General features: G+C 46.2%; 4 protein-coding genes across 4 annotated transcripts in view; 2 read left to right on the forward strand and 2 right to left on the reverse strand.

The window, feature by feature from the left end:
• The first annotated feature begins 3,882 nt into the window (after nt 1–3,882).
• Nucleotides 3,883–29,409, forward strand: SNTA1 (syntrophin alpha 1). The gene is made up of 8 exons (XM_068524121.1): nt 3,883–4,318; nt 7,652–7,837; nt 21,799–22,003; nt 25,168–25,375; nt 25,525–25,655; nt 27,622–27,818; nt 28,530–28,717; nt 28,802–29,409. Exons 1-8 carry the CDS (start codon nt 4,009–4,011, stop codon nt 28,892–28,894), a joined length of 1,518 nt encoding a protein of 505 aa, XP_068380222.1. The 5' UTR covers nt 3,883–4,008; the 3' UTR covers nt 28,895–29,409.
• A 1,541-nt stretch (nt 29,410–30,950) lies between these two features.
• On the forward strand, nt 30,951–74,476 carry CDK5RAP1 (CDK5 regulatory subunit associated protein 1). The gene is given in 16 exon segments (XM_068565970.1): nt 30,951–35,687; nt 36,234–36,446; nt 38,475–38,688; nt 38,691–38,805; nt 41,441–41,544; nt 42,026–42,060; nt 43,120–43,220; nt 45,146–45,356; nt 46,977–47,097; nt 51,110–51,340; nt 52,373–52,470; nt 53,178–53,233; nt 58,591–58,721; nt 63,898–64,047; nt 69,567–69,707; nt 74,211–74,476. Coding segments are annotated over 14 exon segments (1,620 nt in total). The 5' UTR covers nt 30,951–35,687; nt 36,234–36,446; nt 38,475–38,643; the 3' UTR covers nt 74,292–74,476.
• A 25,437-nt stretch (nt 74,477–99,913) lies between these two features.
• LOC137750346 (uncharacterized) lies at nt 99,914–117,809 on the reverse strand. Its single transcript, XM_068524735.1, is given in 16 exon segments — nt 99,914–99,946; nt 102,149–102,228; nt 103,450–103,510; nt 104,477–104,555; nt 105,540–105,614; nt 105,823–105,890; nt 106,951–107,103; nt 108,118–108,171; nt 110,333–110,514; nt 111,322–111,411; nt 111,855–111,918; nt 112,032–112,116; nt 112,939–113,070; nt 114,108–114,212; nt 116,450–116,666; nt 117,701–117,809. Coding segments are annotated over 16 exon segments (1,587 nt in total).
• Nucleotides 117,810–124,239: 6,430 nt separating this feature from the next.
• Nucleotides 124,240–142,353, reverse strand: part of BPIFB1 (BPI fold containing family B member 1) — a 20,152-nt gene continuing 2,038 nt past the window's right edge. Inside the window, exons 2-15 of the mRNA XM_068524221.1 lie at nt 141,551–141,683; nt 140,740–140,847; nt 139,665–139,814; nt 138,813–138,894; nt 135,707–135,770; nt 133,857–133,939; nt 132,670–132,849; nt 131,682–131,735; nt 131,033–131,191; nt 128,859–128,926; nt 127,916–127,961; nt 126,951–127,014; nt 125,919–125,995; nt 124,240–124,368 (exon numbers count right to left, since the gene is read on the reverse strand). Coding sequence (XP_068380322.1) covers nt 124,336–124,368; nt 125,919–125,995; nt 126,951–127,014; nt 127,916–127,961; nt 128,859–128,926; nt 131,033–131,191; nt 131,682–131,735; nt 132,670–132,849; nt 133,857–133,939; nt 135,707–135,770; nt 138,813–138,894; nt 139,665–139,814; nt 140,740–140,847; nt 141,551–141,683 — 1,301 coding nt within the window. The 3' untranslated portion in view covers nt 124,240–124,335. The remainder of the gene's footprint in view (nt 124,369–125,918; nt 125,996–126,950; nt 127,015–127,915; nt 127,962–128,858; nt 128,927–131,032; nt 131,192–131,681; nt 131,736–132,669; nt 132,850–133,856; nt 133,940–135,706; nt 135,771–138,812; nt 138,895–139,664; nt 139,815–140,739; nt 140,848–141,550; nt 141,684–142,353) is intronic.

The raw sequence follows: 142,353 nt of genomic DNA on the forward strand, positions 1-142,353 counted from the left end.
CAGCACGTGAGCTCAGTAGTTGTGGCTCTCAGGCTCTAGAGCACAGGCTCGGTAGTTGTGGCACACGGGCTTAGTTGCTCCGCGGCATGTGGGGTCTTCCTGGATCAGGGATCGAACCCGTGTCCCGTGCATTGGCAGGCGGATTCTTAACCACAGCGCCACCAGGGAAGTTCCACAACTCATATATTTTTTTTACACATTTTAAAAAAAAATTTATTTATTTATGGCTGTGTCGGGTCTTCGTTTCTGTGCGAGGGATTTCTCTAGTTGTAGCAAGCGGGGGCCACTCTTCATCGCGGTGTGCGGGCCTCTCACTATCGCCGCCTCTCTTGTTGCGGAGCACAGGCTCCAGACACGCAGGCTCAGTAATTGTGGCTCATGGGCCCAGTTGCTCCACGGCATGTGGGCTCTTCCCAGACCAGGGCTCGAACCCGTGTCCCCTGCATTGGCAGGCAGACTCTCAACCACTGCGCCACCAGGGAAGCCCCACAACTCATATTTTTAAATGCTAATTATGTAGTACAGGAATTGTGTTAAGCAGTTTACCAATATTATTTATTCCTCATAATAATCCCATGGATAGTAATTTTAATATCCCCATTTTATAGATTATGAAATGGAAGCTGGGGCTTCCCTGTTGCGCAGTGGTTGAGAACCGCCTGCCAATGCAGGGGACACGGGTTCGATCCCTGGTCCGGGAAGATCCCACATGCTGCAGAGCAACAAAGCCCATGCTCCACAACTACTGAGCCTGTGCTCTAGAGCCCATGAGCCACAACTACTGAGCCTGCGTGCCGCAACTACTGAAGCCCGCGCGCCTAGAGCCCATGCTCCTCAATGAGAAGCCACCGCAATGAGAAGCCCGTGCACTGCAACGAAGAGTAGCCCCAGCTCGCTGCAACTAGAGAAAGCCCGTGCGTAGCAGCGAAGACCCAACACAGCCAAAAATAAATAAATAAAATAAATAAATTTTTTTTTTTTTTTTTTTAAATAAATAAATTTATAAAAAAAAAGAAATGGAAGCTTATAGGTTAAAAAAGTCACCCAGGACCACAGAGATAGAAAATGGCACAGTGTTATATGTCAATTATGTCTCAACAAAGATGGGGAAAAAAAAGGCACAGTAGGAATTCGAACACAGAAAATCAGAATCCAAAGTTCCTGTTCTTAACCACAGTGAGATCCTGCCTCCCAGTGGGCTGTATGTCCTGTGAGGTGAGACACTGTCTATCTTGTTTACAACTACTTGTTTATATACTTACCACTGTGTCTGGCATATAGTGTATATTCAATAAATATTGTTGAATTAATGAATGAACTGTGAACTCATCCCTTGCTGCTATGTAGGCTGCAGAAAGGAGTAGGAGGGATATGGGCTTGGAAGCCAGAGAGACCCATGTTTGCATAGAGATCTGTTCTTACTAGTGCTGTGCCTCAATTCCCTCATCTATAAAATGGGGATAATATAAAGACTGTGCAGGATTCATGTGAGGTTTAAATGACAATGTATATTAATCAGCCAGCTCATGTGCCAATGTATAGCAAACTGAACAAATGACATCTATTTTTTATATGTACGTGTGCATATAATACAACTGCATTATGTATGTGGCCTCAGTGGGGTTTTTTTAAAAAAAATATTTATTTATTTTATTTATTTATCTTTGGCTGTGTTGGGTCTTCAATGCTGCGCACAAGCTTCCTCTAGTTGCGGCAAGTGGGGGATGCTCTTCGTTGCGGTGTGCCGGCTTCTCAATGCGGTGGCTTCTCTTGTTGCTGAGCATGGGCTCTAGGCGCGCAGGCTTCAGTATTTGTGGTGCACGGGCTCAGTAGTTGTGGCTCGCAGGCTCTAGAGCACAGGCTCAGTAGTTTTGGTGCACGGGCTTAGTTGCTCTGCGGCATGTGGGATCTTCCCGGAGCAGGGCTTGAATCCGTGTCCCCTGCATTGGCAGGCTGGTAGGCGGGTTCTTAACCACTGCGCCACCAGGGAAGTCCCCTCAGTGGGTTTTCAGTGATATAGAGCCATTCCCGTCTTGTTGGATACTTGGCTTGGCCTCTAGTTATTTGCAAACAGAAGTTTGCTGTGGACAATTTGTATACGTACCTATTTTCTTGTGAGTTTTTTTTTTCCCCTTGATGGTATCTTTTTTTTTTTTTTAGAAATTCACGTTCTTTTATTTATTTATTTATGACTGTGTTGAGTCTTCGTTTCTGTGCGAGGGCTTTCTCTAGTTGTGGCAAGTGGGGACCACTCTTCATCGCGGTGCGCGGGCCTCTCACCGTCGCGGCCTCTCCTGTTGCGGAGCACAGGCTCCAGACGCGCAGGCTCAGTAATTGTGGCTCACGGGCCCAGTTGCTCCGTGGCATGTGGGATCTTCCCAGACCAGGGCTCGAACCCGTGTCCCCTGCATTGGCAGGCAGATTCTCAACCACTGCGCCACCAGGGAAGCCCCCTTGATGGTATCTTATGTGGAGGATTCTACCTGAAGATGCAGGGAATCTACAGACTGATGTGGCCCTATTTATTGCCTAACACATTCCAGGTAGGAGTGGAAGATGGAGACAAGAGGCAGAGATGAGGGCTGCTTGAGATGTGCAAAGTGATGGGATTTTTCTGGTAATGATCACACCTCACTTGTGTGTTTGGCAGCTGTCTAGCAGAGTGGGTCAGTGCCCAGGCACCAGTGTCAAACAAGCCTAGGTTTGAATCCCAGCTCTGCCCTACTTACAGATGTGTGACCCGGGCCAATTAGATCTTCTAAATCGAAATTTTCCCTTCTGTATAATGGGAGTGTTCGTAACGGTAGCTACTCCACGAAGCTACTGTAAAGTTGAGAAAACACATGAAAATGCTTAGATCTAAGCCTGGCCAATAGTAAGCATTCAGTAAAAGTGATTATACTGATTGCATAAGATTCACAGTGTACAGTATATTTCCCCATTGATTTAATCCTGACACAGTCCCTGTGAGGTAGGGGTTATTAGGACCCCCATCTCACAGATGAGGAAATTGAGGCCTAGAGAACTGAAGTGCCGGGACCAGGGTCGATGTGGAGCTCACACCATGTCTGAGCAGGGTTCGTAAACCAGGTCTCCAGAGGCCCAGACCCAGAGCTCCACCCTCCAGCCTTCTTCCCTCACACCAGGAGTTGTGGGTTCTTCTCTGGCCAGTGTGGGACTTCAGGCTTTTCCGTATTCGACTGTGAACAGAACAGGGGCTTAATCTCTTAAACTCCCTTCCAGTTTCGAACTGGGGACAGTGTTCACCCCTTCCCCAAGCCCTAAACAGCCAGCAACGCGTTCATCCCAGGGGGCGGAGCCTGTCAGCGTTAGACACCAGGCCCCACACTAAGCCACGCCCACAGACCAAAGCTCCAGCCCCACCGTGGGAAACCAGCTCCCTCAAATCTCCTCCGCTAGCAACCTGCCTGCGAAGTCCCTCTCAGCTCGTGTCTACCTCTTAAACTCAAGCCCTGTCCCTGGAGTCCAGCGCTCCGCCATGTGCAGCCCACCCCAACGCCCAAAGCCTCGCACCAGGATCCACGGTTCTGTCTCTTTTTCTTGTGCTCCCACGTGGGCGAGCTGCGGCGCCGGCCCTCGACGGCCATGGCGGGTGCAGTCTCCTCCACAGGGTCTTAGGGTCCAGCCCCTGACACGAAGCTCCGCCCCCTAATGGCCCCGTCCACCCCACTTCACCCGCTCATTGCCTTAACTCGTGGCCCCGCCCGGACAGCCTTATGACCCCACCCCCATGTAGACCCACAGCGTATCCTTCGGCTCCTGGACCCCGCCCCAGCCCCTCTCTAGCTTGCCTGTGGCCACGCCACTAACCGTTAGCCACACCCATAGATAGCCCCGCCCCTCGAGGCTCCACCCCCAGAGGCCAGTGGTAGGGTGGCGGCTGGCCCAGCCGGGCCCCCCCTGCCCTCCGCCCTAGGTGCTGGGTTGGAGCTGGCCGGGCACTGCGAGGCAGGGCGAGCGCAGCGGCCCGGGGGCTCGGAGGCGAAGATGGCGTCAGGCAGGCGTGCCCCGCGCACCGGGCTACTGGAACTGCGCGCCGGGGAGGGCTCGGGGGCTGGAGGCGACCGGTGGCAGCGGGTGCTGCTCAGTCTAGAGGAGGACGCGCTGACCGTGAGCCCCGCCGACGGCGAGCCCGGCCCGGAGCCCGGTGCCCAGCGGGAGCCGGAGCCCGCGCAGCTGAACGGCGCCGCCGAACCGGGCGCCACGTCCCCGCCGCTGCCGGAGGCGCTGCTGCTCCAGCGGCGCCGCGTGACGGTGCGCAAGGCCGACGCCGGCGGGCTGGGTATCAGCATTAAAGGTGGGCGCGGGGCCACCGAGGGCACGGGTCGTGGTGTCTGTGGGACCGCCGAGGGCGCAGAGGTCGCGGGGGCTGGCAGCGTATTGAGGACATGGAGTTGGTTGACTTCTGTCTGGGGGTAAGGGCGTCTGAGAGAACAGAGGGAACCGAGGGCACCAGGAGCACCAAGGTCGGAGAGGGCTTTGAGGTCTCAGTCAGAAGGCACAGGTGTGGAGGGCGTTGGGGACTCACCAAGGACACGTGGGTGGGGAGTTCTGTGTGGAGGCAAAGAGATCTGAGACTGGTTGCCTAGTCTAGGGTTGCATGGCCATCAAGAACAACAACAGGGACCCCAGGAGAGCAAAGGATGGAGAAAGGAGACTGAGGCCTGGGGTGCTACTAGGGCAGGGAGGGGGAAGTCTTCAAGACACAACCGAGGTGGGAGGGAGGAGTAAGACCTGGAGTAGGAAGCATGGCTGGTGGGGAGATTGGAGACTAGCTGGAGGCTGGGTTCACAAACAGGGGGCCAGAAAGGACCTAGAAATCTGAGGACCTAGGAAGGCTGTGGACCTAGGTGAAGAGCCCTAACAGCTGGGTTTGAGTTTCCTGATCTGACCATTTCCACCTTCCACAGGATTGAGATGGGCTCTCAGCCCCCAGTACTGACAGCTTTCTTTAGGGGGCAGCCCAGACTGAAGTCCAGAATCAGCTGTGTGAACTTAGACAAGTAATTTCCCATCTCCGGACGTCAGTTTCCTCAACTATATAATGAGGGTAATGGTAGAATTGGGATGCTTCTATGAAAACAGGAGTCCAAAGTACTCACCGTGCCAACACATAGTAGGTGCCTGGAGAATTATGGCTGTTAGATGAGAGGAAGAATAGAGGTCACGAGAGACTCCCAAAGTAACTAACCTAGTGCTAAAAAACCTGCACACCCCAGCTGCTGGGTTCACCATTCCTTCCTGAAGGGGTGGGGATGGTGGTGACTTGGCTACCACTGTGTGCCAAGTGCTGTGCCCAGTACTCTAGGCTCATGATCCACTTCATCCTGGCAACAAGTACTAAAAGGTAGGAAGCATAATCCTCATTTAGTAGGTGAAGAAACTGAGACTCAGAAAAGTAAAATGATTTTCCCAGTATCACACAGTCAGTGAGCGACATAGCTGGGATTTGAACCTCAATTATCAGGCCCCTAGAGAGTGTCCAGAGGAGTCGGTTCTTCCCCATGGAAGGGCAAACTTCCATGCAGCCAACCAAAGGGATCTAAAAGGGGAAAATGGGAAAGCCAGGGAATGGGCACCAGTTTTGCCTTCAAACTCCAGCATGGGATAGGGCAACAGATCAATCCAGAAATTGTACACTCAATGTGTTAAAACAGGAAGGAACTTAGAGTTCATACAGAGTTCCATTTTGCAGATGGACAAACTGAGTCTTGGAGAGGAGGGGGACTTTCCAAGGTCACATAAAGTTACCTCCTAGCTTCATACTTCCAGGTGGGAGTAAGGGTACTTTTAGGAGGTGTCAGGGGGAATACTAGCTCCATTCAGTTCTTCATGTATGGAGACTGGGCTCCCGTTGCCATGTTGACCTTTCCTTTAGGGTCCAGCCCAGCCCAGGCATCCAAGAATAATCATGGATTCAAACTGAACTGAAGTCCCTAATTTCAGGCAGAAGAGGGCAGATAGATATGAATAGAAACTCCTTCCTTTCCTAGGTCTCAAGCTCTGTGTGGTGCAATGAACAAACTGTTGGGCCTGTGTGGGGGTCTGGAGAGGCATTCCAGTCCTACTTCTGCCACCAATTTGTTGGGTGACACTGGAATTATGACCTGGGCCACTTGTTCCTCATCTTTGAGGATGGAGCACTAGTGTGATACGTGAGGGCCTGACTTGCAGTCTACCATGGAGTTAAGAGTGTTGGTTCTGGAGCCAGGAGACCTAGGTTCAAATACTGGCTTTGCCACTAACCAGGTGGGTGACCTTGGGCAAGGGGCTTCTCTCCACACTTCAGTTTTCCCGGTAGGAATCTGAGCATGCCTGTGTGATTGGGGTGTTGTGGAGATGCAACGAGACAAGATTGAAAGTACTTAGCATGGTGTTATTACTGTTATTACTGTTTCTGATTTTAAAAGGACATTCAAGAATTTAGAAATAAAGCAATTGTGGTAAAATGTATTAGGTTTTTTTTTTTTTTTTTGGCTGCATTGGGTTTTTGTTGCTGTGGGTGGGCTTTCTCTAGTTGTGGTGAGCAGGGGCTACTCTTTGTTGCCGTGCATGGGCTTCTCATTGCAGTGGCTTCTCTTGTTGCGGAGCACGGGCTCTAGGTGTTCAGGCTTCAGTAGTTGTGGCACGTGGGCTCAGTAGTTGTGGCTTGCAGGCTCAGTAGTTGTGATGCACGGGCTTAGTTACTCTGTGGCATGTGGGATCTTCCCAGACCAGGGCTCGAACCCATGTCCCCTGCATTGGCAGGCGGGTTCTTAACCACTGCACCACCAGGGAAGTCCCCAGATAGGCTTTATTTATTTATTTATTTATTTATTTATTTATTTATTTATTTATGGCTGTGTTGGGTCTTTGTTGCTGCAAGTGGGCTTTCTCTAGTTGCCTAGTTACGGCGAGCAGGGGCTACTCTTTGTTGTGGTGCGCGGGCTTCTCATTGTGGTGGCTTCTCTTGTTGCAGTGCACGGGCTCTAGGCGTGCAAGCTTTGGTAGTTGTGGCTCGCGGGTTCTAGAGCGCAGGCTCAATAGTTGTGGTGCATGAGCTTAGTTGCTCCACAGCATGTGGGATCTTTCTGGACCAGGGCTCGAACCCGTGTCCCCTGCATTGGCAGGCGGATTCTTAACCACTGTGCCACCGGGGAAGTCCCCAGATAGGCTTTTGAAATCTCTAGACTTTAAGGCCTTGGTTTCTAGCCTGGATCCTAGGTTGTAAAGCTTTCTGATTGCTAAAGAGATCCTTTGTGGCCATAGCAATAGCTGACTTCTATCTTTATTCTTGATTAGAGGCTATCAATGCGTTCCCCCATTATGGGAAAATCGCTTAAAATCCAAAATAAAATTAAAAAAAGAAGTTACTGAAGCACCTTGTAAGTTACTCAAACACTGGTGAACACCCAAAACATTTAACCAAAAGATCCATTACAACATTATAAATCTAGAAAATGACTTGTAAGTATTATTAGTGTCCTAAACTTCTAAGGTTCTTTTCTGAGATCCTCTTTACTCTCCACTCCCCATTTCCCAGCACTGGGTTGGACACAGTGAGAGACCTTCAGAAGTAATTTTGCCTCGATGTGACTCACAAGTGTTGGAGTGTCTGCCTCAGTTTCTTCCTCTTTCCGTGCTTGTGCAGGGGGCCGAGAGAACAAGATGCCTATTCTCATTTCCAAGATCTTCAAGGGCCTGGCAGCCGACCAGACGGAGGCCCTCTTTGTAGGGGATGCCATCCTGTCCGTGAATGGGGAAGACCTTTCCTCTGCCACCCATGATGAGGCGGTGCAAGTCCTAAAGAAGACAGGCAAAGAGGTGGTGCTTGAGGGTAAGCATTGGGGACTCCAGGGGTGTTCAATTCTTCCCTACCTTCCCCAGGCCTCAAGCAGTGGGGGCTGGGAGGTGGGCAGGGTTGAAAACAGAAACAGAACTTGGGGATCTGCCTTGAGACAGCAGGGGTGGTGGCAGCAGAGCTGGCCCAGAGCCAGGCTGACCTGGCTTTCATTTCCTATCTCCCACTCTCTGGCTCTGTGGCCTTGGACGAGTCACCTCATTCCCCTGAGCCTTACTTTCCTCATCTGTAGGGCAGGGATGTAACTTCTGCCTTACTGGGTTGTGGAAGTAGGACAAAAGGTCCATGGCAGGCAGGATCTGCCACCCAGTGAGTGACTCGGGAAGAGAGGGGTGGGGACTGGCGAAGGGGCGGCTGAGATTCTTTCCTGAGGAACCAGGGGAGCTCTCAACTCTGAGTTCTCCTAAAACCCTGAGACCCATCTTGCTTTGGGAGAGGACTTGGCCTTTATGTAGCAGGACATCAAATACTTCCAGCTAGACTCAGAGAGGAGTATTATTTTGTGTGGGGGGGACTTGGTGGCTCCCCTCCACTATCCCGTCGCTGTGTGGTCTTAGATGAGACCTTGGCTTTCTCTGGGCCTCAGTTTCCCATAGGTTGTTACAGTCTCTTGCTGGGGTGGTCCCACTTCTGCCTTTTGCCAGCTCTGTCAGGAGGTTTCTGCTCTGCTCAGCCCTTTCATCAAACTCCACTCTGTGGGATAGGGAGGGTAGGAGGGAGATGCAAGAGGGAGGGGATATGGGGATATATGTATACATATAGCTGATTCACTGTTATACAGCAGAAAGTAACACAACATTGTAAAGCAATTATACTCCGATAAAGACGTTATAAAAACCCCAAAACCAAAACCCAAAAAAAACTCCACTCTGTCAGTTCCGGAAGCCATGGGGGCCTGAAGAATGTGTCTTTGGCTCCTGGCCCAGAACAGGCACATGGAGGTGGTGGGGGCTGATGGAGAATGCCATGGCCAGTGAAGCTGCGGAGCTGAGCCCTAGGCCCAGATCCTGATAGGTTGCCTTTGTGTCCCCGAAGGAGTCTCCAAGAGGCCACAGAGACAAACAGGCTCTGGATCCCTGGGTGATCTTTGGCATTCTTGACCTAAATTCTCTATCGTTTTGTTTTATTTTATTTTTACATTTTATTATCTATTTAAATGTACTGTGTGTCTATTTAAATGCTACTGTTGCATTTTTAAAATATATACTGAAAGCTGACTCTGCAATATTGGTCCCTAAAAGCTTAAGTGTATCAATCATATTTTAACAGCAAAATTAAATAACAAGATCACACATTAATGATATGGATATAGGAGACTTTCCCTCCCATATGCCTCATCACTTTGATATTTATAGCCAGTAATGCAGTTTAAACTGTTGAAATTCATCAAAATGTCATATTTTGGTTGACTTGAAAAACTCTTTTAGTCTCTGCTGTTTGAAAGTTTAGTCCATGGATGGTAAAATTTCTACTGTAGACACATTTCTAATCCACGCCAAGGTCCCCTTCACCTCCTCCTCTTTAGGTAAAGAATGTCTCTATCTGACTTCTCAGTGTGGATCATTCTGAGAGGGTAGCATCTCTGAGTGTTAGATGTTTGAAGCGCCTCCTGGTTTCGGGGCTAATAGCCAAGCCTTCTACCTCATTTACTCCATTCCTTCCTCACTAAAGCCAAGAAGCATTTCCAGAGACCTACTGTGTACCTGATTTGCGGAGCATTGGGTCAGAAGCTAAAGCAGACCTGGCCCTCCCTGAAGGAGCCCACCAGTGAGTTGAGGAGACAAAATATGAACACTATCTTCTCCACACAAACTATTTAAAAATCAGCGTCTAAAATCCTGTCTGCTCTGTAATTAATCTGGCCTTAGGCAAGACCCTCTTCTCTGGGGCTCAGTTTTCATATCTGTTGGGGTTAAGCTAGATCAGAGATGACCAACAGCTTTCATTTTGAGTGTTAGCTTCCTTGGTGGCTACTGAGAGTTCCATATTTGGAAAGATTGGGAGGTCTTATCTGGACTCAGCAGAAAGGAGCTGGAATTGATTAGCAATGTCTGCTGCACGTAGAGTAGGGAAGAGAAATACCATCCCAGGACTGAGGGTTTCCAGCACTTATGTTCTCTAAGACTTTTCATAGGGCAAGAGCTTTCCTTGGCAAACGCTGCCCCAGGCTGCTGGATGGAGCCTGGCCTGCCTCTTGCCCAGCATAGGATTTGGCACATGGTAGGCACTCTATAAATGTTAGTGACTCCCCGCCTGTCCTATAGCATTTATATAGAATTGGTATTATTTCCTCCTTAAATGCTTGGTAGCATTCTCCAGGGAAGCTACCTTTATAGAAAGGTGTTTTTGTTTGTTTGTTTGTTTTGCCACACCGCGCAGCATGTGGGATCTTAGTTCCCCTACCAGGGATCGAACCCTGGACCCCTGCAGTGAAAGTGCGGAGTCCTAACCACTGGACCGCCAGGGAATTCCCGATTTTAATGTCTTTAATAAGGCAATTTAGATGATCTGTTTTTTTTCTTTTCTTGGTAATTTATGTCTTGCAAGGAATTTGTCCATTTCATCTAAGTTGTCAAATTTTGTGGCATAAAGTTGTTTATAATCTTCTGGTATTTTTCCTCCCTTTTGGATGACAGCCCTCTCCTGCTTTCTCTTTCTCTCCTCCTCCCTTTGTACTGCTCTACTCAGTGGTTTCAAGGGGACTCTCAGTCTCGTGGGGCAGATAGCTGAGCAAACCTACCAGATCACCATCCTGTCATAGGTGCTGAGATGGGGTCTGCCCAGGGATTGGAGGAGGCAGGTGGTCAGGAAAGACTTCCTGGAGGAGGGGATGCTGGCACTTTATGAACAATAAGCAGATGTGGGTATGGGGTGGAGAAAGGGCATTCCAGGAAGGGGAGCTGTGTGAGCAAAACCACGAAGGGGTGAAATGACTTGACTTACCTGGGGAGTTGCCTGGGAAGTAATTCAGCTTTATCTGAGCCTAGGTGTGAGGAAGGGAATGGAGAAAGAGAGGGCTATTCAGACTGACAGATTCTGCAGGGCCTTGAGTGCCAGACTAAAGGAATTTGGAGGGAAACAGAGTGGTTAAAGGGTTTTCAGCAGGGGCTCACATGGTCAGCTCTGGGCTTTACAGCATCAACCTGGTTTGGAGGGAGACAACAGTAGATGCAGAATGGCAACAAAGAGGCTGGGGCCACAAGCAGGAGGGAGATGGTGGTGGTTTGACCTAAGCAGGTTTGAATAAAAGGAGGAGTCTCGAGGTTGTAGCCTTCTTGTTAGTTTTTTCCCAGCTTTTTCTTAGTTGAAGTCTCTCTCTGAGCTGCTCTCCAGCAGGCTTGTAGAAGGAGGTAATTCCATCCAAGGCAACAAACAGGTGGGGGCGAGCACTGGGGTCAAGACTCTTTGAATCGCACGGGTGATCTGAAAAGCCTGGAAGACATGAGGGATCTAGGATGCTGGGTTGTGACTGGTCCTTGAGATTTGGGGGAGTTTGTGGAGACTGGGCAGCTGCCCCAGTCTGGAGCCAGAGCTCCTGGAAGCCTCTCTGGGCTTAGGTTCCTCCCTAGCACCCAATCACTGGTCACGTTGTTCAGAACTTCCCCACCCTCATCCCACTTCTAAGACCACCTCCAAGGGCCCATGGCCTGTCCTTTGGATGTGAACTTGGCAGGGCAGCTGGGCATCTTTCCTGAGGTCTGGAGCTTGATGGGTACAGAGCTCCCTGAGAACATCCTAGAAGAAAAGATGTCACTAGCAAACTGCAGTTGCCAGCCAGAACCCTACTTCCCTGGCCTAAGTCAGGGGCACAGCTGGGTATCAGCAGCCCCAGCCTGCCCTCTAGACCTTTTCCTCTCTGAGGGCAGGAGTTTGCACAAGTGTCTTGAGCCTATTCTCAGCTATAGCGATGTATTTGTGACCAGAGTCTGGGCCCAAGCTGACAGCCAACACGCCTCTGTCTGCTGCTTAGAGAGGCCCATTGTGTGCAAGGATCTGGAAGCAGGGCCAGCCTGGGCCCTTGGAGACCAGGCCTGGGGGAAAAGGGAGGGACAGCCAAATGCCTCCCCTCCCTCCACCCCCAGTGAGGCTGACAAGACACAGGCAACTGGGAGCCTGTGATGCATTAAAAAATAATACTAAAGGACAAAAATGAATAAAGGCAATTTTAGTACTTTGTACAAAGTAGAGAAGGTTCACCCCACACAAAGATCAGGCTTTTAAAAGATACAGGCATAGAGTAGCATGTACATAAAAGACACAGAGAATAGTAGGAATTGCTATAATCCCCGTTTTACAGACAACGTCACCAAGATTTGTTAAGAATAAATAACTTTCTTCAAGTCATACAACTAATAAATTGGCTGATTCAGAATTCAAAACTAGGTCTGTCTGATTGCAGAGGCCACTATTGACTCTGCCTTGGATAATACCTACCTCTCATGGTTGTTTGCAACATAAAAAAATAATGCATGTAACGTGCTGGGACCAGTGTGTGCATAAGTAGGCACTCATTTATTTTATTTGCTATTTATAAGGATGAGACAATGCATTTGAGGTTTATGGCACAATTCCACACAGTAAGCGTTTGATAAATGTCAACCTTTGTCATCATCACGTCAGCAGCAGCATTTTTGTTTTCTCCAGTAAACTTGAAGGTCTCTGCAGGCAGGAATCATGTGTAGTTTGCCTCAGAGCCCCAAGCCTGGCACCAAGCCCAGCACACATTAGATGTTGGTGAGTTTGGGGGGGGAATGATCACCTAGGGGACATCCCTGACCCTTTCTACTTTGCCTTTAACCTCCTCAATTGCAGTTGACTTTCCTAAATGTTTAAGATGGGGCTCAAGGCTCAAGCTGGGCTTGACTGACTCCTGAGAGTTTCCACTGTGAGTCCTCAGAACTCCAGGGCCAGGCCCCTGCCAGCTCATTCCCTGGGAGATGGACACTGCCAGGTGTCCTGCCTGAAATTTGGCTCAATACATCACCACTATCAAAAGTGGGAGAAAACATTAATTTGGCTGCACACACATGCGGCTTAGGGCCATGTGATTCCCCACAGACAAAACTTGGCTTAATTCAGTCCTGGCCTGTTCCCTGGATCTTTGATTAAAATGCTTGTGGGGCTCTGGAGGCAGGTTTTGGCCTCAATTAGCTATGTGAGCTTGGCTGCTGGTGGTGGTGGAGGAAATTATAATGATAATGATAAGAATGTTAATAATAGTGATTTATGTGTGCTGTTTAATGAGCACCTACAGTGTGCTGGATACTGTGCTAAGTGCCTTCCATATGCTTTCTCGTTGCATCCTCAAAACCACCCTTATGATTCAAGGTACATTATTCATCCCATTGTACAGATGAGAACACTGAAACTCAGAGAGGTGAAGCTATTTGCCTGAGGTCACACAGGGGCAGAGATGGAATTTGAGGTCAGATCTGTCAGATGTCAAAACCCATATTCTTAAATATTTATACTGCACTGCAAGTCATGTCATCTCTGTGAGGCTCAGTTTATTTAATTTATTCAACTGTTAAATTGGGCAGTTTAACAATGGATCGGTCTCATTGAGTTGGTTTGATTAGGTGAAGATGTGTTAGTGAGATTTGAGCTTTCATGCTTGGTATATAGTAGGTGCTCAATAAGTGCTTCTTTCTCCCATTACTAAGATCCTAGTAGGCTTCCTGAGTTGATGAGGGCTTTATCTTTGAATCCTGGCTAAGATGGTTTGGAATGTGGTAGTGTGTAGATATACATATGGTTTTTTTTTTCAGTGTATTTTTTTTTTTTTTAACAGAAGTTTATTCTTAAATGTACAATATGTTCCAAGACAACACTTCATTCTAGCTATAGGTGGCAACAGATGTTATGGCAGAGAATCCAGATGTTTAAACAGGAATGGAATTAAGGATCATCATTGCCTCAGACACAAGGAACAGCTTACTTTTTGCCAGATTTCCTTTTTTTCAGATTTATTTATTATTTATTTATTTATTTAATTTTATCTTTGGCTGCATCGGGTCTTAGTTGCGGCATGCGGTATCTTCGTTGAGGCATGTGGGATCTTTTGTTGTGGGACACGGGCTTCTCTCTAGTTGTGGTGCGCAGGCTTCAGGGCGCGTGGGCTCTGTAGTTTGCAGCACACGGGCTCTCTGTGCGAGCTCAGTAGTTGTGACGCGCCGGCTTAGTTGCCCCGCGGCATGTGGGATCTTAGTTCCCTGACCAGGGATTGAACCCGTGTCCCCTGCATTGTAAGGCGGTTTCTTTATCACTGGCCCACCAGGGAAGTCCCTACCAGATTTCTTAATTCCACCTGTGGTCAGGGGGCTTTCCCCGGGGCCTTCGCTTTTAGCTCCTCAAGTTTCTTCTGCTCCTCCTCTGTTTCTGCTTGAATGCCTTATCTTCCTCGTCCATATCCTTGGCTTGCTTCTTGGGCTGCTTCAGGGGCTTCTTGCCACCTTTGTGGCCCAACATGGCACCTGCCGCCCCTTCCCCAGATCCTGGCGGTATATTTTTGAAAAATAGAGTTTAAAAAAATGTGAGAAGTAATATATGCTTAATTTAAAAAATACAAAACAAAACAGGAGAGTGTAAAGCAATTATCTTCTCATAGATTAATATTACCCATGGCTAATATTTTCACACACTTCCAGAGAAAGGTTTCCATATTTGTTTTTATCATGGAACAAGTTGAGGACCTCTTTCCAACTCAGCACATGTAACTCTGTTTCATTCTCTTTATTATTATTATTTTTTTTAATAAATTTATTTATTTATTTTTGGCTGCGTTGGGTCTTCGTTGCTGCGAGCGGGCTTTCTCTAGTTGCAGCTAGTGGGGGCTACTCTTTGTTGCGGTATGTGGGCTTCTCATTGCGGTGGCTTCTCTTGTTGCGGAGCACGGGCTCTAGGTGTGTGGGCTTCAGTAGTTGCAGCACGTGGGCTCAGTAGTCGTGGCTCGTGGGCTCTAGAGTGCAGGTTCAGTAGTTGTGGTGCACAGGCTTAGTTGCTCTGTGGCATATGGGATCTTCCCAGACCAGGGCTCGAACCCGTGTCCCCTGAATTGGCAGACGGATTCGTAACCACTGTGCCACCAGGGAAGTCCTCATTCTCTTAAATGGTTACATAATATCCCATTATTGGGATTCAGACATTCGTCTCACAAATATTTATTGAGCCCTTGCTCTATGCCAAGACTCGATGTGAGGCACTGGGGATATAGCCGTGAACGGGACTGAGTGGTCTGCCAGGAACTCAACTTCAAAAAAAAAAAAAAAAAAAAATTATTTATTTATTTGGCTGTATCGGGTCTTAGTTGCAGCATGCACGATCTTTGTTGACATGCAGGATCTTTTGTTGCAGCTCACGGGCTTCTCTCTAGTTGTGAAATGGTGCGTGGGCTTAGTTTCCCCACGGCATGTGGGATCTTAGTTCCCCCAGCAGGGATCGAACCCACGTGCCCTGCATGGAAGGCGGATTCTCAACCACTGGACCACCAGGGAAGTCCCGAGCTCACTTCTTGTATTTAGCAGCCCCTAGTCATGGGATTCAAGTTGCTCCTAGCCTCTTGTGCCATAGACAATGATGCCATGACCCCTGTATGCACCTGTGAACATTTATCTGAAGGGGATTCCTGCAAAGGGTATTGCAAGTTCAAAGTGTTCATGTGCCTTTAGGATCTTGATAGATGGTGCCCCCTATACTGCACAAAGGTGTGGAAGGTGAGATTTTATGCCCCAGAGTGTGGCAATCCAGGCAGCTCTGCTGCAAGGCCTGCCAGTGGCTGGGAACTATGTATAGTCCAGCCTTGCTAGACCAGTAGGACCTCAGAGATCATCCAGAGCCCGTTGGAATGCCGAGTCCTCTCCACAACATCCTGGGTGGGCAGGTGGGCAGCTTGGACTTGAATCCTCACAATGCCTTACTCAGAAAGCTGACATATGAGTGCCAATTATATAGGCAAGCAGACTGAGGCTCAGAGAGACCGTGGGACTTGCCAAGGCCTGATAGTAAGCATCAGGGCCTTCATTGAAATTTTTGTCTGTCTGTCTGTCTGTCACGACATCCTGTGCTCATCCCCTTATACTGTCATACTAAGAATAGCAGCAGAAATAATAACCACACTGCTATTTATTGAAGACCTATTCTATGCCAGGCAGGACAAAGTGCTTTACAAGTATTGAATCTCAGTATGTTAGGAGATAGATATATTTTACTCCCATTACAAAGATGAAGAAATAGAGGCTCACAGAAGTCAAGTCACTTGTCCAAGGTCACAGAGCAAGGAAGTTAAACCCAAGCCTGCCTCACTCTAGAGCCCAATTCAATGTTGTCTCCATCCTGAGAAGCCCCAGGCTTGTCAATATTCATTTATTTAACACATTTCTTATTCACTGATTACCTGGTATATGTCAGGTACTATTCTTGATGCTGGGGATACCCTAATAAGCAAGGAAACATGTCCCTGCCTTCATGGAACTGACATTTTGGTTAGAGGAGAGAGGCTGTAGACTAGTAAGCAAATGGATAGATCATGTAATTTCAGGCAGGGGCAAGTAAATGAGCACCCACTGAACAGACAAGGAACAGCTTGAGCTTAGGGGACAGGCTTCAGCCAAGTGTCAAAGCCAAGACATTCAGTCATAAACATTTTTTGAGCACTGGGATAAGTACTAGGGATACTGTGTTGAGCCAGAACAGATGTATCCCCTTCTCTCTGCAACACATATGTTCCCTCCCAATTGTCCTGGGCCAGGCAAATGGTCCTGCCTTGCCTCTGTTCCTTGCATTTCTAGTGGAATCTATTCCTGGCTCCTTGGGGTCAGGGCTGGCTTCTCTCCTTGGCAGAGCTGGCAATTGGGGCCTCTGGAAGGGGCAGGGTGTCCTGTGTCTGTTTCAGCTTCCCTGAGGAGGAAGGGCCCACGTATCTGCTTTACCAGGCTCCTGGGCCAGAGGTTTGGCTGGGGAGGGTGTGGACACCAGTTGGGTCTATCCTTGGGGTCTCAAGAATGCTGGCCACAGGGTCATGGTCCTGCCCTCAGCTCTCTAGGCCACTGCCTTTGGGCAGCCCCGCCCTGCCTGGTTGGGTGACTCAGGCAGAAATCAGAGCAGGGAGGAGGCCTCAGAGCTGGGCTATTTATGGCCACACTCTGGGGGCCCCAGCACCCCACCCCCACTCTGGGACAGGCTGATTGGTTGGTGAAATGCAAGCCCTGTTTCAGACACCATCTGGTGTGCTGTCCATCTATAGCATGTTCCTGTGGGAGAGGAGAAGGCGGACCCACTTCTGGAATGGCCTGGGTGAGCAGGGCCTCTCGTAGTTTCTCTGGCTTCAAAGCTGACAAACGTTCATTTGCTGAGCACGTAGCATTGGAGATCCCTGCTGGATTCTGGTGGGTACAGAGACGAGTCAGTCAAGGTCCCTGCCCTCACAGTGCTCCCAGCCTGGAGGAGAACACGGACTCCCACATGGACACATAGGGAAGTGGGATCTAGGGGACTGCGGAGGTGATGGGCGTGGAGGTTCCAGAGCGGGTATCTGGGAAGGTTTCCTAGAGGGGCGGTGTCTGAGCTGAGCCAGGACCTCCTGGGCTGTGGCACCTTCTCCCTCCTGCTGAACGAACCTGTCCTGCCCTGGCGTTCATTTCTCCATTCACAGAGCACTGACTCTGGGTGTGAATCAAGCCCCGTTTCTGTCCTCTAGGAGCTCCCAGTTTGGTGCGAGAGACAGCCCCAACACACAAAATCACAACAGAGTTCTAAGTGTGGGCAGAACCTGTGTCATATGTTTTATATCATCTTATTTAATTCTAACGTCTCTCTGAGGTGGACATCATTATGCAGGTTGAGGGCCAGAGAGGTGAATTACCTCGTCCATGGTCACATAGCTAGGCAGAGCTGGAATTCAAATCCTAGAGTGCCTGTCTCCAAACCATGTACTAAGGGCATTCTGTGCAGGGAGAACTGCATTTTTAAAGGCATTTGGAAGCCCCTACAGCTTCTGAGAGCTCTGAGGAGGTCAGTATAATTGGATTAGAGGGCGAGATTGGGGATGTGGCAGGAGGTAAAGCCAGCAAGGTAGGCAGGGCTCAGGTCCTGGAGAGCCTTGCAGTTGGGTGAAGGGTGCAGGGAGCCAGAGCATGGCTTTGAGCAGGGGAGGGATGTAGTTAATTATAGTAGGGAGATATATCAGTTGCAGCCTGAGTCGGAGTGGGGGGGAATGGGTGGGTGCTGTATTAGTTAGGATGCTTTTGTCTGCAAGTAACAGGAACACAATTCAAAGAGGTTTAAACATTGAAGAAAATATGTGTCTTCCAGAATACGTAAAGTCAGCATGGCTCCAGGGTAGATTAATTTAAGGACTCACCATCCTCACTGTGTGGACCCCAATCCTGGGGTCAAAGTGACTATCATCGCTTTAGGACCAACTCCCCCCTCCCAGCAACTTCTGAAGGCTAGAGAGGAAGGGAAGGGAGTATATTTTCCCTCACAGCTCATTGGACAGAATTGTATCATCTGCCCCTTTCTAAGCTAATCACAAGCAAGAGGGATGGAATGATCATGATTCGCTTTGACCAGTCAAGATTTTCCCCCTGGGCTGGGGAGAAGCCCAGCCTTTTGGGCTCTGGGTTCTGTTAGCAAGGAGAAAAAAAGTAGGGGAATGGTTTGGCTGTCAGGTAGGCTGTGATGTGTCCCAACCTCTATCGCCCCTTGAGACATAATCCTGGGGTAAGTCATTGCTGTAATGGTGAGGATGAGTCATTTTTCGTCTTAGTTCCCAATCTTCAGACCTAGGCTTAGTTCTTTCTAAACAATCTGCTCTTGTTTTCAATATAACTTCTCTTCCAACCCCAATAGGGCTTGTAACTCCCTCTCACTTTCACCCCTGTTTGCCTTGGATCCTATCTGAACCTCAGGGGCAGTCTCCTGCAACAGAAATAGCTTCTTATGTGGTTCTTCCAGGGAGCTGGACCAAGAACTGCTTCCCCACCCCTTCCTGGTCTGTCCGCTCACAGACAGAGCATACTGACTGGGCCTTGACTGCAGACATCAGATGTCTAGCAAGCCAGATGGCCATGGGGGTAGAGGTGGCTGAGAGGAGAGGAAGAGAGGCCGCCCAAGGGCTAGCAGGCATAGGTACTATTCAGTAGGGCAGCAGAGGGGCCAGCCTGGCTGGGAGAAGAGAGACCAGTGCTCGGGCAAGACTTTTAACCACCTTGATGTACACACTGTCCTTTTAGCAGCTCATTTTAGAGATGAGGAGAATTGGGAACTCATCAGAATTGGGAACAGTCCAGATGCTGGGACAGATGTGGCAGACACTACTGGTTGTCTGCATTCCAACCATTTCCCCTTCTTCCATGCTACCAGAGCCTGATTTAATTGGGTGGGAATATGCTCAGCCCTAGAGGCTGAATTGTGATTGGTCTAAATAAATCATGACTATTCACTCTTACTAATGATTTGCTAGAAGTTGGCATGCAGCCCAGTCAGGCCAATGAGATATAAGGCTTCATGGAAATATTTACCTCTCTGATAAGAGGGAGATGTGAGGAGACAGCCCTTTTTCTGCCTGCCTCCTCCCTTCTTGCTTTGGGTTTTGTCATGTAAGGAATGATTAGCTTGAGCCTGTTGCAGCCATCCTGTGGTCATGAGGGGAAGGCCAGAGAATGGCAGAGATCCAATGGCAGAGATGCCTATCCAGGATCCAATGTCACTGAGCCACTGAACCAATCCTGAAATTGCCTTCCTCTAGACTTCTTGTTACATGAAATCATAAATATCTTTATTGCTTAAGGCACTGTTATCATATATTCTATTATTTGCAGCCAAACTCAACTAATTGATAGAGTAAGAATGCCAAAATGTTTTATTATCAGTTAGCTTTAATTGATTGGCAATGGCTGCCATAGAACACTATGATTGATTTGTGATGGCTTCCTTGAGCAAGGGATAAACAAGTGGTAGCTCAAGTGTCACATGTTTACCATCCCAGTCCTACCTAGGGCCAGTCCAACACCTGGCACATATTAGGTGCTCAAGAAAACTGACTTGTCTCTGAAACTCTTCTCCCACCAAGCCTTCTCAGATCAACCCTGTCATTACGTTGCCTTTCACTTCTAGCTGCCCTTTGTTACTGACATCTTCCTTTTGTCAAAAGGCATGGAATCCAGGCCCCAATCAAGACTCTTTTGGTTGCAAATATCATAACTCCTGTTGGGATGGCAGTCCGACTTTCTAAATGAGGAGTATCAGAAGCCAGAACATTAGCAGATGCCTGGCAGGGCTTTCCCCTGTCTCTCAACATGCATCTCCACTGATTTTCTCTCCCTACAAATCAGCTCTCTCTTCTTCTCTGTCCTCACTGCAGAAGGTGGTTGCCCCTGTAGCTTTCAAGTGTGTTCAAGACATTAGTGTAGGATCTCTCAACAGTATCAATTTGGGTAGCCTAGTGTGGGTAAGGGGTTGACCCCTGGTCCAGCTAGCATAGCCAGGAGAGCAGGATCACATATCAGAACATGACTTTATGGGTCAGTTGGGCAGAGGAACTGAATAAAAAGTTCAGTTCCTCTGAATTTTGTACCAGCCACATTTCAAGTACTCAATAGCTACATGCGGCTAGTGGCTACTGTGCTGGACAGTGTATATAGAGAACATTTTCATAATCATAGAAATCATTGTCTCTGTTGGACAATGCTATTCTAGAAGGAGTCCACTATACTCACTCAGCGATGACTGGTCAGAGCTAAGAGGGCCTCTAGACATCTATATTGGTTAGGGTACAAGTTGTGCTGCTGTAACCAGATCCCCATAAAATACTATGGCTTAAATATAATAGAAGCTCCTTGCTTTCTTAGGTAACAGTTCAAGTCTGACGTGGCAGTCCAAAGTCTCAGCATCCATTTATTTCTGTTTGTTAGTCAGCCTTTTAGAGTGTGGCTCATGTTCTCCTGGTCAAGATGGTGCCCCACCAGTTTGTGTTCTAGCCAGCTCAACCTGTCAAGCGAAAAGACAGGGAAAGGAAGGGCGTGCCCCTTTCTTTTTTCTTTTAAATAAATAAATGTATTTATTTATTTATTTTTGGCTGCACTGGGTCTTCACTGCTTCGCACGGGCTTTCTCTAGTTGTGGAGAGCAGGGGCTACTCTTCGTTGGGGTGCGTGGGCTTCTCATTGCGGTGGCTTCTCTTGTTGTGGAGCACGGGTTCTAGGTGCGTGGGCTTCAGTAGTTGCAGCACGTGGGCTCAGTAGTTGTGGCACATGGGCTTAGTTGCTCTGCGGCATGTGGGATCTTCCCAGACCAGGGCATGCCCCTTTCTTTAATGGGCAGAACTTGGTAGCTGCACACATCTCTTCTGCTCTCATCCTATTGGCCAGACTTGGTCACATGGGCACTTATAGCTGCAAGGGAACCTAGAAAATGAAGTCTTAAGCTGGAAGTTTATCACTATCTTGGAGGAAAATTAGCAGCCTCCACCACAGGACTATCTCATGCAGCCCCTCCTTTTTGCAGATGAGAAGACTGAAGAGATAGAGGCAAACAATGGGACAGTGGCAGAGCAGTCACATCTTCTGACTCCCGGTGCTCTCTCACTGCCTTGCTGCAGCTGTTGCCAATTCCCTTTAAGCAGCCATCCTGAAGCTCTAAACACTTAAACTTATGTGGTTAGAACTTAGTTATGTGGCCACACCTAGCTGCAAAGGAGGCTGGGAAATGCAGTCTTTCTTCCAAGTGGCCATGTGTCTATAAACCAAGGGAAAAGTGAGAGAATGGATGTTGGCATGCATCCAGAATTTTCTACCATGCTGCCCTGTCTGAGACTTTAGCCTAGAGGAGGATAGTGATAGTGGACATAAATTAAACTTTTAATGAATTAGTGACAATTGTGATGTGTGCTACGTGGGAGCCCATGTCACAGTGGTAACTGCTGACCTCTCCCCTAACCAGTCAAGTACATGAAAGAGGTCTCACCATATTTCAAGAACTCTGCCAGTGGGACCTCGGTTGGCTGGGACTCGCCTCCTGCCTCACCCCTTCAGCGGCAGCCTTCCTCCCCTGGCCTCCCACCCCGGGACCTCCGTGATGCCAAACACATGTCCTTGAAGATGGCATATGTCTCGAGGAGGTGCACCCCCACTGACCCAGAGACCAGGTAAGCCTGATGTAGGGGGCAACTCAGACAGACATGCCCTTGTGTTAGGTAGTGGGGCCAAAGGAAAGATTTCCTTGTGTTGCAGTGACAAGCACGATGCTCAGACATAGTAGGTGCTTAAGAAATGTTTGTCGAATGGATGCAAGGGTGAAGTTATGGGGATGATGGTGTGCTTTGCTTCTCTCTTCTCCCTCTGGGCAGTTCACATCTGAGGAGGAGCTTGGTCTGCGAAGGAGCCCTGGATTCCAGTCTTGGTTCTCCTTGAACTAGTCCCTTTTCTTTACTAACCTTTAGATTCCCCTTTGTGAAACAAGGATATCGGACTCAGTGATCCCCTGAAGTCTCTTCCAACTCTGCTGAGGTTCTGAGATGTCTGGTAACATTTGTGTCAGGGCCGTGGAAGGTTACCGTCCCTCACATCTGCGCAGCCTTTAACACCGATGATAAGATTGATACCAGCCAACATTACTGAATGTTTATCACGCACAACTTAATTTAACTATCACAGCAACCCTACAGGCAAAGTCCTATTATTTCACCACCACTTTGTAGATGAGGACAGAGAGAGGAAGTAACCTGCGCAAGATCACACAACCTGGAAGGGATGGAGCTTGCCTCATTCTAGGTAGCCCTCCCTGCTTCAGAAGCTTCAGGTGCTTGAGTGATGATGGTGGTGAATGCAGTCTATGTTGATTAAATGCGGTGTGCAGTATCGGGGTGGTGTGTGTGTGGCTTGGGCATAAAAGGCTTGTGCTGTGGGTCCTAGTTACAGCTGAGGTTCAATGCCAGGCCAATGCCCAGCGTTGCCCTGAAGGGCTGATTAATGTTCCGTATCCATATCTCCTGGCCCTACTTGGTGCCCCAGCCCCAGCCTGCCCCCATGAGGCAAGAACTAGTGATTCACAGGTCACTTACAGGTGCTCCACTAAAGGGGCCTTCTGTATTGGGTGAAGGTGAGGTGGTATCAGTCCTTCCTGAGACTCATAGAACTTTAGGTTAATTGTGGATCCCAGCCTGATCCCAGACATCACCTGAAGCATGTGTGTATGTGTATTTCTACGTGTGTGTACATGTAGATGGCATTTAAATGCAAGTGTTTGTGTGTATATGTGAGCATTTGCACGGGCAGGGGTGTAGGTTTGTGCATATGTGTTTGTGTGTTTGTGTTAATATTTGTATGTGTATACGCATGTATGTACATGTGCCTGATTTGTGCACATATGTGTAACTTGAATATACCTGGGTTTCCATATCAGCACAATATCCCAGTCAAAGGAACACAATCTGGTAACCAAAATGTAATGAAAAATATTTCAAACTTTTACTTAGTGTTAGGATTACATTGGGCTGCAAGTATCAGAAACCCCAGCACGAAATGGCTTAATAAATGAGGAGTTAATTTTTCCACATGTTTAAAAAAGAGTCTAGCAGTCAGCTGTGTAGGCTGCTGTTGCTGCTCAAGAATGCCCTCAAGGCATCAGGCTTCCAGCTTCTTTTTTTTATTTTTATTTTTTTAATTTTTTTTTTCGGCCGCACCACATGGCTTGCGGGATTCTAATTCCCCGACGAGGGGTTGAACCCGGGCCCTCGGCAGTGACAGTGCGGAGTCCTAAGCACTGGACTGCCAGGGAATTCCCCTTCTGCCATCTTCATTGTGGATTTTCTTCTTCCTGGAAGCAGGATGGTGGCTGCATCTCCAAGCATGTGTCCATATTCCAGACAGGAAGAAGGCAAGGGACAAAGGAACTTTTCTCCTGGTATTTTGTTCTATTGCTGCATAACAAGCCATCCAAAAATTTAGTGGCTTAGAAGATAACAGTTTATTATTTTTCACAATTCTGTAATCTGGGCTGGATCAGCCGGCCAGTTCTGTTCTATGTGGTATCTGCTGGGCATGGAAGTCCAAGATGGCTGTTTCACCCACGTGCCAGCTGGGGTGGTTGGAACAGCTAGAGGCTGGCTAAGCATTCCTCTTTCAGTATGACCTTTCTATATGGCTAGCTTGTTCTTCTCAGGGTGGGTGGCCTCGGGCTAGTTGGATTTCATGATGGCTTGGGAATTCCGGAATGGCACTTCTGCCACATTTTATTTGTCAAACCAAGTCACAAGGCCAAGTAGAGGAGAAAGAAGCTTCACCTCTTGATGAGAGAGGTGCACCGTGTGTATAGGGAGGGATGAATTTGGTGGAGGCCACCTTTGGAAACTAACTACCACAGCTGGAAACGCTTTACCTTTCATTTAGGAAGGGACACCCTCCCCAGAGCCTTCTCTCTCTCGTCGGTCAGAACTGGGTCGATGGCCAGGGCTAGCTGCAAGAGAGCTCTGTAGTGGAGGAAGGCAGAGGCGGAGGGCATTGGAACGGATGTGTGTGAGCCGTTCTCCAGTTTCTGCCCCACTTCACTGTTTACGGAAAAGCCAAAGGGCAGTGAATCTTTAATGCCCCACAGAACATTTGAAAGTCCTCTCCCTGTCACTAACTCCTCTTGTACTTCCCTGAAACCTTTCCCACACTTACCTCTGTGGCTTTTTGTCTCCCCGCCCTTTTCCCTTCTCCATTCCCCAGCTCTTTTTTTTTTTTGCCACACCGCGGATCTTAGTTCCCCAACCAGGGATCGAACTCGTGCCCCCTGCATTAGAAGCGTGGAGTCCTAAGCATCAGACTGCTAAGGAAGTTCCCCCGCCCCCCACCTCTTTTTATGTAGACCATCTCAGGCTACTAAGCCTCTTCAGTTGCTGTGTCCACACCCCTACCCCGTCAGTGCGTTACTTTGGTTCTGCACCACAAAGGAGAACCTGGGAGATGGCCCAGCAAGACAGTCCTTCTCCTTAGAAACCAGGAAGGACAGGGCAAAATCATGAATCCTTGCACAGTGATAATTTTGGCCCCCGTCACACATGTTTGGGTGTGTGTGTATTTGTGTGTAATGCCTATGTGTGTGTGTGTGAGATAGTCTCTTATCCTTAGATAAGATAGATAAGCCCCATGAGGCTCCAACAACTGTGGCTGGAGCCCTGCAGTGAGTGTCGCTCCTGATTCTGTCATGGGCATCCCCTGTGGTTTCTTCTGGCTTTGTGGTAGATGGGGTTTCTTGGGCCAGATTTCAGGGTTGGGTACCTGCAGCCCAGTGGACGGGCCCTCCCCTCCACCTCATTTGTGCCTGCAGGTATCTGGAGATCTGTTCAGCAGATGGCCGGGACACCCTCTTCCTGAGGGCTAAGGATGAGGCTAGCGCCAGGTCGTGGGCAGCTGCCATCCAAGCCCAGGTCAACGCTCTGATGCCCTGGGTCAAGGACAAGCTGCAGGCGCTGCTGTCAGCCACCAGCACAGCCGGGAGCCAGGACATCAAGCAGATCGGCTGGCTGACTGAGCAGGTGCCTGCAGGGCCCGGGACCTGTCCTCCCCCCTCTTCCCTTGTCCTGGAGCTGACCCAAATCCCATTGCCCCTCACTGCCTCACCCCGCCCTGGCCCTCTGACCTCTCCCCTCTCCGTCCCTCCTCACTGCTGCCTTGCCCCCTGCAGCTGCCCAGTGGGGGCACAGCACCCACCTTGGCCCTGCTGACCGAAAAGGAGCTGCTCCTCTACTGCTGTCTCCCCCAGACCCGTGAGGCCCTGAGCCGGCCGGCCCGTACTGCCCCGCTCATCACCACCAGGTATCTGCGGACAGGCAGGACTGTGTGTCCCACCCGGAGTTTGGGGTGTGATGCTTTAGATGGACCTCAGAAGCTGGGGACTCCAGCTCCATCCTGCCCTGAGTTATTCCCCAGGTGGCCTGAAGCGAGTCTCTGCCCTGTCTGGGCCCTGGTTTCCTCATCTGTAAAATGGGGGCTTGGAACAGAAGGATATTAGGTCCCACCAGTCACTCATTCATTGATGCCTACTCTGCCCAACCTTGTGCTGTGTGGTTCAGGAGACAGAGAGTCCCCAGAGGCTCTGCCCTCGGGGAGTCCCCAGCCTGGCAGGGGAGACTGACCCGGAAACAGCCTTTACGACGCAGAGTTGTAGGAACCACTTAACTCTACCTGGCCTGGTGGGGGAAGTCTTCGGGAAGAAGGTGACATTTGAGCTGGACTTTGACAGATGAGTAGAAGTTTGCTATTTAAGAAAGGCTGGAAAAGCGTCTCACACAGAGGGAACAACATAGTCAAAGGTCCAGAGGCATGAAGGGCTCTCACACGTTCATGGAGCTGTGAGTGTGCTATAACCAGTGTGTAGACTCTCTGCAGGAAATGGAGAGAAATGAGGCAGGGAGTTGGCAGGGCCTGATCTCGTGGAGCCTCTATTGGCTGGAATGTTAGCCTTATCTTAAGAGCTGGGGCAGAGTTGAAGAGTTTTAGCCTGGGAGTGAGGTGGCTCTGGGTTGTGTTTTAAAAGAATCCATGTTGCTGCCACCTGGAAAATATGCTGGAGGCTGGAGGCGGGGGATGGGAGCAGTCATGCAGGAGAGCTGGTGGAGGTGGGTGGAGGCAGCAGATGGAGAAGAAAGGCTGCATTTGCATTGGAAAACACATGGGTGGTAAAATTAACCAGGCTTAGTACTCACCAGATGGGGAGGGTGAGGGAGGTGTCCGGATGACGGGAGGTTCAGAGCTCGTGTCTGGGGGAGCAGTGGGACTGGGGGTGGGAGTGCAAAGGGGGGAGGTCAGAGCAAGACGCTGAGTTGAGTCCAAAGTGTGTGAGGGACAGGTAGGGAGCTTGGGTAGGAAACTTGGAGACTTGTGGGTCTGTAGTTTAGGGCTGCAAAGTAGGGGACTGGGTATCAGAAGCAGCTCCAAGGGGGAATGAAGCTACAAGAGAAAGTATGTGGAGTGAGGAGCAAAGAGGGCTAAGGGACAGAACTCTGGGGTCTGCTGCCCAGAGAGGGGCATTGAACTGCCCAAGGTTACGCAGCAAGTGAGAATCAAGCTGCGGGGTCTGGGTCCTTGTTGTCCATGTCTCCTCACTCTGGGCTGGGCTCTGGCATACGTGTCAGGAGCCTGCTGCCTACTAGGGATAAGCAGGTCATGAGTTGCCTGCCTAATTAAGTGATTCATTAATTCAGGTCACAAATGTTTACTGAGCACCTACTATATGTCAGGCATTGTTTTAGTTGCTGGGAATATAGTGGCGAACAATTAGACAAAAATTTGTACCCTAGATGATATTCTGGAGAAAAAGACAAAAGCCAACCGAAACAGTGAAAAGTAATTATAACTTCTGGTACCATAAAGAAAAGTAAGGCTAGTGAGTGATAGGGAGGGGTGCCGTTTTAGACAGAGAGGTCAGGGAAGGCTTCTCAGAGGAGACGGCACTTGAGCAAAGGTGTGAAGGAAGTGAGGGAGAGAGCAATGCAGGTAATCAGGGAAGAGTGTGCTCGGCAGAGGGAACAGCAGAGGTGCTGAGGCAGGAGTGTGCTTGGCGTGTCTGAAGACACCAGAACGGCTGGAGCCGAGGGGGCAAGGGGAAGGGTGGCAGGAGATGGTCTCCTGTGAGTCAATCAGTGGCTGTCTGGAAGTCCTGTCTCCACATTAGGTGGTAAAGGAGTCGCAGGGTCCCTTCCCAGGTAACCACCCCCGTGGCCCAGAACTACCTCCCTGCTGCCTGAGGCCTCATGCTTAGCCCTCTGCCCCCTGCCCCCAGGCTGGTGCACTCAGGCCCCTCCAAGGGCTCCTTGTCCTACGATGCAGAGCTCTCTTTTGCCCTGCGCACGGGTACGCGCCGCGGTGTGGACACTCACCTGTTCAGCGTGGAGTCACCGCAGGAGCTGGCTGCCTGGACCCGCCAGCTGGTGGATGGCTGTCACCGGGCTGCTGAGGGTGTGCAGGAGGTGTCGACAGGTGGGCTGGGTGGATCTGGGAGTGCCTTTCTGGTAACGAGCCTCTTATCCCCAGGGGCATTCAAGTTTCCTTCTTTAGGGTGCTTCAGGAGGGGGAGAGAGAGTGGGATTTGGGGTCTCTGAGGGCCCTCTGTTTTGGATGTGCAGGTGCCCTGGTAGGTAGTGAGACTCTTTTCCCGGGGGTTTTCTTGTGCCGGCTTTGTGACTCTGCTGGTGAGGATATGAGAGATGGCACTTGGAGTAGGATTGCCAGAAAAAATACAGGACACTCACTTAGATTTGAATTTCAGGTAAAACAACAAATATTTTTTTGGTCTAAGTATGTCCAAATGATCCATCGCTTATCTGAAATTCACATTTAACTGGGCAAGTCTACAGGCCTCTAAGGTCTCCAAAGGCCATGCTTGGTGGGTCTGCTGATGCCTTTATAGGGAGTGGGCCTCCTGTCCAAAGCAGAGTTGAAGCTCCCCCTTTCTACCTTTGCTGCTGGCAGTGGGGCTGGCAGTGGGGTATAGGTTTTCTGCCTGCTCATCCTTCTGTATTTCAGAGTGTGGGTGACTCTGTACAGGGTGGGTGTACAAATGGCATTGACAGTGAGCCTCCCATCTCCAGTGGCATTCAAGTTCCGCTTTTGGAGCTGCCAGTGGGGATTGGAGGTAGGGCTTGCGGTCTCTGAGGTGTCGCTGTGCCCGTGCCCACACCCTCCCCACAGCCTGCACATGGAACGGCCGTCCCTGCAGCCTCTCTGTGCATATTGACAAAGGCTTCACACTGTGGGCGGCTGAGCCAGGTGCGGCCCAAGTTGTGCTGCTCCGACAACCCTTTGAGAAGCTGCAGATGTCCTCGGACGATGGTGCCAGTCTCCTTTTCCTGGACTTCGGGGGCACTGAAGGAGAGATTGTGAGTGGAGGGGCTGGGGGGTGATGCTGTCCTGGGGCCCAGGCTGGATGGGGCTCCTGACCCTTCTCTCCGTCCACCCTGCAGCAGCTGGACCTGCATTCATGCCCCAAAACAATGGTCTTCATCATCCACTCCTTCCTCTCGGCCAAAGTCACCCGTCTGGGGCTCTTAGCCTAGAGGTCGTCAGATGCATTAGCCCTGAAGAGGGGGTGTCCACCACATGGCCTGACCTGGCCCTCCGCTGATTGCCTGCTTACCACTGGGCTGAGGGAAGGGAGAGGAAAGGAACAAGGAGGCAGAGACCCAGCCCCTGAGAGAGGCTGGGACCCAGACTCAGGACACAGTGGATCCTGCCGGTGACGTGGTAGCCTCCCTGCTGCTCCCCCCACCCACACCAGTGCCTTTTGTGGAGAGATATTTTGTGTACGCAGAAGCCATTCCGAGCCCGGGACCTGCCCCTCTGGGGATCTTGACCCTAGCTGACAACTGCCAGGCCTCCTAGGGGCCCCTAAACTGTCCCCAGAGGCCCCACCTGAAGCTGGAGTTCCCTGGGGTCTGTGTCAAGAGAAAGAGGGGGAGCCTTTCTGTTCATTTCTCCCATCAGCTCTACCACCTTGAGGCATCTGGTTTTTCTCTTCATCCTCTCTCTCTCATCCTTAGTCTCGGATAAATAAACAGCCTGTGAGTACATAGGCAGCCTGGCCCAGTGTCTGTGGTTTGTACCTTGGCCTGTGGGTGCTGTAGTGGCCCCTGTAGTCCCAAGATGGAGCAGACCCAGGACTGGAGCCCCTTTCCCTAGAGAAGAGCAGACCTTTAACCACAGGGCCAAAAAAAGAGTCTATTGGTTATCTACTATTGCATAACAAATTACCCCCGAATTTCACAGCTTAAAACAGTGAACATTTATTCTTTCAAGTTCTGTGGATTAGGAATTTGAGAGGGGCTAAGCTGGGTTGTTCTTGTCTCAGGGTCTTTCATGAGGTTATAGTTAAGGTGTCTGCTGCACTCATCTGAAGGCTTGACTGGGGCTAGAGGATCTGTTTCCAATATTTCTCACTTATGGATGTTGGCAGGAAGCCCTAGTTCCTCACCACATGGGCCTAATTATAGGGCTGCTTGAGTGTGCTCATGACAAGGCGGTTGGCTTCCCCCAGAGTGAGTGACACAGAAGAGAGAACCAAGAGGGGTCCACAATGCCTCTTATCACCCAGTCTTGGATGTCACATACTGTCACTTTTGCTTTATTCTATTCATTAGAAGTGAGTCACTAATCGCAGCCCACGCTCAAGGGGAGGGGAATTAGGCTCCACCGCTTGAAGAAAGGAATGTCAAAGAATTTGTGGACCTATTTTATTTATTTATTTATTTAAACTTTTTTTTGTGTGGACCTGTTTTAAAACCATCATAGAGAGCCTCTTGCTCCTTTCCTGCAGAAGGGAGGACGCTTGGAGTGTGCTTCGTGGAATGTTTCTTTGGAATCTGTACCATGCAGCTGGCTGCATATGAGCCCCAGTTGCTTGCGTTGTCCAGAAAAATTACCGTGATGACAGTAACGATAGCTTACATTTAGAGAGTGCTTGCTATGTGCTAGGCACTGTACATACATTTCCTCATTGGATCCTCACCACATATCTATGTTGATAGGAACGGCAGTCTCCATTTCACAGGTAAGAAAACTGGGGCTCAGAACAGGAGAGTGACTTGCCCAAAGTCACACAGCTATGAAATGTCTGAGCTTGGATTCAAACTAGGTTTTTCTGACTTCAGAGCCCTTGTTCACCTTAGAGATTTTCTGGCCCTGCACCATCCACTAGAAATATAATGCAAGCCACATTTGTAATTACCAATTTTCTAGTAGCCATATTTTTAAAAGTAAGAAAAAATAGATGAAAATAATTTTAATAATAAATTTTATTTAACCCAGTAGATCCAAAATGTTATCACTTCAACACATAATATAAAAATTCATTAATGAAATGTTTTACATTCTTTTTCTCATACTGTCTTTGAAATCTGGTGTGTATTTTATACCTACAGCACATCTCTATTCAGATACCAAATTTTCATTGGAAACCTTTGATTGGTATTTAGATTTCATAAAGTTTCCAGTTGAAAAAATTAGATTCACATAATCAAGTATTTCCAAATGTACTAAAGTTTTCCAATAACTGAATTGAGTATCAGTTTTTAAATTAAAATTCATTAAAATGGAATTAAATTCAGTTCCTCATTCACACTGCTTGCATATCACATGCTCAGTAGCCACATGTGATAACCGTAGTTACTGCATTAGACTAAGCAGTTCTAATCAAGGTTCCACACGAAACTGAGGCCCACATGGATTCACGTAACAAGCCAGAGCCAGAGCTCGTTCTAGAAACCTGGGGAAATGCAGGTAAGCAGAGATATTCCAGCTTTGCCCACCTCAATCTGCCCACCCATTTGTCAATCCACTGTTCATTTGAGAAATACATAGTGAACACCTACTTTGTGCTAATCCTTGGGTCCAGGAGCTGATTTGCTGGGAGCAAGACTGACAGGCCCCCTTGCACAGGGGAAAGAAATTCAGCAGAAGCTCTCACAATCAAATGTGTGATTGGGTAGACTCATGGAAATACCAGAGAGGCCAGCGGGGACCTGACCAGCTCTGGGGGTGAGGGCAGGTTTCTCTCAGGAGGAGACCTGAAGCTGATGTCCTTCTGAAGGAGCAGGCTAAAAATCAGCTACTGCTGCAATAATGCTGTGGACCAAAACAACTCCAGACTCTGTGGCCACAGCAACAAACATTTATTTTCATACTTCTGGGGCTGCATGGTGACTGCAGTTTGACTGTTAGAAGCTGGGCTTGACTGGTTGGCTTTGGTCCAGGCTGTGGGTTGGGCTCAGGCCTACTCTATGATTTTCCTTCTGGAGCCCAGGATGAAGGGGCATCAGCTCCCAGGGCATGTTCTCATGGCAAGTCCCTAGAGTTCAAAGACAAGCAAAGTGCACAAGCACATTTACATCCTCTGCATTTTGTCCACTCTCATTCCGTTGGCCAAAACAAGTCATTTGGCTGAGGCTGATCAGTGGGAAAGGAGGAGGGGAAGAAGAAATTGCTCAGTAACTGTTAGAACTATCACCAACCAGTAGGAGTTAGGTAGGAGGGGGAATGGCATCCCAGATGACAGATTCCCAAGGTGGGATGGAACATGAGCCTTCCAAGCTCCTGGAGATCTGGGCGGGGTGGGGGGTGTTGTTTTTATCACCTTCATTGCCCAAGACACAACACTGTCTGAGACTCCACAATATGGCAGCTGAAAGGACCCTTGTTGTTGGAATGTGGTGGGTGATGGGTTGGGAGGTTGGAAATGGTCCCTGGCCCTCACATGGGCTGATGTGTGTGGGACAGGATAGTAGGGATGTTGGGAATGGCTGGTGTGTGTGTGTGTGTGTATGTATAGGTGGGGGCAGCATAACATGCACCAGAGAACATCCCTCATGCCCATCCCATGGGCAATCAGAACTGGCAAGGGGTAGCTCTGACATCTTCTGACTTGCTGCCTCCTGCTCTGGCCACAAAAGGGGAAGGTGACACCTCCTTCTGGGGCCACTAGGGGAAGATCCAGATTTGAAAGAGCACAGTTCTAAGAGGCCAAGAGACCTGGGTTGAAATCCCGGCTCCTCCCTGACTCCCACATTGGAAGCTCTAAAAGTGGCTTCCTTCCAGCCCTAGAATCCCTCTCTCCTGTGATTCTATGAGGACAATACCGAGGCTAAAGAGCGAAGGGCCACGTTGAAATGATAAGTAGGACCTGAAATAGAGAATTGATGTGTCAGGAAGGACAGGGTCCATGCTTGGGGTCACTGTGGAGGGTGAATGGGTGTTGTCTGACCTTGGCAGCGTGGGTGGGAGGCTTCCCTCCTCAACATAACTCCTAGTGGGATGGAGGTTCGGCCACCATGGTGGGGCTCTGTGTGGCACAGGTGGCACCCCCCCATGGCCAAGTTAGGACAGAACATCTTCCCCTTCTAGTAAAAACTTTGACAGTAAACCTGAATATTTCTCCAACTGGAGTCTTTAGATCTCAGAGTTTCCAGGAACTTGTCTCTAGAGTCTAAAAGTTTTCCAGGAATTCTGAAAGTTTGTATTTTCACGGTGCTGATTATTGCCTGAAAAGATCAGAGCACATTCTACATTACCTGGAGAACCACAGTAAAAAACAAGAGCCATAATACAATTCTTGGGCTGTGTTTGCCTTTGTATATTTGACTCAATTGGCACCCAGCAGTCATGTAAAGAGACGCTGTGGAACTTATTGTGGTATGTCTCAAACTCCTGAAATCTGGGTTTGGTTTTTCTTCACTGCCCCAAGACATTGCACTGGCCCAGGACTTCACAATCTCTGGACAACTGCCACAGCCTCCTCAATACTCTACTGATTTGTCTTCCCACCCTCCTACCCTCAATGCAGTATATTTTCTACATAGCAGCCACTTTATATGCAAAGAAAGTGGAAGTCAGCAGGAAGGACTGACTTGGCCATGGCTATCGTGGAAAGTATCGGAGCCTTAATGTGAACCCAGCCAGTCTGACTTTGAATTAGTCAGTCAGTGTTGAGAATAGGACTTTGTTATCAGACTGACCTGTGGGTGGATCCCAATTCTGCCATACCCTAGTTATGTGAGCTTCAGCACTTGACTACCTTTTTGTATTTTCAGTTTTCTCGCCTGTAACTCGGGCCAATAATAAACCTCACAGAGTTCTAATGAGGTGTCGAAGAGGCCAGTTGTAGCAGGGGTTGTCAGGCCGCCCAGAGCCTTGGTAATTCAGAGTGCTGGAGTCAGTGACTGCATCTTATTTATAGAGGGCTTTCTCCCAAACCACAGCCTTCTCTGCATAGGCAGAGTAGAAGCAGTGAGGAATTAACACAAGTAGGAGTATACTTCCACCATGGCTGGTAGTATATAACCACCCCAGCTTCCTCTCCCTTTGGGTGAAATAATTCTGAGGTCTGTGTCTTACACTGTTTCCTAGAGCTCCCCAACAGAATGAAGACCCAGATGCCCACCTTGGTAACTGGCTTGATAACACACTCCTTATTGGCTGTCTCCCCTGTCTCATTCCCTGAGTTACCTTATCAGTGTCTCCTGTGATCACCTGCCTGCACTCAAGTCCTTTGTTCAAGATCTGCTTCTGGGGAACCCAAACTAATACATAAAGCAGTCATTTGTTCATTCAACAAGTATTTATTAAGCCCTCCTATGAATCAGACTCTGTGCTACATCCTGGGGACATTGCAGTGATCATGACAGAATGTGTCGCTGCTCTCAGGGAGCTGAATGTCTAGGAAATAGGCAATGGCAAGTAAACAAAAAATGCTATCATTTTGGATAGTGACAAATACTGAGAAGAAAATGATGTGATAGTGATGGGAGCCTTTTACATGGGGTGGTTAGAGAGGGCCTCTCTGGAGAGCTGAGACATGAAGGATGAGAAGGCACCAACCTTGAAACAATTTTGGGGAACATTCCAGAGAGAGAATGTTCAAAGTACAAAGGCTCTGAGATAAACATGTGCTTGGGGTATTGAAGGAGCAAAATAAAATTGTGTAGTTGAAATATAGTTAATTAGAGAGAACATGCTAGGAGAAGTAAATAGTAAGAAATAAATAAGTAGGTTGGAGAAGTAAAAAGTAAGCAGTAGCCAGATCATGCAGGTCCTAGGACACAGTAGGAAATCTGGATTTTATTGCAAAGGCAATGGCAAGCCACTGGGAGTTTTCAGCAGAGGAATGATGTGATCTGAGTTAAGTCTTGTTTTTTTTTGTTGTTGTTGTTTTGTTTTGTTTTCTTCCTGCTGCACTGCACAGCTTTCAGGATCTTAGTTCCCCAACCAAGGATGGAGATCGAATCCGGGCCCACCTCAGTGAAAGCACGGAGTCCTAACCACTGGACCGCCAGGGAACTCCCATGATCTGAGTTAAGAAAACAAACTCTCTTAGGCTCTGTGTGGGAAATAGTTGGTAGGAAACTAGGTTAAGGGCAAAAGCAAGGAGGCCAGTTAGCAGGCTATTGCTGTCCTTTCTGATGAGATGATGGTGGCCTGGGCTAGAGTTGCAGCAGAAGAACGGGAGAATGGGAAGTGGATAGATTTGAGACATTTTGGAGTTAGAGCTGACAAAACTTTGCTGATAGATTGAGTGTGGAGATTGAGGGAGAGGAAACAAAAAATGACTCAGTTTCTCCTAGTGCAACTGGGAGGATGCTTGGGTCATTTACTGAGATGGGCAAGACTGGGCAGACACAGGTTTTGGGTTAGGATGTGTATGAAGAAATGAAGAGTTCTGTATTGAGTTAGAGACGGTCGATAGGTACCCAAGGGGAGGTGCCCCATAGACAGTGGAACTATGTGTCTGTGACTCCAGGGGTTGGGAGGGGGGTTCTATGCTGGAAACGTGAATTGGGAAGTCTTTAACCTATAACGCAGCGCTGTCCAATAGAAATAGAAAGCGAGCCACGTAAATAATTAAAAATTTCCCAGTAGCCACACTGAAAAAAGTAAAAAGAAACAGATGAAACTAACTTAAATAATATACTCATTTAAACCAATAAATCCCAAATATTATCTCAGCACGTAGTCAATATAAAAATTATCGAGGAGATACCTGGCATTCTTTCTTCGACATCCGGTGTGTATTTTACATTTAGAACACATTTAATTCGCACTCGCCACATTTCAAGCGCTCAGTTGCCACCTGCCGGCTAGGGGTTACCGCTTGGTTCAGCGCACCAGTGGAAGGTTTTCAAACAGGAGCTTGGACCCACCCGGACAGTAGAGAAGACGCACTTCCGCCGGACGGAGCGCCCCGGACGGAAATTGCGGCGGAACGGAAGTTGCGCGTGTGCGTGCGCAGCCGCAGACAGCTGAGCCGGGAGCTTGGCCACTGAGAGGATCTTCAGCGGCTGGACGCCAGGCTTTCGGGCAGCGGTAGGTGAACGGAGCGCCGGCGGAGGTCGCCTGCGCTCTCGGCCACGCCCCACGTCTGGGACTGGAGGGGCGGCGGTGCCCCGGGAATGCGCGGTGTCCAAGGGGGGGGATGGCGCGGTGGTTACAGCGCGGACCCTGGAGTCAGACTGTCGGGGTGTGCACTCCAGCCCCGCTTCCTACTCGTTTGTGACCTTGGACAAGTCAGCCCTCTTTCCCCCGAGCCTTAGCTTTGTCACCTGTGAAGTGAGGATGATAGTAGAACCTGCCTCACAGTTGCTGTGAGGATTAAATACGGTAATCCATGGAAAGCACTTAGCACCACGCCTGACACATTGTAATCACCCAATAAAGTGGGATGCTTTATTGTTTATGTTGAGATGAGGCTATTGTCTCATCGTTATTGTCGACTACCAATTAATGTAGGCCCCCACCGAGGCCCCCTACATTGTGCTCTGCAAGCATTTTGTTCGTATTGTCACATTTGATCCTCACAACAGACATGGAGATAGGTGCTGTAATAGGCACTGTTATTCCCATTTTACACAGGAAATGGAAGCTCCCAGAACTTAAGACGCTTCCACGTGCCCAAAGTTATCTGGCGAGGCAGCAGTTGGGTCAGACTCCGTCTCTCGCGTCTTAACCACAATGCTCTATACCCACCATCAAAGGAGGTGTGGGCTGCAATTGTGCAGTTACTGAAGAATTACTGTATGCCAAGTTAGGTTTTAACATCTTTAATTCTCACAACATCTCTGAGAGGTGGGTATTATTTTTATCCTTACTTTACAGATGTGGAATTGGTGGCTCAGAGGTAGGAATTTGGCTTTCCCGAGGTCACACGGTGACCTCGGGTGACTTTAAAGTTCACACTAAAAGTCTGCTGTTCTCTGTCACTTGAAAGTAGGTTGGCATTGCTTCTGCCTAAAGTGCTGGTAGCATGTACAGCAGGTGATCGGGTTGGAGAAGTAACAGGCCACATCTGCTCATTTTACATGTATAGCACCTGCCATGTTACTAGAATGGGAGATACTAAGAATGTAGAAATGAATGAGATTTTTTCCCTGCTTTCAGAGACCTCCGGCTTACAAGGGATAAGCAGTAATTAACAGCAAAGTGTGATGAGTCTTGTGATAGTTAGAAGGAGGCTTTGGGAACCTAGGGGAGGACCCCTAGACTTTGGTGGTGGTGGCCAGGAAAGGCTTCCAGGAGGAAGCAGAGACCTAAAAGTAGTGTAGGAGTTGGCCAAGTCAGTTGAGCGAAGATACATCAGCCAGAGAAAACAGCATGTATAAAAGCCTAGAAGCTAGTGAAGATCAGTACAAAGATGTCTGGTATGGCTGGAATGAGGTAGTCAGGCTGGAGATGTGGGGTCCATTAAGAATATGTGGTGGAAAGTAAGTCTCCACCTTTTGTACTTTGAGTCACCTAGGTTCCTTCCTGGGAGGCACCCTCTGTTTCTTATGCATTCTAGAGATATTGTGTGCATTTACAAATATGTACCTGAATATTCATGTCTTCTTTCCTACACAGATTTGTGGATGGCCCACTATATCTAGTATAACACTTTGCTTCTTTGCTTTTTTGTCATGTGTAGATTCAACCTCACTTTCTAACGGTTGCATCTTATTCCATTGTATGGATGTACTTTGACTTATTTAACTAGTCCCCTATTGATGACATTTAAATCTTTTCCGTTTCTTTGCTATTAGAAACACTGCTGCATCAAATATCCTTATGCATAGGTTATTTTGCACATGAGTCTATCTGTAGGATAAATACCTAGGAATGGAAATGCTTGGTCAAAGGGTTTTTGTGTGTTTTTTTAAAATTAATTTTTATTGGAGTATAGTTGATTTACAGTATTGTGTTAGTTTCTGCTGTATAGCAAAGTGAATCAGTTATACATATACATGTATTCACTCTTTTTTAGATTCTTTTCCCATGTAGGTCATTACAGAGTACTGAGTAGAGTTCCCTGTGCTACACAGTAGGTTCTTATTAGTTATCTAGGGTTTGTGTGTTTGTAATTTTGATGGAAGGTGGCAAATTGCTCTCTGTAAAGGTTGTGCCATTTTCCATCCCTCCCCCCCAGCCATATGTGAGAGAGTCTGGGTGGGAAGTTTGAAGGGCAGTAATCTGAGACTCTTGGAGGTCGAAAGTAGTCACCGATCAGGCATATGGTGCCCCCATGTTAGATACTTTCCTTTTGAAGAAACCCAAAAGAAGATGTCCTCAGTAAATAGTTTTCACCGTGTGGGGAGGCGGTGTAGCAAGGTGGCTAGGGGCACAGGCTTTGTTTTAACAGAGACCTTTATTTGAATCCCGACTCTGCTGCTTACTGGCTGTGGGAGCTTAGGTAAGTCCCTCAGCCTCTCTGTCTATTTCCTCCTCTCTGAATGGGGCTAATAGTAGTGTCTGTTGCCTATGTTCCTCAGGATGCTGTGAAGCTTTAAAGAGCTGATACACTTAAAGCCCTTAGAACTGTTCCTGGCACAAGATGCTACTTTGTTATTTTGTCAGGGCTTCTCATTTCATCTCTACAACCCCTTTGTTTTGAAAACAGACTGCCTGGGTTTGCGTCTCATCTCTGGCACTTCTTTGTGTGATATTTGGCAAGTTGCCTCAGTTTTTTCACCTGTAAAATATTATTAGGGGGACAATATTATTAAGAGTACCTTCTTGGGTTTTTGTGAGGATTAAATGTATTGATACACTTGGAAGTGCTTAGAGCAGTGCCCTGTATATAGTGTTCAATAAATGTTGGTGATGTCTGTCATTCTCTTGCAGTCTTTGGGCTGTTTTAGTGCCATGCATCCTTTACAGTGTGTCCTCCAAGCGCAGAGATGTCTGAGGTGGGGGCCCTTGGCCTCTGTGTCCTGGCTGCTGCTGAGGACCTGCAGGGCACACAGTGGTGTCCGCAGCTCTGCATGTCCCAGTCCAGAGACGCGGCAGGAGGATGGAGTTTGGAAGGATTTCAGCTCCAGGCTGGCCACTGGACCGACTTTTCAGCATTTTTTAAGAAGTGCTTCCGTTCCTCAAGAGAAACCGTCTACTCCAGATGTGGAGGACCCACCCCCGTATCTCACAGTGGATGAACTTTTAGGAAGGCAGAGAAAAGGTTGGTTTTACTTTACTTCTCTTTGGACTTCCTGCTTTACTCCTTTCCAGCATCCATAGTCTGATTCTTTCTTTCTTTATTTTTTTGGCTACGTTGGGTCTTCATTTCTGCGCGCGCGCTTTCTGGGCTACTCTTGATTGCGGGGTGTGGGCTTCTGATTGCAGCGGCTTCTCTTTGTTGCAGAGCATGGGCTCTAGGCATGCGGACTTCAGTAGTTGCAGCATGCGGGCTTCAGTAGTTGTGGCGCATGGGCTCAGTAGTTGCAGCATGAGGGCTCCAGGGCACGCAGGCTTCAGTAGTTGTGGTGCATGGGCTTAGTTGCTCCGTGGCATGTGGGATCTTCTCGGACCAGAGTTCGAACCCATGTCCCCTGCGTTGGCAGGCGGATTCTTAACCACTGCGCCACCAGGGAAGTCCCATAGTCTGATTCTTAACAGGTCTTTTATTACAGACCTGGCTTTGGAGGGTTAACAGAGTGGGAAGGCTGCTAAGTTATGGAATCGTCAGACTCTACCAAGTAACAATAATATAAAGAAACTTATAGTTTTGGTACAAGCAACTTGGGGATAGAAGTCCTGGGGAGTCCTCTCTTTGGTTACCTTTGGAAACCCTTATGATCTCTGTTCTGATTTTTAGATCATCCTAAGTTATAAGGTAGGTTTCATAATTGGTGCTGTAGAAAATCATTATGCTTAGGCAGAGATTTTCTGAGAAACATAATGCACTCAGTTAAAATGCCTTAAAAAAAATGTTTGAGGGCTTCCCTGGTGGCACAGTGGTTAAGCATCCGCCTGCCAATGCAAGGGACACGGGTTCGAGCCCTGGCCTGGGAAGATCCCACATGCCGCGGAGCAACTAAGCCCATGCGCCACTACTACTGAGCCTGCGCTCTAGAGCCCGCGAGCCACAACTACTGAGTCTGCGTGCCACAGCTACTGAAGCCTGCGCGCCTAGAGCCCGTGCTCCGCAACAAGAGAAGCCACGACAATGAGAAGCCCACGCACCGCAACGAAGAGTAGTCCCTGCTCGCTGCAACTAGAGGAAGCCCACACACAGCAATGAAGACCCAACACAGCCAAAAAAAAAAAAAAAAAAAAGTTTGAAGAGACAACCAGACCTCTCCCCTTTTGCACTGTTTCAAAAAAAAATTTCCCTTTATAATTCTTAATGATTTGGTTGCAGTCATATGGTGCAAATTATTTGTAATGTGCTATTTTCATTTAATATTCTTCCAAATACTAGTCTTCATAATTAAATTTAAAAACATTGGTGCAAAATATCACATGCTGTACCATGATGTTTTCCAATTGTTGGGACATCAGGTTGTTTCAAAAATTTTTATATTATAAATAACACTATAATAAGTGCCTCATATATATGTATACAGATACATGCATATATAGATAGCTTTGCTTCTTTAAAAATTTTTTTCTGGAATAAATTTCTAGGAGTTGAATTGGTAAATCAAGGAGTCTGTATACCTTGTGACTCCTGCTCGGTATTTTGTAGTCCTTTAAAATTTGTTGTTCCCTTCAGTCTCTCCCTGACATAAGTTTGGTGTTTTCTTTTTTTAGACAAGGGAAGTGAGCCAAGGAAGGTTTAAAAAAAAATCCTGATTGTTTCTTTCTTTTTTGAAAAAAATTACTGCTCTTTTCTATTGGTTTTCATGTGATTGTCCTTCAACTTTTAACTCCATTTAGAATTTATTTGGGTTTGTGGATTAAAGTGCGTTGGTGGGCGCAGGGGTTGAAATAGGAATTTAGTTTGAAGGGTCTTGCTATGGTGTGAAATTGAGGTTCTTATAGCTTTGTGCAAATGTGTTTTATGTCATGTTAGCCATGCTTGTTTTCGTTTAAGATGTTTGAAGTTACTGTAGGAAGTTGCCTCATTTTTATTTTGTGGCTTTATGTACCCTCTGGCCACTGCTGCTCCCTCCAGAGTCTGGAGAACCTCATTTTGAGAAGGAGGAGTGTAACATATGGATTTTTTTTTTTTTAATAAATTTATTTGTTTTATTTATTTATTATTTTTGGCTGTGTTGGGTCTTCGTTGCTATGCATGGGCTTCTTATTGCAGTGGCTCCTCTTGTTGCGGAGCATGGGCTCTAGGCACGCGGGCTTCAGTAGTTGTGGCTTGCGGGCTCTAGAGCGCAGGCTCAGTAGTTGTGGCGCACGGGCTTAGTTGCTCCGCGGCATGTGGGATCTTCCCAGACCAGGGCTTGAACCCGTGTCCCCTGCATTGGCAGGCGGATTCTTAACCACTGCGCCACCAGGGAAGCCCTAACATGGATTTAAATTTATTTCCCCCCAGGTTGATAATTATTGTCAACTAGTCCTCCCTTTTCTAATTGTTTTTATAACCGTATTTCCTGATTCTCAGGTGCATGTTTTCTCCATTTTTAATGATACGGCTTGTAATTGGTGTGTGTATATAATGTAGTATTTCTTTTGTTCTGAAAGGCTGTCATTAATTTGGGGGTACATCTGGCAATTAATGATGCCTTAGAATTGAGGCAACAGGGGACTTAGCGGCTAACCAGTTGCCTTAGGTGTTTCTGGGGCATTTGGGGAGGAGACCTTTTGAGACATGTGGTCTCTTTTCATCTGCCTGCAATGGAATTGCCCTCTCATTGCAGTCTACCTTGAGACCTATGGCTGCCAGATGAATGTGAATGACACAGAGATAGCCTGGTCCATCTTACAGAAGAGTGGCTACCTCCGGACCAGTAACCTTCAGGAGGTATACACATTTTCTGCTTCCCCTTGTTACCTGGGTGAGATTCTGCATGTGTGCCAGTTCTTGGGTGGAGTTTCAGGAACAGGCTATGGCCTAGTGAGAGTGAGTTCCCTTGAGGAAAGTGTGTAGTATGGGACCGAGGTGTACTTTTGTTGCAGTTATTTTTGAAACTTTTAAGGTTGTGCTTACCTTCAGGCAAGGAACTAGGTTAAAAATGGGCCATGAGGAGGAGGGGAATGGGGAGTTAGTGTTTAATGGGTACAGGTTTTAGTTGGGGAAGATGAAATAGTTGTGGAGGTTGATGGTGGTGATAGCTGCACAGCAGTGTGAATGTACATAATGCTACCTAACTGTACACTTAAAAATGGTTAAAATGGTAAATTTTAAAAAAATTAAAAAAAAAAAAAAAGGGCTGTGGGCAGTGATTCTAAAAGGTTAATTTCAAAGATCATAATTTTCCTTTTTTTCCTTGCTCTCTACCCAGGCTGATGTGGTCCTCCTTGTCACATGTTCTATCAGGTGGGAATTTGTTCTTTACTTAGAGAGTGAATATATCTTATATAATAATGCCAGAGCCAACGGTGCCAGGCTGGCCCTACCTATGGAGATGAGCCAGTGGATTTGCAGTTTTACACCAGTGGAGATAGTAATGATAGAATGGTCAGCATTTGCTAAGCGTGTACTGTGTGTCAGGTCTTGTACTGAGTACTATACGTGCACTAGCTAATTCTCACAACAACCCTGTGAGGTAGGTGCTGTTATCAAACTCATTTTATTGATGAGGAAACCGAGAGTGTGCTGAGTTGCCCAACTTTTCCTTGGGTTTTTCTTGCAGCCAATGGCACATGTTTATGATGTACCTCACATCATAAGGGCTAGGTACCATCAGTGGTCAGGGACAGAGTTCTTTAGAACAGAGATGGGTGGCATCCATCAGAAGTGAACATACCCTGTGTATTACTTTGTTTCTGTGTACAAAGCATGTTGGTGTTATGTTTCCTCAGCTGGCTATACTATCAATTAATTAATCCAACATTTTTGTTCTGAGGGTCTTTGCTGCAAGACATTGGACTAGGTTCTTTGGGAGATTCAGAAATGAACCCTTCCTCCATGGAGCCTGACTTTAAGGAGTCTGGTCTGATATGGGAACTAAGACAGATACACAAATAGCTCTAACATCTGGCAGAAAGCACTAGGTAAAAAAATGAAACAGTAAAAAGGAGAAATTGCTGAGTACAGGGAATAGAATTGTTAAGGTGACAGGAGAACAAACTCTCCAACAGAGGAGAGTTGGGGAGGGCTTTGTGGAGTAGATTGTTTTTGATTTTGGCTTAAAGGCTTGTCAGGATTTGGAGATGTGCAGGGAGGGCGTCATTCTAGGAATAGTTTTGGCCACACCGCATGGCTTTCAGGATCTTAGTACCCCAACCAGGGATTGAACCTGTGTCTTTGCAGTGAAAGCGTGGAGTCCTAACCACTGTACTGCCAGGGAATTCCCATTCTTCCCATTGTCTTGCTCTTTTAGATTGCTTTGTAGTTTATTTTCAGGTTCAGGTCTACCTTTTTTGACCTCTGCAGGGAGAAGGCTGAACAGACCATCTGGAATCGTTTACATCAGCTCAAATCCTTGAAGTCAAAACGGCTCCGCTCCCGAGTGCCTCTGAGGATTGGGATTCTAGGTATCTGGTAATTTGCAGATTTTGTGAGTTTTGTGAGACTTGGGCTCCATGTAGCTTTATATGCTAGGGTTTCCCTTAGAGGCTGGATTCCCAGTAGTGAAGAAATCTTATACAATCTTATACATGCCATTCAACTCTTATACTTAATGTCAGAGGCTGTAGGATTAAATGAGATAAAGCTCATAAAAGGGCTTTTCTTAGTGCCTTAAAGTAATAGGTACTGTACTCAGAAAGTGATCTGTCCTTACTAGTCTGATGGGGCTCATGGTGGCACAGAGTAGTGTATAGGAGAGAGTTTGGAGTCTGAAGGGACAGCTTGAATTTACCACGTAGGCACCTTTTATCTTGACTCCTGAAGCATGCCCAAGTGAAGATCTAATTATTCACTGACCAGTATGATAGCCACTAGCCACATGTGGTCATTTAAATTTAATTACACTTAAATAATATTAAAAATTCACTTCTTCAGTCTCACTAGCCACATATTGACTGCTCAGTAGCCACACTTGACTAGTACTACCAGTTTGAACAGCGTAGATAAAGCACATTACCATTGTCTTAGAAAGTTCTATTGGACAGCTCTGGTATAGATAGCTGGGAGGCATATTTCAAAAATAAATATTCTGTACCCTCATGGTCCCAGAATTTAGTCAATGTACTTAACCTTAAAATAGACTGTGTCCATTGTGGAATAGTTAAATTAATTCTTCTTGATGATGGGTCGAAACACAGGTTGGAGCATATCCTTTATTACACAGATTAATGTACTAAGTGATGCAGGAGGATGGAAAGATTAGCTAGAATGTTTTGTTCCATTCCAGTTCCTTCATTATAGAAGCCCCTGGGTATATATCTGTTAGGAATGTCAGAAATCCCCCAAATAGTTTTTTTCTTTTAATTGTGGTAAAGTATATGTAACATAAAGTTTACCATTTGGACCCCTTTTAGATGTACAGTTCAGTGGTATTAAGTACATTCACATTGTTGTGCGGCCATCACCTCCGTCCATTTCAAGAACTTTTTCATCTTCCCAAACTGAGACTCCACACTAATTAAGTAATGACTCCCCATTCCTCCCTCACTTCAGTCCCTGGCAACCACCATTCTACTCTCTGCCTCTGAATTTTACTGCTCTGGGTACTTCATATAAATGGAATCATACAACATTTTGGTGACTGGCTTTTTTCACTTAGCATAATACCCTCAAGGTTCATCCAGGCTGTAGCTTGTGTCAGAATTTCCTTCCTTTTTAAGGCTGAATAATATTCCATTGTATGTATATATCACATCTGTTTATGGATGCTCGGATTGCTTCCACTTTTTGGCTATTGTGAATGATGCTGCTATACACAGTTGTACAGCCAAGAATAGTTCTTAAACCAGTGTTTTTAAAGGGTTTTTTTTTTAATAAAATGGATTTTTAAATTGTATAGTTTTACTAATAACAGTGGTGTTCTTGATTATGGAAGATACCAGCGTAGATGGATAACTCATTTCTTATAGGTTTTAATAGGTATTATGGGCAACAAGAGGGATAAAGTGTGTAAGTGCAGTTGTATATAAATAAGTTTTATTTTAATAAATAAGTTCCTGACACAAAATAGTTTTTATTTGTAGCACCAAGTAATTTTCAGTTGAAAAAAGAGGTGGTTCACGTCTAGAAAGGTTTTTGGATGGTGGTTTCATTTTTTCCAGGCATTTCATTGAATTGCCATAGAGCTCTTTTCCTGTGGTTTTCTTATATAGGAATATGCAGGTTCCAGAGGTATAGAAGTGTTGGGCAAATTTGAGGGATGATGCTAAACTCCTAGAGAAGTTTTTGTGACCTGGTCTCTGATCCAGCTGGAGAGAATGTGTACTAAAAAGAAGTTGTGAGACGAGATGAATTTGGGAACAGGTCTTAGCTTATTTCGTTTCCCTCCCAGGCTGCATGGCTGAGAGATTGAAGGAGGAGATCCTCAACAGAGAGAAAATGGTGGATATTTTGGCTGGTCCAGATGCCTATAGGGACCTTCCTCGGCTGCTTGCTGTTGCCGAGTCAGGCCAGCAAGCTGCCAATGTTCTGCTCTCTCTGGATGAGACCTATGCTGATGTCGTGCCAGTCCAGACGAGCCCCAGTGCCACTTCTGCTTTTGTGTGAGTCACTGACCAAGAGATGGGGACTCAGCTTCTCCTTTCTTACTTTTAAAATAACATGTTAAAAAATAAAATAAAATAAAATAACATGTTAATTTTATTACATTAAAAAAATTAATGCATATAGTACAAAAAACTGAAGACAAAAGATGGTATAGTAAGACTCCCTCACACCTGTCATCCTCAGTCTCCTAGGCTACCTCTCAGAGGCAGCCATGTTAGGAGTTTCTTATATAATCCTTTCAGAGGTATTCTTTGCACATGCATTCATGTATATAATATAGAATCTTTCCTACCCTCCCTTCTATACTCTTATTATTTTTTTCACTTAAAATATCTAGGGCTTTCAGGATCTTTTTTCCCCTCCTCTGATCTTTTAAGTTAAAAAAAGAAGATCTGATGACAAAATAGTTCATATTTGTTGAAGAATATGTGGAAAGATAGAAAAACATAAAGAAGAGCATAAGGATTACCTATACTCCTACCAGCTAATGATAAACACTATTATCAGTTTGGTGTGTATCATTCTGTTCTTTCTTCTGTGTTTGTATGTGTATGCTTTGTGTATATTTATTTATAAAAATTGGCTCTTGGTGTACTTGGTTTTATAACCTTTTCATATTTAAAATAATGTACATTTGTTATATCATGAAATTTTCTCTAACAGATTGGCAAATAGGCTTATAGCCTATTTTTGTAAATAAAGTTTTATTGTAATACAGCCATACCCATTTGTTTATATATTGTCTGTGGCTACTTTTGCCACTACAATATCAGAATTGAGTAGTTGTGAGGAGGATGAGTCTCTACTGTATAGTCTGCAAAACCTCAAATATTTACCATCTGGTTTTTTACGGAAAAAGTTTGCCAACCTCTCATTTTAATGGCTATCCAATACTCTGTTGTTGGAATGCTTTATAAAATTAATAGCCAACATTTATTTAACAATCCTTCAGTGAACATCTTTACTATACATCTATCCATCATTATTTCCTTAAGATAAATTTAGGCTTTCATATACATGATGCAATGAAAGAGGGTGATGTAACTTAGATACTTAGCATTTGGATCAGGAGTGAGTGAGAGATGCAGAACCTTGTGTTTTAAATCCAAGGTCTCCATTCCTAATACACTCTTTATCATATTTATTTTTTTCTGGTCTAGATTTAAAGAGTTCAAAAATATCTAAATATAAACAGTAGAAAGTCCAGGTGTGGTACGTCTGCAACCCGTTCCTTCACCACTGCGGTCCCTTAGGGTAACCACTGCATCCACCAATTACAGTTTGGTTTATATCCTGTGATTAACACATAATAAGTTTTTTTTTTTTTTGGCCGTGTTGTGCAACTTGTGGGATCTCATTTCCCCGACCAGGGATTGAACCCAGGCCACAGCAGTGAAAGCCTGGAATCCTAACCACTAGGCCACCAAGGAACTCCCCATAATAGTTTTTAAAGATAAAAAATGTCTGCTTTATTGCTTCTTAGATCTCCAATTGGTCCAGTGTGAGCCTGTTGCCAAGAGAATTCAGAGCCAAAGGATAATGCCAAGGGAGCTGCTCCTTGGGTTGGACCAGGCCATCCTGCTCCTGTTACTAAGTTCTGGTGCTTTCCTCCCCAGGTCTATCATGCGAGGCTGTGACAACATGTGCAGCTACTGCATTGTTCCTTTCACACGTGGCCGGGAGAGGAGTCGGCCTGTTGCCTCCATTCTAGAGGAAGTGAGGAAGCTTTCTGAGCAGGTAGAAAATTCTCCAGCCCTTCTTACTGTGAGCGTGTTTGTGGGAGGATGAGGACAACCTTTCTAGTTTTGCAGCCTGTGCTTTCTCTAAGCTGTACAAGTTTAGAACCATACCTGGCCAGAAAGAAATACCTGGGTGTACATCTTGGGTTTGCTGCCCAGGAATTATAGGCAGATCCACTGAGAGGTTTGCTTGGGCGGCAGCACAGTAGAATGGAGAGAGCATGAATTAGATGATTGTGAATTCTGGCTCCACCATTCTCTGGCTTGATGCCCTGGCATAGGTCACTTAACTATCTTCTTCAAAACACAGTTTCCCCATCTATGAAAAGAGGGCAGATACCTTCTTTGCTAGGTTATTGGAAGGATTGTTACTGGAAGGACAATTGTTACTGGCACGACAATTGTTACTGGCACTTAGTAAGTTTTCAGAGAATGATTTATTAGTCTGTCTTTGTATTCTAGGCTATTCCCAAATCTCTTGTTCATTTTATCACTGAGCCAGCTCACTAGTTGAGGGACAGAGGTTAGGTGAGGGTAGTGAATCAGATCAGAGGCCAGAGGGGAGATATCTCCTGCCTTCCTCCTATTGGGAGCTGGTCCCTCAGCCCTTGAGGTCTCTCCCTAACCCTAGGCCCTAATATTCCAGCCCTGCAAAAGAGGACAATAGGTGGGAATATGGAGCTTTTCTTCCACTCGAGTCTCTGTGTTTTCTTACTTGCTTGGCTTAGGAACCATGGGAGGCTAGCCCCTGCTCCAGTTCTAAGTTAGCAGTTTGCCTTTGTTTGTGCACTCTGGCAAGCTGTCTTCTCTTCTCCCATCCCCAGATTCTCAGTTCCCTGATTTGGTCTCTGGCTGCTCACAGGCACTGTGAGTATTCTTCATACCTTACCTCACCCAGTGCTATCCAAAGTGGTCTAAAGTGGTCTCCTTCCTCTCCCCTTCCAGCTCTCCAGCTGTACCAAAACTCACTCCTTTGGGATGGAGATATTCTGTTTAAATAGACTGAGGTGATGACAGAAAACCCCTAACTTTTCTAGGGTATTTGCATATAAAAGAAGGAACTTAATAACATTAAAGTGAATCTTAGTGAATTCAAAGACATTGACTTATGAAAAATTAAGATTCTGCATTGTGTGTGTGTTTTTAAAAATTAATTAATTAATTTGGCTGCATCGGGTCTTAGTTGTGGCATTCGGGATCTTCGTTGTGACATGCAGGATCTTTTGTTGCAGCGCGTGGGCTTAGTTGCCCTGCAGCATGTGGGATCTTAGTTCCCTGACCAGCGATCGAACCTCTGTCCCCTGCAATAGAAGCGTGGAGTCCCACCCACTGGACTGCCCGGGAAGTCCCTGAAATTTAATAATTGTTACATTTTGCTATATTTACTTTATTTTTTTTGTTGTTAAGTATCTCAGAGTACAGCATGGCATTTCACCCTTAAGTAATTGTGCATCCCTAAAGAAAAATAAGGATATTTTCAATACCATTAATTCCTCTAACAGGATTAACAAAAAATGCTAAATATCTTTTGATTTTAGTCCACTCATATTCAGATTTTCCCAATTGTCCCATAGCTCTTTTTTCATTTGGTCATTACATCTCTTTATATGTGTGTGTGTTTTACTTAGTTTTATATCTTACTATCTTTTAAAAAAATTTTCTGGTTTGGAATAACTTCAGACTTTTCTTTTCTGTAAGAAAAGTTGCAAAGATAGTTACCTCTAATGTTAACATCTCACTTAACTTTGGTACATTTCTTACAACTAAAAGATTAGCATTGGTATATTATTGTTAACTAACTTCAGACTTTATTCTGATTTTGCCAGTTTCCCCACTAATGTCTTCTTTCTGGATCCAATCCAGGATCCATGTTGCATTTAGTATATCCTGTTTTTTAAGCTAACATTATGTCACAACTTGTAAAAATAAATAGTCTTTATGGAGACTTGGGTTTTGACAGTTAAATGCATTGCATGGTCCTGGAGTGGGATTCTAATCAGGGAATAAAAATGTTTAAAAAAATTACATATTCTTATGTGATTGTGATGTCACTGCCTAAGCAAGTTTGTATCCTGTCTGTAATAGTGTGAACATTTCCTCATGTCATTAACAGCTTTTAATTTATTTTTGTAGTTGTGTGGCCTTCCTTGGTATGGATGCACTATGATTTACTTGTAGGACAGCAGCTTTCAAATTGCTTTCAGTTCTTCCTCTGTTAAAACAGTGCTGTGTAGAAGTACATCTCTATACATTAATCTTTGTCCATCTTAATAGTTATATCCATAAGATAAGTTTCTAGACATGCCGTTGCTGAATAAAAATTAAGAAAAAAAGTTATAAAGGACATAGTATGGACAGTTGGTGAAAATTTGGCTTATGGAATGTGGATTAGATAATATTATCAATATTTCTGATTTTGATAATTGTCCTGTGACTACTATTATATAAGAAAATATTCTTATATGCTGAAATATTTAGAAGTAAAAGAGTATGATGTTTGCAGCTTTTTCTCAGAAGACAGAAAAATGTGTGCTTGCATGTGTGTGTAGAGAGAGAAAGTATATACATGAGGTGTGAGTGTGAATAATAAAGAAATAGAATACAATGTTAACAGTTACTGAATCTGGGCAAATAGTATATGGGAGTTTTTTTTAATCAAAAAAATTTATTTATTTATTTATTTGGCTGTGTTGGGTCTTAGTTGTGGCATGTGGGATCTTTTCATTGTGGCACATGGGCTCTTTGTTGCGGTGCGCGGGTTTCTCTCTACTTGTGGCACGCGGGCTCCAGAGCACTTGGGCTCAGTAGTTATGGCACACGGGCTCTCCAGTTGTGGTGCGTGGGCTCCAGAGTGCACGAGCTCAGTAGTTGCAATGCGGGCTTAGTTGCCCCACAGCATGTGGGATCTTAGTTCCCTGACCAGGGATCGAACCTGCTTCCCTAGCATTGGAAGGCGGATTCTTAACCACTGGACCACCAGGGAAGTCCTGGGAGTTTTTTATACCATTGCAATTTTTCTGTAAGTTTGAAATTATGTCAAAATAAAATTATAAAAAATAGTCTTTATAGAAACCATTATTCTTCTTCTTTCTGAACTTTTACAATGCAGATTTTCAAACAGACAGGTTGAAAGACTAGTCTAATAAACATGATTATTAACATTTTGTCATATGTCCTTTATCTGCCTATCTCTATAGATATATAAATATATATTTTTTGAACCATTTGAAAGTAAATGGTAGTCATCAGGCCACTTTGCCCTGCATCCGTCAGTATGTGTCTTCTCAGAATAAAGAATTTTCCCCTTCATAACCATAATACCATTATCATTTATAGGAAATTTAACAATTAACTAATATTCTCTAACACGCAGCCCATATTCAAAATTTATTAATTTATCCAAAAATATCTTATTACTGTTCTACTTTCAAACCAAGATCCCATCAAGATTTGTACAGTTTTGTTTGATTGTATTGTAATATTTCTTCAGTCTCTCTTAATCTAAAACAGTCCTTTCACTTTTTTGTTGTGTGTCTTAAATGATGCATTAGACATGTCTGGGTTTGTCTGATTGCTTCCTTGTGTTGTCATTTAAAATATTCCCCTGAATTCTGGTGAACTGGAAGTTAGGTGTTAAAGCTTGATGGGATTTAGACTAAATATTTTTGGCAAGAATACTTCATAGGTGATGGTTATATAACATTCAGTGGACAGAATGGTGTCATAATTTGATTTTTGGTCTTATAAATTAACCATTATTATTGAACATGGGACTTGAATCCAGCTTTTTTGCTATCTAAAAAATGCTTTGAAGATTTTTTTGCATAAGGTTTTATTCTGAAGTTCAGTTCTTCAGACAAGATGCCCAAGCATGGAATTATTGGGTTAAAATCAGCGTACATTTATGGATGGCTCTTGGTAGGTTTAGCTAATTTTAGCTAGTGAATTGGTGTGAAGCTGCCAAACATGTTTTAAAATTGCTTCCAGTATATTTATTTTCCCTTTTTCAGGGGCTGAAAGAAGTGACACTCCTTGGTCAGAATGTTAATAGTTTTCGGGACAATTCAGAGGTCCAGTTCAACAATGCAGTGTCCACCAACCTTAGCCGTGGCTTTTCCACCAATTATAAAGCCAAGCAAGGGGGCCTTCGTTTTGCTTACCTTCTGGATCAGGTCTCCAGAATAGATCCTGAAATGAGGATTCGTTTCACCTCTCCCCACCCCAAGGACTTTCCTGATGAGGTGAGTATTGAGAGTTTACTGTGTCGAACTGACATCAGTATCCTTAAGCATGCCAAAGGCTGCAGCCAGTAGCATGCAGCAGAGACATCCGTCCTCAGAGGATCAGGGGATCCTGTGGTGTATTACTTATTGCCCTCTGAATCTACCTGTCCTTTGGAAAGATTTGAAGTCTGCCAAGGTGGGGGCAGGTAAAGGACTGATATTAAGACCACCAGTGGGACCATGAGGGCTGTGCGGAGAGAGGTTTTATTACAGGATGTTGTGGGAAGGACAGGTGGGGGGGCAGTGTGATGCAGGGTGAAACAGTCTAGACTTTGGCCTCAGAGCTGAGTTCAGTCCTGGCTCTTCCACTGCTTTACCAGTAGGGGTGACCTTTTCAACTTGTCATCTTTGTTTGTAAAATGGTTAATAATCACTTCCTGCTTTGGGTTATTGGGAAATAGATATAACGGGTAGAACGTACTTGGCAATGTGCTTGGCATGTAGTGTGTAGCTCACGTGTGAAACCTTTTTTTGGAAGGTTTTTTGTGTTGGTGAAATGTCTGTCTTTTGGCCCCACCCCTACTTTTTCCCCTCTGTGTTATTTGTCTTATTGAGTTGTGAAAGTTCTTTATGTTTTCTTGATACAAATCATTTGTCAGTATATTTTTTTCAGGTATTTTCTCCTACTTTTAGTTCCTTGATGATATCTTTTAAAGTGGCTAATTAGTTTGGAAGCTGGATGAAACAAATGCTGTTTTTCCTTTCTGGTCTGTGTTGGCACTACCCCTGTATAGCCCCATGGCTTGAATCTGACCTCTGCTTACTTTCTTCACTCTTTGAAAGCAAAGATGCCATCAGGTGAAATGTCTGGGACAGACAGAACGTGGGTTGAGCAAAAGTAAAGATTTTCGGTAATTTACGTGTTTGGTTTAGTCAGCCTCTTAATTCTCAAAGATTAACTTTGGTGGAGAAACAGTGGGGGGTGGTATTCCTTTCTGCAAGATTCTTTGGTGAGACTTTGATGACCTTTAATGTGTTCTATTTGATCAGGTTCTGCAGCTGATTCATGAGAGGGACAACATCTGTAAACAGATCCACCTACCAGCCCAGAGTGGAAGCAGCCGTGTATTGGAGGCCATGCGGAGGGGGTCAGACTTGCCTGGGGGGGTGGGGGCATCCCATACTTTTCCATGTTTCCTTAAGGACCAAGCAGTGTCTAAGAACCTAGTGTAGTGTGTGGCACACAGTAGCTGCTCACTAAATATTTATTACATGAGTAAACCCATGGACATTATAACTTGCTTCGTTCATTCTGTAAGTATAGACTGAGGACTAGATCACTCATTTCATTTGTTTAGCATGTGTTTTATTATGCACCTACTGTGTGGCACACTGAGATTTTAATCCTTTAGCTTTTAACATTAAAGTTTTTTAGGTCTTAGAATTTAAATATAGCTCCGTGTGTTCACTCACTTTGGGAATAGTAAGTATAGCAAAGATAAGACTGAAAGGAGCATGTGACAAATGGCAAGCTGTATGGAACTAGTAATTTCCTTGTATTCCACATTGGCAAAGAGTTTCAGAGATATTAAGTGTTAATTTGTCTTCATTTCTTAGTTAAATAAAAACATCTATTTAGGGTAATTTATGTTCTTGAATTAAAATTTTATAGGCTCTGGATTAGGTTATAGTACAGGATTTGGATCAAAAGGACTCTTCTGGATACTTACTCTTGTACTGTCCTATGCGAATGAGAAGTAATTACATGTGATTAGTTCATAGTGTTATCTTCTTATAGCATTCATTTAAAGAAGATTGGTTCATCTAAGCTTTTTCTTTTTGTTCTTTATTGCAGATATTCAAGAGAAGCTTATGTGGAATTAATTCATCATATCAGAGAGTCTATCCCAGGTACATTTAAGAAACATATTTTACTGAGCACATTACTCTACCAGTGACCCCAGTCTTCTTGGTCAGATACAGGCAACACCTGTGGTAGTACATTGTGTCACCTTTCTCACTTCTTTTGATCCTCTTCATTTCTCTCTTTTTCTTTACTTCTTTACTTCTTTCCGATTTTTTAATATCTTGGTCTTACTAGATATACTCAGAGGTGTGGATTAGCTTGTGGCCTCAGGTACTAAAGGGATTCCTTTTCTATAGTCTTTGTGTTTCTGAACATATGAGAGAAACCTTGTTCTTGCTCGTTAGCTGGCAAAGTTATAGTCTAAATTAGTTCTGATTTGGGAGCAATTGATATCTTTAAAAATGTGTACTTAGAGGTAATTCCTTTCTTGTTATCATAACCCTTACTCCCCTCTCTCTTTTCCCTTCCTCTGAATAAAATTACTCTGTAAGTCTTTTAGTTTAGATTTGTTGACAATGTCTACATTGTTTTACAAATTTCTAATGATTGTAACTTGTGTTCTGTACCAATACTTTCATTTGGATAGGGCAGGATAGTGTGGAGCTTCTCTGGGCTGCAGTTTCCTCATCTGTAACATGGAGTTAATAGTACTCACCTTATTGGATTGTTGGGATAATTAAATAAATTAAAGTGTGTTGGAACATTGTGTTTAACTTCAAAAGTATATGTTTGGATGAGGTACTGAAACATTCTGCATGATAGATCGCATGCTGGGTCATGCGAACCATGGTAAATTTAAGAAAACTGAAGTCATATCAAGCATCTTTTCTAGCCACAACATTGTGAGATTAGAAATCAACTACAAGAAAAAAACTGTAAAAAACACAAACGCATGGAGGCTAAAAAATGGATTGCCGAAGAAATCAAAGAGGAAATCAAAAAATTCCTAGATACAAATGAAAATGAAAACATGACGATCCAAAACTTTTGGGACACAGCAAAAGCAGTTCCAAGAGGGAAGTTTATTTATGTATTTATTTATTTTTATTTGGTTGTGCCGGGGCTTAGTTGCGGCAGGTGAGCTCCTTAGTTGCGGTTTGCTGGCTCCTTAGTTGCAGCACGTGGGCTCCGTAGTTGTGGCATGCAAACTCTTAGGTGCGGCATGTGTGTGGGATCTAGTTCCCTGACCAGGAATCGAACCAGGGCCTGCTGCATTGGGAGCACAGAGTCCTAACCACTGAGGCACCAGGGAAGTCCCTAAGAGGGAAGTTTATAGCAATATAATCTTACCTCAGGAGACAAGAAAAATCTCAAACCACCTAACCTTACACCAGAAGCAACTAGAGAAAGGAGAACAAACAAAAGCCATAGTTAGTAGAAGGAAAGAAATCTTAAAGGTCAGAGCAGAAATAAATGAAATAGAGATGAAGAAAACAACAGAAAAGATAAATGAAACTAAACCTGGTTCTTTGAAAAGATAAAATTGATAAACCTTTGGCCAAACTTATCAAGAATATAAGGGAAAGGGCTCAAATCAGTAAAATTAGAAATGAGCGAATTCCCTGGCAATCCAGTGGTTAGGACTTCTTGATTCCACTGCAGGGGGCATGAGTTTGTTCCTGGTTGGGGAACTAAGATCCCTAAGATTCCATATGCCATGTGGCACAGCCAAAAAAAAAAAGAAATGAAAATGAAATTACAACTGATACCACAGAAATACAAAGGATCATAAGAGACTACTACAAGCAACTATATGCCAATAAAATGGACAACCTAGAAGAAATGGATGAGTTCTTAGAAAGGTACAATCTTCCAAGTCTGAACCAGGAAGAAGTAAAATATGAACAGACCAATTGCAAGTACTGAAATTGAAACCGTGATTAAAAAACTTCCAACAAGGGACTTCCCTGGTGGCACAGTGGTTAAGAATCCGCCTGCCAAAGCAGGGGATGGGGCTTTGAGCCCTGGTCCGGGAAGATCCCACATGCCCTGGAGCAACTAAGCCTGTGTGCCACAACTACTGAGCCTGCTCTCTAGAGCCTGCGAGCCACAGCTGCTGAGCCCATGTGCCACAACTGCTGAAGCCCGCGTGCCTAGAGCCTGTGCTCCACAACGGGAGAGGGCACCGCAATGAGAAGCCCGCACACTGCAGCGAAGAGTAGCCCCTGCTTGCCACAACTGGAGAAAGCCTGCACACAGCAACGAAGACCCAACGCAGCAATAAATAAATAAATAGATAGATAGATAGATAGACAGACAGACAAACCCACCCCCCAAACTTCCAACAAACAAAAATCCAGGACCAGCTGGCTTCACAGGCAAATTCTGTCAAACATTTAGAGAAGAGTTAACACTTATCCTTCTTATCCTTCTGAAACTATTCCAAAATATTGCAGAGGAAGGAACACTCCCAAACTCATTCTGTGAGGCCACCATCACCCTGATTCCAAAACCAAAGATACCACAAAAAGAAAATTACAGGCCAATATCACTGATGAACGTAGATGCAAAAATCCTCAACAAAATACTAGCAAACTGAATCCAACAGTACATTGAAAGGATCATATACCATGATCAAGTGGGATTTATCCCAGGGATGTAAGGATTTTTTTCAATATCTACAAATCAATCAGTGTGATATACCACATTAAGAAACTGAAGAGTAAAAACCATGTGATCATCTCAGTAGATGCAGAAAAAGCTTTTGACAAAATTCTACACCCATTTGTGATAAAAACTCTCTAGAAAGTGGGCATAGAGGGAACCTAACAACATAATAAAGGCTATATATGACAAACCCACAGCTAACAGCATACTTAAGGGTGAAAAGCTGAAAGCATTTTCTCTAAGATCAGGAACAAGACACTTTTATTCAACACAGTTTTGGAAGTCCTAGCCATGGCAGTCAGAGAAGAAAAAGAAATAAAAGGAATCCAGATTGGAAAAGAAGACGTAAAACTGTCACTGTTTGCAGATGACATGATGTTATACACAGAAAATCCTAAAGATGCTACCAGAAAACTACTAGAGCTCATCAATGAATGTGGTAAAGTTGCTGGGTACAAAATTAATGTACAGAAATCTGTTGCATTTCTATACACTAACAACAAAAGATCAGAAAGAGAAATTAAACAATCCCATTTACCATTGCATCAAAAAGAATAAAATACCTAGGAATAAACTTACCTAAGGGGCAAAAGACCTGTACTCTGAAAACTATAAGACACTATAAGATGAAAGTTAAGAAACTATAAGATCAAAGAAATTGAAGATGACACAAACAGATGGAAAGATATACCATGTTCTTGGATTGGAAGAATCAATATTGTCAAAATGATTATACTACCCAAGGCAATCTACAGATTCAGTGCAATCCCTATCAAATTACCAATGGCGTTTTTCACAGAACTAGAACAAGCAATTTTAAAATTTATATGGAAACATAAAAGATGCCGAATAGCCAAAGCAATCCTGAGAAAGAAAAATGGAGCTGGAGGAATCAAGCTCCCTGATTTCAGACTATACTACAAACTTACAGTCATCAAAACAGTATGGTACTGGCACAAAAACAGAAATATAGATCATTGGAACAGGATAGAAAGCCCAGAAATAAACCAACACATCTATGGTCAATTAATCTACGACAAAGGAGGTAAGAATATACAGTGGAGAAAAGACAGTCTCTTCAATAAGTGGTGCTGGGAAAACTGGACAGCTACATGTAAAAGAATGAAATTAGAACATTCTCTAACACCATACACAAAAATAAACTCAAAATGGATTAAAGACCTAAATGTAAGACTGGATACTATAAAACTCTTAGAGGAAAACATAGGCAGGACACTCTTTGACATAAATGGCAGCAGTATCTTTTTTTTTTTTTGGCCGTGCCACATGGCTTGAGAGATCTTAGTTCCCCAACCAAGGATTGAACCCAGGCCATGGCAGTGAAAGTGCCAAGTCCTAACCACTGGACCACCAGGGAATTGTGCAGCAATATCTTTTTGGATCCACTTCCTAAAGTAATGAAGATAAAAACAAAAGTAAATGGGAGCTAATTCAACTTAAAAGCTTTTGTACAGCAAAGGAAACCGTAAACAAAACAAAAAGACAAGCCACAGAATGGGAGAAAATATTTGCAAACGAAGCGACTGACAAGGGATTAATCTCCAAGATAGACAAACAGCTCATGCAGCTTAGTATCAAAAAACAAACAGCCCAATCAAAAAATGGGCAGAAGACTTAAATAGACATTTCTCCATAGAATACATACAGATGACCAAAGAGCACATGAAAAGCTGCTCAACATTGCTAATTATCAGAGAAATGCAATCAAAACTACAATAAGGTATCACCTTACACTGGTCAGAATGACCATCATCAAAATACCTTCCAACAATAAATGCTGGAGAGAGTCTGGAGAAAAGGGAACCCTCCTACACTGTTGATGATAATGTAAATTGGTACAGCCACTATGGAGACAACCATATGGAGACAACCACTATGGAGACAACCTCCGTATTGGTACAACCAGTATGGATGCTCCTTAAAAAACTAAATATAGAGCTTCCATATGATCCAGCAATCTTACTCTTGGGCATATATCCCAAGAAAACCATAATTCAAAAAGATGCATGCACCCCAGTGTTCATTGCAGTATTATTTACAGTATCCAAGACATGGAAGCAACCTAAATGTCCATCGACAGGAATGGATAAAGAAGGTATGGTACATATATACAATGGAATATTACTCAGCCATAAAAAAGAACGAAATAATGCCATTTGCAGCAGTGTGGATGGACCAAGAGTTTATCATACTAAGTGCAGTAAGTCAGACAAAGACAAATAACATATGATGTCACTTATAAGTGGAATTCATAAAATAGATAATCAACAAGGACCTACTGTATAGCACAGGGAACTCTACTCAATATTCTGTAATAACCTAAATATATGGGAAAAGAATCTGAAAAAGAATGGATACATGTATATGTAAAACTGAATCACTTTGCTGTACACCTGAAACTAACACAACATTGTAAATCAAATATACCCCAATATAAAATAAAAATTAAATTAAAAAAAAGTTAAAGCAGGACAAATTTGAAAATATGGACTCCTACTGTGTCCCTAAATCCAGTATTTGAAGTGAAAAATACCTTTTCTAGCACTGAGGGGAATGTAGACTGAGAAGCCAGGCTCTGGCATGGGAACCTTGTTGATGAGCAGGCCTTTACCTCCTTGCTCTATAATAACTGTTCCGTTTTACTTGCACACGGGTTGGCTAGCTCCAGGGAAGGCCTTACAGTCTCTATCCTTCCCTCTGTAATTCACCGGTACCAAAGGCTTCTCTTGAAGGTAAGCAGCAGTGACATGCTCTCTTTTGTTGTGTGTCACAGGTGTGAGCCTCAGCAGCGATTTCATTGCTGGCTTTTGTGGTGAGGCGGAGGAAGATCACCTCCAGACAGTGTCTTTGCTTCAGGAAGTTCAGTACAACATGGGCTTCCTCTTTGCCTACAGCATGAGACAGGTGAGTCCTGGGCTGGGGGAGGAGCTACTTCTATGCTGAGACTGACATCATTCCCGACCAGTTTCTGGTCGATTGTGGACAGCTGGGAAGAAAAGAAAGTGGCAGCGAGGCTGTCCTTGAGAAACCACAAGGATCTTACCATTCATTTCTTTATTTTTTCTAATAAACCTGTCTACCCTTTTATACAGTTCAGCAATTTGAGATGAAAAACAATTGTGCTGATATTCCTCTTCATTAGAATATTTAAAATTATGTTTAGGTTCAGAATTTGAAAGTGGGGGGAGGGGCACTATTCTCTTTAAAAGAAACCGAAAATCTTTTATTAATATGCAGAACTTCTTTTTTGGCCAACAGATGTGATTTGTTTTACAGAGGCTCCTTGTTGCCCTCCTAGCCATCCTCAGCCATTTTTAATTTCCATTTTTCTAGGCCAAGTGAACCCAACTGATGTCCACTTTAGAGTTTCTCCTATAACACAGATTCCCAGGAAAGCAAAGCAGAAGGAGATGAGAAAGAAAAGGAAGGGTAATGCATATTTCCTGCAGAGAGGGGATAGTTCTGGTTGTCTGCCATTTTCTTGATAGTAGGGATGAATTTGCATGGGTCACTTCTCATCCCCGCAGTCACCTCAGGGGCAGCTTGCCATGTGTTTGGGCTGGAGGCTGAGGGGTCTCTGTGGCCAGGGAAAAGCTATCTGATGAATGATTGAACCATCACTGTCACTCAGCTGTCATCAACCAAGCTAATTCACGTCTTTTAAAGGTCACTACCTAGTATTCTGTAGACAGTGTAAGTGAGCCAATGTGTATATTGATGTCTCTTATAGAATTGTTTCAGGGATGAAGCATCAGAAGGGTTGTTGGGTTCCAATTTGCTTCATCTCTGTGGACATCACAAATATGCAAGAGAAATTTTTTTTTTTAAATAGATTTATTTATATATTTTTGGCTGTGTTGGGTCTTTGTTGCTGTGCGCGGGCTTTCTCTAGTTGTGGTGATTGGGGGCTGCTCTTCGTTGCGGTGCACGGGCTTCTCATTGTGGTGGCTTCTCTTGTTGCGGAGCATGGGCTCTAGGCGCGCAGGCTTCAGTAGTTGTGGCACGTGGGCTCAGTAGTTGTGGCTCGCGGGCTTAGTGGCTCCGCAGCTTTTGGGATCTTCCCAGGCCAGGGCTTGAACCTGTGTCCCTTGGATTGGCAGGCAGATTCTTAACCACTGCACCACCAGGGAAGCCCAAGAGAAATTCTTTTTAATGCTAGAGTTGGGAAGTGAGTTTTCAGTGTGAGGTGGAAGCATATCCTATGGGCATTGAATATGAGTGTTTACTTTGGAGTCTAATTCCTAGATTAGGGTTAAGGTCCTAGAGGCTTAATCAAGTAGCATAGTGGATGAGAACAAGCACTCACATTGTGCCTTTTCCATTTAATAATGTGTGACCTTGGGAAAAGTTTTTGCTTTCTTCATCTGTGAAAAGGGATAACGTTAATACCAACCTCATCAGGTTATTTTGAGGATTAAGATAATATATATAAAGCACTTAAAATAGTGTTTTATAATAGTTAAGTGCACAATAGAGGTTAGTTATTAATAATAAGACAGAATAGAGTAAACCCTGTAAGAGAATTCTGTTTTAGAATTCTCTACCCATTCTTCATTTCCCTCTGGATATGGTCGTTCTCTTAAAGGCAGATTGGTTTGAATGTCCAGACTTTGGTGTATAGACTTTCCACTTTTGTCTAGCTCAGTGGTTCTCCAACTCCATTATGAGCTTGTGTACATAAAGATATATATAAACGTGTGTGTGTGTATATTTATATATATAAACACGTATGTACACTATGATTTTGGATGATTTCAAGGATACATTTTCTTTCTTTTTTTTTTTTTTTTTTTTTGACTGGGTAAAACCTGGGTGTGGTATAAAATTCAAAAGGTCAAAATAGTATGCAGTGCAAAGGAGTTGTTTTTTCTTCCTAGGTTGCCTAGTTTTTCAGTTCCTTCCCTGAAGGCAACTGCTCTTAGCAACTTCTTCTTTAACCTTCCAGAGACATTTCATGTATTTATAAATACATTTATATGTATACTTTCTACATCAAATTTATTATACATGTTGATCTGTGCCTTGCTTATTTTTCTGTTCAGAGTATATTTTGGAGAGCAATCATATCTATATACATAGCTATTTCATTCTTTTTCACAACTGTGTAGTATTCCATTGTGTAGATAAACCATAATTTGTTTTACTGGTTACCTATTTTTTTAAATAAAATTTAAAAAATTATTTATTTATTTATTTGGCTGCACTGGGTCTTAGTTGTGGCACGTGGGATCTTTTAGTTGCAGCATGCAGACTTCTTTTTTTTTTTTTTTCACACACACACACACACACACACACTGTATTTTATTTTTACAAGAGATAAATAGACTGACACCAAGCATTGTATATGGATGACCACAACAAAAGCAACAATGATTGCAATTACCAAACATGAAACACACTCATACTATGTCATAATATTGACATTCAGTCCAGTAATCCTCCACTGTAACAGCTCCTTTACTTTGCAGTGCAAATTGATTTGTATATTCTTTGCCTCTGAGTCCTCGTGGGATTTCTTTTTTTTTAATTCAAACAGAAAGTCACAAAAATTATACTCATCCTCATCAGTTCACTCAGTCCCATGTAATTAATTTTTTTTTTCATCTTGATCTTTTGTTAGCACTTTTATGAGTTCATCAGTTTTTCATTAGAGTTCTGAAAATGCTTATTCATTCAGTTCAGCAGTACAGTCAGTTACCAGAAACCTTTACTTGTCAGAGTCTTTTCCATGAATTTCTTGAAGATGAAACCCTTTTATAGGAACATATTTGCAAAAGCATCAGAGTACACCCAGAACTATCTGTAAATGACAAAAGACTTGAAAATGACCATGGTTAAAGATTTGATGAAAGTTCATAATAATGCAGTTGACAAGAAAATTAGTTATTTCTGAGATATACATTTTAAAGTAATAACTAGGATTATGATTTATAACATTATACCAGAACATATAAGATTTTTAGAAATTTCATATAATGTCTGAAACATTTATATTAACATCTTTCCATACAAATAACCCAATGAAAGTTTAGTATTAGTTGTTTCGTTTGTTTGTTTTTTTATACTGCAGGTTCTTTTTTTTTTTTTTTTTTGTAATGTCTGAAACATTTATATTAACATATTTCCATACATATTTCCATACAAATACAAAATATAAGATTTTTAGAAATTTCATGTAATGTCTGAAACATTTATATTAACATATTTCCATACATATTCCCATACAAATACAAATATAAGATTTTTAGAAATTTCATGTAATGTCTGAAACATTTATATTAACATATTTCCATACAAATAACCCAATAAAAGTTTAGTATTAGTTGTTTTGTTTGTTTTTTTATACTGCAGGTTCTTATTAGTCATCAGTTTTATACACATCAGTGTATACATGTCAATCCCAATTGCCCAATTCAGCACACCACCATCCCCACCCCACCGCAGTTTTCCCCCCTTGGTGTCCATATGTCTGTTCTCTACAACTGTGTCTCAACTTCTGCCCCGCAAACCAGCTCATCTGTACCATTTTTCTAGGTTCCACATACATGCATTAATATACGATATTTGTTTTTCTCTTTCTGACTTACTTCACTCTGTATGACAGTCTCTAGATCCATCCATGTCTCAACAAGTGACTCAATTTCGTTCCTTTTTATGGCTGAGTAATATTCCATTGTATATATGTACCACAACTTCTTTTTCCATTCGTCTGTTGATGGGCATTTAGGTTGCTTCCATGACCTGGCTATTGTAAATAGTGCTGCAATGAACATTGGGGTGCATGTGTCTTTTTGAATTACGGTTTTCTCTGGGTATATGCCCAGTAGTGGGATTGCTGGGTCATATGGTAATTCTATTTTTAGTTTTTTAAGGAACCTCCATACTGTTCTCCATAGTGGCTGTATCAATTTACATTCCCACCAACAGTCCAAGAGGGTTCCCTTTTCTCCATGCCCTCTCCAGCATTTGTTGTTTGCAGATTTTCTGATGATGCCCATTCTAACTGGTGTGAGGTGATACCTCATTATAGTTTTGATTTGCATTCCTCTAATAATTAGTGATGTTGAGCATCTTTTCATGTGCTTCGTGGCCGTCTGTATGTCTTCTTTGGAGAAATGTCTATTTAGGTCTTCTGCCCATTTTTGGATTGGGGTGTTTGTTTCTTTAATATTGAGCTGCATGAGCTGTTTATATATTTTGGAGATTAATCCTTTGTCAGTTGCTTCGTTTGCAAATATTTTCTCCCATTCTGAGGGTTGTCTTTTCGTCTTGTTTCTGGTTTCCTGTGCTGTGCAAAAGCTTTGAAGTTTCATTAGGTCCCATTTGTTTATTTTTGTTTTTATTTCCATTACTCTAGGAGGTGGATCAAAAAAGATCTTGCTGTGATTTATGTCAAAGAGTGTTCTTCCTATGTTTTCCTCTAAGAGTTTTATAGTGTCCAGTCTTACATTTAGGTCTCTAATCCATTTTGAGTTTATTTTTGTGTATGGTGTTAGGGAGTATTCTAATTTCATTCTTTTACGTGTAGCTGTCCAGTTTTCCCAGCACCACTTATTGAAGAGACTGTCTTTTCTCCAATGCAGACTTCTTAGTTGCACCATGCGGACTCTTAGTTGCGGCATGCATGTGGGATCTAGTTCCCTGACCAGGGATCGAACCTGGGCCCCCTGCATTGGGAGCGCAGAGTCTTACCCACTGCACCACCAGGGAAGGCCCTACTGGTTCCCTATTGATAAACATTTACTATGCTTTGCATCTTGTGTCTTTATAAACACTGCTGCTGAGTAACCTGGTATATGAATTATTTAGTGTCTGTGTCCTATAAAAATATCAAGAACAATTTTGAGTCTATGATTTTCATGTACTAAATTTAGAATTTAACCCTTGCAAAAACGTGGCTCCACTGCATAGTTACCTTTTTCTCTTAGAAGGCCCAAGAGCTACAGAACCCTTGTGGTGTGGCTTGAGTTCCTATACATGTGTCTGTAAATTGCAAATTGGATGAGCATGTCTGCTTCTGTGCTGAAGAACGTATTCTACAAGTCTGTGGTGACCTCCATCTCTTTTTTTTTTTTAATAGAAGACACGGGCATATCACAGGCTGAAGGATGATATCCCGGAAGAGGTAAAATTAAGGCGTTTGGAGGAACTTATCACTGTCTTCCGAGAAGAAGCAACAAAAGCCAACAAGACGTTTGTGGGTTGTACCCAGCTGGTGCTGGTGGAGGGGGTAAGGCTATGTGTATGTGTATATATATATATATATTTTGTTGTTGTTGTTGTTTGTTTTTTGTTTTTTAGAGCACAGTATATCTCCCTTTATTTAGATCTTTGATTTCTTTTAGCAGTTTTCAACATATAGATCCTGTACATGTTTTCTTAGATTTACACCCATTGTTTTTTTTTTTTTTTTTTTTTTTAGCTATTGTAATTGCAACTATATTTTTATTTTGGGTGTCCGTGTGTTCACTGTTAGTATGTAGAAATAATTGGTTTTTGTATTTCTATCTTGTATCCTCTGATCTTGCTGAACTCAATAGTTCTAGGAGTTTTTTGGGTAGGTTGCTTGGGATTTTCTTTGCAAGTTATCATGTCTGTTTTTCTTTCTTCCTGTTGTTCCAGGGTTCCTTCTTTTTTGTTTACTTTTCGCTTAGAGGACTCCCTTTAGACACTCTGGCAGCACATTCTCTTTGTTTTCCTTCATCTTAGAGTGTCTTGATTTCTTCTTCATTCCTGAAGGATATTTTTGTATTTAGTGAAAGGATTAGTGAAAAGTATTTCTGCTCCACCTTTTTGGAAACACTATTACATGTGTATTTTTAGAAACAAGTTTATTGTTTGTTTTCAGTCCTTTTAGAAATCACACTTTCTTGGAAATGTACTGCGTTTCGGAAGTTTGGAGTTCTGTAGTCTTCTGTGGTCAAGCTTGGGAACCTGGTCATCATTTAGAGCACTAAACAGATGGGATAAGGGGTGAGTTAGGGAACCTAACCTTCTGTGAAGCTGCATGCTTCGGCTATTGAAGAGGAAAGGAAAGAGAGAGATAGGGCTCTTTCTGTGACTCCTCACAAGTCCAGGTTTGAGAAAGGAGAGTCCTGCTCCACGCCGTAGGATATGGCAGTGTCAAAATCAGCAATTGCTTGGTATTTGTGTTTGTTAGGACTCTCTGGTAGTGAGTAACAGTGGGAAATTTGTTCAAGCTATTCAGTCTAAGCCAAAAGTAATTCTGTGTTGTATAAGACTTCAGGAGTGTTTTGTGGAGCCCAAAGGCAAGAATACTGCCAGGTGTCTGGAAGGGACTGTACCCAGTCTGGGAAGCCTTTGAGGCTCAGACTTTCTTCTCTCCTCCTCAGACCAGCTTTTCCTGATTCTTCATCTGTGTGGCAGAGTACAGCAGCCCTATAGTTCCTGTGTTTCATGGTATAGTTCCAGTTTTTCACAGACCGAAGTTGTGTCTTTCAGCTCCAATTCAAATTTCCAGGAGAGGGAATCCGATCAACTCAGCTTGGGTTAGGAATCTTCCTGTGGTCTGGTCTAGTAGCTGCTGATGGTTGGTGATGCTGAGCTGGTGAAATACCTCAAAAGTGTTTGCCTCGATAAATGCTTTGTTATTTAGGGTGTCACTGTGATTCTGGAGATCTGTACATGAACATGTCTATTAGCAATCCGCATTTTATCCAGTAGGAATTAGGTCTTATTGTATGCCCAGCTCTCCTCACACAGGGTCTGGTACAGAATAGTGTACCTGTCTTTTGATTGAATGAATAAGTACTCAAAGGTTACTAATTTTTGTCCAAGACTTTATCAACCCCACAGAGAGCCCATGGTAATTAAATGAACCAAAACAAGGTTTGTTTGTTTGTTTTTTAAAAACACATCCAGCATAAGCCAGTACTCACCTGGGGCTAGAGAATAAATGAATTTTTCAAGGTCAGCATTGGAGTCTTCACTTTTTCTTAGGGGAGACTTTCTTTCCTCCAGTCATGGCCAGTTTATTTATTTATTTATTTATTTTGGCTGCGCTGGACGGCATGTGGGATCTTAGTTCCCCGACCAGGGATTGAACCCATGCCCCTTGCAGTGGAAGCGTGCAGTCTTGAGCACTGGACCGCCAGGGAAGTCCCATGGCCAGCTTAAAACACCGGGTTGCTGTATTCAGTGTCAGAGAAGATGATAACTTCTGTATACTGAGCATTTACTATGTGCCAGGAACTGTGTACTTTACAGTCATATGCACATTGAGTCCCACCACAGTCCTTGGGAGAAGTGCTGTTATTAGCCCACTTTTGTAGTTGAAGAAAGGAGACTCAGAGAAGTAGGAAAAACTTTCCCAAGGTCACACAGCTAGTGTGGCAGAGCCAGAATTTGACCCATTTCTGTCTCATTCTGTAGCCTAAAAGTACCACCCCCCCAACCTTTTCAAATTATGGAGAATCTAAAAAAAAAAAAAAGGTATAGAGAGGTTAGTGAATGCCCACATACCCATTAACCAGCCTCAGCAGTTTGTCAATACAGTGTTAATCATGGCTGATCTTGTTTCATCTCTACTGCCACCACTGAGTTGTTTTGAAGCAAGTACAAGACATATATTATTTTGTCAGTAATTATTTCAGTATATATCTCTAAAAGATGACTCTTTTTTAAAATAGACATAATGTGACTATCATATCTGAAATAATTGACAGTAGTTTCTTAATATTATCAAATATGTAGTTGATGTTCCAGTGTCCCTCTTTGTCTTATAAATGTTCTTTTATGGTTGGTTGTTCAAATCATGGAACATGAACATTCTCTCTTTCAAAAAATTTATTGTAAAACATCGCAAACTTGTAGAAAAGTAGCAGTAGAGTACAAAGAAATTTTTTCTTTGAAGCTTTTGAGAGTAAGTTGCCCTGATGCCCCCAATTCCCCAAATACTGCAGTGTGTATTTTGTGCAAACAGGAGCATTCTCCTATGCAACTGTAGTACAACCATCAGAATCAGAAAATTAAGCTTGTTAGATTACTACCATCCAGTCCTTAGACCCCCATTTAAATTTCTCCATTTGTCTCAGAACTGTCATTTATAAGAAAAAGATTTAGTTTAGTATTACATGTTGTGTTAGTTGTCATTTTATCACTTTTTAGAAATTTGATGTGTCTTGGCATGGCTTTCTTTGTATTTTGTTTGGGATATGTTAAGGCTGCTTAGTTTGTGAGTTTATAATTTTCATCAAATTTGGAAAATTTTCATTTACTATTCTTCAGATATTTTTTCTGTACTCCTCCTTCCTGCCCATCTCCCGCCCCCCATTTCTTCTCTCCTTCTCCAGTCACCTGTATGTCCAACCACTTGATATTGTGTCATAGGACACTGAGGCTGCTCAGTTTTTTTTCTCTTTTTTATATCTGTGCTTCATTTTAAATAGTTTCTGTTTTTCTGTCTTCAGGTTCATTATTCTTTTCTTTGGTAGTGTCTCATTTGCTATTACGTATTGAATTAAAAATTTTAGATCATATATTTTTCATCTCTGTAAGTTACATTTGGTTTTTTAAAAATATCTTCTGCTTCTCTTCTGTGTTCTTATTTTCTTTTGAAACTTAGTATTTGAGCTTAATTACAATAGCTGGTTTAATATCTTTGTGATAATTCCATCACTGCTATCATTTCTAGGTCTGTTTCTATTGACTGACTTTTCTCTTGATTATGAGTCACGTTTTTCTGCTTCTGGGCATATGTAGTGATTTTTGATTGGATGTTGGACATTTTGCTGTCAGACATTATTTTTGAGTGTCTGGGTTTTGTGTTGGGCTTTGTTCTGATAAGCAGTTTTGTTAACTTGTAGTTTGTAGTTTTGTTTGATCCTTTCAAGGTTTTTTTTGTTTTGTTTTAATTGGAGTATAGTTGCTTTACAATGTTAGTTTCTGTTGTACAACGAAGTGAATCAGCTATATGTATACATATATCCTCTCCCTCTTGGACTTCTCTCCTACCGCCCACCCCTATCCCACCCATCTAGGTCATCACAGAGCACTGAGCTGAGCTCCCTGTGCTATACAGCAGGTTCCCACTAGCTATTTGTTTTACACATGATCGTGTATATATCAACACTAATCTCCCAATTCATCCCACCCTCCCCTTCCCCCCTGTGACCACATGTCCATTCTCTATGTCTGCGTCTCTGTTCCTGCCCTGCAGATAGGTTGATCTGTACCATTTTTCTAGATTCCACATGTCACACCAGTCAGAATGGTCATCAAGGCTTGTTTTTAATCTTTGCTAGAAAAGTTTTTTTATTCTAGGGATAGTTTAACCTTAGTACTACTTATGGCTCTTCTAGAGTCATTACTGCATGTTCCAAGGAATCAGTGAGGACTATTTGGTGGTAGGTCAGATGATTCCTAGCCCTTTGTGAGATCTGGGAGCTAACCAGCTGACAGTTCCCAGGTTACTTTCTTTGTCTGACATCATGGATTTGTGCTCCACACAGGGATGTATTATTATTCAGCAAAGACTCAGGGGGCTGCTATGCACATTTCTACAGCTCTTTTTCTGCTTAGCTCCCTCCTCTCTCGAACTTGCTCCACAATTTCCAGCTATTGCAGGCTCCCTGGACTTTGATCCAACTTTCGTCAGTTCAGAGAGAACCACCATGCTCTGCCTTGAGATCTCCCTCCCTGCTTTGCATTCTCTGGTCTGGCACGTGTCTTCTGGTAGAATGCAGGGGTGATTGAAGGGCTCACCCCATTTGTTTTCCTTCTCTTGGGGATCATAGTTTTGCAAATCTGTTGTCCAATATCTGAAAATAGGTGTCTCATATATTTTTGTCCAGTTTCCTGGTATTTAAGGCCTGAGGATAAATTTGTTTATCACTTCCTCATGATTGGAGGAGAAAGACTTGGGTATGTTCTGGAAGTTAATACCATCATACTGGTTTTAGTATTCTCCTGGCCCAGTCTTTTGCATGTTGTGATGGAGACTCTGGCTTCCAGTCTGCCTATTCGTTGAGACAAGTAATGCAGGCCAGACAACCCCAGAACATTCCTGAGTGATTACTATGAGACTCCGTGAAGTGAGAGCCCTTTTGCCAAGTGTATCACCCATATGTCCTTGGCATCAGGCCTGTTGGAAGTCCGTTCCTGCGAAAGGTAATTTTGTAATCAAAGACTCGTTGATTGAATCATATATGATATTGTCAGAAAATTTTATAGAGCTTCTGTTGTGTGCTATTTACTGCCCTTGTTGGTGAAGCAGCAGTAAAGCACTTAGTCTTGTGATTCCTTGGTTAAGAAATGCTCTATGGGGACTTCCCTGGTGGCACAGTGGTTAAGAATCCGCCTGCCAGTGCAGGGGACATGGGTTCGAGCCCTGGTCCCGGAAGATCCCACATGCTGTGGAACAGCTAAGGCCGTGCGCCACAACTACTGAGCCTGCGCTCTAGAACCCGCGAGCCACAACTACTGAAGCCCGCGCTCTAGAGCCCGCGAGCCACAACTACTGAAGCCCGTGCGCCTAGAGCCCATGCTCTGCAGCAAGAGAAGCCACCACAATGAGAAGCCCACCGCAATGAAGAGTAGCCCCCACTCGCCGCAACTAGAGAAAGCCCGCGTGTAACAGCAAAGACCCAACGCAGCCAAACATAAATAAATAAATAATTTAAAAAAAAAAAAAAAAAAAAAGAAATTCTCTATGGGTCAGACCCCTGGGGATCTGAGACCAAGAACTGATGACTGTGACAGATTCATAACCTCTCCTCTGTTCTTTTGCAGCTCAGTAAACGCTCTGCCACTGACCTGTATGGCCGGAATGATGGAAACCTTAAGGTGATCTTTCCTGATGTAGAGATGGAGGATGTCACTAACTCTGGGCTCAGGGTCCAAGCTCAGCCTGGGGACTATGTGCTGGTGAAGGTAAGGGTGTCCTTTTGCACTGTTGACTTGCACTGTGAAGTGGGTGTTGGACTGGATAATTTGGGGGAATGAAATTTTTTCCTGGAGAAATTCTTTAGTAAAATAAAAATCTCTCTCAACCTGACCAATGGAAGGGCACTTGAATTGAATTTTAGACTACTCCAAACTAGGCTTTCTGCTTTTCTTCTCTCCTGCCCTGAAAGGGTTCTTTCTGGGAATTTGGTGAGGTTGGAATACATAGTGGCAAGTAGTTTCCTGCTGCAGAGAGGCCAGGAAGTGTAAGTGATTTTAAGTGAGTTGATAGTTCTCTCTGTCAGAGATCAGCATGCCCTTCAAGGTCTCTAATGCTCCAGGCATCCCTAACTTACATGTGCTCCAGTTTCCTGCATCCCTTCCCTGGACTAACAGGTCTAGTTGAATGGCTGTGGGATTTTCCCTTTCTTCCTCTCCCCGTTTCACTGAGGATATTCCTCCTTTCTTCCCTCGTTCATGAGTTTCTTGCTTCTTCTTTTTCTTCCTACACTACCAGAGGTCTGGTACTGCCATCTTCCTTTTTTTCCTCATGTCCACTTTGCCCCAGAGCCAGAGACTGGCAGGACACGTACTGATGAGGTGGGCAGGAGCAAGACCACTTTTCCAACACTGAGCTTTGAAGCATCTGCACAAGAGAGATGTGGTGAGAGGGTGATGCTTCTGCTGATGTTGTTCAGTGTTATGTCCTCCACCGTGTTCCTTAGTGCCTTACCCTCTCCTCTGCTTTCTGTCCTTGCTCTTCCGTCACCTCCCTCTGGAGTCATGGGAGCCATGGTTCATGGTGTGCAGCTGAGGGAGGCTCATTCTCCTGGCATGTAACTTCTGTAGATTGGCCTGGAAATTTTACCAGCGCTCAGAACTTTTCTGTTCTGTCCATCTGACAAAAACAACGATTTTGCAGGTTGGGGACTTGATGATCCCATTCCTTTCTGGCCTTGTCCTGACTGGGGATTGTCTTACTTTCAGCATTACCTAGAGATTTCCTAAATGGAGTTATTCCTACTAGGCAGCAACGTGATTGATCTGGAAACAGTCTCTCATAGGTTTTTCTACTTGTTCATTCTTTCTTTTTGACACTGTCTTGTTTTCTTCTTTGTCTTCTGAATGTTTGCTTCTTTGATTTTCAGTTGCTTTTTCATACCTCTTCCTATTCTCTTTCTACTATAGATAAGGGTTATTTGCAAGATGAGTTTGGTGGTATGGGTTGTAATGTTAGTATGATACTCTTTTGTAAAATGGAAAAATTCCATTTGTCAAGAAAGATAGAAAGGTGATACTTGGGACTCTTTTTTTGTTCCGATACTTATGTTACTTGGGACTCTTTTTTTGTTCCGAAGTGACATAAACCCCACAAGTAAGATTTAGTGAAAGGATCAGAATGGAGAAGATGTGGAGCCAGGGGTCTGTTAGATCTTTCTGTCACTTTTCTCATCTTTCTCCACTTAGAGTCCCCGGGCTGTGCTAGAACCATTTCCTCGTAAATTTCATTTTCTTGTCTCCCTTTCTTCTGTGGTGCTTATTTGGCTAAACTCCAACCTTGGTGAAAGTGATTATCTGCTTACTCTGCAGCTGCACCCTAGCAGCTGAACATTGTTGGGGAAGAGCACACAGTTAATCTCTATTACATAGATTAGGTCAGATGATGGTGATTGAAAACTCAAAATACAGTGGCTTAAATAAGGTAGGAGTTCTCTTTGTCATAAAAATCTAGATATAGAAGGTCCAGGACTGGTGATTGTGATGGCTCCATGATCACCAAGGGTCTAGGCTCCTTCTGTCTTTTGCTCTGCTGTGTGTGGCCTCCATCCTCAAGGTCACCTTATGATTCAAGATGGCTGTTCCAGCAGCCATGTCCTAGCTAGTAGGAAGCAGGAAGAAGAAAGGTGAAGGGCTTGCCCTCTTCCTTTTAGGACAGTTTGCAGAAGTTGCACATAACTATTTCCACCATGGTAACACACCACGCCAGGCTGCAAAGAAGCTGAGAAGTGTGGTCTTCATTCTGAATGACGATGTGCCCAGTTAAAAATCGGGAGTTCTGAGGAGTTACTGAGGAAGAACAGGAGAACTGTTGGGGGACAAATAACAGTCTCTTCGCATAAACCAACTGCACTCAGTTCACATTCATGCCATAAAACTCAAATGAATGGCGCTGAAATCCTAATCCTACTGTATTTCCCCAGTAAAATAACTTTTCCACTCTCATTCTCCCTAAATCTTCGCTCACTTATCTAAATCCTAGTCTCAGCTGATGTCTTTGCCTCATATTTCATAGAGAAAATCGATACAATTAGGTGGAATCTCATTGTCTCATCAGTATTTCCACCAGCTCACTCACATCTCCGCCTGCCCACGCTATCTGCTCATGTGGGACTGTGTAGGAAGCGTCTGCGTCTTCTGTCACGCTGCTCCTTGTGCTTTTTGCTTCCATCCCTTCACTTCCTCTCCAGATTTGCATTTGTCTCCTTTCTTTCTTGCATCCTAAACTTAATGTGGCCAAAATAGAATGAATTCTTCCCACTTTCCTGCAGTTTTCTTCTTTTCAAGCCTCCTCCATCTCAGCAAATGGCACCACTCAGTTGCTCAAACCAAAAATATAGGAATCTTCCTAGATACTTACTTTCCTGTACTCCCCATCAGTAGTTCATCTGTTTCGGCTCTACCTGTGGGATGTATCTTGGACCTGACCGTTTCTCTCCTTCTCTAAGCTGTCATCATTTCTTGGTTGGGAGATTAGAGCAGCCTCCTCACGGGTTTTCTGTTTCTATATTTTGAAAATGAATTATTTATTGAAGCATATCATAAATGTAGAAAATTGCTCACAAGTGTACTACTTGATGAATCATCACAAAGTGACCCTACCCATGTGAATACCACCTGAATTAAGAAACAAAATATTTTCAGAACTCCCCAAACCCCTGTCATGTTCCTACCAGTTACTCTTTTCCCCTGCATCCTAATTTCTAATACCATAGTTCAGTTTTGCTTGTTTTTGATATAAAATTGAATCATACAGTATATATATATATATATATATATATATATATTTAACATCTTTATTGGAGTATAATTGCTCTAATACAGTGTATATTTTTGATGCATGGATATTGTGCAGTTCATCCATGATTATATTTATTCATATTATATGAATATACCACAATTTATGTATTGGCCATTTTGGTTGTTTCCAGTTTGGAGCTATTATGAATAGAATTGCTACGACTATGCCTGTGTTTTAGTGCAAGTATATATTCATTTCTATAGGGTATATGGTTTGGAATTGCTGTGTAACAGGGTGTATATAATAGAAATAGCCAAAATGGTTGTACCAGTTTACACTCCCACCAACAGTACCTGAGAATTTCAGAGGCTTCATATTCCTGTTTCCATTCTTGCCCTCCTCTAGTCGTTCTGCCCCATAGCAGTCAGTGTGACCTTTCTAAATCAGATCACTCACTCATCTGCTTAAGCCCTGCAGTGGTTTCTCATTGGAGCCAGCATAAAATGCAGGGTGTCCATGGCCTTTTATGATCTTCCCCAGCTACCTTTCCAACCTCATGTCCCCTGTACTCTTTTTATTCTCTTTCCTCTAGTCTTGGTGACCTCCTTTTTGCCCCTCAGACCTAGTTCCAGTGTCAGGGTCTGTGCACATGCTGTGTTGCTTAGGAGGCTCTTGATTTTTGCCTGGCTGCCTTCTTTTAAACCTTCAAGTTCTCTTAAATGTCACCTCCTTGAGAGGCCCACTGTAGTGCTGAAAGAAGCTTCCCTCTGCCTTGCTTTTTTCACTGTTTACATTAGCTCATTTTATCTTCATAGCACTTTTTAGTGCCTGAAATAATTTTCATTTGTTTGTTTATATATTCTCTGTCTTCTCTTGAAAGCTCCTTTGAGGGTAGGAAAAACATCTGTTTTGTTCTTCTTGATATCTGTAGCACCTAGGACAATTCCTAGAACACAATAAGCACTAAATAAATATTTACTAATGGACTGACTCATTCTTATAGTCAGAAATGAGGCCCCTGGTAATTTTGGGGGTCACATGCTTTCAGCTCTCAATTAGAGAAAAAAGAGAGCCTTTCTCACCAAATATTGGCCATAAATATCTTAAGGAGGAATTTGACTGGTACAGCCTGGATCACAGGTTACCTCTGGGATTAGGAGGGGCAGGGTCTGTGATAGGCAGCTCACACCTGAACCTTATGGTTGTCTCTGGGGAGAAGCCATCTCCCAAGAGAAAAGGGAGAAGTGGCTGTTTGGGAATTACCTATTTTGGACTTCTTAAATTATATGCATTAGCATTGTATCAAACGTCCCTTCCTCCAAGGATTGGGGGCACAGAGGAACCATGCAGTCTCTGCTGGCCTGTTATCTCCATTAGATTCCTTTTGGTGGCCTCTCCTCTGGACGATTCACATTAAGTCCCTGTAGTTCAGTCCTGTTTACCTTGCCTTCTTCTGATTGGTTTTCTTTCAGATCACCTCAGCCAGCTCTCAGACACTTAAAGGACATGTCCTCTGCAGGACCACTCTGAAGGACTCTGCAGCATATTGCTGACCTGAGTGGTTGGCCTCTCATTCCTTCCCAGCAGGAAGAGAGATATGACTGGTCACTAATGAAAGAGGTAACGAAGCTTTGGAGACAAGCTGCAAATGGTGAAGCAACTTTCTATGAAATGGAAAATGCATTTCTTTGCTCCTTTGTGAACAGCTTTTACAGTCATTAAATTTACCTAAACTAAAGTGGTCCCTTTTTATCTACTTTCACTTCATTTTTGCCTTGGTTAATGTCTCTGAGATTTTCCCTATAGTTTCTGGATTAAGTGTTTCCCAACCCGATTTCTACTGTGGACACCAGAAAATCTCTCTGGTTTTCTCCCATGTACCCTAGGAATTAGAGACTGAAGGGGAGGCGAAGGTGGAGAGAACCATTTGCTTAGCAAAAACTGCTCTAGATCTTTCTAACATTTTGGTTTGATATCATTGACTTAGCTGCCTGTCTCCTCACTTTATTCTCATATTTTACCTGAGAATTTCCCTCATGGACCCCTTTTTTAGCCTGTCAGTTCATTCTTTACCTTCAGGTCTGACAGCACTTGGAGTTTAGAAAGCATCATTACCTTATAGTAGGCTCTGAGGAGTCATTTTTGGCCCATTCACTATCAAAATTATGTCATTCTGTGGGGATCATGAAAAAAAATCCAAAAGATGGTAGTGTAGAATATTTGGAGTCAGAAGGACTTTTGTTGAATTCCCCACTCAATTGCTTCAGAGTTGTGTGAACTTGAGTAGTTACTTTATTATTCTTGTGTGCCTTGATTTTCTCCTGTGACATGGGGATAATAATAAAATGCTTATCTCATATGGAGTTCAGTGAGATTATACTTGTAAAGAATTTAGCACTGTCTATGGAACATAGTAAAATCTTTTTTTTTTTAAATTTTATTTATTTTATTTATTTATTTTTGGCTGTGTTGGGTCCTCGTTGCTGTGCGTGGGCTTTCTCTAGTTGCAGCGAGCGGGGGCTACTCTTCGTTGTGGTGCGTGGGCTTGCAGTGGCTTCTCTTGTTGCGGAGCACGGGCTCTAGGCGCACGGGCTTCAGTAGTTGTGGCTCGTGGACTCTAGAGCGCAGGCTCAGTAGTTGTGGTGCATGGGCTTAGTTGCTCTGCGGCACGAGGGATCTTCCCGGACCAGGGCTCGATCCCGTGTCCCCTGCATTGGCAGGCGGATTCTTAACCACTGGGCCACCAGGGAAGCCCCCATAGTAAAATCTTAACAAATGAGAGTGATCATTGAAAGATTTTGCTTCTAAAACAGACTGTGTATATTAGGATATGCTGAGGCTTTTATTGTGTGTCTGGCTATGATCTCCTTTTGACCCCTTCCACTGACCTGCATGACAGCCTTTGGGAATCCCAGGCTAGGAACCTCTTCCTCACCTGTTGGTATGGCTTGAGGGGGTTGATTTCTGCCCTCAAGATCCATCTTCTACTCAAGAAACGTTTGTTATGGCTCTTCATCTCAGTTCTTCATTCAAAATGCGTGAAAAATTCTTTTTTGGAAATTTTATTTTACTTTTTATGAGAAAGTGAAACATACATGTGGTAAATAATTCAAACAATACAGTAGGTATCTGTAATTGGTCAGTTTCCTTCTCATCACTTTTTTCTAATCCCCTAGTTCCTTTGTAAAAAGCCAGCACTTGGGACTTCCCTGGTGGTCTAGTGGTTAAGACTCCGCACTTCCACTGCAGGGGACACGGATTTGATCCTTGGTCAGAACTAAGAGCCCACATGCTGCAGGATGTGGCCAAAAAAAAAAAAAAAAAAAAAAAAAAAATCCAGCACTTTTATCATTGTCTAATATGTCTTTTCAGATATAGTCTCTGTATATATGGTGTTTAGTGTGTGTATTTGTTTCATACAAATGGTTATACACCATGTACACTACTAACGGCTTTATTGAAGTATGTGTAATTGACATACAACTGATATGCACACATTTCAAGTGTATAGTTTGGTAAGTTTCGACCTATATATATAAAACCATGTATAAACCATCACCAAATCAAAATAGTGAATATGTTCATCACCCCTGAAATTTTTCTCATGTCCCTTTGTAATCCCTCTCGCCTCTGATCCCCCATCCCCAAGCTACCATGGATTTTTCTGTCATGCCTTTTGACATGTTGTGTTTAATACTGCCCAATTTCCCTTTTGATTTTTTTCTTTGACTAATGGGTTATTTAGAACTGGGTTATTTAATTTCTACATGTTTGGGGATTTTCCTGAGATCTTTGTGTTAGATTCCTAATTTAATTACATTGTGGTCAGAGAGCATACTTTGTATGACTTTAATCATTTGAATTTTATTGAGACTTGTTTAATGGCTCAGAGTATGATCTGTCTTTGTAAATGTTTGGTGTACACTGGAGAAGAAGATGTATTCTGCTGTTGTTGGGTGTAGTGTTCTGTGAATGTCAGTCAATTCAGATTAAACCTATAATATCCTTGCCTACTATCTATCAAGTTCTATCAGCTATTGAGAGAGGGGTATTGAAATTTTTGAAAATAATTATGGATTTGTCTCTTTCCCTCTTGCAGTTCTAACATGTTTTGCTTCATGTATTTTGAAGCTATGTTAATACATGAATAAATATTTAGGATTTTTATGTTCCGTTGATAATTGATTCCTTTATCAACATGAAATGACCTTCTTTACCCCTGGTAATATTTTTTGCTTTGAAATCCACATTGTCTAATGTTACTATAACCCTATATAACCACTTTGACTGATTCCCTCTCCCTTTTTGTTGAGATGTAATTCACCTACCATTAATTTCACCAATTTAAAGTATGCAGTCCAGTGGTTTTACTAATTGATGAGGTTATGCAACCATTACCACTGTCTAATTCCAGAACATTTTCATTTCTCCAAAAATAAACCCCATGCCTGTTAGTGGTCAGTTCTCATTTTCCACTCCCCCCAGCATCCCTTGGCAAACACTACTATCCTTTCTGTCTCTATGGATTTGCCTATTCTGGACATTTTATTAATATATAAATGTAATAATACAATATGTGGCCTTTGTGTCTGGTTTCTTTCACTAAACATAGTGTTTTCAAGGTTCATCCATGTTGTGTAATGTGTTAGTCCTTCATTCCTTTTTTTATTGTTGAATAATGTCAATCAATGGTAATACTCCACGTTAATAGAATGTATTGATTACTAATTCAGTCTCCTTACTAGTTATAGATCTGTTTATATTTTCCATTTCTTTTTGAGTCAGATTTGGTAGGTTGTGTATTTCTAGCAATTTGTCCATTTCAACCAGGTTATCTAATTTATTGGCATAAATTGTTCATAGTATTTTTTTATAATCCTTTTTATTTCTTCTGTTTTGCTTGCTTTGGGTTTAGTTTGCTCTTCTTTCTCTAGTGCTTATGGTGGCAGGTAGGTTATTGATTCAAGATCTTCTTTTTCTTTTAAAAATAGACTTTGTTCTTCTAGAGCGGTTTTAGGTTTACAGCAAAATAACAAGAAAGCACAGAGCATTCCCATATACCTCCTGCCTCGTGCCCATGTACAACCTCTCTCACTATCAACATCCCACACCAGTGTGGTACATTTGTTACAACTGATGAACCTACATTGACTTACCATTATCATCCAAAGTCCATAGTTTACACTAGGGTTCTTGCTCGATGTTATACATTCTGTGGGGTTTTACAAATTTATAGACTTGTATCCATCATTATAGTATCATACTGAATAGTTTCCTTGCTCTAAAATTCTTCTTTTCATTCCTCCCTCCAGCCAACCTCTGGCAGTCACTGAATTTTCTACTGTCTCCATAATTTTGCCTTTTCCAGAATGTTATATAGTTGGAATCATACATTATGTGGCCTTTTCAGATTGGCTTCTTTCAGTTAGTAATATGCATTTAAAGTTCCTCCATGTCTTTTCATGGCTTTATAGCTCATTTCTTTTTAGTGCTGAATATTATTCCATTGTATGGATATACTACACTGGATAAATGTATTTATTCATTCACTTAATGAAGGTCATCTTGGTTGCTTCCAAGTTTTGGCAATTATGAATAAAGCTGCCATAAAACATCTGTGACAAGTATTTGTGTGGACATAAGTTTACAGCTCATTTGGGTAAATATCATGGAGCGTGATTGCTGGGTCATATGTTAAGAGTATGTTTAGTTTTATAAAAAACTGCCAAAGTGGCTGCACCATTTTGCATTTTCACCAGCAATGAATGAGAGTTCCTGCCTTATCAACATTTGTTGTTGTCAGTGTTTGGAATTTTAGCCATTCTAATAGATGTGTAGTAGTATCTTGTTATTTTATTTGCAGTTCCCTAATGACATATGTTGAGCATCTTTTCATATGCTTCTTTGCCATCTGTGTCTCTTTGGTAAGATGTCTGTTTAGATCTTTTGTCTGCTTTTTAATCAGGTTGTTAATTTTCTTATTGTTGGATTTTAGGAGTTCTTTGTATATTTTGAACTTCCCTGGCGGTCCAGTGGTTGAAACTCTGCGCTTCCACTGCAGGGGACGTGGGTTTGATCCCTGGTCGGGGAACTAAGATCCGGCATGCCACGCGGCGTGGTGCAAAAAAAAAAAAAAGTTCTTTGTATATTTTATATAAATTTATTTATTCAGTTATTTATTTTTGACTGTGTTGGGTCTTCGTTGCTGCGCATGATGGGCTTTCTCTAGTTGGCGGGGTGAGTGGGGGCTACGCTTCATTGCGGTGTGAGGGCTTCTCATTGTGGTGGCTTCTCTTGTTGCAGAGTAGGGCTCTAGGCATGCGGGCTCAGTAGTTTTGGCGTGCAGGCTTCAGTAGTTGTGGCTCGCGGGCTCTAGAGCACAGGCTCAGTAGTTGTGGTGCACGGGCTTAGTTGCTCCGTGGCATGTGGGATCCTCCCGGACCAGGGCTCAAACCCATGTCCCCTGCATTGGCAGGCAGATTCTTAACCACTGCGCCACCAGGGAAGTCTCTTCTTTGTATATTTTGAGTACCAATCCTTTATTAGATATATGCTTTGCAAATATTTTCTACCAGATTGTGCCTGGTCTTTTCATTCTCTTAACTGCATCTTTCACAGAGCCAAAGTTTTTAATTTTAATGAAGTCCAACTTCTTAATGACCTCTTTCTTAGATTGTGCCTTTGATGTTGTGCCTAAAAAGTAACTGCCAAACTCGAGGTCACCTAGATTTTCTCCTATGTTATCTTCTAGGATTTTTATATTTTTGCTTTTTTTTTTTTTTTTTTTTTGCATTTTCTTGGGAGTTATTTTTTATTGAATTTTAATTTACGTAAAATTAAATGCTCATATTTTAAGTGTACATTTTGTTGTGTTTTGGCAGTGTATACTTTCGTAACTACCATCCCAATGAAGATATAGAATATTTCCCATCACCCCAAAGTTCCCAGTGCACCTCTCCAGTCAACCCTCCCCCTAAGGCAACTACTGCTCCAATTTCTATTACATTAGCTTAGTTTTGTCAGTTCCAGAAATTCATTTACAGACTATACAGACTATACAATAAGCAACTTTTGTGTCTGGTTTCTTTTGCTCAACATAATGTTTTGAGGTATATCCATGTTGTTGTACACATCAGGAGTTCATTCCTTTTTATTACTGATTAATATCTTACTGTATGAAAATATCACAATTTGTATGTCCATTCACCTGTTGGTGGACATTTGAGTTGTTTCAAGTTTTAGGCTTTTATGAATAAAGCTGTGAGGAAAATCCTTGCCCATTTTGGACATATTTTGTATTTCTCATTGGTGAATGACCAGAACTAAAATTGCTGGGTCATAGGGTGGATATATGTCCCAACGCACTTTTGTTCTTTTATTCCTGAGAATGAAGTTCACAAAACATTTTTCCTTCTTCTGGCCTCCATCCCATTACAAAAAGTTCATATTAATATCCAAAAATAAGTGATACATATTTAGTGCTCACTATGTGCTAGGACCAGGGATAAGCTTTCTGCATGCATTACCTCATTTAATCTTTTTATTTTATTTTATTTTATTTTATTTTCACACACACACTGTATTTTATTTTTACAAGAGATAAATAAACTGACACCAAACATTGTAAATGGATGACCACAACAAAAGCAACAATGATTGCAATTACCAAACACGAAACACACTCATACAATGTCATAATATCGACATTCAGTCCAGTAATCCTCCTCTGTAACAGCTCCTTTACTTTGCAGTGAAAATTGATTTGTGTATTTTTTGCCTCTGAGTCCTTGTGGGATTTTTTTTTTTTTTTATTCAAACAGAAAGTCACAAAAATTATAATCATCCTCATCAGTTCACTCAGTCCCATGTAATTAATTTTTTTTTCATCTTGATCTTTTGTTAGCACTTTTATGAATTCATCAGTTTTCCATTAGAGTTCGGAAAATGCTTATTCATTCAGTGCAGCAGTACAGTCAGTTACCAGAAACCTGTGCTTGTCAGAGTCTTTTCCATGAATTCCTTGCAGATGAAACCCTTTTATAGGAACATCTTTGCAAAAGCATCAGATTACACCCAGAACTGTCTGTAAATGACAAAAGACTTAAAAATGACCACGGTTAAAGATTTGTTGAAAGTTCATAATAATGCAATTGACAAGGAAATTTAGTTATTTCTGAGATATACATTTTAAAGTAATAACTAGAATTATGACTTAAAACATTATACCAAAACATATAAGATTTTTAGAAATTTCATGTAGTATCTGAAACATTTATATTAACATATTTGCATACAAATAACCCAAAGAAAGTTTAGTATTAGTTGGTTTTTTTTGTTTGTTTGTTTTTTTATACTGCAGGTGCTTATTAGTCATCAGTTTTATATACATCAGTGTATACATGTCAATCCCAATCACCCAATTCAGCACACCACCATCCCCACCCCACTGCGGTTTTCCCCCCTTGGTATCCATACGTTTGTTCTCTACATCTGTATCTCAACTTCTGCCCTGCAAACCGGTTCATCTGTACCATTTTTCTAGGTTCCACATACATGTGTTAATATACGATATTTGTTTTTCTCTTTCTGACTTACTTCACTCTGTATGACAGTCTCTAGATCCAGCCACGTCTCAACAAATGACTCAATTTTATTCATTTTTATGGCTGAGTAATATTCCATTGTATATATGTACCACATCTTCTTTATCCATTTGTCTGTCGATGGGCATTTAGGTTGCTTCCATGACCTGGCTATGGTAAATAGTGCTGCAGTGAACATTGGGGTGCATGTGTCTTTTTGAATTATGTTTTTCTCAGGGTATATGCCCAGTAGTGGGATTGCTGGGTTGAATGGTAGTTCTATTTTTAGTTTTTTAAGGAACCTCCATACTGTTCTCCATAGTGGCTGTACCAATTTACAGTCCCACCAACAGTGCAAGAGGGTCCCCTTTTCTCCACACCCTCTCCAGCATTTATTGTTTGTAGATTTTTTGATGATGGCCGTCCTGACCAGTGTGAGGTGATACCTCGTAGTTTTGATTTGCATTTCTCTAATGATTAGTGATGCTGAGCATCCTTTCATGTGTTTGTTGGCAGTCTGTATATCTCCTTTGGAGAAATGTCTGTTTAGGTCTTCTGCCCATTTTTGGATTGGGGTGTTTGTTTTTTTGATATTGAGCTGTATGAGCTACTTGTATATTTTGGAGATTAATCCTTTGTCAGTTGCTTCGTTTGCAAATATTTTCTCCCATTCTGAGGGTTGTCTTTTTGTCTTGTTTCTGGTTTCCTTTGCTGTGCAAAAGCTTTTAAGTTTCATTAGGTCCCATTTGTTTATTTTTGTTTTTAATTTCCATTTCTCTAGGCGGTGGGTCAAAAAGGATCTTGCTGTGATTTATGTCATAGAGTGTTCTGCCTATGTTTTCCTCTAAGAGTTTTATAGTGTCCGGCCTTACATTTAGATCTTTAATCCAGTTTGAGTTTATTTTTGTGTATGGAAAACTCCCGTTCTTTTAACTGTTTTCAGAGAGCAAGTTCTCTTTTCAGTTTTCTCTGAGTGTAGGGTTAGATAGATAGGAAGAAGGGGAAATTTGAGTCAGGGTGGCAGAGAATGAGAGGCTCCAATAGTCACAAGGTGACAGTGTGGATGAGTTAGGCATATGTAGTGGGGGTGTTTCCAATCTCAGGGTTAGGACTTATGTGGTAACTAAAGGAGCAGTACGCAATGAATCTGCCTAGGAAAGAGTGGGGAGACCAGAGGGAGCTGGTAGGACAGCCCAGAACAGACTCTGATGCCAGGGCCCACTGGCCCCTATTTCTTACTCTGAAGACTGAAGTGCAGAGTGAGCTTTAGTGTGAAAGGAAAATGTTTATATTTCTTTTTCTTACCGATTTAGGCACTTGAACCTTGGCCTTGTTTAGTGAATTTGAGATTACTCCTGGTGGAATATTCCATTGATTTAAATTTTCTGAAATAAAGAAGGAGCATCTTATGATATGAGTTGAAAGAAACAATGACTAGGCTGGGTTGTTTTAGCCACAGTCAGCTGGAGGATATCTTTGGGCAGTGTATGGCTCTAGGAGAAATCTCTCCCCTGCTCATTCAACGGAGGGATTTGAGTTAAGACATAGTCTCTCCCAGTCTTTTGTGTGTGTGAGGGTGAGTTCTCAAGGACCCTAGAACTAACTGGAAATCTGATGGACATTATATGTGTGGAGAATTGATACCAAGAGATATGCTGGCATGTCTGCCCTCCCTACCTTAAGAAAACAGAAGAATTAAGCCCTGCTATTTTGATTTCATTTGCAATACATTGAACCCCCTAGAGTTCATCATAAATATGTACAGATGGCATTTTGCATCATATCTCTTGATGGTTATAAGGGTTATGAACTCAGACTCTTGAATTTCTCAAACCGCAGTATCTATGTGACTAGGTGACTTGGTTCCTGTTTCCTCTAAGTGTCATGATGCTGTTCTTCTGAAAACACCTAGTGGGCTGAATTTCATTTGGACATGTAGAAGGGACATTTTGATTTGTTTTTTATGTTTTGCCATCTCAAGATGCTGAAGTCCCTATCTAAAAACAAAAAAGTGCTTTTCAATCACAGTGATCAGATGATACTCTGCTCACTGCCGTGTCACATTCTGGAGTGTGGTTTCCCATCTTTGTACCTTTCTTGTGACACTGACTCTTGTAGGTGTTTACATCATTAGTTCCACATACCAACCATGGCAAGCAGTAATTTCTTCAGAACCACAGGTATCACATTTTGCACCTCGTCCATCTGAAAGAGATGGGTGGAGCATTTTTGTTAGTATATCTGCTAGTCCCCCAGCTAGTCGTCACATCAGGGAAAGTGGTCTTGGGTGCCTCCATACATATGGGCTTTTTTCCTGGTGGAAGAAGCCTGGTACTCGACAAGGCTACGAGGGAAAGTGGATCTTAATCTATCTCTCAGGCCTCTAATTCTTTGGGGATTTTCAAAGGCCCTTCAGTAGGTTTTGATGCCTTGGGTGGCTCCTTTACCAGTGTTTTTTGGGCTCCTATTATGTTCCAGACATTGCTGTAGGCACAGTGGTACAGCCACGTGCCCTCAGGCCAAATGTGAATTCAGTATTTTGGGGAGGATGGATAGTGCCTCCTTTGGAGCCATTCTGAGTCCCTCCCTGATCTGGTCCTCCTTGCTGGTGCTATGTTTACCTCCCTTCTTTTGCATTCCCCTCAAGAGGCCGATGTGTCCATGCGACTTACCCTTTGCACATCCTATTCCCTCTACCTGGTACACACTTTTGCCCTCTGGTAAACTGCTCCTTCTTCAGGGCCGAGCTCAGGCATCATTTTCTCAGTGAACCCACAGTCTGCCTTCCATTTCATGCTTCCTCCACTCTGTCTTCTTCATGCTCAATTGACAGCTATTTGCATGAGTGTCTGTGTTCCCTGTCAGGTGGGTAGTTACATGAGGTCAGGGTTCATGCCTTCTGTGATCCTTCCCTGGCACAGAGCTTGGCCTAACACATAGTTGCCCGGTACAGATAAGATGAAGCAACCCCAGGCTTACACCGACTCCCAGAGTCTACCTCTCACATGACTCCCCACTATCTCACGGCTGACATATGGGACATAGACATAAGGTTGTTCACCTCTGGGTGCCCATTGTGTGCCTCCATCCAGTGTGTGGTTACCAGACTCTTAATGATGTGGCTTATTTATTTATGGTTTTAATCTGTTCCTGTCCTCCTGCTTAAACTAGAGGGTCCCTCCTGGAGTCTGGGACCTCATCACCGTTTCACGTTACAGATTTAGGGCTGGACGCGTAGTGATGCTCACTAAATGTTTGTTGAATGGAAGTATGAACGTGTGGGAGATCAAATGCCTTAAATGCGGAGGTGGTTGGTGAACCTTCTGTAAGTTTCCATATCTCTTTCTGGAGCCTGGTCCCTGGGTCCCACCCTCGCGCTCCCCACTTCCCTACCTCCCAGGTCTCCTCTGGGGCTTCATGTGCTTGCTCTGTAGAACAAGGACTGAAAACCTCTGATGGGAAGTGTGAGGCTATGGGAGGCTGGATATCCTCCTGTGAGCCAAGGCAAAATTAGAATCTAGATCATCTTTTCTTCCTTCCAGTGGACCCCCAAGACTTCTTGGTGTATGAGAATCACCCAACACTAAAAAAGCACAGATTCTAGGCCTTCCTTTAGGTCACTGACTGAATGTGGCACTTCAGTAATGAGCTTGGGGAACCAAGTTTTAAGAGCTTCCCAGAGAGAACCTAGGTTTGGAGCCTGCAGTCCTGCTCCACATTGTGCCTGTGATCTAGCCTGTGTGACCTTTTCCTTTGCAGAGTCCCCGTTTCACTGAGTGCCTGGCTTTAAAATAATTTCTCCCCTATTATAGATAAATGTTTTGAAAATCAAATCGACTTACAGCCTCAGGGGGTGTCACTCTGTATTGAGAGCTGTCAGGAAACAAAATACAAGGAAAAATTATTATTATTATTATTATTTTTTAAAAATTTTATTTATTTATTTATTTATGGCTGTGTTGGGTCCTCGTTTCTGTGCAAGGGCTCTCTCTAGTTGCGGCAAGTGGGGGGCCACTCTTCATCGCGGTGCGCGGGCATCTCACCGTCGCGGCCTCTCCCGTTGCGGAGCACAGGCTCCAGACGCGCAGGCTCAGTAGTTGTGGCTCACGGGCCCAGCCGCTCCGCGGCATGTGGGATCCTCCCAGACCAGGGCTCGAACCCGGTCCCTTGCATTGGCAGGCAGACCCTCAACCACTGCGCCACCAGGGAAGCCCGAAAAATTATTTTTAAATAAAAATTATTAGCCAGTTCTAAAGTAGAGTTGAGGTATTAGTTCAGTTGCTTCTTTTTTTTAAAATTTTATTTATTTATTTTTGGCTGCTTTGGGTCTTTGTTGCTGTGCGCGGGCTTTCTCTAGCTGCGGCGAGCGGGGGCTACTCTTTGTTGCAGTGCGTGGGCTTCTCATTGCAGTGGCTTCTCTTGTTGTAGAGCACGGGCTCTAGGCTTGTGGGCTTCAGTAGTTGTGGCATGCGGGCTCAGTAGTTGTGGCACATGGGCTCTAGAGTGCAGGCTCAGTAGTTGTGGCGCACGGGCTTGGTTGCTCCACGGCGTGTGGGATCTTTGCGGACCGGGGATCGAACCCGTGTCCCCTGAATTTGGCAGGCAGATTCTTAACCACCGCGCCACCAGGGAAGTCCCAGTTCAGTTGCTTCTTAAAGTCACTTATAAAATTTATTTTTTATTTAAAAAAATTTTATTTTTATTTTTTAACATCTTTATTGGAGTATAATTGCTTTACAATGTTGTGTTAGTTTCTGCTGTATAACAAAGTGAATCAGCTATATGTATACATATATCCCCATATCACCTTAAAATGTTAAATACAGAGGAGAAAGAGCAAATTTAAGGTGAATAAGCACGTGAGTAAAACTTCCTTCTGATTTCCCTGTAATCATCCAAGTATTTCCCAAGGGCCTTCTCCATTACTCTTCGCATGTGATTTGAATTGTGTTTTTGATATTGCTTCCTGTGCTGACAAATGTTGAGGGGTTTGTAGTTATAGACAGTACCTCTCAATCTTGATGTCCGCTATCAATTTGTCTTTTGAAATCTTGCATGCATGGGAGATGATTAAATCCTGCATTAATATAAAACAAACATGAGTTAAAAAAATACCTTCGCCAGGCTACTCAGCAAACATGTCATATTGTGATATGACCAACAAGGTCACAGGTGAGGCCTGGGGTGGAGATGACCGGGTCTCAGGGGACCACCTGTTTATTCTCCCCTCAAGGCTGAGCCTACCAGCCTGGTTGGTCTCCTCCTCCTAGGGACACCCAGGCACTGTGGTCCTCAGGGTTTTGTTACTAGTTCCCCCTACGGAACACTCTTCTTTCCATGTGCCCTCTGCTCCTACTAGTTCCTTCTCACAGCTCAGTCGTGATTTGTTATTCAGCACTCACTGTATGCCCAGTGGCAAACTTCTCACCATCCTTTTCCATGTCAACCCAGTAGGTGGCGTGGATTTTGTTTCTTGACAGGTGGTTGTAGACTATTTTGGTGATCTTTGCACCTAGGTTATTCATCTGTTGTAAAGAAGTCATCATTTAGAGTGTGGAGAGGAAGAAGGACTGCAGGATGTTGCATTGCGAGATATCCACGCATTGCTTGGTTCTTTTATTTAAATATTTATTGATCCTGTAGTATTCATCGGTCACCTTGCTGGGTGCTGGTACAGCTGATATGACCACACAGGCACTAATTCCAGACATTTCCCTTTATCTCATTTCCTTTCTCGGAAGGACAGTGGGGCATATAACACAGAAACACATTTTCTGTTACTCCTCATCCAGTTTAAAGCCCGTTTCTTTCTATGCTCTTGTGGCAGATAGTTCTGCACTTGATGATTTTGGGAGACTCTGGTAAGGAAACATTGTACATTGCTGAAATAGAGCCTGACACATAGAGAGGACTTAAGGTTAGTATTTTGTTGTAACTACTGCCTTCTACCACTTTTCGGGCGGGGGGCAAGTGAATACCTCATATGTAGATAAACTCACTCCCTTGCACATGCTTTGACTATTGGTAAGTTGCTTCTCTCACTTTGGTCACCTGTAAAATGGGAATAAGAAGCTCTACCTCTCAGTGCTGTTGTGAGGACGAAATGACATCACGTAAAGACACCTGGATTTGTACCTGGCACATAGGAGACACTCAGAAAACATTTGTCCTCCTGTGCCCCTGCTTCCTCCTTTTCCCCAGTGTAAGCAAGGACCCACTTATATGACCATTAAGGGAAAATATGTATCCCATAGCATTTCCTCATATTTATCTACGGAAAAATGTTCCAGAACCTACTTGTATTTCTACCTTCTCACACTTAGAGGTTGATAGGCTAGACTTAAGCAAAGAGGAGAGTGGAGGGGCCATGTGGGTAAGGCTTACCTTGACAGAGCTCTGCTTGGCACTTTTAGTGATGATTTCCTTGAGCATTTCTCGGGACAAAATTACAACAGTGTTGACATTCATAGGGTCTGGAGGAAGGAGACTTCCAGGCACAGGGGATGTATTTTGGTTAAAGTGGGTCTAGAGAGAGAACAAGAGAAAAATCCCTGTTATCATGTGAGACTATCATCAATTTCAGTGTCTTTGGAGGCCTGGCTCTGATGTTGAGGAGTGAGGTGGCCCCGTGTGAGCACCCCAGTGGATGAGCATGAAGACAAAGGGCAGTTGACCTCCCAGCCTCCATGTTGCAGGACTGTGGGGGAGTGGCAGGGTTTGTGGAGACGGAGAGAGGAGCCCCTTAGAGAGGAGGAAGCACTGCTCTCTCCAGCTGATTAGCCCTGAAGCAGAGCGGCTCGGTCCCCCAGACCTCTGATTTTCCAAGAGAAACCACACATCTTCGTTTTTCAGGTGAATTCCTCTGTTTAAGTAGTGCTTCAAGTAACGTGTGTGTGTATGCATGTTTGTACGTAACTCACAGTTCTCCCAACCTTAGAATGACTTTCTTCTCAAGCAAGCTCAAGGCTCATCTTATCTGTGGAATTCTGGCCTCCATTGAATAATTCCTCTTCCTTTCATACGCATTTTGCTCTCTGTTTATAAAACACAAACCCCACATGGCAGGAAAAGTTCAGAGAAGTATGGAGAAGGGAAAAGAGATCTGAGTGACGGCACTGGTATTTCTCCTTTTTTTTTTTTTTTTTTTTTGCATAGACCTAATGTAATTTTTATTTTGCTTTTGAAAAATTTAACAGTACCTTCATAAGCATTTTTGTACACCATTACATTTTTTGAAAATTTTCTAATGATCTCATGCTTGACTCAGATATTTCCTTTTTGTTCTTTTCTAGTTTTTTTTTCTTTCCCCATCATTAATATCTGTATTTCTTTGTACTTAAATATATCTATACTCAGGATGTTTAGTACAGTTGGATTCACAGAAGCGCGTCCAAAACCTTGCCTCTCCTCATGGTCTAGATTTGCATTCCCTGGGCGGTTGAGATGGGTGGGTGGGTGAGTCGGCACTTTCTGTTTTCTTTTTCTTTTTTTTTTTTTTTAATTTATTTATTTTATTTATTTTATTTTTGGCTGTGTTGGGTCTTCGTTGCTGCGCGCAGGCTTGTCTCTCGTTGCAGCGAGCGGGGACTACTCTTCGTTGCGGTGCGCGGGCTTCTCATTGCGGTGGCTTCACTTGTTGCGGAGCACGGGCTCTAGGTGCTCAGGCTTCAGTAGTTGTGGCACGCGGGCTCAGTAGTTGTGGCTCACGGGCTTAGTTGCTCCATGGCATGTGGGATCTTCCCGGACCACGGCTCGAACCCGTGTCCCCTGCATTGGCAGGCGGCTTCTCAACCACTGTGCCACCAGGGAAGCCCACTTTCTGTTTTCTTACGTATTGTCTGTTGAGTGTCTAGACCTGTGCTGGGCATGCCCTACTGGTCAAGAAGTGGTTGTCATCGTTGTAATGCCTCACAGGGATTGTACATTAGACTTAATGGAAGTGAATACATGGCCGGCCCCTATGGCAGGCTCTTAGGTGTTATGGTTGAAGCCTGGGAGATTCACCCCGTGGTGCCAGTGTCATGCCTTGGTCATAGTTGGCACTCAGCATTGAGTGACCAATACTAGAGCGGGGATCTGAGGGAGAGGGTATGGGGTCCCTTTGGACAGGGTGTTCGGGGACGGCCTCCATGTCAAGTGACATTTTGTATCAGATGTGTCTGATATGAAGGATCCAAATGGGTGCAGGAGGATTGGAAAGTACACAGTGTCTCAGGCAGGCAAGAGCATGAATGCAGGCCTGGGGGATTTTAAGCATGGTCGTTACATGATTTGCTCAGCCCCCTTTCCTTTCCCTAATTGCCCCAGGAATGAGGCTTGAATGGTGTCAGTAGCCTGCTGTGGTGCTCATCTGTATTCAGGATTTTCCAGTCTCTAGCCCAGGCTCCTTCTCACTTATTATCTCATTTAATGGCTCCCCAAATTCTAGAGCCTATTCTCTGGGCCTCAGGTTTTTCCTATAATTTAGAGAAGGCCCAGTCATCTGTTAGGTTCCTACCACTCGATGTTTTGTGATTTTGTACGTCCTGTCATGATCATGCCGTGGTATTCCCACAGCTTTACAGTGCAAGAGTGTGGGAGAGGGAGGTGATTTTGGCTGATGGGATGGTTAATGCCTGAAGTGGGGGAGTGGGCGCTGGGGTGGGGATTGGGCTGGGTCCCTGCCTTCAGACTCAGCATTTTGCTGCAGGGCCCTCCCCAACTTCACTGTTCTCATACTGTGAACCTCAGCTACAGTTTCAGTTGCCAAAGGTCCCATTTTGGAATTGGCTGGAATGTTAGATGCATAGAACAAATGACATTGACCTTTTCCAGAGGGCAGAACCTAGGCAGAACCTATACATGATGATAAGCAGAAGACAAAACCCAACTGTCCTGGGTCTTATTTTTCTTGGACATTTGAGGGAAATGGAATCATCTTTTAGGTGAAATTTGTGACACCTGTTGGTGGATGAACTTTGATTTCAGTGCATCCATTGATTCTTTGGACCCAGAGAATGAACCCAACTCCAGAGGTCGGGAAGGGGCACATCAGGGATGCAACCTCTGACGGCCCTTGGGACCTCCCAGTTCTTTGTGTCTCTCTCCTTTAACTTTAGGAGGTGGGGCAGCCTTTGAATTCTGCTAATCCAGTATCTGTGGGAAGGTGTTTCATGCAGGTGTGGTTTATCAGGCTGGGCACAAGGACAGTGCTTGTTCCCAAGCTCTAAGTGATTTGACCTGCTGACTCTTGAAGGAGAGGGCCCTTTCAAGGTTGGCCAAGGCTTGGCTGGGATCACAGTTGCAGGTCATAAGGCAGGGATGAATTCTTAATGACCTCTGTGTGAACAGGTCTTAATAGGCCCGGCTGAGCCACAGTTGTCTTGGTTGGCATCAGGATTATGACCTTTCATAGGTGTTTCTTTAGTGACGTACACACGTGGGTGTACATATTTATATGTTTATCTGCGTATATGCTTGTCCACGTCATCTAGTCCCCTGGAACTCATCAGTCATTTGTGGCTTTCCCTCCTCAGTTTCCTTCTCTGGTGTAATCAGTCTCAGATCTTCGCCAGTAATGGGAATTCACAGGGACCTCCTGTAGGGAACTTATATCCCTGAACACTCTTCAGTTGCTTGTGAAATTTGGGTTAATTTTCATTTCTTAGGGTACATGTCTTTCGTGAGATTTTCAGTGGGCTTTGTGATTCATCAAATGTGAAAAATTAGTGTTTCAGGAGGAGGCAGAATTTCTGTGCACAGGCTTTGGGGCCAGACAGACCTGGGTGTGAATCCTGGCTAAGCTACCTACTCTCGTGTGGCCTTGGGCTGTTATCCAACTTTTTTTGTGCCTTAATTTCCTCATCCACAAAGTAGGGATACTATTGTACCTATCATAAGGTTGCCATGTGGATTAAATGAGATGAAATATGTCAAACAATTAGCACCATGCTTGGCATATGTGAGTATTCCATAATTTATCATCATCATCATCACGTAATTTTGCATCAGTTTTTTCAGATTTTTTTCCACCTTTCCCTCAGATTTTATACCATTTTCCTTGATTTTGGCAACTATTTACACCTTGTTTGCTACAAGAAAATATGGATTTGGGGGTTATGTTTTTTTACCAAAAAAAGAATGGATTCTTTATAATACTTTTACCAGAGTGAAGGCAGGTATAGAGACATTGTAATGTCACTGAAGTTTTTTCTTTTCAGTGGGAGGATAGAGTTTTCTTCACACATCCTACTACAAATATACATGTGACTATATCTTATCACGAATGCATGAGACGTTTCCAAAGTCTAAGTATTTAAGACATGTTGTCGGCTGTCTTTGTTTTGGCTGTCTTCCTTTCTCACCCAGTTGCCACACAGATGTCAGTCAGTGTGTTAGGCCTGTGGTCTCTGCTTTGTTAAGTCAAAGCTGAATATGTCTATGCCTAGAGGAGCTTTTCATTCATTCCCAGAGGGGCTACAAGTTGTTTTCTTTCCCTTTACCATCCACGGGCTACACTTTGCTGCTAGTGGGCATCCTCTTTTGGAAGTGCAACAAGTTGGCTCCATATATACCTACAGGTGCTGCTACGGTGGCATTTGCATATGGAATCAGCCAGCTTGGGTTTTACATGGGGGAGAACTAACTTTGCCTGAGATGGGGAGAGGGACATGTCATGGAAATCACCCTGAAATATAAGGTGCGGCCACAACCACCAAGCCCCTATTAATGAGCACTCAGAAAATGCTTTCCATCCTTACAATGACCTGTCAATATCATCAGCAGCAGCACGGTACCATCACCCACATCCCCATTTAGAGATGAAGAAACTCTAAATGGGGCTCAGAGAAGCCGTTATTCCTCTACAAAAGTGGCAGGGCTGGGATTCTAGCACAGATGTGCCTGAAACCAAAGCCTTCACCTAGGACATGCCACTCGTCTTCTTGTGCCACTGGTCTGTGACATTCTTGAGGGCTGGGGCATGTCTTACTCGTCTTGCACATCACTGTCTCCACCCAGTGTGCAGTAAATGTTGAACGAATGAATGAATGAATGATCCGACTTCTCAGAGCCTCAGTTTCTCTCCCTGACTGTCAAATAGGCTAACAGTTCCTTGCCTGCTTCTCCTATGTGGGGATTATGGAAATCAGGTAACACAGTGGCTCTGAGTGTGTGAAGTGACAGCAGTACATGAGGCAAGGAGCTCCTGTCATCCTCAGCCCTCCTTTCTCCTGTCTCCACCCCTTTTCAGAATGGCCTTGGACAGAGATGTGGGCTCCCTTGGGTGATCGGTTTGGATGGCTCAGGGATGAATCTCCTGACTTCTCATGATATAACAGACATTGGAGTTTTTCCTAAAGCTAGCTCTGGGGGTCTGTATCTTTGTAGTTCTGGCTCAATCTCTTTTCTCTTAAAAAATGTATGCCCGCGCACCGCGATGCAGAGTGGCCCCCGCTTGCCACAACTAGAGAAAGCCCTCGCAGAGAAACGAAGACCCAACACAGCCAAACATAAATAAATAAACAAAGTAAACAATGCCTTAAAAAAAAAAATTCTAAAAAAAAAAAAATGTATGACATAATTCAGATCACGTAACTCTCTTGCTTAATATTCATCAGTGATTCACCTTTGCACACAGAATAACACCTTTATTTTTGGCCCTGGCCTGTGAGGTTCTGTGTGGTTTGACTCCTGCCTGCCTCTCTAACCTCATTCTCCAACATTCCTTGTTAATCTCTTCAGCTGCACTGGCTTTCTTTTAGTTTCTTGGATATACCCAGCTTGTTCCCACCTCAGGACCTTCGCACATTCTGTTCCCATTGTCTGGATTCATTTTCTCCACATTTTGCCTAACTCACTCATCCCGCAGGGCTCAGCTCAAATATCATCTGCTTTGAGAAGCCTTCCCTGGCACCTCATCTAAATCAGGCTGCCCCTGAATTATTCTCTTTCCCAGTGCCCCCTTGTAGTCTTCCTTCTGGGCCCTCATTGGTATTTGTAGTCATGTGTCTTTTTTGTTGGCTGAGTTGTTGAATGTCATCTCCTTCATGAGTTTCATGAGGGCAGAAACCATTCTTGCTTTGTTTTTCTCACGTGGCTTAGAGTAGGTGTTTGATATTTATTTACTGAATGAATGAGGACATTTTTTTCCCATAATGATAAAAGTCAACCATGTTCACTGTAAGAAAATGTTAAGAAGAAAACAAAAATCATCTGCAGTCTTACCACTCAAGCTATCTGACAATCACAGCCAACATTTTTTTTTTTAAACTTCAAAGTATCTTTTGTTTTATTTTGTTAGTTTTTCTATGTTCCTCATCCTCTTGACTATCTGTGCTGGGCTGTAACCTGTAGGCCTGAAAGCCTTGTAGTTGCCCAGCCTTGAGATAGAAGAAAGAGTTCAGAGACAGTGACAGAGACATCAACAGCTTATTGGACACAGGATATTACATATCCAGACCCAAGGCTCTGGAGTGACAGCCCACCGTGGGCAGCAGAGGGCAGGCAGGACATAGCCACAATCTTTGCTACTCGGGGGAGAAAGAGGCTATCATTTATAGGGGTAAATGATTTCAGGTTGGCTCATCATTTACCAGGAAACAAGCAGCTGGGGCAGGTGGTTACTGATTAAGCCCTATAATTAAGAGGAGCCATGTGAGTGAAGCAAGGACTGGTTGAGCAGGGGATGTACAGAGAGCAAGAGAACAGCCATCTTGAATGGCCTGACCATTACAATCTGTATGAATGCACACACACATATATATTGATATCTCTCTATACATGCTGCTCCCTCTCTCTCTATATATTATATATATGCACATAGTATACATAAATATACATAAAAATATTAGATGCATGAATTGGACACATATTATGGATTCCTTACAGTAGCAAGAAGCAATTAGATACATAATTGGCAACATGGATAGATCCTAAAACAACATTTTTTGAATTAAAAAAATGTGTATACAGGGCTTCCCTGGTGGCGCAGTGGTTGAGAATCTGCCTGCCAATGCAGGGGACACGGGTTCGAGCCCTGGTCTGGGAAGATCCCACATGCCACGGAGCAACTGGGCCCGTGAGCCACAATTACTGAGCCTGCGCGTCTGGAGCCTGTGCTCCGCAACAAGAGAGGCCGCGATGGTGAGAGGCCTGCGCACCGCGATGAAGAGTGGTCCCCACTTGCCACAACTAGAGAAAGCCCTCGCACAGAAACGAAGACCCAACACAGTCATAAATAAATAAATAAATAAATAAAAGAACGTGAATGTCTTTAAAAAAAAAACAATGTGTATACATATATAGCTCTCTATATATGTATACACACATATACATGTCACAGTATATACGAGTTGATAACTTGATGACTCACTCCCTTTTTTAAAATTTTATTGGAGTATAGTTGATTTACAGTGTTGTGTTAGTTTCAGGGTGTACAGCACAGTGAATCAGTTATACATATACATCTATCCACTGTTTTTTAGATTTTTTTCCCAAATAGGCCATTACAAAGTATTGAGTAGAGTTCCCTGTGCCATACAGCAGGTTCTTATTAGTTATCTATTTTATATATAGTAGTGTGTATATGTCAGTCCCAATCTCCCAATTTATCCCTCCTCTCCCTCCACATCCCCTGGTAACCATAAGTTTGTTTTCTAGCAATGCATCCTGACTCTACTTCTGTTTTGTAAATAAGTTCATTTGTACCCCTTTTTTTTAAAGATTCTGCATATGAGCAATATCATATGATATTTGTCTTTCTGTGTCTGACTTACTTCACTCAGTATGACAATCTCTAGGTCCATCCACGTTGCTGCAAATGACATTATTTCGTTCTTTTTTATGGCTGAGTAATATTCCATCGTATATACATACCACATCTTCTTTATCCATTCCTCTGTTGTCGGACATTTACGTTGCTTCCATGTCCTGGCTATTGTAAACAGTGCTGCAATGAACACTGGGGTGCATGTATCTTCTTTCTTTCTTTCTTTCTTTTTATTTTTTTAATTTTATTTTTGGCTGCGTTGGGTCTTTGTTGCGGCACGCTGGCTTTTCTCTCATTGCGGTGAGTGGGGGCTACTCTTCGTTGTGGTGCACAGGCTTCTCATTGTGGTGGCTTCTCTTGTTGGGAGCATGGGCTGTAGGCATGCGGGCTTCATTAGTTGTGGCACATGGGCTCAGTAGTTGTGGCTCGCGGGCTCTAGAGCACAGGTTCAGTAGTTGTGGCGCATGGGCTTCGTTGCTCCGCGGCATGTGGGATCTTCCTGGACCAGGGCTCGAACCCGTGTCTCCTGCATTGGCAGGCGGACTCTTAACCACTGCGCCATCAGGGAAGCCCCCCAAATGCTCTTTTTTTTTTTTTTCAAAGGGAAAGCTATTTATTTATTTATTTTGGCTGTGTTGGGTCTTCGTTTCTGTGCGAGGGCTTTCTCTAGTTGCGGCAAGCGGGGGCCACTCTTCATCGCGGTGCGAGGGCCTCTCACTGTCGCGGCCTCTCTTGTTGCGGAGCACAAGCTCCAGACGCGCAGGCTCAGTAGTTGTGGCTCACGGGCCTAGTTGTTCCACGGCATGTGGGATCTTCCCAGACCAGGGCTCGAACCCGTGTCCCCTGCATTGGCAGGCAGATTCTCAACCACTGCGCCACCAGAGAAGCCCCCAAATGGTCTTTTAAAAGCATGATTTTAATGGCTGTGCAATATTTCTTACTAAGAATTTGTCAAAAAAAAAAATCCTCTACAGTTGGACATTTACGTTGTTCCCAGATTTTCACCATAAAACCAATGCTGTGGCGATCAGTGTTGCCCTTAAATATTTCTCTGAATCTCTGCTTACTTCTTTAGGGAATCCTCAGAAGTGGGAATTGTCATACATATTGTCAAAGAATATGAATATTTTCAAGATTCCTGATCCATGTGAGATCTGGCTTGTTTTTGCCAACCTCAAGCATTTGGACTTCTTATGAGGGAAAGTGAATGTCAATTCATGAAATATCTGCATTATAAATTTACTCTGGAAAGAAAAGCAGTTTGACTCCATGTAACATTGTAAACTAGGTTTTGTTTGTTTTAAGGTATCACCTAGAAGAGCTCTTTGCTCTAATATAATAAATGGATAAGGGTTGTTTCTCCTTGGACTATATCTTTATGCAAATGGGAAACTTGAAGTCCTTGGCCCCTGGCTTCCCTCTTGTTTCCAGCAATAGTGTATCTTCAAATGTGAGCAGGGCCTGGATTAGTGGTGATGAGTTCATCCATCCATCATCCATCTATCCATCCATCCATTCATTTATGTGTTCGTCAGATATTTATTAAGTACCAACTATGTACCAGGCACCAGGACTGCATTAATGAGTCATGGTCTCTCCCCTCATGACTTAGAGAGACAGACACAGAACAAGTAAGCAGACCAATAAAATGCAATAAAATAAGGACAAGTTGTGCTAAGAGTTTTGAAAGAAATGAAGGTTGAGATGGGAGTAGTGGAGGGCCTCTCAGATGAGATGATTTCTAAGTTGACTTAAAGGATGAGAAGAAACCACCCCAGGCAGGGTGAGGGGAGGAGGGAGAGGGAACAGCTTGGGTAAGCCTGCCGTAAGGAAGATCTGGAGTGTTTGAGCAACTCACAGGCCAGTGAGACTGAGAGGAAGATGGAGGGCTGACCTGAGGCCAAGTCAGGAAGAGCCTTGTGAGCTGTGGTGAAGACGGTGGATTTTCCTCTGAGTTGGAAGCCACTGGGGGGTTTTAACCAAGAAGTGACATGATTTGGTTTATGTTTTGAAAAGCCTATTCTTCCTGCTATTTGGAGTCTAGGGAGAAAGCAGCTGGAATAATCTAAGTGAGAGATGATGGAGGCCTTGTTCAGTGTGGTATTGCTGGTGGATTTGAGAGCGATTTAGAAAGTAGGACAACAGGATTGGACCAGGTATTGGACTGGTGTGGAGGAATCAGAGACCTTAGCTGAGGAGTTGTGATCTGGGTGGGGAAGAGCTAGCGCCTTCCATGTGCTTCCTTCTGTGTCCCTTTCTTTCTTCCAGTGAATTTCCCCCCATTCTTTAGGTTATCCCAGTTGTCAGAACACATCCATCCTGTGTTCATGTCCTTCAGCGCTCTTGGTTCTTGATGGCCTCCCTCCTGGGTGACTCAGTGCCTTAACTCCATGGAGCATGGAGGTTCCTCAGAGGTGCCCACTTTGGGGATTAGAAGGTGGAACTAGAGGGGGCAGAGATCCAGCCCCCAGCCTCATTCTGATCAGAGGGGCTCCCTTGTCATCTGTTTTATGTATCGGGTTTCTTTGTAAGCTTTTATTTGAAGAAATGGATCATTAGCCTTGAAAAATTGAAAATCACTTCTTAAAAAGGTGTATTGACCCTCAGGGGTCTTCCCTGGTGGCACAGTGGTTAAGAATCTGCCTGCCAATGCAGGGGACACGGGTTCGATCCCTGGTCCGGAAAGATCCCACATGCCGCAGAGCAGCTAAGCCCGTGCACCACAACTACTGAGCCTGTGCTCTAGAGCCCGCGAGCCACAACTGCTGAGCCTGCGTACTGCAACTACTGAAGCCTGCACGCCTAGAGCCTGTGCTCTGCAACAAGAGAAGCCACCGCAATGAGAAGCCCATGCACTGCAATGAAGAGTAGCCCCCGCTGGCCGCAACTAGAGAAAGCCTGCTCACAGCAACGAAGACCCAACGCAGCCAAAAATAAATAAATAAAATAAATGAATTTATTAAAAAAAAAAAGAAGACCTTCAGGAGTGATGCCACTGGGGAAGGCCTTAGGCCACCAGAGCAGGTGAGTGGGAGAGGTGTTTTGGGCTATTTGCTCCCAAGCTGAGCTTAGAGGCCCAGGGTGGGGTGGCAGCAGGGAGGGGCCATATGGGGTGGAGGGAGTAGGAGGGTGGTCTTTGGAGCCAGTGTCTTGATTTCTAGCATCAGAAGTGGTGTTACCCTGCCTGGCAGATGGGAATAATCGGACACCCTATCAGGCAGCACCCAATGTTATCGTGAGGGTCTAATGGGATAACAGATGTGTCTGCAGACTGTAAAGTGAGACGCATCTGATAAAGTCATAGGAGAGGAATGAGGGGCTTCTGTCGCTGGTGAGAGAGGCTCTCTCATGCTTGGACAGGTCATTCTTGCTGATGAGCAAGCCGAGGCCTGCCCAACTTTTCCCGAGGTCCTGAGGAGGTCACCATTCAATCATTTTGTACTCAGCATCTACCTTGTGCCAGGTGATGCGGTCACACATAGGTGGGAAAATTCTGGGCTTGGGGTAAGGATTCCCCCCGACAACTTTTCCAGTTTCCAGAGGCCAGCTGGGGTTCCTGGGCTGCTGACTACTTGCTCATTCCCAAGACAGAGACTGTTATGAGCCTCTATAATAGTCTGAAGTTTCTCCTCATCTGCCTTTTTCTGGGGCCGGGCCTAACCTGCTATGGGCTTTGGCAGGTGGTTGGGCGTGGGAGGGGGCGTCTGTCTGCTTTGCCATCTCTCCACCCTTGGCAACCATGGAGCTGTTTACATTTCAGACTGCAGAGCCCTCTAGTGCCCAACCTTTCTCTGCTCACTGCTTGGCTCTGCCTGGGCCACATGGGACTGGGATGTTGGTGGGGAGGAGGGCTCCTGGCTCTCTCCTGCCGTGGCACTGCTTTTGGGCACATGACAGTCACCTCATGCTGAGGTGTGGCCGTCTCACAGTCACTCACCTGCTTGGGGGTCTGGCTGCTTCCCTCTGTACTCAGGGCCTCCCAAATATCTCTGTGTCCCGTGGTCCCCCCTTTCTTAGGGACTCTAGTACTTCTCTTTCCTGCTTCCTTTCTCTTCCTCCCTCTGGAGCCAGGAACCTTTCCTGTGTGTGTAGATTCCTCACATCCTTTCTACACCCCATCCTCTCAGGGCCTGGGCTTTTGAAGCTCAAGCCCTTTCTCCATTTTCTGAGGCACCTCCCTTTTCTGAGACACCGAATACAGAATTCAGAATACCTCTCTGAGGGGCCAAGGGAAAACAGGAACTATTAGGGAGAAAACCCCTTCATTTAAACATTTCAAAACAGCCTGGCCGGACTTCCTGGGTGGCACAGTGGTTAAGAATCCGCCTTTCAGTGCAGGGTTTGGGGGTTCGATCCCTGGTCGGGGAAGATCCCACGTGCCGCGGAGCAACTAAGCCCGTGCGCCACAACTACTGAGCCCACGTGCCACAACTACTCTGGAGCCTGCGAACCGCAACTACTGAGCCCACGTGCCACAACTACTGAAGCTCGTGTGCCTAGAGCCCATGCTCTGCAACAAGAGAAGCCGCTGCAATGAGAAGCCCGTGCACCGCAACAAAGAGTAGCCCCCGCTCGCCGCAACTAGAGAAAGCCCGCGCGCGGCAACGAAGACCCAACACAGCCAAACAGAAAATAAATAAATAAAAACAAAAAACAAACAAACAAAAAACCCAACAGCCTGGCCACCTCCCAGAACCCCTTAGCAAACTCAGAACCAGACGCCGTCTCAAGCAAGAATCATCTTTATTGAAACTGATTTTCCACCGTGACTGTAGCCATTCTTGGACTCCCAAGTGTCCAGAGCACTTGTGGCTGCGGGGAGGGGCTGACCCTCAGTAAGAACTGGTTATTCCTCCGGAACAGTCAGTAGCAAGTAATCCTGTGGAGAGAAGCAGGGAGATGCACCCCATCCGTCCTCGCCGTGCAAGGCCAGCTCTCCCCGAAGCTGCTCCTGCCACTCCTGAGAGGGACTGTGTGTCCTGAGGGCACACCTTCCCCTGGTGGCAAGAGGGCAGAGTCGGGGACTGACTGGACGCGGGGATAGAGTGGAGGGGGAGGAGGGTTTTGGGAATATTTGTGAGGGAAGGACGGACCAGTCTTCGGGGCTCTTCCTGAAAGCCTGTGTATCAAGGGGCCTCTCACATTTCTGTAGCACTGGGGTTTGTCCTGCTTGGGTCACCCTGAGGTGGGCCTCTCACCCAGCTAGAGCCTTTCATGTGCTCCCACCCACAATGCTCAAACCTCTGCCAGACCCGACTATGTTGCTGGAATCCATCTGTTCCTGCACCTATTTTCCCCATAAGAATGGGAGCTCCTGGAGGGTTCAGGCATTGGATCTAACTCATCTCTATCCCAACATCACCCAGCACAGGGCCAGGCACAGAACAGCCGGTGACATTTATTGACTGAATGAATGAGTGAGCGATGAGGGCAGCCATGGAAGGATGTACAGGTTGTGCACTGCCCAACTCTAGGTGGTGGTGTTCAGGTACACTACAGTATGAGTGGTGCATTCTAGAGTTGTACGATATGTAACCAGCACAACAGTGCGGGGCAGCCTAGAAGTGAATCAATGAATGAGCCAGTGAACCCACCCACCCTTTCTCCCCCTGCCTCTATAGGTCTGGTTATATGGCAGCTGCTGGGGCTGTTCCCTGACTTTGTTCTTTTTTGTACTCAGAGCTATAGAGTACCCTCTCTGGCCCACACTGCCAGGATTTGTGGCATCATTTGTGGAGCAGCCCCAGCCCCTGTATTACCTCTAGAAGCCCTTCTAGCCCCGACCTGCTGGGGTCACCCTGGGCTGAATCTAGGTCAGGGTCTGAGGGTGGAGGTGGGGGAGTAGCACAGGCCAGGAGCTGGGGTTTTATGATAGGAACTCTTGCTGTCCCCTTCTGCCTCCTTCTGCACAGTAACTTCTGGTTCTTGAAAGCAGATTTCTAGTGTTTCCTGAATGTCAGAACTGGGAACTGGGAGTCCTGGGTCCAGGATTCGGCATAAGCTGGGAGTCCTGAAGCTCCAACTTTATGACTGGGATGGTGGGTCACATTCTGTCAAATGTTGGAGTAGGGCTGGGTAAGATCAGTGGCCCTAACGATTCCTCGTGTTTGCCAGGGGAGTCCTCACTTCCAGCCCATGGGGAGAACTGTCTTTATCTCTATTATACAGACAGAGACAACAGGCTGAGAGACCACTAGTGGCTTGCCTAGCCGTGAGGTCATACAGCCAGGAGGTTCTGTCTGATTTTCTCTCTGCCTTGCCCCAAACATCCCTTCCTGTGCTGCTGTTTAAGAGTGGGAGTCTTTTTAAGGCAGGAACAAAGAAATGAAGGGCATCTCTAAGCTCTGCCTTTTCCCATCAGCCTCTTCTCAGGTTCACCCACAGAGGGAAGGGAAGAGGGCCAAGGGGGCAGGGTGACTCCAGGGGCAGGTTCAGAGCTGGCAAACGCCCCCGGAAGCACCTCCGTGGTTCCTCTGCTGGTTTTCTCTGCCCTCTGGTCTCTGGCTGCATCTTACCTTCCTGGCATTTAGCCAGCCTATGGCTGCCCTGGTTCCCACCCTCTGGCAGTTCACAGGTAGCAGGTGCCAGAGGCAACAGCCCTGTTCTGGGGTTCAGGACACCTGAGTTCTAGCGTGGTGGATGGTCCAGGCTAAGGGTACAGGCTTTGAAGTCAGATGAACCCCAGTTGGAATCTTGGCTCTGCTGCTCTGGGCAAGTTTCTCTGCCTTTCTTTTGTAAAATGGGAAAAATAATAGCATCAACTTCATGGAGCTCATTGTGAAGATCACCTGTGTGAGGCACTGAAGCTCTCAGTGAGCCTAGGGTGTGGCTCCCTGAGGGATTCATGGAGCCCCCCAGAGCCCCAGTTTCCTCATGTGTAAATGGGGCATCCCACCCAGGATGGCTGTGAGGAGCCGGTGAGATAAGGAAGGTAAAGGGCTTTCCACATGGAGTGCCTCTTTTGCCCAAGCCTCAGCTTCTGCCTCTGCAGGATGGGGACAAGGCATCTGTAGGACCCCACGGCCCTTCTAGCTCTGACCTCCCACATGTGCCTCAGGAAGCACCTTTTCCCAGCATTTACCTTGGAGCGCTCCATCCGCGGCTGGTCGAAGGAGCTGCCATTGACGTTGGGCAGCCGGAGGCCTTGTTCTCTGAGCAGATCTGCAAGAGGGGAGGGCGGGGGAGCTCAGTGCCCTGTGGGCAGGGGTCTGTGGGACTGGGTGTGTCCTCCTCTCCCCCATCAGGCCACCCCACTCCAGAAGGTCAGGTCTCTAAACAGCTACTCTACCCGTTTATTAAAAATCTATCTGGAGGGAATTTCTTCTTGAATATATTCAATAACTATGAACACATTTTTACGAAGATGCTCTTCTTAGCAGCATTTTAAGGATACTTGCAGCAGATACTTGCAGTGTGACCTTGAGTAAGTCCTTGGGTAACTTCTCTGGGCCCTCTGAAAGATGAGGAGGCTGAGCCAGCTGATTTCTCAGAAGGAGTAACGTCTGAGCTATTTATCCTACATGTACTTCCTGAGCATCTCCTGGATGGGAGGCACTGAACAAGGGTGGGAACACAACAAAAAACAAAGACCAGGGGTCCCTGCCCTCCGGCAGCTCACCATCTGGCTGGGGACGTAGGCACTGACTAAATCATCACGTGGGTAGACGGGTGAAGGTTACGCAGACGGCGTGAGGGGAGGCGGAAGGAGAGGGAAGCGCTGAGCGCTCTGGGGCAGAGGAACCTGACGCGGCTCTGCATTCCTGGAAGACTCACTTCCCACACCTTCCGTCTTCCCAAAACGCCGCCTGCCCTCTGCTACCTCAGGGTCTGCTTCTGAGGGAGCCCAAACTAAGACAGGGGTGTTTGGGGAAAGTTTGATTTTGTTGCTGATATCTAACCTGGGGGTGATGTCTCAAAAAGTTCAGCTTTCTGGCATCTCTCAAAGGTAAAAAATACCTGAACTGAGTGCTAGCCGCCCACTTAAGGCGGGGCATGTTTACCATAGGCCCTATCTGGGCTGCTTCCTTTGGGTATGTTACCTACCTGGACCCTGCAGGCGTTGGATTTGTGAGCTGGGGGCTCCACCACCTCTGAGGGCCCTTCCTTTTCTCGCTTTCCATAATGCTTCCCCCACCTCCCCTGAGAAGCCCTTCGTCCCTCCACTTCTGAGCTCTTGTCACCACCAGTGGCCTGGGCAAAGACCAGGAGGGCACACATGGCCCCTTCCCCACCCCGCCTCCTTCTGCCTGGCCCGTGGGCAATTCTTAACCAACCCCAGGGGACAAGGCAAAAGCTAGCTGTCTGTGCAGGGCTTCGGGCATGGTTGATGTGGCTCGCAGCTGCGCTGTATGTGGGCATGAGGAGAAACGCGGTGGCGCTCACTGTTGTGATGGGGGAAGAACCTCTTCAGAAGCTCTAAGAGAAAGGCTTCCAGACGTTCCTCCTACAAGAGATGAAAGAGGGACAGGAAGGTCACTTCAGCTGGTTCGGCAGATTCTGACCAATGGTCAGAATGGGAATGGTGGGGGGACTCCAGTGTACAGGTGCCCACAGGAGATCAGGAGTAGTCCTGGGAACTCCACTTTTGAAGGGCATTGGAGCCAGATGACTGGATTAGTGAAGGGACTGGGGAAAGTTGGGGGCCCTGAAGAAGGGTTGCCTCACCCCAGGTCACAGTAACTATCTTCATATCTCTGCAGGGCAGTCCAGGAAACCAGTTGGGCCAGAGAAAACCCCGGGGCCAGAGCTTCACAGGGGCCAACTTTGGGTCAGTCCAAGGAGGAGCTCTCCAGTGCTGAGAGCTGCTTGGTAATGGCGCAAGAATTGTCTCACTGAGAAAGCAAGCCTCCTGTCACCAGGGCTGTTCAAGAGGTCTTGACCAGGGCTGCCCCAACCCATCTGGACAGATTGGGAAAAAACTCCCTTTCTCTGAGACACTCTTTTCCCATCTGTTGGGAGACTGTCATAAACATATTTGTATTTGTATCGTCTATGATGTGGGTGGCTTGTGCCGTGCGCAACCTGTCCAACCATACCTGGCAGCCCTGGTCTGGATGACTGCCTTCTGAAGATGTCACAGAGGGGACCCCTGACCCTGGGAAGATGATCTCTAGGACCTCTAAACCTGGGATTCTATGCAAGTAAAGCCAGAGCAAGGAGGCCTGATATAACAGGGATGATAATTTTGAAGTGTTTCCTGTTCATGTTCTCATTTAGCCCTTTGTTTTATTGTTTTTCCACCTTGCAGCCTTCCTGCATTAGGGCTAGACAACGAGGCTCACAGTCCTGTGGTAGTGTAGGGTGGTGGGATACCCCCAGGGTGGGCAGAAAGGGAAGTTATTTTGTGGGGCCTCCCTCAGACAGGCAGGGGCAGTGAAAAGCTCTTCCAGTGTAGGAGCAAGAACAACACCTGGGGGAAGAGACCATGTGCTTCACGCATGGCCTCGTTAACAGTGGGGCCAGTGCAGCGAGGGCCCGGACCAGTCACACTACAGCAGAAACCCCGTACTGCCACGTGTGGGTGCAGGTGGCACAAGTAGCTTAGGATGCCGTGCTGGGAAGCCCACGGGTGAGGAAAACCAGAGGTAGGATGCACAGCCCTGCTGGAGGCACAAACTAAACGTTCTCCTGAAAGACAAGGAGTTGCCCTTAGAAATCCTGGTGTCATCCTGGACGCCTCTCACTCCTTCCCCACATCCACTCCATCAGGAAATCCTGCCAGCTCCACTTCGAGAATGCATCCTGCTTGCGGCCACTCCCCGCCACTGCCACCTGCCACCACCTCATCCAAGCCTCATCAACCCTCTGCATCCTTCTACCGGCCTGCTCAGTGGCCTCCCTGCCTCCGCCCCAGCCCCCTCCAGTCTGCTCCCCTCTTCTCAGAACCCTCCAGTGGCTTCCAGCTTACTCAGGAAAAGCCCGCCCCCACCCGTAGGCCCTGCGCAGCCTGGCCCCTGGCCCTGCTCGCTCTCTGACCTCCCCTTACCCCTTCGGATCCAACCCTCTTGGCTCCCTCCTGTTCCCTGGCCTCAGGCACACCCTTGCCTTGGAACCTTGGGTCCCCTTCCCCACATCCCCACAGCTCCCTCCTGCATTGCTCTTCTCTAACCTTCCCTGACTTTCCTTTTGAACATTACCCTCACCGGCACTCCTGATAGCCCTACTCCGTCCCCTCCTCGCTTTCCTCCGTAGCATTGTCACCTGCCTATATGCTATATAATTTACCTTACTGTATTTATTGTTTATTATCTCACCTTACCCTGCTAGAACGTGGGTTCCATGAGGTCAGGGACATTTGTTTTGTTCACTGATACATCCTAAGTACCGAAGACAAGGCCAGGCACATAGAAGCACTCAGTATTTGTTAAGCGCGTGAAAGAATGAAATGGACAAATTTAAGTTCTGAGCGCTCCCCCCGCCCAAGGGCAAGATGAGATCGCCCATGGAAAGCATGGTGTGCTTTCCAGCCCCACATCAACCGCTCAGGGCCTTCTTTCAGGCCTGCCGGTGGGTCCTTCAGGACCACGAGGAAGCCAAGATGGCAGTTGCTGGCGGTGGTGGGGGGATGAAATGCTCAGTGAGCTTCAAGTCACAACACACCTCCCCTCTCTTTCCTTCCCACCCTCCTGTAAACTACTCCATTCAGCTGAAGCAAGCTAGGAGACTTGCACCCCGTAACCACACTCTCTCCTCCCATCTCTCTCTCTCTGTCAACCCTCTTATTTTTTCTGACCATCCCAAACCAAAAATATTTACCTGTTTGGAGTGAACTGGAGTTTTAATTCCTGATTTTTCGAGGAAAACACAGCCTTTGAAAAGAGTTTCTATGAGGAGTTGAAATTCGGTCAGAATAGGAGAGGAATTTACATTCCAGCCAGAGGGATTTCCTTCACTCCCGCCCCCCGTGAATACTTGTCCAGGGCCAGCCCCTCTCACCCGGTCCTCTCGCCGGATCCCAGCTGCTGGTTCATGTGTGTTCAGACCATGAATGTGTGGGTGTTGCCATGGGAGAGAGTACTGGTGGGTGCTGGGTGCTCCTGGAGGTCAGGGGAGGCCAGGGCTGGATACGAGGGGAGGGGGAAAGCTCAGCTGCGTTGAGAGAAAGCCTTTTGCAGTGAATCCTTTGGTGGTAGAAGCACTTGCTGGAAGCCAGAGGACCAGCATTTTGGGGCCTCCAAAATTCACCTGGTTACCTTATAAATCAGAAACCGGACTTTTCGCCACCAGCGAGAGCTGACTGATTTATGGGCCACAGAATCATGCCAACTAAGATCCCAGCATCCTGTTATACGCACCAGATGCTCCTAGGCTCACCTATGGTGGGGCGACCCTTCTGCCCCACGGGCACATTCCCAATTTCAAAGTCTGTGGAGTGGGAAGTAGGAATCCCAAGGGGGCTCAGAATAAAGAAGCTGAAACTTTGATGGAGCTGTATTTCCCCAGAAATCCTCCCCAGGTCCAGCTCTCTCTAGCTTGGGCGCCTCTCTCTCGGGAGCAGAGAACACAGACGCGTTGAGCCCTCCATGAACTCTGTTTCTCTGAGTTTTTTCCCGGTTTTGTGGACAAGGGCTTTGGATGTAGGCATGTCCAGGGGAGACAGTCAAGGGCACTGAACAGGGGGTATCAGAGGCAAAATACTTCAGTTGCTGAAGAGATCCTTGGGGAGCACTGGGGCCTGGACTTAGGGGAGCAGGTGTTAAAGTATTTTGATGTTCTCACAATAGGTGCAGCTGTTTGGGTGTGGACTGATGGAATGTTAGCAGATGACATGCCAGTGGGGTTTGCCACTGCCCTCTGTCACCCTGCCTCAGTCAGCTGGCACTGGAGGAGCCCTCATGTGGACACAGGCCCCCTGGGGAACAATAAACTTTGAGGCTTACTCACCCCGGAAACTGAGAAGGAGGAGGTGCTGCTGGGCCCCAGCAGTACCAGGGAGCCTGGCTGGATGACTGAGGCCGTGTGGCCGTCAAGGTGGACAGTGGGAGGATGAGGGGTGCTGATGGTCAGTCCCATGCTCCCCCTGGCCTGATTAGAAGTCTAAATGAGGGTAAAGCAGAGAAGGTGCTGGCTGCGACAGAAGATGCTGTTCCTTAGCCCCCAGCTTGGAGGAATGGGAAAAGGCCGTCTTAGGAGTCACGGTATCTGAGTTTTCATTCTAGCTCTGCAGCAACTTGCTGTGTGACCTTGGGAAGGTCACCTACACTCCCTGAGCTCCATTGAGGTGAAATTACATGCTCCTTCTCCTGGGCTTGCGTAGCAGGTAAGAGCATAGATTTTGGAGCCAGAGTCCAGCTCTGCTCCTTACAAATTATGTGGCCTGAGACACGTTTCTTAATTTCTTTGTGCCTCAATTTTCATGCTTGTAAAATGGGGATAATAATCATACATACTTCACCAGGTTGCTGTGGGGATTAAATGAGTTAATTTATGTAAAGTGCTTAGAATGGAACATGGCATCTAGTAGTGCTATTGTTATCTATTGCGGTTATTGTTATTATTGTTTGTCTATCAGGTGCCCTGTTCTCAGAGCCTTTAGAGAGAGCACACTGAGTATGGATGTTGGAGTCTGGGACTGGGTTTAAGTCCTGGTTCTGCCACTTACTGAGCAATGTGAGCTTGGGCAAGTGAAGTCACCCTGCTCAGCATCGGTTTGCACATGTGTAAAAAGGGGGTGAGAGGGCAGGCTTTCCAAGGATCACATCGATGTAGGTGGAGGGGTCTGGCACACAGTCGCTGCTCACTGCTATCTGCCATGTGTGCACATCTGTCTGCCTCAGGAGGTGTGCCTCAGCAGGGTCGGGGTTTTGTTTAGTAGTGAATAATAATGACAGTCACATGGCCGTGTCACCTGGGTGGGGCAATGAGCTAAGTGAATCGTCTCCTTTAATCCTCACGGTACTTGTGAAGAAGGCACAGTAATTTCCAGAGTCCACAGTAGGAAAGTCTGGCCAAATGTAACATGCCTCTGTGGCCCAATCCTGTCCCCTGTTCAAGAAATCTTTCCTGAGATCCTGGCTGAGGTGCTGGGGGAGAAGTTGGCAACATACCCACCTTGGGCCCAGGCTCCAGCGCTCTCAGTGACAATAGCTGAATGAGGTCAGCAGCCTGGAAAAAGGACAAGATGTGTGTTGGCCTTTAGAATCCTGCAGGTCTGTTCTGAACAGGTACATGGGGTGAGAGGGGTGTCAGTGGGATTCAATGAGATGTAATTGTCCCTAACTGAATGCACCATTGGCACACCACTCAGTCGCAGCACGGGAGGAGCCATTCACCAGGTTTCTCATCATGATTTATCTGGAAAGGTTGACTTTTTATTGTTGCAATGATTTTTTTCCCCCCAGCATTTTATTGTGAAAATTTCCACACATGCAGCAAAATTGAAAGAGTTTTATAGAGAACATTTGTATATGCATCACCTAGATTCTTCTATTAACATTTTCCTGTACTTGCTTTATCACATTCATATTCATCTACCTGTGATCCATTGATTTTTGAAAATCGTAAATCATTATAGAAGACACTATAAAATGTATACAGTAAAAATGAAAAGTCCATCCCAACACTTCTTCCCCTTTTCTCCTAAATCCTACTCTCAGGGGTAACCACTACTGACATTTTGGAGTATATCCTGACAGGCTGTTTTCTACACACATAGAAGAATGAATAGATGGGAACATTCTAACCAGATGGTCCTGCACCTTGTTTGTTCCTCTCAACATCAGTACATATAGAACAACCCCTTTCTTTTAAACAGCTGCATAGAATTCCACCTTATATAGCCATTACCTGACTTATTTTACCAATTCCCTATTGATGGACACCTAGGTTAACTTTATTTTTCACCCTGTAACAAGTGAAGCTGCAAAGAACACCCTTGCACATGTATCCTCATCCACTGGTGTAAGAATTTCTGTAGACATGGAATCACAGGGTTCACTTCCAGTCTCAGAGCTGCCACACCTGTGTGGAAAGGAGGGAACAGTATGGGGAGGCAGGAGCCCTGGTTCCAGTCCTGATCCTACCTGCTGGGTGACTTGGGAAAGTCACTTTCCCTATCTGGGCCTTGGTTTCCCCATGTTAATAATGGAGCAATAACATTAGATCTCTTCCAGATATAGATCTTGGGATTTCATATTTCAGTGTTTACTGAGCACACCCTGTGTACCCTTCAGAGAGTATACTCTTCATAGTCCCCGTCCCCAAACTGCAGAGACAGTGAACACACAAAGTTAAATAAATGAACACACACAAATATACATATGTGTGTATATGTATATATGTGTGTATATATACAACTTCGCATATATAACTTTACTCATACTCATACACACAGTGAGATCAGTATTTCGAAGGGAAAAGAGTAGAAAGAGAGAGAGGGTTTTGGGTGGGGGAGAGAGAAAAGGCTTACTTTAGATATTTACATGTGGTGGTCAGGGAGCAGCTCTCTGAGGTGATGACATTTGCACAGAGACCAACAGTGGAGAGAAGAGTGTTCCAGTCAGGGAGACAGCATGTGCAAAGGCCCTGAGGTGAGCACCAGCCCAGCCTGTGTGGCTGGAGCATAGTGGGTGAGGAGACAGAGCTAGAGAGGTGGGCAGGAGCCAGATCTCACGAGGCCCTGGGGCTGCAGAGAGGAGACTGGACTTTGTTCAGAGCATGATGAGGAGCTGCTGGGGGCTTCTGAGCAGTGATCTATCTGTATTTCTCCCTCATGTGATGCCCTCATCGACCCTGGGAACTTGCTCTTCCCGTTGACTTCTGTGTGTGTGTGTGTGTGTGTGTGTGTGTGCCACCATTCAGGCCACCTCCTCAGAGATGCCTTCACTGACTACAGTGTCCAGGGTAGTTCTCTCACCTCCACCACACACTTGCTGATCCATTGCTCAGCTTATTATAAATAAGATACATTATTTTATTTATCTGTTTTCTTGTTCAGTTTCTATTCCTCCAGTAGACTTTGATCTGTGAAAGGGCAGGGACCCTGTGTGCACAGGGCATGGCACACAGTAGGCCTTCAATACATGTTTGCAGCATAAATGTTATGAAGAGAGGAACAACAAAGCGGTGTTCAAGGAAGTCTTTCCAGAAGAAGGAGCTTCTATACTGGGTTCTGAAAGCTGAATAAGAGTTCTCCAGGTGAGGTCCAGAGAGGGGAAGTGACTTACCTAGGCTCACCCAGGAAGGCATTTATGCCACCTGGGCCTTGCTTTCTTCATGTGAAAAGTAGAGCAGTAAAGTAATGTACTTCCTTTTCTCAAGTACTCACCGTGGGGTCCTGGAGGTTCACATGTATCTCCTTGCTGGTGTAGAGGCAGGACAGGATGTCATTGTAGGTTTCCAGTGAAAAGGCCAGGTCTGCCAGGCTGCCCGGGGCTAATTTTGGGAGGGGCTTGGGGGCCAGGTGGTCAGGCCTTGGGGCTCTCTGGCCTGGGCTGCAGGGGTCATGAGCTTTAGAAAAATGAAGGAGGAAGGAGAAATTCGGAGGAGACAGTCTCCTCAGCCAAAAACTGGTTACAGCTAACATATGGAGGGTTCACTATGTGCCAGACACAGCGCTGAACATTTACAGGCACAATCTCATTTCGACCTCACAACAGCATCATGAGATGGAAACCATTTGATAGATGAGGAAACTGAGGCCCAGAGGAGTGAAGTGACTTTCTCAAGATCCTATACATGGTAAGAGATGGAGCTGGGTTTTGAACCCATGAGCTACGCTTCCTTGCTTCTCCCTCATGTAACCCCATTCTTTTCTCCGTGCCTTTGTTAACAGTGCCTCCTTCCTATCCACTCAAATCCTCCTGTCCTCCTGACTCACCTTCTACCATCCCATGGAGGAGAGGGGCAGCCAGCCTCATCGCTTCTCTGGGCCTCGGTTTCCCCATCTAAGGGGTCCCTTCCAGCTGGGCGTTACACGCGGTCCTGCCGCTCCTGAGCCACCCCACCTGCCCTTTTGTTGGAGCCTAATTTTCACTTGTGGGACATACAGCCCCGTGGCCTCTCCACCTTTCCAGGGTCGAGCGGGACTTCCCAGGCTCAGTGTGAGCTCCGGAGGGTGGGGCCTGCCTGGTCTGCCCTTTCTTCTCCCTTCCCCTCTCTCCTCCTCTTTTGCCCACCACTTCCTTCGCTTGCTCCTTCTCCTCCTCCTTCTCCTCTGCCTCCTATCCAGAGAAGCCCCACCTCATTTTCCTCTGTGCCCATTCTCCCTGAGACCAGTGGACATCCCCAGAGGGTCTGCCCTGGCCAGGGGCTGGCTCACCTGGACTTTCATCAGGATGGCCTCCTCTGTGAATTCTGTGCTGGTGACATAGTACTGGAAATCTTCCGGGCCGGAGATGGCTGGGGCTGCAATGAGGAAATGGAACTGGGGCTCAGCCTCCCTGGGGGATGGAGGGATGGGCATGGGGAGGCACTGAAGCAGCGAGAAATTCCTTCTCCCTCTCTGCTTAGCTTTAAGTTCATTGTGGGCTGGGCCTTCAGCTTCTTGTAACAATGAGCATTTACTGAGCCATAACTCTGTGCCAGGTTTTATGTATTATCACAACAGTCCATTCTATGAGCCTGTGATTAATCCCATTTTACAGACTGGGAAACTGAGGCTCAGGGGGGAAATGATTTACCAAGGTCATAAGACATAATGCCCTTTTTCCCCTCCACTAGGAAGTAGGCTCCCCGTGGGAAAGCTTTGTCTGTTTTATTTCCCATCATATTTCCAGAGCCTAGAAGAGTTCCTGGCACACAGTAGGGGGACAGCAGATAAGCCCCTTCCTTGGCTGGGAGCTACGAACACAGAGTGATGTGTAATAGGTCTTCCAGCAGCGAGTTGAGCAGGGTTGTGGCCAGGGGACACCCCTGGAGGGAAGGCATGAGGGGGTCATTGTTGAGGTCAGGGTGAGATCAAGGGGCTGTCCCTTGGGGTCACACCCCTCTCTCAGGGGGCGGGGTGGGGGGAATGAGCAACTTACTATCTTCTGTAGGAGGAAGGGCAATGCGTCATCCAGGACATCTGTCACCAACCCCAGAGCTTTGTTCACAAGGAGGGGGTCCATCCTAGGGGTGGGGAGAGCAGGTGGGGTCTGAGACACCATGGAAGGGGAGACTGAGGCCAGAGAGGGGAGTCCAGGGCAGGGCTGAGGAAAGCCCCAGTGGGCCTGTGAACAGGGAAGCACAGGGTGGCTGCTTCCTTCCCCGCCTGGTGTCCCTCTCCTCTCCTCTCTCCTCTTTCTCCCCTTTCCTTTTCTGTTTTTTTCCCTTCTTGCCTTCTTGCTTTCTCTCTTCCAGACTTTGTCCTCCTCCACTTTATTTCTTCCTGATTCTCCCTTTCTGCCTCTCTTGCTTTATTTCTCTCTCTAATAAAGGTCTCTGGGATTTTCAAAGAGGGAGAGATCACACCTGGCAGTGGAAGTTAATGGAAGGCTTCCTGGAGGAGGTGGCTTTTTTGTTAGGTATATTAAGAATCATAAGCAATGGCCACTTTATGCAGCAGAATCTGTGCTAAGTAGCTCACAGGGGTTAGCTCATCTCTTCCCCACAACCACCCCGTGCTGGCTGAGTTCTGTGATCCTGTTTATTGGTGAGAAAACTGAGGCTCCTGGAAGCCAAATAGCTTGGCCAGGGCTCCTGGTGTTAGGAAGCAGCCAAGCCAAGATTTGACCTGCGTGGATGCCTACTTTGGCCATAACATTCAATGTGAAGGCAGGAGATACTGATGGGTGGTGTGTACAGCTGGTGGTCTTGGAGATGACCCTGTCCCTGACACCCTTGGTCACTCTAGACAGCTTAGGCTGGGGAGAGGCAGCCTAAGACTGAGACTCTCTGGGGAGAGTCTCAGTGAAGGGCTGGGTGCAGGAGTGGTGGGGGGTAGGTACTCACTGCTCCAGAACCTCAGTGCTCAGGTATCCTGGTGGCGTGTGGCACTCCTCAAAGGCCACGCTGGTCTTGTTCCCCGTCTGCTCCAGCCGTACCCCGACGTGGATGTTCTTGGTGACTTTGAGCCACAGGATCCTGTAGGGGCAGCATGTCTGGGCAGGCTCCAAGCCGCAGCCCAAGACTGAGTCCAGAAGTCACAGGCTGGTGGGGCCTGCAGTTGTCTGGAGGGCTCAAATGAAAAACTGGAAGAGTTCATTAAAAATACAGAGTTCAAACTTTGGAAAACCGAAAAGATCTGGAAACTCTCGGCCAGCATCCTCACAGGGCGGCTGATGTGACCTTGAGATGGGCCACATGCTCTGCTGTTTGCTGCAGTCCCCACCAGGCCAAGGGTCAAGCTGCATTTTTACTGCACATCAGTATAAGGGTGATGATATGTTTTTTGTATAGCAGAGAAATATTTCTCTGTGCCCACATCCCTGTGAAGAAAATATTTCTTTGTGCTCACTTTTCTATTAAAAAGGGAAGCTAGCCAAAGAATGCCATATTTCACAAAAAAAAAAAAAGAAGAGAGAGTGGGCATATTCCTAAGGGGCATGTAAGAATATTCCTGTTTCATGTGCAAATCACTCCTTTTATTGGCTGTTGTGTTTACAACCCCAGGTTGGCATCATCATCCAAAGTTTCGTGGGCGGTCTGAGCTCTTAGATTAGCAGTGAACTCTTAACAACAGCCGGGGCAGTAGGGGACTTGATCATAACACTTCGTGGATGAGGCCCAGAGGACGGACGCCCTTACTCAAGTTGCCTGGATGCTAAGTGGGATTGGAGTCCAGGCGTGGTGGACCCCAAGGTGAGCTTGAACCAGACCCTCCTTGGATCATCCCGTGAAAGCATCTGCCTTTTACTCAGATGGGGCACATGTCCTCTGACATGGAAGTCAGAGGGTTTTATCTCAGCCTCTGCTGCAGATTCACTGTGTGATCCTGGGCAGGTCCCTCTCCTACTCGGTGCTTCAGTTTCCCCATCACAAAAAAGTGACTTTGAAACATGCCCAAGTGGAAAGGATTATTGTAACCCTTTTGGTGACACAGGCAGCAGACTTTTGCTAGCCTTGCGTGGCTGCCTGGAACCGAGGGAGGTGGGGAGGAAGCCCCCAGGGCACACACTCACCTCTAGAGCGAGAGGTACAGTTTGCTTTGCAATGTGACCTGCAGCAGGCTGTCACTCAGGATTTGTAGGGTGACCTCGGGGCCTTTGGCATCTTCTGTGACCACCCTGTGAGTGGGTTGGGGGGTGTTGTTTGTATGGCCTGGTAAGGCCCCTGTGACTCTGTGGAGTGTGTGTGTACTGTATTGGCTAGAATAGGGGCAGACCCCAGGAGGGGTGGGGGCAGCTTTGGGACACCCCTTCCCTGACCCTCAGCCCAGCTGCAGAACACTGGGCTCTAGTTGCAGCCTCTAAGCCTTGAAGACCTGGGAAAGTCCCTTTCCTTCTCCAGGCGTCAGTGTCACCCTCTACAAAATGAGGAGAATACAGTGGCGGACCTGTCTGTGCACATTTAACAGGTCTGAATTCAAATATAAGGATTCTGCAAAAAAGACGCGTGCAGGCAGGAGTCAGAGAGAGCAAGACGGCTGGTGATCCCACCGCCTTCCACTCAGGGACCACCTGCCCTGCTGAGCATCCAAGAAGGAGGACATGAAACTTCTGCTCCCCATGATGGCCTCAGGTCCTCGCATCTCCCTGAGCTAAGAGGAACCCAGAGTTTTATGTACTTTTTGAACATTAGATACAAGCTGGTGACTTACCTGGTGTCCACTGGAGTGGGCAGCAACAAGTTCCAGTGCTGGAGGAAGACCTGGATGGGTTGAGCTCCCCAAAGGCTGTATGCCTGCCTCCACCATGGCACCTTCCAGAGGTTTTTGAAGAATGACTTGGACCATGTGGGGTTTTTCCTACGGCCCTCCCAGGCTGATGCCCTGTGCCAGGATGGGTGAGTAGAGGTGGTGCAAATGCACAGGTAGGGGTGAGTGGCGGCCAGTCCTAGGCCTTAGGATGGGCTGGGGCAGGTGTGGGCCCAGCACCCTCCTCCCAGGCCTCTCTGGGAAGCACCCCTACCCACCCCAGTATCCTAGCTTTTCATTTCTTTTCACCCCCATCAGAAAACTTCTTCTGGACTCTATCATCTTAGGACCCATCTGGCTCTCTCTGCTCATTCTGGGGGATGGATTCGGAGGCCTACCTGTGGCTACATAGGTTGACCTTGCAGGAACCCCTGCCTCAACCTACATAAATATCATTCATTTATGTTGGTACTTATTTTGCCAGAAGTCTCCAACTCATTTGCCTTCAGGGCCAAGCAGGTAACGTAAGGGAGTGGAGGAGGTGTCTGGGGACTGACTTAGGGACTACAGATCCTACACCAATGATTGCCACGTGGGAGGTCAGGCCAGGTGTGACCAGATCTTTGTTATAGAGAGAGTTGCTATTAGGGGTTGAATTGTGTCTGCCTTCCACCCCCCAATTCATATATATATATATATATATATATATGTTTTTTTAAAAAATATTTACTTATTTATTTATTTTGGCCGCACTGGGTCTTAGTTGTGGCACACGGGATCTTTAGTTGTGGCATGCAGGCTTTTTAGTTGCAGCATGCAGACTCTTAGTTGCTGCATGTGAACTCTTAGTTGCAGCATGCATGCGGGATCTGGTTCCCAGACCAGGGATCGAACCCGGGCCCCCTGCGTTGGGAGCGTGGAGTGTTACCCACTGGACCACCAGGCAAGTCCCCCAATTCATATATTGAGTTCCTAATCCCCACCTTATAATGTGAACTGATTTGGAAATAGGGTTGTTGCAGATGTAGTTAAGATGAGATCGTACTGGAGTAGAGTGGGCCCCTAGCCTAATGTGACTGGTGTCCTTATAAAAAGGGGAAATTTGGACACAGACACAGACACACAACAAGGGAGATTGCCAAGTGAAGAGGAAGGCAGAGATCAGGTGATGATTCTACAAGCCAAAGAAAACCAAAGACTGCCAGCAACCCTCCAGAAGCTAGGGGAGAGACATGGAAAACGCCTTGATCTCAGACTTCTAGTCTCCTGAATTTCTGTTGTTTAAGCCACTCAGTTTGTGGTACTTTGTTATGGCAGTCCTAGCAAACTAATACAGTCAGAAAATCTGGATTTTTATTAAAACACTCTAGATTTTTATATATTGGCAAGTCACTAAAATATTTAAAAAATACTATGGGAGTTTGCAATACCCAGGTATAAACTGAATGTGGAGGGTTGGAGGGCTGCCAGGCTAAGATCCCTGACTGAGACTCTGCTTTGTTCCTTGGAGGATTTCAAGTGGCTTCAGGAGGTTTAGGGACCATAAAAATGTACTTGCTGAGGGCTTTCCAGGCTGGAGAATAGCTCCAATGATGCTGGGGCCTCCTACCCACCCAGCAGGTGAGAACACTGTCCCTGAGGGGGAAGAAAAGCCAGAAGGCCACTCACCCACCCAGCTGGAGCAGCTCCCCCAGCAGCGGGAAGCTCTGCCCCGAGAGCAGGTCCCCAACCAGCAACAGGTCAAGCCCACTGCTCCCTTTGGAGAGGCCTTCTCTTACGAAGGGCCGGTGGTCCAGGATGGCGACTCCTTTACTTGTGGCCCCCATCACAGGGATCCTGGCCACACGGTCCAGGACATGGTGTTTCGAGAGCAGGCCTGAAATGTCTGAGGACAAGGCCCTCCTCAGGGCGGGGCTCACCTTTCATTCAGTCATTCAACAAAGGCCCACCAGCACCTGCTCTGAGTCAGCGATTTAGACAATCATTTAGCAACAGGTACTTATGAAGCACTTACTCTCTTCTGGGCTCAGGGCCCATGGGGTTCATTCTAGGAGTGGGGGGGTGGGGGCGGGCACAGAAAACAACTGAGCCCCCAGATAAGCAAGCAAGGCAATTTTTGAAAATAAAATGGAGTCGAATTGGAGCATGACTTGGGGGAAGGTCTACTTTAGATAGGGTAGTCAGGGAGAGCCTCTGTGAAGGGGAGGCATTTGAGCTGAGACCTGAATGAAGTGGAGAAATCCACTATTGCAAGATCTGGGGAGAGAGCAACGTAGACAGAGGGAACAGCACATGCAAAGGCCCTGAGGTGGTAATGAGCCTGGTGAGTGTATGAAACAGAAAGATCAGTGAGGTTGGACTGTGTTGAATGGGGAAGGAGAAGAATGGATAACAAAGAGCTCACAGCCAAGAGTTAGGGAGAGACAGAAAGACAGACAGACAGGGCAAGTACAGTACGCTTGGATAAGGCCATAGATGAGGCTTCACCAAAGGGCTGTGGGAACCCAGTGGAAGGAGACTCCGTCTGCTGGGGAAACTGGGACTATTAGAGCTTTGCCTTAAATGGTGAATCAGAATCCATTGTGTTGAGAACGGGGGAAAGAACAGCACAAGCAAAGGAAGGAGGCTGGGAAGTCTATAGAGGTGGTCAGGGCAGGTGGTGGTAGAAGAGGCTGGGGAGGCAGGGCCTTGAAAACCAGGATGAAGAGCTTGGAGCTTCTCCTGAAGGCACTAGGGAGCCACAGCAAGTGTTAGAGCAGGGGAAGGATGGGGTCAGCTCTGGGCAAAGGAAGGCAAATTCCGCTGCTGGTGAGGGGGAGGCCAGAAGAGGAAAAGCCTTGAGCAGGGAGGTGGTGTCACCTTCCAACCCTGCTCTTCCCTGAGTTCCTGCCTCCTGCCACCCACCCCTTAAAAATCTACCTGTTTCCAGCTGATCCTTGCTGAAGCGCAAGAAGACTAAGTGCTGGGCCTCCCCCGGGGCCTGGGGCAGCAGCCCCCAGCATAGCAGTGACCCCCAGAACAGCAGCATCCTCCTGGCCAGGACCTGGGGACACAGAGCTGGGAGCCCCACTGGCCACCTCACTGGGGAGCCACTGCCTAGCTTCTCCCAGCTCTGCCTCTCCTAGAGCCATCTCTCCAGCTTTCCTTCCCTCGCTCTAGATCTGCTAGTCCTTGAACACAGCCTTACCCCCACCATCTCACATTAGTGCTTTTGGTTCCTTCTGCCTGAAATGTCCTTCCCTCTCAAGTGGGCTCTCTTCAGATCTGGGCTTTGCCACTTCCAGACTGTGTGACCCTGAGCAAGTTACTTGATCTCTCCGTGCCTCAGTTTTCTCATCTGTAAAATGGGGGACAATCATAGATTGTTGTGGGGAATGCACTCAATAATATGCGCAAAGCACTTAGCAAGCAGTGTGCCCAACAGCTGTTAATGTGGCTGTGCGACATTGTGAGACATTAAAACCATGGAGGTTTCTGAATCTTGAGGAGAACAAGGTTGGGGGTCCTGGGGGAAGCACCACAGTGGCCAGGGTAGGCACCTGGGGGGCTTAAAGCCATGGCTCTTTACCAACTAGTAGGGAAATACTTCAGTATTTCAAACAGTACGTTTGTACTGGTTCCTGCCTGCTGAGCCTCCGCCCAGATGGCCAAGGTGGCATAGTTGGGACCCCAGAGCCTGCAGGCAGGGGCGTTCCAGGTGGGCAAGGGTGTGCTGCCAGGAGATGCAGCCTTTGGAACTGCAAGGCAGAGGCCAGCTGGATACAGACACGTCCAGGGCAGATGCCAGTGTAAGCCGGGCCCATTAAGGAGCCGCCACATCCCCACCCCAATGCCCATGAAGACACTACCCAGAGGGTACATGCTGCCTCTGGGCAAAGCCCCCAGAGTGGCTGAGCCTACTCTGGAGGGCCCGAGAACATCCTGGCATTGTCTCGAATCAGCAACATCCAGCGTTTTTTGCTTGATGGCAGGAACTCAAAACAGTGATTAAAATGGGTCCTAAAGAAAAGTTTCTCGTTTATTTGCAGATGTGAATTTTGGACTGGGAAATTTGTACTCATGGCATTAACTATTCATATTCTGCTACCAGGCTGATCTTAGATTCATCCACTACTCATCCAACCAGTGTTTAGCCAGTGCCCATGTTAGGCACTTTTCTTAATCAGTCCACCCAAGTCAGGTCTCTCCTCCCTTCCTGCTCTTAGTACTTCACACCGTCCCCCAGCCGTCTCCATCTCGTACCAGTCTTGAATCATACTGGCCCCGACTTTTACTTGAGTCCTTACTATGTAGCAGGCTCTATGCCGAGAGCTTTACAAGCTTTGTTGCATTATTGAATGCTTACCATAACGGTCTGGGATCATTGATAGCAGGCCTATTTTACGGAAATGGGCACAGATAGGAGAAATGACTTGCCCAAGGTCACACAGGTAGTGGCTGCAGAGCCTGGATTGGAACCCAGTTTGGCTGAGAATCTATGTACCACATCACCACATTATTGTAGGTACTTAAGAAATATTTGCGAAATGCCCACGTTAGCCTCCTTGTCCTTACCTCTCCAAGAATAGGGCTGTCCAGAATCTCTCCCGGGCCTCTGTCACTAGCTTCTCAGAAAGACACAACTTTTATAACCCGAGCTCTGAAGCTCGGGTGGGTGGAAACATGGCAGGAAGTCCAGCCTCCTGGCCGGTTTGTGCTCAGCGGAGCCCTTCAGTGGAGGGAGGGGTCCTCTTGGCACTGGAAGGCTAGGGGCTTCTGGCCAAAACTGATAGGGCTAGTCACTGGGGTCCTAGGGGTAGGCTCTAGCCCTGGGCCAACAGACCCCAGAGAGGAAGTAGGTGGGGGCCTTGTGGTTTTGGGGGTGGGCCCTTTCCCTTAGGAGCCACATCAGTGCTATGGAGCCTGGGGCAGGGCCTCCAGCTCTCAGGAGGGGCCCAAGGAGGCTCCTATTGCAGGATGTAGCAGTCACAGGACCCAAGGGAGTTAGGATGTATGTTGGGGTGTGTGTGGAGGAGAGCAGGGGTAGAGGCAGGCCTGGGAGGGGCCCAGTGACCACATTGTGGCCACTCCCCATGCTCTTTCCATATATGGCACCCATACCATGCCTCTGCAGCCAGACAGGTCTGGGTTCAATCCCCACTGTCACTCAGTAGCTGTGTAAATGTGGGTCAGTTACTTTCCCTCCTGAGCCTCACTTTTCATGTCTGCAAAATGGGAATAATAATCCAACTATGTCTTTTGGTATTGTGAAGATTCATTGGGGCAATTCATGTGGATGTTCCAAAAAAGTTGCTTATTTTAATTTCCATTTTATAGATGAGAAAATGGAGACTCAGAGAGGTTAAGTGATTTACTCAAGGTCACACAGCATGTCTGTGGCAAAACTGGGATTTGAAATCAGGGCCCAGAGAGGAAACTGGCCACCCAGTGAAAGGGAAATTTGGTGTTACTATGTAATGCAGCTCCAAGACCTCGAGTCCTCACTCCCAACAAAACTGCTCTGCAGACATCCTCTTCTGTGAGAATCTTTTTTTTTTTTTTTTTTTTTTTAATGGTACTTAATAAGGTGGGGAGAAGAGAGCATGGGTTTGAACCTCATTTTTTAAAAAAAACTAATTAATTAATTTATGGCTGTGTTGGGTCTTCTTTTCTGTGCGAGGGCCCTCCCCAGTTGTGGCAAGCGGGGGCCACTCTTCATCGCGGTGCGTGGGCCTCTCTTCACTGCGGCCTCTCTTGTTGCGGAGCACAGGCTCCAGACACGCAGGCTCAGCAATTGTGGCTCACGGGCCCAGTTGCTCCGCGGCATGTGGGATCTTCCCAGACCAGGGCTCGAACCCGTGTCCCCCACATTGGCAGGCAGATTCTCAACCACTGCGCCACCAGGGAAGCCCCTGTGAGAATCTTGACGCCACCATCGTGAGTGCACGTAGCTGGCTGTGTCAGCATCCACTCCTTCATTAACCGCTGTCCAGTGCAGTCATCTCAGTGGTGGGCAGGACTCACCTCTAGGCGGCTTTTAGATTTTCCTTGTGGATAATTCCTTTCCCTTTCACAGTCAGAGATGTGGTCAGGGCAGGTGTTAAACTCCATTCTTGGGCTGGAACATGGCACAGAGGGGCTGATGATGAAAGGGCTGGTTCTGGAAGACAGCAGCTGCGCAGGAAATGCTAGGGCAACGTTAGCTACGTGCTCCCAATGCAGAGGGCCCGGGTTCGATCCCTGGTCAGGGGACTAGATCCCACATGCATGCCACAACTAAGAGTTCGCAAGCCACAACTAAGGAGCTGGCAAGCTGCAACTAAGGAGCCCACGAGCTGCAACTAAGATCCGGTGCAAGCAAATAAATAAATAAGTAAATAAATAAGTAAACAAATAAATAAAAGTCAATGGCTGATATTAGTATGGTTTGGTGCCATATTTCAGATGGGATGTACTTATTCTAGGATCTCAGCATCATAAAATCATGGACTTTTTGGTTGGAAGATGCTTTAAGAGTTGGCAGGTCCCCCTCATTTCTGTCAATTGGGTCTCAACATTACTGCCAAGTGCTGTCCTCCTGCCTGGGCAGAGAAAGGCTCTAGGGTTAATTTCCTCATCTGAGTCACTAGGGGCTGGTGCAGGATATTGGTGGAAGCACAGAGGTCTCCCTTCCCTTCCAAGATCTGGCCTCTCTAAACAGGATAGGAGGGAAGATTTTGGCTGGAGCACCATGAATTCTGTATGTTTACCTCATGGACTAATCTCTGCTGAGAGATGGGAGATTTCCTGGGGGTCTCCTCCATGAAAGAGAAGCCCTGGGAAGGACACAGAGAGGTACAAGACATCATTATTGTCTGTCTCTGAGCCCCAGTCTATTCATCTGTAAAATGGGAAAGCTAACCCACAGGAAGTGTCTAGTACTGTACTGGGAACTGAGTAGCCCTCAGGTAATGGAGGCTGTTAGTTGTCACTGTTATTTTGAGGAATAGAGAACAAACATATGGATACCAAGAGAGAAGGGGGGGTGGGATGAATTGGGAGATGGGGATTGACATATATACACTATCGATACTGTGTATAAAATAGATAACTAATGAGAACCTACTGTATACCACAGGGAACTCTATTCAGTGCTCTGTGGTGACCTAAATGGGAAGGAAATCCAAAAAAGAAGGGATATATGTACACGTATAGCTGATTCACTTTGCTGTACAGTAGAAACTAACACAACACTGTAAAGCAACTATACTCCAATTTAAAAAAAAAAAGAAACCTGGGTCACTGTCCTGCTGTGGATTCAGGTGGGAGGCTGGGGCAAGTGGGTGAGGCTTGGGTTCCCACCACTTCACCAGCTCTGTGTTACTTGAGTTCTCATCTGTAAGACAATAATTCCTGCAAGGCAGGAAGAGTTATTGAGATATCACTTGGTGTTTTTCATTCGCTGCTGCTGCTAAGACTCAGAGGGAAGCAGAGGACTTTTCCCTCCCCCAGCCCAGGAAGGTGCTGGAATCTTGGAGTTCCGGGTCTGCGGCTCCTGCCTCAGGGGTGCACGGATGGCGCCTGTGTTTCAGGGTGCAAATCGGAAGGGGGCTGGCACAGAAGACCACCTTCCTTCTTCTTTACGGGGGCTGGAGACTCTGGGGGAGTGATGAGGGAGCAGAGAGTAGAGGGAGGCGGTGCGGGGTAATGGGTAGGGGCTGCTTGGTAGTCGTGTTGAGCTGTCAGAGCCTCAGTTTCCTCACTTGCCAAGTGGGAACGCTATAGGAGAGGCACTGGGTGAGTGAAGGTCTGTAAGACCCTTAGCCTAGTACCTGCAGAGCAAATACTTGTCTTGGTTTGGGTTCCCTAGAAACAGAACTTGAGACCAGGATTTGAGCGCAGGTAGCTGATAGGGGAGGTGATGCCAGGAGACACTGGTAGGAGAGGGGGAAAGTGAGGCAGGGAGGGAGACAGCCCATAAAGGTGTGTATCAAGCAAGTGACCCCATGGGCACCTGGGGCACAGTCCCTCTGGGGTGCTGTGGGAGCCAGTGTGGAGTTGTTCCCTGCTCCCAAGGGGTGAGGAAGCAGGGTTATTTATTCACCACCCTCCAGGAAGCCTAAGAGGTTGTGGGCGGTCAGAACCCAGGAGCCATGGCCATGGCTGTTTTGGAGAAGTGCCCCAGTGTGGCCAGGGCTCCAAGCTGCTCACCTCTGACAGGATCCTGTGGGCTGGGACGGAGATCCGTTCATCGGCACCAGATGGGACCAAAGACCGGAAGCCCTGCCCCACCCTCCAGGCTCCTCGGAAACTCTCACAATAGAACGTGGCATGCCCCTAGGGAGCCAGAGGAGACCTGCCCCAGAGAAGATGGAGATGGACTGTCTCAGCTCCCTTGTGAGTGGAGGTTCAAAACCCAGGTTTAATATGATTTAGAAAAATAATGGCATGTGGGATGTGGACCACAAAGCGTGCCTGGGGGTCGAGGATGCATGCGGGGAGCTGCAGCACAGGGCCTAGCACTCAGCAACTGCCCAGCGAGTGTTCACTGACCCCAGTGTAAGCACCTCGTGCAGGGTCTTGTCCTGTCCTTCTCGGTCTAACCTGTAGGAGTCCTGTAGGAGAAACTCCTTCCTGGCTGCCTTTCCACGTTGCGAGGTGTTCTTATGGATGTTTTTACTGTGAAGCTGTGTAGCGTCTTTTCCTGAAACACCTGCCTGTCCCTTCCTGCAAGGCCCCTCATGGGATGTGAGCTCTGCGTGCTGGGATGGATGGACCCAGAGTCTGGAGGACAGGGGCCTTATTGTCTGTCCTGAACCTGCTGGCATCAGGACGGCCAGGGAGACAATGACAGTCACGTGCTAAGTGGGAAGGGACTTCAGTGATAAGACCCAACATCCCGGAGTCCAGGTAACAAGAGTGACAATGACATTGTTTGAGGACCTCCCACATGCTGGGAACTGTTTTCTCTCATTTCATCCTCACCACAGCCCTCCAAGGCGGGGACTAAGATTCTCCCCATTTTACAGAGAAGGAAGCTGAGGCCCAGAGAGGGGGAGCCATATTTTAGGGTCAAACAACCACTGAGGGGTCCAGGCCAGAACTCAAATCCTGCCTCCAGAGTCACACTGTTCAGCGAGCCCTCGACCCACCACATCACCAAGATCAACACAACGTGCACACCCACAAGAGAGGCTGTCCTACCGTAGGTGGTCTAGAAGCTGACGTGGAAGGCAGGAGGGGGCAACTGGCTTTTTTATTCCTGTCGCTCAGGGAGGTGGCCAAAACCCTGGACCTTGTCCACGTGTGTTTTGATGTCACCAAGACATGGCTTGGACATGGCTCAGATTGGCTCAGGTGTGCCTGAACATGGCCTAGATGTGGCTTGGATGTCCAGTCCCTAAGCCTGCCAGGGGCAAAATGACCCCTGAGTTGGGACAAAGACACACTCCAGACTGCAGGAATCACAGACAAGTTTATTTATTGCAGAGAGGGCCAGTCTACAGAGCTGGCTTCCACACTCCCACTGAGACCCAGCTTGCATGGAAGGCCGCCATACAAGTCTTCACTGGGAGAGAGGGAAATGGTCTGAGGTTCTACGAGGAGGCCGGGGTGACCACAAGGGCATCCTGGCATTGGAGGAGAAAAGTCAAAAAAGTTTTTTTAACATTCTGCCCTTTTGTGGTTTATGCTAGTTTATCCTCCACAAGGTGACTGCTGGCATTGGGGGTCATGACCCTGAACTCACTCATAAAAAATTCTTGGGAGGGTCAGAGCAGGAGCGTCTGTGTGTGAACAGTGACACCATGCAGGGGCCTGGGGCACAGGTAAAGTATCTGGGTGCAAAATCTGGGATTGTATAGGACTGTTGTCCCCAGGCCCAGCAGATCAACAAAACTCCCAAGAAGTTTTGGAAAATTCAGATTCCTGGCTGTATCCGTTGTGTCTCAGGCAGCTAAATTTTTAACAACACTCTGCCTTTTTTGAGGAAACTAAGTGTGATACAGGAATGTAACCTATTAGATTTCCCCCAACATTCTACTATGGTAATTTTCAAATATACAGCAAAGTTGAAAGAATTTTATAGTGAACACTTGTATACTCGTCACCTAGATTCTACCATTAACTTTTTTAAAGCCGTACTTGTTTAATCTTGGATCTATCCTTTTTTATTTTGGCCATGCTGCACATCTTGTGGGATCTTAGTTCCCCACCAGGGATTGAACTCGGGCCCTTGGCAATGAAAGCACAGAGTCCTAACCACTAGACCGCTGGGGAATTCCCTCAAATCTATCCATTTATTCATTCCTTTGACTAGATTTTAAAACATATTATATTGTAAGGCTATAAAAAGGATATCAGTGTGCTGCTAGTCCAAAACAAATGAATAGAGCAAAACAGGAAATTTGGAAAAAGCAGATCCAAAGGGTGAAATGATACCTTTGTAACCCAAACTGCAAATGATGCTTTGCAACTTGATTAAAAAAAAAAAAAGGACAGTTGCTAAATGCCCCCTAATAAGAGATACATGAAATATACTAACCTACAGCCACCCAGTTGGGTGGACACCTGTTGTGTCCATCCAACATGAATTAAATGCAGTATGTGTCTTAGATAAACTGCTTATATTATAATTGAATCATTGTATGTAGTTCATTAGTGCATGGCCTGTATATTTAGACATCTGCTGGTTTTATGGGTGAGGAACCTGGGCTCAGAGAGGCCAAAGGATCTGCCTGAGGGTCCCTGGTGAGAGAGAGAGGCAGAGTTGGCATTTAAGCTGGTCCTCTGGTCCCTGAGTCTAGACCCAGCCTAGGTATCATGCACAGTATGCTGTCATAATTCTCCATCAAAGCCAGCTGAAGCATGGACACAGTTTTTGAGGGCGGGCAGCTGAAAATGAGTCAAATGTCAACTTGCCTTTGAAGCCAGTTAACAAAGCCTCCTACCCTTCCCTCTGCCAGGTGGGATGACAGGTAAGATAGAAAAGGCTGGAGGCTTATGACTCCAGGCTAGGACAGCCATCCTCTTCCGCTAAAAGATGAGGACATGAGGCCCTGAGAGGAGAAGGGACTTGCCCAAGGTCCCCCATAAGTGACCAGAGGGGCCAGGATGGGAGAGCAGCACCCACCTCCCATCCCTGGGCTCTCCCTGCGACTGTATGTTTAACCCCACTCACCTCGGTCAGAGACCACGAAGCGGCCTCAAATCCCAAGGCATTCACCATTGACACTGAGATCCCGGATCTTAATTTGCCTGAAATCACAAGTGTGGTCAGAGAATGGTGGGCCTGGGGTGGGATTGGGCAGCCGTGGACAGGCTCACAGTTCCTAGACCTGGCACTCCCGACTCAGACTGCCCCTTTTGCCTCTCCCTGTTCTCCAGCCCTAGCGTCCACCCAGCCTCATCTCCCCGTTCTTTGTCTCCAGCCCCAGCTTCTGGCTGCTCCAAAAGTTACCCTCACATCCTCTCATGCTCCTGCTCAAGAACCATCAGGGCCTCCCATCATCCACAGCACGTGCCTATACTTTGAGATTTCTTACTCTAATAAAACAAAGACATGACAAAAGTCAGAGGTTACCAGTTCTCCCCATCCCCATGACCTGGGGCTCAACAAGAATAATTCCAACCTTTTCTCTTGGCTTCCTCCACTACTGACACAAATAACAATGCCAACAACAGCAAAGGCTAAGAACTGTTGAACACTGACTGTGTCAGGCACCCCCTCTCTGCCCTCATACAAACATCTTCTCCTTTATGCCTCTGAGGAAGGTGCTCTTATTTTCCCATTTTACAGATGGAGAAACTGAGGCTCAGGATGATAAGGCAGCTTGTCCAAGGTCAGGCAGCCAGCAAGAAGGGGAATCAGCACTTGAGCCCGGGTCTATTGGAGGCACATCGGGTGTGCTCTAGTTGTCTGTTTCCACCTCTGTCTGTCTCCTGCTGTCAGCCCTGTGAGCCTGGGGCATTGCCATGCATGCCTAGGCTCTGGCACGAGTGAAGAAATTGGGCTGGAATGCTGGAGACGGGGAAGCTCATTTCCAGGTGGATGACCTGGAAGGCTTCCTGGAGGAGGCAGAATTAGAACTAGGCTCTGAGGATAGGTGGAAAATAAATGAAAGGGGCCCCAAATGGAGACACAGGCAGGAGAAGTAAAGCACCTGCCCTCAATGCCCTGGGGACCAGGGGGATGGACAGCAAAGGGACGCACCGTTCTCGTTTGGCAGCAGGACGGAGGCAAGGATCTTGGTGATGATGTCTTTCAGAAGTTCAGGCTGTGAAAGAGAAGGGGCCCAATCACCCTGGCTGAGAATCTGAAGTCCTCCCAGCCATTCCTAGAATGGGCACAGTCCCGCCCTCTGGCGAGGGCAGCTGGTGGAGATGCTGAATCTCAGGTTCCTGACTGGTCAGAACTGCAAGGGCTCCACGGACAAGACAGGCTGTGGGGGGAGGGGTGGGGCACAAACCAGGTGGCCCTAGATCCACAGGTAGGGGACTGGGGTACATTTGTGGGATGCATCCCTCGCCCTCAATCTCAAGGGCTCCACCGCTCTGTTTCAGCAGAATTCTCCAAGGGAATTTCACCCTGTTTCCCGAGGTTTTAACTTCTCAAGGGAAGCCAGGAGTCCTGATTTTCATGTGGAAACCTCCCCATTAAAAAATATTTGTCACAAAAAATTAAAAGACAAAACAAAAGGGTGGAAAAATTTGCCCCTCCCCAAAACAAAGAAACAAATACCCCACCACAGCAGAAGACAGGATTCAGCCAATTTGAGATCTCTGATTCAGTCTGACTCAGACAGGGAAACTGAGGACTGGGGGGAAGGGGCTGCCCAGGGTCACCACTGAGATGAGTCTATATGAGTGAAATGAGATGTGAATAAAGGAGATTTGTTTTCCGTTTTAGGGTCAGAACTTTACAGAAGGGAAGTTCGTGTGTATCTGTGTGTTTGTGAATGTGTGTAGTCTCAGCTGTGTCTGGTATACAGTAGGTGCTCAGTAAACACCTGAACCAGGAGGTTGGACTTTGAGGCTGAGATCGGGGAGGCTGGCCAGCTCACCATGGGGCTGCCCGTGGGGACCTTGTTCAAAGCAAATCCTGGGCAATGTCTGCTTCTGAGATGGACCATCCTCGGCAATCCCCTGCATCCCCAGGGAAAATCTGTTCATACTCACATTGAACAGGCCAATGGCTGAGTTCATCAGGTGAATCCGATCAGAGCTGCAACAGAAGATGCCCATGAGGCTGGTCCCTCGGAGTCCCATTCATTCATTCATCAACTATTTACTGAGCACCTATTATGTACCAGACACAGTGCAGGCTCTGGATGTACAGCAGTGACCCACATAAAATCCTTGCTTCATGGAGCTTACCTTGTAACGCATGGGGGAAGCGGGGGGAGATAGCAAACAAATAGTTGCCCAAAGAGCAGGCAGAAAGATCACCCACAAGAGTGAGGACCATGGTGGAATGAGGAGCTCTTTCTCCTTCTAAAGGGGGTACCTAATTCCTAGCTTCACTGTTTGTCGCCATATAGGAATGCAGGCCATGGCGGCCAGATATTCTGATTTGTATATGTTGGCGACTAATTTATATGAAAAAACCTAACCCTATGTGGGCTGATCAAAACACATCCATGGGCTTGATTTGTCCCAGGAGGCTCCAGTTTGCAACCCCTGAACTCCCTCTGGGGCAGCAGGAGGGTGGTGGGATGAGGGGAGGACAGGCAGGGGTGTAGCAGGCAGCGGGAGCCGTGTGCTGCTGGGCTGGGCCCCATGGGGCCTCAGCATCCAGGCATGACTGTCACTGCTACTTTCTTGGTGTCCAAAATGGGCTGCCCCAGGCCGAGGGGATGGTGCTGGGCGGCCCCTTCCCGCGTGGCCAGGGTCAGCCTGCCCCGTGACTGCTGCAAGGCCATGTCCCTCTCTGCTTTCTGTCACACTCAGTCCTTGACAGTGGGACAGTCCCGGCAAGGCAGCCTTTCTGCCCGTCCTGAAGCAGCCTTCACTCACACTGTCACCCCAGAGGCTCAAAACGCTGGGTGTTTAAAGAAACCAGTGGTCACCAGACAGGACTCATTTTCATCACCAGAATCTTCACAGTGATTTTCATGTTTACCTGATTTTGTTAAAGTTGAGCATAAGTAGGTCACCTCTGGTGTAAAACTGAGCTTCTGAGGTGGCTTCCTGCAACAAGAGAAACCCAGGCCCCATTTATTTAGAGGATGTGTCAGGTGTGGAGTGTGGGGTTCTGCAAGGAGGCTCTGGGGCCAAGCTGACACGGTCTGAATCTCAGCTGTTGGCTGTGACCTTGGGAAAGGGTCTGACCTCTGTGGGCCTCAAATTCCTTCTCTATTGGGCTGGTACCTGTACCCACTCCCCATTGAAGAGAATGCACAGAGGATTACTGATCATGACAATGATGACAGTAGCCAATACACACGGAGCCCTCACTGTGTGTCAGCTGGTGTTTTAAGAGCTTTATCTGATCACCTCCTTTGATCCTCACGACTCTTGTGAAGTGAGTCCTATTATTACCCCATTGTAGAGGTGAGGAAACTGAGGGGCAGACAGGATGGTAAATGTTAACCGGTTATTATTATTGGAAAGGTCAGAAACTAAGCCAGGCCTCAAACGCAGGTGCCGAAGGTATCCATCATCTTGACGCATGGGCTGGGGTGAGCCCAAGTGCCAGGCTCCAGCTCCAGGGCAGCTGCACCCAGAGAACAAACTTCTCCTGCAGGCCTGGGCTTGGTGACCTTTTGAAAAGTGTCTGCCATTGGCCATGGAGGGGAAGTCCCCAGAGAGTGAGGCTGGCCAGGGGCAGTCCACTTCCCCTGCTGGTTGGGGGCTCAGAGTATCCTCCCACACAGGAAGCCAGGGCACTGTGCATCCTGTAGTTGTGTGAATGGTGCCCGCTGACGTGGCCTGTGGACAGCCTGCACAGGACATGCAGCGACCCTCCTGTAAGGAGAGTGTAACGTTAGCCTCCAACAACCAGGTGGTGTCCAGATTTCTCGGCCTCACTTATCCAGGGCCCAGCCATGAACCTTGCCTCGTCTCCTCCTCCTCCCTGTCCTCTGTGTGATACAGCTGGTGGCCCACTCAGGTCCTTTTTTCGGGTGGGGCATCCATTCCTCAGCTGCTGAATGCTGCTGTTAACAGTGCCCAGCCGTCCCCTTGTCTGGGGAACTGCCCTTGCTGGAGCGGAGCGGCTTTGCTGGGAGGTTATGTTGTGCCTACTCTGGGGGCAGTTATGGCCAACAACTGAAGGACAAGGGGGTACAAGAGGCCAGCCTTCTTGTTTCAGCCTGGGCTCGACTCTGTGGTGCCACCATGCTCCCGAGCTCTCTGTGGGGTGAAGCAGAAGCGAGCCTCCAGCTGAGACCACATCCTTGCTCAGTCCTTCTCCTGGGAGCTCTCCCCCAATACACCACTTTTATAAGAGTCTTTGTCTCGGGCCTGTTTCTAAGGGCCCCATCTAAGATACCTTCCTACTGGGCTTGCCCTTTGATGACTCCCAGCCCCATAGCTTTACGCACAGGATCCCCCTATATAGAAGCTCTGAGATCTGACCTGTTGGGGTTACTGCAAAAATCAGTTAAGAACTTACTTGGAGATGATTTAGTTCTGTTCATACTTCAGAAGAGGAATTACCCCTTTCCCTCTCAGGCCTGTGGTTTGGATAGAGACAAACCCAATTCCCCACTCCTGTGTGTTTGTGTGTGTGTGTCCCAGCTCAGAAAATTTACATATTTCATTTTTCTGGCCACGCTGGTTGGTTCATGAGTGGGCACTTGACCCTAACTCAGCCAGTGAGAGTCAGGTTTGGAAGTTCTGCTGGAACTACTGGGAAAGAGAAGCTTTTCCATTGGGGTTGCCAAGCGGATAGGTTATAAGCCTGATGCAGCTTGGGGACACTTCCATGAAGGGATAACCTGCCTGAGGATGAAGGTAGCACAAAGAAAAACAAGGGAAGAGAGAAGAATGAAGATGACATTGCTTGAACACCTGGATCCAGCTATTCCTGAAGCCATCTTGACCTAGACTTTTCAGTTATACGAGCTAATACAATTCATTTTGTGCATGTGAATTAAATTTCTGCCCAAAGATCCTGACTAATAAAGAGCTGGGCCCCCAAATCTCCTGATTCTTGGTTCAGAATTCCCTTCCCCTATCCCTGCGAGATAAAAAGAGTGGTGGAAAGGTTTAGCAAAGCAAGAGGGGTGAACAGGAATAGTGAACAGAGGGGTCCCCCAGGTTGCTGCCAACGTCTCAGACAACTGAACTCACAATGCCCAGGGTGAAGAAGGGGCGGTAGGCTTCATTGGTGGCAAATACTTCCAGCATGATCAGTTGGGCCACCTTGGCATTGCCCTGGTCCACAAGGAGCTCTGGGTTCTCCTGAGTCAGGATCTTCACGATTTGTGTGGGCCCCAGCTGATTTGCTGCCTGAAAGGACATCAGACCCACATGTGACCTCCCAAGTGCCTCACCATGGCCTGCCGGCCCCATGCGGCCCCATGTGGTCTGGCAGCTGTCAACCTTCCTGGACTCCCTGCTTCCTCAGATCTTGGAATAGACTGCTGCTCTCCCCATCTCACAGCCTTTGGTTTTGCTTCTCCCTATATCTGGAATACTTTTCCCTTCAGGGAAGCCCTTCCTAATCTCCCAGACTCTATCGGGTGCCCCAGTAGTGCTCTCATAACCCCTAGAATCTGTCCTTTGTCACCACACTTGTAACTGAATTATTATCTGTGTAGTTATTTGATTCAGGTCAAACTGTCCTATTAGATTGAAATCTCCGTGAGGACTGGGACCAGTCTGTTACAGTCACCAGTGCTCGAAGGACAGAGCAGTTCCACACGTACTTTACTCCCCAGAGGCCAGTAGACAGACCACAGCAAACACCCTTCAGGCTGCAGATGGTAAATGGACCAACCTTTTCACTGATCACCTTGATGCTTGACTTCAGCCTGCGGGCCGTCTCAGGAAGCTAAGGAAGAGAGGAAGCCAGAGCAGGTCCGCTGGAGGGGAGAGGGGAGACACACACCTCCAGCAGCCCCACTGCTGGGATCCCCCAAACCCCAGAAAAGCTGGGAGGGCCTGGTGGTCCAGTGCACATGTCTGTCCCTGGTGGGACACAGCGGCTGTGGAGAATGAAGTCCCCGCCGGCCTGGACTTTTATTGTGGGTTGGTGGTGCTTGTGGGTCTGTGGGCGGCTCCCTGTTCTCAGAGGACATAGAGAAGCGACCAAATTCTTACTATAGTCATGAATGTGGTTGCTGGTGACCACTCCCCTTTTCTCGTCACCCCCGCCCCTCACCCTGACTTCTAATCCCCGAGAGCTTGGTGATCTGTTGTCTGTCAGCTGACCTGAAGTCCTGTCCCGCTTCCCTAACTTTGGGCCAACCCTATCCCCTTCTGGGCCTCGGTTTCCCCATCGGTCACCCCGGTGAGGTGGCACACTCCAGTTGACTAGTGGTGGTTGTCTGCTGTGCTGGATTGATAAGGATTCTGCGGCTGTGTCAGCATCCAGGGTCAACAGGAAGGAGGGCCCTGAGAGATTAGTGATGTCTGCCGTGGGTCCTGCAGTGAACAGCGGTGGTGCAATCACCATCCCAGGGCCAGTCAGAATCTAAAATGCCCTTTGGACAGGCGTGTTATTTGGTAGAGGAAGCAGGCGTTTCAGGTTCCAGGAGGGCAGAACTAGGACTGGCGCTGAATGTTACAGGGAGGTTTTCAGCTTTGGAGTTATATATCAGAGGCAGGGTCTGTTTGAGAAGGGAGTGAGCTCTCCATCACTGGAGATGTGTAAGCTGAGCCTGACAGGTGGTGCCTGCTTAGGAGTCCTTGTGTCCCTGTTGATTCAAGAAATCCCCATGATGCGGCAGAGGTGGCTTCACGCTCTGTCCCATGCTGAGGCTTACCACATAGTCCAACAGGACCATGAGTTCTTCTGGAGGGAGCAAGGCAGCTACTGCAGCATTCACCACATCCTTCCTCATGGTGAGGCTGAAAGGGGTATAGTGTAGGGAGGGCAGATTCAGGGAATCCACACTGTCATTGAACAGCTTAGTCACCTTTCCTTCCGAGTCCACCAACTTGGCCTAAGGAGACACAGAGCAGAGAGTTGTCTAGGAACTTTAACTCCACGACATATCCAGTAATAACCTAGAAGGAAATGACACCATTCAGCTTGTTTCCCTTTCTGCATTTGCTGCCAGGAAACTCAGCCTGGCATTCAGTGCTTTGCTGTAGATGATGACTTATCTCAGGTGCCTAGCAACATCTACTGCACTTGCACCCCTCAGGTAATCTCTGATTTTTAAAAAATCTAGATGTCTTATGTGGCATTTAGGTTTCAACTTCTCAGATACCTCACAAACCCTTTAGATGAAGGGAAAATTCAAGACTGCAACAGAATGGATGGAAATGTTTGATGCTGCTGTTTTCCAAGGATCCGTGAAAACTGGTCTGAGATTCACGCTGCCTTGCTTGAACTGGTCCCTGAGGGCGTCCAGCCCCAGTGTGGGTGGGCGGCTCCACATTTTATAGAGAACCGATGGTTACTGGTTTCTTGCCAGGTCCCATGCAGCCTCATTTCTTCCTCTCCTTGGTGACCATTGTTATTACATTTTACAGATCAGGAAATTGAGGCTTAGAGGGGTGAAGAAACTTGCCCAAAGTCACACACCAGGGAGCTGTGGAGCTGGGAGAGAAACTTAGGTCTGTGTGATCCTCAGTGATGTGTCTCCATCCTGGGCTCTTGTTCAAGGTCACCAGATATTTGAGGAATGGAAAGGGCTTGCCTGAGAGAAAGGCCAAGAGCCCCACACACTCTGGACCCTGACTGGAAAAATCAGGGTTGGAGGAAATCAGGTCACTGGGGTCGATGTTCTGTGTGTGGCCTGTAGCTTCCAGCTGCTGATTTTTCTCCATCAGAATGGTTTACATGGGACATGTTCAGCCTGTTGAGATTCTTCTAAATCAGCCTGTGTGTCCTAACTGTGACTGGCGTTTTCTCCCCTGAGACAGACCCATGGTGTCTGACCCTTGGGGGTCAGAGAAGGGCAGTGATGTCCCCACTTTCTCCTTGAGGTCCCATGACACTCACCCCCAGGATGAGATGAACATCATGGTCGATGGCAGGAGACATAAAGTCAAACTCCAGATGGTCAGAGTTGAGAGAAACGGGCACTGCTCAGGGAGAAGAAGAAAGTTGTGTGAGGGTGGAGGACAGTATTGGATGGGATGGTTTGGGGCTGCTTTTGGCCAGAGCAGCATTATTGCATGAGGTGGAGTAAGGGAAGGAGCAGACGTAACGATGATGTTGATGAGGACCGTGATAAACATGATGATGATACTGACTGACATTTATTGAGCATATATCAAGCACCAGGTAACGTGTCAAAACCTTTACATGTGTTACCTCATGGAATCCTCACAATAACCTTAGGTCCTACGATTACCCTCATTTTACAGATGGGGAAACCAAGGCTCACAAAAGTGAAGTGACTTATGTCCCTCAAGGGCATACTGTGAAAGGATCTGAACCCAGTCAGTCCTATGCCAACGTTCTGGTTTGGAACAAAACTGACCTACAGCTTATACCTGTCTACCTCCCCCACCAGACAGATTTGCACCCCCCCTGCAGGGGGGCGGGGTCTGGGTCTGTGCTAGGGATCGCGTGCGTTTGCCTTGGGATTCCCCACTTGGCCGCCAGATGGCGGTGGCGTCTCATGTGCCCGGGCTGTTGGGTGGAAAATGGAGAGGACTAGGGAGGGGCGCAGAGGCGGGCGGGGAGTTGGTCATTGGTCTGCCTGCTCCTGGGGGAGGCCTCCTGCCCTGCCCCTGGGGAGCAGGGGAGCCGGACAGACTTGGGTTGGAGCCCCAGCGGCCTTGGCTAGCCTCTGAACCTCAGTTTCCTCATCTTAAAATGAGGAGAGAGTAGTATACCTGCCTCAGAGGTTGTACAGGACTGGTACCTAGTAAAGTCGGCTCAAATCTGAATTAAACCAGACTTGGAACTTGAAGAATTGGGTTAAAGCCTTCCCCTATCACTAATTTCCTCTGTGAACTTGGACAAATGATTTCATTTCTGAGCCTCAGTTTCCTTATCTGTGAAGTGGGGTAATGATCCACTCCACTTCATGGAGTTGTCTGAGGAGTCAGTAAGACAGTGTATATAAAATACTCAGCCCAAGGGCTTGGCCCAAAGCCGGTGCTCTATGGGTGCTGAATGCCTATTGATTCCATTCTCTTCTTTCCACTCCTCTCGGGTGGCTTTGAATGAACCTCTTCAGATCCCAAAAGAGTAGATGGTAGCATTTTCTTCTTCCCACCAATCCCCTCTCTGAGGGGTCCAAGAACTCAGAATTTCACTGTGAGTGATCTGAGGATACAATTTATTTCTTCCCTAGTAGCCCATAGTAGTCTCTGATCATCCATCCATCCATCCATCCATCCATCCATCCATCCATCCATACATCCATCTGTCTATCCACCCATCCAGCACACATCTGTAAGCACCTCTCTGTGCCAGGCAGAGAACCTGCTATGTATCTGGAACTTTCCCATAAACTTTTAATCCTCACTAACAATTCTGTGAGGTAGGGCTGCATAAACCCCATTTTATAGATGAGGAAACAGAATAAGGAGGTGGAGTTGGCTTTTTCAAAGCCATGGAGCAAATCAGTGGCAGAACTGGGATTTGAACTTGCGTTTATCTGGGGCACCCACTGGGCTCACATAGAACCTTGCACGTACTGTGTGCTCATGAAGTCACAGTTGTGGTGATTTCCTGTCTGCTCATCCTGGGCAGGGATCAGGTGATTCTTGTCTCACTTGCTCCTGGGCCAAGTTGCTGCTCAGGCCTGATGGGGGGAGGCCTGCCTTGGGCAGAGCCAGGGCCTGGAGGCCAGCTCAGCAGTCAAGGAGAACGGTATGAGAGAGCAGCGCACCTACCCTTCGTCAGGTTCAGGAGGTCCGCACACATGTCCTCAAAGGCTGCCTTGATCACAGGACACAGCTGCAACAGCACAAATGCAGGGCTTCCATCAGCCAGGGGCCAGCACATAGCCCCACAGTGACCCATTCTCAGCTCTCCTGGGCTGAGTCCCGTCCCTGTGCCCACGGCCAGCCAGATTTTCACCCATGGGCTTGAGGACTCAGTGGTGCACATCTATGTCCCCAGTCATCACCGCTGCTCAGAGCCCATCACAGCCTCTGGTGTCACTTGGCATCTTTTGCAATGGTTTGTCCCTTGCCCTGTGTCCAGGGTGTGCCTGGCCTGTCAGCTGTCCTCCCCTCAGACTCATTGTGTTCACAAGAGCCCACGTTTCCATAGGAGGAAAATGGAGAATGCGTTCCTTCATTCACTTCTTGAGTCAACACTTGGTACTGACTTCCTTCCACGTGTCAGGTTAGAATACAGGCCAGCAAGACACACCCAACCAGACTTGTGAACAATCTCTGTGGGTTTCTAGCTCCAACACATCTCTTTGCCCCCCGAACTCTTCTCCCCTCAAAATTGCAGCAGTTCTCAGCAGGGGAAGATTTTGTCTCCCAAGAGACATTTGGAAATTACTGAAGACATTTTCAGTTGTCACAGTTTAGGGGGAGTGTTACTGGCATCTAGTAGGTGGAGGCCAGGGATGCTACTAAACATCCCTCAATGCACAGGGTGGCCGCCACAGCAAAGAATTAGGGGGCCCAAATGTCCATAGCGACAACCCCTGGCCAGAGCTGTTCTTCTTGGGGAGGAAGTTAAACAATTGACTTACTTGACCATGGGGCCCAAAGGCCTTGTTCTCTGCTCTCGGCAGCCTGTTTTCCAGGGCAGTGCTCTGAGGTTTTGTCATTTTGTCTTAGGTACAATTTCCCCCGTGAAGAACCTTCTGGTTGACCACCCATTGCTGCTCTCGAGAAATGACAGTGCACTTTGACAATAGTTAATTTTTCCTATGAAAAACCTGTTCCCTGCTCCAGCTGCTTTGCCAACCCTGAACCCAGGGAGGATGGAGGAGTTGAGCTCAGGGACTCCCAGCATTCACTGTCTGTTCCTCATGGGAAAGGTGTCGCTGGCGCCCTCTGCATCTTCTCCCACAGTTCCCCTTCCTTCAGTTCCACCGCTGGCTACATATTCAAATCCTCCTCTGGGGCAGCTAGAATCCTCTGGGATACCAGGGCCCCACCAGGCCAATTAAATCTGAATCTCTCAGGTCGAGCCCTGATATCAGTATTTTAAAAAGCCTTCCCAAGAGGTTCTGATGTGCAGTTGGGATTGGGACCCACATATTTACACTGAAAGGGGCATCAGCATTTTCTAGATGGGCTCCTGCCAGATTTAAACATGCTGTGCCTTTTTCCCTTCATGCCAAGTAAAATATTCGTAGGACTGTAGTTTCAAATCCAGTGATTCATGGTGGGGAACCATGATGATTAATGGAATGCCAGTTTTCTCAAAGTGTTCACTGTATTTGGCTTTTCACCCTTAAAAACAGATATCATGCAAAGAACATTTTATAATCCCAAGTTCTTGCCGTCTTTTCTAGTGGAAGACACATTTTTAGCTATTAAAGTATAATGCCAGTTAAAATATGATTTTGCTGGAGGCTGGGAAAAAATTTCCAGCTGGCTCTACTTTAAGAAACTGCCACCTTTAAATAGAAAAAAAAAATTTCTTAAGAGAAAAAATACCTCACATAAGTGAAGCTAAGTTTTACAAAAGAATTCACTTTCAAAGTCCTTTCAGAAGGCTCTCTGGAATGGTTTTAAGAAGTATTAAATACGGTGCAGCTATTAAAATAGTTATGAATATCATACATGGCATAGGAAATAGATATACCATAGAGGATATCAAATAATATTGATGCCGAGTGCAGCCATATAAGAATCTGAGTGCATGTGGATGGAGATTTGGAAAACAACATGCAAAAGAAAAAATAGCCGCCAAGTTAAGGTAGAAGGATTATGGGTATTTTTTCCCCAAGGGTTTTGGCTATAATAGTGTGTTTTCCATTCAAAAAAGTTTTTTTATTAAAAATATATTAATTATCTTACAAGGTGTTTTTATTATTTATTTATTTCATTTTGGCCACGCAGTGCAGTGCGGCACGCAGGATCTTAGTCCCCTGACCAGGGATCGAACCTGCGCTCCCTGCAGTTGAAGCGTGGAGTCTCAACCACTGGGCTGCCAGGGAAGTCCCTGACAAGGTGTTTTCAACCCCAGGAGAATCACTGTTGTGAACACATCTTGGAGTTTACAGTGAAAATCAATGGTCACAGTGGATGACTCCAACTTATAGAATTTTAGTTTACCTGTGACATTGAAGGGACATATAAAATGAGATGGATTCGTGTTTACTGACTCAGAGAAATAAGTCCAACAAGACCTGGTGGGTGACAAACCCCTGACGACACAACCAGGATGGTGTGAGGCCCTGGTGCGCTAGAGCCAGCTTGGACCAATTTGTGAGGGCCAGCTGTTAAATTTTCAGGAATATCTGAGCTTGGTGCTAAACCTGACATTATTAAAAATTAAATTGTATAAACTTACAATTAAATAAGTTGTGCTAAGATCAAAGTCAATGAAAACTCAAAACTCATTACTTCCTAATTATTTTGTTTTATTTTACTGTTATCTATTGTTCTTAGCTTATTTACGTCTATTGTACCTGCGTGGTGGAAATGCCATACAAGAGTGGGCTACCAGGCATCTCTTCCTGACTCTGTTCAGTGACATCACACTAGTAGCTTGAAATTGGCAATGGAAGGGGTGTTTACATCAACGAAATCAGTAAATGTTACAAATCAGAGCTCCCTTCCTTCAACCAACCCCTCCTGAGTCAATTGTAAGCAATTTAACAGCACATCACTGTTCAAGGTCCCCTGGGCTGACTTTTGGGAGTTTCATTACTTTGATCTCAAGGATCCCCTGCTGAAAGAGTGACCCAAGCCCAGAAGCTTCCCACTCAAGGAAGCACAAGTCCCTTAGCACCAGCGTGCAGTTCCATCCCCAACCACAGGGGAAGCAAGCTTCACAGGCCAGAGAGACCCTGATTCCACTTACCTCGCTTTTCACCAGCTTGGGCAGGGCTGGCACCAGGAGCCTTATGACCTTGTCAGCTAAGGAGTTGAGCAGGAAGGAGAGCCTTCCCAAGAGGAGAAAAGGAGAGAGATGAGGCAGGGTCAGAGATGATCACCCCTCCCCTGTTTTACAGAAGGGGAGACTGAGTCCAGGGGAGGAAGGAACTTGCCCAAGGCCCAGGGCCTGTTAGAAACAAGGCTGGGTGTAGACCCTGAGCCTGGTGTAGACAGTGGCAGACAGTTCTCAGGGACAGGGCCTGGGGGTTGTCTTTAGGAATTTGTGCTGGACACTGGGATGAGGGCAGTTGGCATTTCCCCCCATTCTCCTGCTAAGGAGAGATGGAGGGAAGCACCATGTCTTTGAGCATCTATTGTGTGTCCTGCCCTCAGCTGAGTGCTTAGCGCTGCTGCCCTGTTAATCCTCTCACTGTGGCCTGGAAGGTGAGGCATGGGGAGGCGACTTGCCCAGCGTCACCTGGACAGTAAATGAAGGAGACACGTTTGCCTGACTCCACAGTTTATACCCATGGCTCCACCCTAGCCTACCTGTGTGGTTTGAGGGGCCTAGGAAAGAGCCTCCTCTCCACCTTCAAATGTTTGCCCCAATTTCTGGCACGATGCCTGAAATCCCATCATTATCGCTTCACCCTTGATATCTTGAGCTCTCTTTGGCATCACAGATTTCCTGGAGGGAGCTCCAGATCAGGAATCAGGAGAGATAAGTCCTTTTCCTTCTGTGGGCTTCAACATTCTCCATCTGTAAAATGGGTCCAGGACACCACCTGGCTTCCCTCCCAGGCATGCCAGGAGCCCAGTGGGAGGAGGTCACACTCACTTATGTAGCAGGCTGATGCGCAGCCTCCCGCGGGTGTTGGAGCAGTCGCTGAGGACCAGGCGGGTGTGGTCTCTCTCGCCAGTCTCCACGTGGATGATGGCTTGGGCCTCCACCTCCATGTGCAGCTCCACAATGGTCTTGACCAGGGGCCTGGGAGTGGAGGAGCCCCATGCTGTGATCTCCATCCCAGCTTCAGGCTGGATCAAGCCAAGCCTGCTGTCCACCTCTGTCTCCTGGCTCTCACTCCTCCCTTCTCAGGCTCCTTGCTGGGTTCTCCTCGTCTCCTCAACTGTTGACTTCATTGTGTCCCAGGCTCAGTTTCTGGATTCCTCTCCTGGTTTAAATCCTCTGCCTATGTCAGTAGCTTCCAAACTTATACCTAACTCACTTCTCAAATGTCTTACAGGCATCTCAGATTTAACATGTACAAACTGAACTATGGATCCTTCCCCAAATGCTCTCCTCTCATGATCTTCCCTGTTTTGTTTGCTGGCCACTCCATGCTGCCTTGACCCCTCAATCTCCCCTCTCCCCCCGCCCCGCCCCGAGCCCCCATTCAATCTGTCAGGAAATCCTGTTGTGTCCTCCGAGACATATTTGGAATCTGTCTACTTGTCACCACCTTCCTGTTCCTAAACCCTGGTCCATGCTATTATTGTCTCCTCCTGAACTATTGCAGTAGCTTCTGGATAGCCTCACTGTCTCCACTCTTGCCCCCGTACACAGCAGCCAGAGGGCTTCTTGAAGAATGTGAAATCACGTCATGTCCCTCCTCTGCTTAGAGCCCTGCACGGCTCCCATCTCGCTTGGTTAAAACCAAGTCCTCACCTTGACCCACAAGGCCCCGTACGATCTGGCCCCCGCTGCCTACTGGGGCACCGCCTCACTGCCCCCTTTCCCCGCTCTCATTCCGTTCTGTGAACAAGGCAAGTGCGCTCTTGCCTGAGGGCCTTTGCACTTGCTCTGTCCTCTGCTTGGAACTCTCTTTTCCAGACACCTGCATGGAGGATGGGGGCGGGGAGAATGCGTGGAGGAAACTGTCAGGCCAGCTGTGCCTGACTGAGGGGACACTCACGTGTTGAATCCAGCTACCATGTCCAGGGGAACATAGATCATCAGCTCCCGGCCATCATCTAGGGGTTGCACCTGCAGCTGGAGGATGCTGGCTGAGGTGACTTTCAGCCTGGATGGGACACGGGAGAGATGAGATTCATGCCTCATGTTCATTGAGCATTGTCCCCAGACTGGCTTCCCTCCATCCTTCCTGTCTCCAACCCCGCAGTGCCCAGCCAGCAGCTGGACCCAAGCCCTGTGTGCTGACTCCTCCTCAGCATGGTCTTGCCCCCATCCTTCTCCTCTCCCCTGCCCGCAACACTTCCATGGCTCCCCCATCTCTTAGGAGATGAATCCAAGCTCCTGGGGCTGACTTGTAAGACCCTCTGTGCCCTGGCCCTGCTGATCTCTCCCTCTTGGACTTGGGGTCTGAGCACCAGCCACTCTGACTCTCACCTCCCCCCGCCCATGCCTTTGCTCAGGCCAGTCCCTCTGCCTGGAATGCCATTTCTGCTTGTCTCCTGGTGAGCGTGGAGTCATTGGCTCACCTGTCCCCTCCACTGAGAAGCATCGCCTTATCCCTTCACCCTCCCACCCCAGGTGACCTTCCCCTGAGGTCACCCCCCTTAGGGTTCCTGGGTCACTCTCTTACGGTTATTGTTACTCCTCTGGGAGCCTCTGAGGGAGAGGCTTTGTTTGATCCATCCTTCACAGTCAGGCACAGAGCTGATACCAACCAATGCTTGTTGACCAATTGATTGAGCATGCAAAGCGTGTCCCGGGCAGACGTGTGGGCAAAGAGCTAGCTCCCAACTTGGCTCTGCTCCACTTACCAGATGATACGCTTCAGGATGGACTTCACCAGCCTGCTGAATATGCCCCCGGCCGACTCCTTCATGGCGCTGAGCAGCGGCAGCTGCTGCAGGGTGTTGATAGCATCGTGATCCTTCAGTTTCTGCGTCAGCACTGGAGACAGGTCCCAGGGATTAGGGTCCAGCAGGAGGGGCGAGAAGGATGGCTTGGTGGGGGCTCCAGGCTGGGAGGGGACATCACTCAGGGCTACTTGGACTGGGATATAAGGTGAGGGTATGGATGGCTCCATTCTGATCATCTCCACTGTGTAAATGTGACTTGGAGGACGATGGTCCAGAAGGGTCACTTTCACATGAAGACTGTGGCTGGGCACAGGTGGGACCATTCACACCCTTGAACGTTGCCAGCCTCTGCCGGGAGTGTTGGCCCGGACAGCCGGCACATGGACCTGCAACTCTCTCCCTAGCCAGGGGCAAACACTCTGGAGCCAAGAGGCAGGGAACTCATAAGGCCTTGTTTGGGGCTGTTTTGCAGCTGAAACTCACTTGCTAATGATTCTCTGACCGCCACATCCTATGGGCCTGTTGTCCAAAGAGCCCCAGGTGCTGAGCAGAGAAAGGAAGAGCCAGGACCCCTGGGTTCTGGTCACGGTTGGACTTTTTTCCTGACAGCTGGAGCCCATTTGGCTCGTGTGCAGAGCAGGTCAGAGTGCTGGAGAGCTGATGCTCCAGAAGAAAACCTCAGCCAATGACTGACGGGAACTGGTGTATAAATACCCCAGCTCCCTCCACGCTTGGGCAGGATGACTTAGGTGTGTCGCGCC

Source organism: Eschrichtius robustus, chromosome 16, assembly GCF_028021215.1.
Source record: "Eschrichtius robustus isolate mEscRob2 chromosome 16, mEscRob2.pri, whole genome shotgun sequence".
In the NCBI taxonomy this organism is placed as follows: Eukaryota; Metazoa; Chordata; class Mammalia; order Artiodactyla; family Eschrichtiidae; genus Eschrichtius; species Eschrichtius robustus.

Excerpts from the sequence above, each read along its gene's own strand:
- SNTA1 (XM_068524121.1), top strand. The coding sequence starts at position 4,009 with ATGGCGTCAGGCAGGCGTGCCCCGCGCACCGGGCTACTGGAACTGCGC. Across the intron at positions 4,319-7,651 it reads GCTGGGTATCAGCATTAAAG|GGGGCCGAGAGAACAAGATG; the intron begins GTGGGCGCGGGG and ends GTGCTTGTGCAG. Across the intron at positions 7,838-21,798 it reads CAAAGAGGTGGTGCTTGAGG|TCAAGTACATGAAAGAGGTC; the intron begins GTAAGCATTGGG and ends TCCCCTAACCAG.